This window comes from Numenius arquata, chromosome 8, assembly GCF_964106895.1.
Source record: "Numenius arquata chromosome 8, bNumArq3.hap1.1, whole genome shotgun sequence".
NCBI lineage: Eukaryota > Metazoa > Chordata > Aves > Charadriiformes > Scolopacidae > Numenius > Numenius arquata.
The window spans coordinates 45,423,530-45,556,312 of NC_133583.1; the positions used below are offsets into that span (position 1 = coordinate 45,423,530).

General features: G+C 37.7%; 2 protein-coding genes across 3 annotated transcripts; one reads left to right on the forward strand and one right to left on the reverse strand.

Moving 5' to 3' along the window:
* Positions 1 to 6,247: 6,247 nt before the first annotated feature.
* On the reverse strand, positions 6,248 to 90,543 carry HS2ST1 (heparan sulfate 2-O-sulfotransferase 1). The gene is made up of 7 exons (XM_074152031.1): positions 90,072 to 90,543; positions 28,806 to 29,044; positions 21,043 to 21,128; positions 17,295 to 17,433; positions 13,320 to 13,417; positions 11,939 to 12,096; positions 6,248 to 10,882 (listed from the first exon to the last, which is right to left on the reverse strand). Exons 1-7 carry the CDS (start codon positions 90,193 to 90,195, stop codon positions 10,656 to 10,658), a joined length of 1,071 nt encoding a protein of 356 aa, XP_074008132.1. The 5' UTR covers positions 90,196 to 90,543; the 3' UTR covers positions 6,248 to 10,655.
* Positions 90,544 to 91,130: 587 nt separating this feature from the next.
* On the forward strand, positions 91,131 to 119,994 carry SELENOF (selenoprotein F). Of its 2 annotated transcripts, XM_074151983.1 has the most exons (5): positions 91,134 to 91,216; positions 94,150 to 94,317; positions 105,992 to 106,055; positions 114,223 to 114,272; positions 116,181 to 119,994. In XM_074151983.1, exons 1-5 carry the CDS (start codon positions 91,148 to 91,150, stop codon positions 116,310 to 116,312), a joined length of 483 nt encoding a protein of 160 aa, XP_074008084.1. In that variant the 5' UTR covers positions 91,134 to 91,147; the 3' UTR covers positions 116,313 to 119,994. The 2 variants fall into 2 exon arrangements, with proteins under 2 accessions (XP_074008085.1, XP_074008084.1); XM_074151984.1 differs by lacking the exon at positions 114,223 to 114,272 and having other exon boundaries at positions 91,131 to 91,216; positions 116,181 to 117,173.
* The last annotated feature ends 12,789 nt before the right edge of the window (positions 119,995 to 132,783 follow it).

The window sequence follows — 132,783 nt, forward strand, 5'->3', positions numbered from 1 at the left end:
TTATATTAAAATGCTAGAGGTTAGTACACATTAATTGGGAGCATTCGTCATACCAAGGTAGAAAGTTATATGGGAAGAAGATTAGCGAAGAGACATAGCAGAAGCCCTTGCAGGGCTCAGGAAGTCTCAGCTGAATTCCTGGCTCCCCCAACAACGTTCTCGCACAGCTGTAGGCAATTCACTGATACCAACATCCCTGGTATATTTGCGGGCACTGCACTCCTGGTTTAGCAGCGCAATGAGAAGCCCAATCTTGCTGTTTCCTCAGAACGAATCCGTATCAAAACACCTCAGCAGGTGTAGCCACCAGGTCCAGGGCCCATTCCTCAAAATTGTTCCTGTTTGCTGCACACGACAGCTGGCAGCTGCGTTCTCTCTGCAGCAGGAAGGACCAGAAGAGGCAGTTTCTCAGGACAGCTAAATCCCACCTGTGTTTCAGTGCCTTACCTCTGATATAGGGTAACAGTACCAGATTTTCTAACAAAAACATTCCAAAGGGTAAGAGAAGTCTATTCAATACTATCTGGTAATAATTGGGTATTATGGTAGCCACATGCCAATACTGCTTACCAACACTGGCTTCCTTTTGATCCGCAGCACTATTGGTTTATGTGCCAATAAAAATATTTATATGCAATAATACTAACACAGCTCTTACACCAAGTTATCTACAGAGAACAAGCATCTACACTGCTCCCAAGTAGAAAAAGTAAGCTCTTACCTGATGGAGAGACTTTTCTCTACTGGGTAGATGATGATGTTGACAGATGCCCAGAGGTGAGCAGAAAGCCGAGAAGCGCAAGATGCAGGAATTCACCTCCTCCACCTACGTTAGTCCACTTGCTTTGCACATGCAGGGTGAAACATCTGTCTCTGACGAGTAGCTGTGGGGAAGTTACTTAAACTTCTCAGTTACGCTCTGTCATCTGACAGGCTGGAAAATCATCATTCCTAAAACTGGACACCAATATCCCACTACTAACCCTCCTCCTGCCTTTCAATAACCAGTCTTTGCCCAGCAGCTGCATATTCTCCACAGGAATTTGAGACATGAACAAATGTTGCTAATAAATCTTGTTTTTTGATGCATTTTATAGACAGCTGATACATTGGCGGTTGAAGCCTAAAACCCAATCTGCAGAACCCTAAGTAACACTCCTGATCTGAAGGGACGTTCAGAGAGTGGGATCCTATCAGTTTTTGAAGTGATGTGGGTGGGGGTTTGCCCCAGCTTTGGGCAGGTGGAGAATTTGGCTTTGTTTTTCATTTATGTTGCTAAAATATTGTTTCTCAAAAATATTTTAATATGTTGTTTCTGGCCTGTTTTATGTGGCAGCAACATCATATGAAAACCAGCTATTTATTCCTTGAGGGTCCCCCCTGCCCCCACCTGATTTGGGAAGAACAGCAGCATGGGGGGTTTTTGATTTATGTGGAAAGAGGAAACCACCCTGGGCAAAAAGACTACAGTCAGCAGAGCAGCACTTTGCCTTCAAAGACTTAGACACAAGGCTCCCAAATGATTAATGTTCTTAACTCACATTTTTCTTGCAGATGTGATTACAGAAGAGAATATGAAGAGGAAACTACTTTTTAAAAAATTGTTAGAAATGTATTTTCATAACAAGAAACAACAGCAAACAATTTCCTGGGTGGTTTTAAAAGAGTAAAGTCAACAATTACAAACTCAGATGCCAAACTGTTGAGGGATGCTAATACCTTGGCACCAAAACTAGATATTCTGCTTTCCTAGAAAGTTATTGATACTTGCTCAACCTGAAAAAAACAACCCATGAACAATTTTTTAGATAAATACATACTAACATAAATACCTAAATTCAGGCTCCACATTTGAAAAACTGACAAATAGTGTTATCACAACACTTAGTTTGCATTGCTTTTAGCTATGGATTATCACAGACTCCAAGAAATTTTAGAATATCCTGTATGGCTGTGATACCCAAGTCCCCATTTCCTAGTCTTTTCAGTATCTTTGGAACTAGACAGTAAGACTTCCAGTTATCAATCATTATTTGAATTTGGATAAACAAAATGAGATTGGCATGGGAGAGAGTCTACTGACACAGCTATAGAGAAAAGCATGTTCTTTTGGATTTTGAACAACTCTTTTTCATGCATATGAGAAAACACAAGAAAAAGAATGAGTTAAAATCAAGACACATAAGCAGAACACAAAATGATGAAAGAAATTTGAAGAACCATCTCAATGTCGATGATAAATGATGACACGAGGGTTTCACCCTCCTCTCAGTCACAAGGTACACGATCGTCTTGGAAAACACTGTTGTTAAAGGAGCAATAAAGGATCCTTTAATATCAGGATCTTTCATCAGAGAAAGCTCTTTTAAATTTGTACTTGACCTGAGCAAAGCCCAAACTGGACTGCTCAAGAGATGCTGAGAAACCATTTCAGATACACAAAGAAGCTGGGTTTTGAAAGTGCATTCGGGTGTCTGCCTGGGCACGCTTTGCTCCCACTCACTACTGACAAGGTTCTCAAACTTGGCTTCCAAAGCCGTCTTTGAATCTCTTTGGCTTTGTAATTCACTCTCCATTTACCTCAGTATGATCAAGTGATGAGAACTACGGCTATATATATGTAGACACACACATATATATATATGAGAGGACATTCCTGGATGGGTGACTTGAGGAGGAGGGGGTATGGAACCAAAGTTACACATGAGCTGGCTGCAACGCTTTAGTTAATAAAACCTGTTGATTGCAGCCTGATTCTCATCTTGTCACGCACAAAGATTAAAAAAAGCCCCAATACACAAGTTAAATACCCTTGCTAGGTGAAGTGACTGTCAGATACAGCGGGTAAATGCATCCAAACTGTTGTATGCACAGTCACTAGCTTGCATGAGCTAATTCAGCACAACACGCAAGCACCACCTCCGATACACAGGACAGGGACCTTATTGCCACCAGACTCTCAAAGGTGATCCTGAGTAAACACCATGTTTGATAAACTCTGTATTGGAGCGTGATCTCATGTCCTACAACAATACCTGCAAGATAAGACTTGTCCTTTGGAAGGCTGGTGAAGGAATGAAACCTATTACGCTATCTCACAGAGCCAGCTGAGAAAAAGGAGAGGCTGAGCACAGATGTCATACATTCTCACGCATTTTTCCATACACTTGTGGAGGGAAAAAAAAGGGCACTGACAAAAGAATGTTTGCTGGGGTGGTGGGGGTGCTGCTGGTTTCCTGTTTTGCTCATTTCAAGGGAAACATTCCCTGTTTGTCTTAAGGAATAAAACCCCCAAAACCTTCGTTGAAAAGCTTTGTGGAAAAACACGGGAATTTTTGCTAAAAGTAAACCTCAGGTTTCCAACCACCTCTCTAAAGTAGCCTTAACAGATGTCTGGTTGGAATCTGCCTGAGCCAGTGAACTCAATCTGAATGGACACCCAAAAAAAGCACACAGTTTTTGCTCCACATAATCTGAGCATAAGATGCTTTCTCCCAGACTTCAGGGATTTACTTCTATCATGCAATTACTGACTATTTTATCTTCAAGAAGCAAGGATCTCAAATGCAGTGCAGACAAGCCTCCCAGTCAATGTAATCTGCTTTTCCAGATCTATAGCTTAGCTATAAGTATTCCTGGAGCAAAGTGCCGGAAGTAGGTATTTGGTCTGGGGTTATAAATAGGAGAGATTTCACTTGTCGGTGTACAGGCCTTGCTTATAATAGCAGCGGCCTTAATGGCTGCAACTTTGAATTCATTAATTCAGTCAAGGGAAGGCAAGGGAGATCCAAAGCAGATAATTAGGCCAAAGATAGCCATCATAGCTGTTAACTTAAGGAATTACTGCAATCTTATACAGCGGTTTGTATTTCTGCCTGCACTTTCCTCTGCGTTCTTTACATACTGCCTTCACAGATGCATATACACCCTTTATTACCGTATCAACTGTTCTACACGACGCTTGCCCATGTATTCACTCCTGGTTACACACTGCAGTGAGGCAGTCTTGACAAAGCCAGCCTGTAACTGCACAAGTCTCTAGCAGTGAAGAGTTCCTCTTGCCCCTGCCAATTCTCCGAGTCACGCAACATTTTAAAAGTTATTAAATTCTAAATAAAGGAAATTAAGCATGCCAAATTCTATTCTGTGCTAAAAATGGCAATCAATATTTGTCAAGACAATAATGTCTTTAGGGCCAGAAGACCATTATTCTCTACAGTAATTTTTTTTCTTTTTTTGGTAAAGAGACAGTTCATAATATTTTCCAGTCACTGCTGCATCAAACCCGGAGTTCTGGTTGAGTTAGAGCATTTAAATTATCATACCAAATTAGGTATGTTTCTCTCTCAAAATAGAACAGTGTTTTTCCTTATTAATACTGAATTTATACTTGAAATACAATGCTTTTTTTAGTTGAAAAACACAGATTACTTCATGTCAATAGCAGGGTGGAACACCACATCCATGTATACAGCAAGGTAGTGAACTGTTTCTTAAAGCATCAGAGGAATGCGATACCTATATACTTGAACTATAACCACAATTCCCATGAATCACCATTTTAATCTATTTTGTGCTGAGATATATATTATTTTTTTTTCCATAGGAAGATGGGTAGTTGCTCTTTGTGCAATTATTTTGACAGTCATGTTTATTATGAGATTAATGTCTGTGTGCAGCAAATCTGAGTAGATTCAGGACCAGCCTTGTAAACGTGCAGAAAAGGGGCAGAGAATGTTTATCACAGTATTTTCCATTTTTATGAGGATGCAGTTGGTTATTATGACAAGGTGAAAGGTCTCAAAGCCTTCATTTTTAGGCCACAGGTGTTCTTTGTAGAGGTTTTTTTTAATAAAGAGTATTATTAGTCCTTTAAATTAGCTCTTATTGAAAGTTACCACATCTGCGTTATGTGGTAATGAAGCCGGGGGGAGGTCATAGCAGGGGACTTGTGCTTGAAGAAAACATCTGGACATTGCTTTGACATTCACTAGCAACTTCTTGTATTTTATTAAAGAAGTAAGGAAATTATACTGAAATCAAATGCAAGATTTAAACAATAAATAAAATGAAAATACAGAACCTGAGAAAAAAATTTACCTTTGAACAAAAAAAACCCTTTCCCTTCTTTCACTCCCCCCTCCCATGAATTCCAACTGATGAGATTAATTGCCTGTGCAAATGGCAGCATCAGTTAAAAAAAAAAAAAAAAAGTTCAACCAGTATTCAACACATATCTCTAACACTACAGTCATTCTGTCTATCCCAGGAGAAGGTACTGTCATTTTAAATATAGCATTTTTTGTATTTTTACTTTTTTTTGGTTGTCATTTTGTTTACTACATCATTTCAGAAAGAGGCGCGGTGACCTTAGGAAGTCCTGTACCTTTATATAGGCAATTTTTTCCTCCACTTCCCCCTGGCTGATCTAAGCAGAGAGACTTTGTTTCCTGTGCACAATTACACCTATCACTTCCACTGAGAGAAGTAAGGAAAAGTCTACTTTCAACGAAGGGGGGTTTAAAAGCCATTAAAATCCTCGAGTGGAAGTTGCTGAGTAACTGCACGATGGTTCTTAATCATTGAGGCTGACAACTAAATATTTAGGAACTATCGCATTAAGAAACTTGGCTGGGTCGGACGACTGTTCAGCTCCCGAGCGCACGCAGTTAGGAATGTTTACAGGGCAATGGTTACAGCACGCGTCAGAAATCCTAAACAGAGCAGCCTACTCGTGCTCACTGTATTTTCTTGTTTTAAGCGCTTGCTTAAAAATGCAAATGACATTTCTATTCCACTCAAGTTCTTATACCATACTCCTCACTGCAGTTACCGAGCACCTTCCAGTGCCACAGTAATTGGTCGGGCCATTTGTTCCCTCAGGCAGGGAAGCACGTATGTATCGACGCATTGTTTTAATGCCAGTTTTCTATTCTTACAAATCTCAGTTTTAACATTAAGAACATTTCATTCACACTTTCAGCATAGTGTATATACCCTCTGCAAATGTATTACATTTCTGGCCAGAAAGCCCAACGCAAATTCTAAAAGCCTATAAATATATTTGGTTATAGCTACATGAAATATTACAGATCAGCTACGCTCCAGCTCGCCCCTCCCCTCCAAAGTCATAATAGCTGCAAACGAAGTTCACAACTCTGTGTAACAACATCTTCTAGGAAAAAAACATTTAATGTGAATATGACATGCAAATATTAAGACAGGACACCAGACTTCTTTTCTTTCCCCTTCCCACTGGGTGTTTTATTTTATAGCATTTGCATTAGGTAATCAACCGAAACACTTCAACAACAGAAAGCTGGCAGCATAGTAAGGAAAAATGGAGATTATTTCTCAAACAGCCGTGACAAAATGGTTTCAAGTTGGAACAGTATTGCACAAACGAATCAATTTACGGAGGGTGAGTGGGAGTGAGCATCTTCAACATGGATTGTGAGGAAAAAAGGCACTATTTAGCTGCGTGTGTGTGTTCAAAAAGAAAAAAGTCATGAAGCACAATCCATGTTTTCCAAAATTACATTCAGTACTGCTTTAGAAATGCTCACAAACCTGTCTCCTTTTACAGAAGCTACAGAAAGCTGCTGATGTACATATCAGACAGTACAAGTGTATGAACATTTATAATTATGCTCCAGAGAAGTCTCAGGAAGAGGGCTCTTTCTATAAATACTGCTGCAAAGGTTACACAGTTGCATAGGCTTGCAGTAAAGGAAGCGTCCATGCGACTAAGCAGCCTTATAGATTCCTTAAGTTTAATCTCTAGTAGTCATAAAATATGCTCTAATTTTGAAGAGCTAAATTGGCAGTGCACTTGAATCGGGCTTTTCCACTGACTGCTTGAGCAGCACAGTTCATACGGTGTCATCCATACACCTTTTTGTCACATATATGTTTAGCAACGCTGGGTAAGCTTCGTGGAAAATTTTAACAGAATTATAACCGAAAACAACTGAATTTTCCCTGACATAAAATAGAACCGCTCTGAGAACATAAATAAGCAAATATTTATTCCTGGAAAGTGAAAATAGCTAAATATCTTCAGAAAAACTAAGTACCCAGAAAAGGCATTTCAAACGACCAGGGTGTGCTGCTTCTTCCTCTCCCATACTGTATAGCTATAAATTTTCACGCCTGTTTGAAAACGAAGCCATGATCAGTGTACTGCTAACAGAGGGACTGCTTGAAAACCAACCCAGAGCCAGCGGGAATGTGCACATAGGATGGTCTGCACCCCAGCCCTGTGTCTGCTTATAGATGCACTAACAAAATAGGAGTGAAATTCTTGTTGCATGGCTGCAGAATTGTTATGGGAAAGAGCTAAAGCCACTCTTGGTCTCCTGTCGACACAGCCCAGTGTATCACAAGTGGTCCAGGCATGCGGTGGTTATGGCCACGTAGTTCCCAGCGCAGCTAGACCTAGTGCCATTATGCTGACACCAAGAGTTTCAACAGGGCTACAGCTTTGCACAAAATCTGGGTGTTAATTTTGTACAAAAAGTACAGAACAGTGTAACAAAACCTACTCTCAACTATATATATATGAGCATTTCAGCACCTTTCAAACAAATTCAGCCCTGCAAAAAGCCAATCTCACTCCTGTGCCCAGACTGCAGTGACTTCAGTTGAAAGATCTGTGTTCAGGAGGCTGCATAGTAAGTTTACTGATCATATAACCTGCAACACCAAAACTCCATGTATTGCTGCTTTTCACTATAAGTCATTAAGGGAAAACACACAAGATACATTCTGTTTATAAACTGTAAAATATTTTTAATACCAACAATTTGAATTGTTTCCATTTCTGAAAAGATGGAAAGGGCAGGTTATTAAAAATCTGTAAAGCTCCTTTTCCTAAACTGTCTTTTAGGAAATCCAAGTTTGATGGTTCTGAATTCAAACAATTCTAAAAAGTTCACAGTTGACTTAATGGCTGCATTAGATATAAAAGTAGACAGTCTTGATTCCCGTCTGTGTTCCACAGACAGTAACATTTTCAGAGTACGTCTGGAATGACTACCTCTCCAATCGTAGATAGCATTTTAAAAAAATATTCCTAAAATTCTTGTTTGTCTCAAACCTGTCAGTTCACAGCAAATAACAGGAAGTGACATCTGATTAAATAAACTGTGTTTTCTTATATGAACTATGAAAAATATATTGCTCTTTTAAAAGTAAAAAAAATTGCATTGTTCTATTGTTTTTGTTACTGAAGACTCATAATTAAGAAATTCTAAATCCTGGAAGGAAAAAAAAGAAATACAACTTTTAAAATTGCTTACAGAATAGAAGAGGTTTCTGTAGACCCTACTGAAATCAGTAGAAGTTTTGCCTATTTTTCTTGTCCATACAGAAACATTCGTCTACATACCTGTTTCATTACTTAGATGAGTATTTTATGTTTTCACTAAGTAAACTCTTCTGCTCTCTTAGAGGTGCTCTTCTGAAAATTCTGAAGACTCAAGAAGGTAAACTGATCCGAGTTATTCTGAAGGAATACAACACAGTCAAAATAGTACCTAACATAAAACTATCACTGAGTGGATAATCTTTCCTGGAATTATAAATATTCATTTCATTTCAAAAAAGTGACTGCCTTTTTATGGAAACTTTTAGATCTCCATCAGCTACTTCTTGTGTATGACTCCTCGGTTCATTCCTTTAGCTAGGAAACATCTCTTCAAGTGTGAACTAACACATCCTATTCCCAAACATGTTGGCATTATTAATGATGTCAATAGACAAGAACTAGAACAGGAAATCTTATGCATGGTTCATGCTATATAAACGGTAAGCTATCAGAAGGAAACTTCCCTGATTATTTGGGAAGAACAAAGAGAGATCTATTTTAAACTCAAAGGGAAAAAAACCCAAGAAAACAAAGAAAACGCAAGATGTACTTGATAGTCTCTCATTATCCTCTCTGTAATTGGGCTGTTGCTTTTGGCTGCAGACATCCAGTTCACAGACTTTTTTCCATTTCCTCTGTTTTCATTACAAGAACAAGCTGGTTAAAGAAACGCCACTTGGTAATTTTAAACTAAGCCTTCAGCATCATCCCTTAGGAATTTAAACCTTTATCACCATTCCTAACTTTGTCTCCTCAGTGCCTTCCCCCATTAAACCCTGTGAAAAGCACTTTACGAAAAGGCAGGTGTAAGATGTGTAAATACTCAGATCTTTAAGAAAATTCAATAGGAAACAAATTCTTGTAGTTCTCCACTGCCATTTGCTATAAAGCAGTGGCCCCAAACATCTGTTCTCAAATTTCAATTTACTTAATCTACCAGGTGTTTCACATAGTTAATAATGGCGACTCACAAATTTACAATAGTCACATAAGGCAGTTACAGAAATACAATTATGTCAATCAAGTTCACTGCATCCTTCTCAACCAGACTACACATGACCTTTTTCTTCTTGTCCTCTTACCACAATAAAAGGATGAAGACCACATTTCTGTAAAGAGAATCCCTGGACAACATTCTGGTATTGAAGTCAGAGAGGTCACTGAGGTGCATTTCAGCAATGTCCAACAGTCAACTCAACCAGGAAGTAGATGTGATGTTTTTCACTTCACACATAACAGAACTGGTGCAAAAAACCCACTTTAAACTAGTTACTTTAAACCTTTTGGTCCAAATACATAAAATAAGCAGTATTTACAGCATTTTACTCCTCTTGTAAATGCAATGCTTTAAAACACATTATAAAGCACCTTAGTAAAAATATTCTACAGGTAAAAGTATCGAAGTAGTAGGAAAACCCTAACCATACCACAGCTCACTAATGGAGTCATAATATGGATTCACCAATACCTCAGTTTACAATTATTACAAAGAATCCATGGAGAAACTTAATACTGAATTTATGATTTTTATACCACTGTGTAAGGATCAACTAGAACTGCAGACAATACCAACTTTCTTCGTAGTTTTCCCAAGCTCAGTCAGTGGTGGTGGAGATAAAAAAAAACAAAACAAAACAAAAACTGCTTTGATTCTTTAACTTTTTACAATATTAATGTGGAAATGAAGTTTTAACACTTATGATTAGTTGTAATTTTTTAATAAAACCACATATATAAATATGGGCAATTTCAGCAGCAGCAGCATTTCTCAGCAGAACATGATTAACCATCCCAATTAATATCATGTGACATGATTCACAAAAACAAAGCACAGATGTCAACCAGTTATTAACACTACTCATATTGTATATAACCAAAATTTCCATGTTGAAAGCTGGGAAAAATGATTTCCTCTTCACAGAAGTGTAAATGAAAATAAATTGCTCTGAAAATTAAAAAGAGCATCAACAGAAGCATTTTTTTTGTTTATATTTTCAATTAAAACTGCTGTGTATTAATTGCTCCGAATTAAAGTGTAGATTTCTTCAGATAAAGTATATTAAGTCCCACTGAAAATATTAGTTAGATAAAAGAAAGGAAGCCTTTGCTTCTGGTTTACCAACATTGTTAGCCAGTATCCAACGCCCTGGAGGTGATCCACAGCCCACTCTTCTCAGATCTATAAAGAAACGTCTTGGAGGTCTACAAGCAATCTAGTTTCCATGGCTGAGGACTAAGATGACGGTGACCAAAGATTTAGGTCCATAAATCTAATGGTATAGTGTTCTTAGTTTGATTTCGGGTAAATCTTTTCATAGAAAAAGTTTTGAGCCAGAATATACAATTCTCCATCTTTTTCCCTAACTGCATGTGCTCTGACAAACTGGAATTGCTCCAGTGCAAATTCATAGAACTCATTCTCCATTTTCCAGATTTCAGACTGTTGTAGCTTGGCAATAGTTTCCTTTGTGGGAAGTTTTTTCTCAGTTGTTTTCCTAAGATGAGACTTCTTTCCTAAATGCAAAATGAAAGGAATAACTTCACTTTAAAGTTCACGTGATTAAAAACTGTTTATAGTCCATTTATTTACAGAGTTTTATACTCTCAGCATGTTGATAAACTGTATTAAAAGTGACAGAATTTAATCCAGAATTTATTAACATAGTATGTGGGGTTGGAAAAATTGCAGTCTCTCTCACTAAATGTTAATGAATTTTGCATCAGTTCTTTCAATTCTTTCTCCTTACTCTAATAAACCCAGGGAATGAACACTTCATTTAAGGAACAAGATTACTCCACATAATGTACTTGGAGCAAGACTGGTCTTTCAAAATTAATTATTTAGATGTTAATTTGATATAAAATGTTAAAAATTTTACAAACTGCAGAGCAAGAGACTCCTCTCATGAGACAAAGATGACCAAAACGATGACAGTATTTTCTCTAAGAACTGCTATCTGTTGCTTTATAACAAACTCGTTAATACTACACATCCAGTCTCCATACATCAGGACCCTTTTCTCCCTCTATTTGCTGACAGAAGCTTGCTAAGATGGACCTTTTCTTCATCATAAGTTACATGGCCAGCTCCTAGAAACTGAGCTACTAGCTATATAACAAATGCCTGTGACACTACCCCAGGAAGATAAATGTGTACTTGCACATTTGTATCCCTTGCAACTTGGCTGGCTGTGCAAAAAGACCCATCAAACGCAGTTAATTTCATCAGCAGAGCTTCTGAGGAAATGGAAATCTGCCTCTGCAGGACCTTTCAAAAATGTTCTGATAAACTCCTGCCACAATTTTTAAAGTGTGGTATACCTACACAACTGCCTTTACCCCAACCTTAAATATTTACAATTTCTGCAAGGCAGGAAGATATTTGGGTTGCTCTCAAAATTTGTACTGAGAGTCTTTTAAGGAGTTTGTCTCTTCTGTAGGAACATCAACCGAGAGGCAGACCTGGCAGAGACTCAAAACTATTCATCTAGGCCTAAAGAATTCACATTTTAAAAAGTGTTAAGAGGATGAAAAACACATGGAATCCATCGCAATCAACCATTTAAATACCTGTACGGTACAGTTCTGTGGCACCCCTGAAGAACCGGGGCAAAGCTGCCTCCAATAACATGATAAAGTCTTCAAGCTCTTCAGTAACTCCCACTAGGAAGTATTCATTAATCAGATTGTATTTGGCTTGTTCCAAAGCCCATCTGCTTCCCACATTCCTAAAATGACAGAGAACAATTACAGCAAGTTCTGATGTCAGCCAACAATCCTTGGTCCCTAGATGGAGATTACTTCATAACAGGACATTTGTATAAGGCAGGCAAGACTCATTTCAAGTTATAGCCATTCCTAATTCTATTTCCCTTTCCAGTTTCTCTCATCTGTGTTCTCTAAAAATTTAACTCTAGTTATTTTGACTAATAACTCATCCACAAAAAAACCCCAATATGTCTGTTTATTTGGTTACTGTCTCTAACTAATGCAATTTTTGGAGGATTTACATTTTCTCAATGTCAATACTCAGTCTCCACTTTCACATTAGATACCAGAAATGGTTCTGGTAAGAACACACCTTCCTTTTTGCATCCTACAAGCATAATTCTGAACTAGGAAGTCATTGTGCTTACTGGGAGAACTTCCCTACTAAATGACAGACAGAAATTAAACAGACATTTTTTCCTCCTTTTTATAGCTTTAGACAGGGTGAAAAGACAGGTTGAGAGTTCTTTCTTTCTCTGCTTCTCCATCTGTCCCAGGTGTAGATTGGTCTGACCAAGAGCCACTGAAAGGGAGCTCCCAAGTGGCCATTTACTTTCTTATGTTTGGATGAACAGTACCTTTGAAAAATAATTGCCCTTGATTTCACTCAGAATCAATCAAATTATCTATGGTTTTTTTTTTTTTTTTTTTAAGTCTCCCATAGAGTTTTTTTAAGTCTGTGCCATTTTATAAAACATGCTGCATTGACAGATTGGACACTATTTACTTTTGTTTCAGTTTCTACAAAGTAGCATTGACTACTGGATGTCTGGTAAAGGTTTAAGAAGATAAATTTATCCTGATCTCAATTATTTTATTCTCCACAGAAACTCTAGGAGCTTGAACAAAATATCTCCATTCAGAAAGACGGATACTGTAGCCTGTCATAAGAGAAAAAGTGAAGACTCCAAATCTACAAAAATTATTTTTAAAATTGAAAACATCTGTTTTCCCTCATAGCACTGCTGATACAGTATCCTAACATATTGCTTGTTTAAAGAATTGCAAGACTGTTTCAGTAAAATACATCTTCAAAAGAAAATACATTACTAACATACCTGCTGCTTCACTCTGTCCAGTCCCTCATGCTTTCCCCAACTGTGCTACATATTCACATTTGTTAAGTTTATATTTCATTGCTGATCTGCTTGACTAATGACTTAAGCTACATTTATCTCCCTACCAGCATTCGGAGCTGTGGCCACAGAAGAATGGAATTTGAAGCCAGAGTTTCTCTGGAGCACAGTCTGAACCTCCAGCTGCCACACATTCATCAAAGGTCTGGAACAAGACAAAAATTGAGCTGAGCTTTAAAATCTAATGTATGTATCAAACATCTCAACCTGGTTAGTTGCTAAATGTAGTGGGGACAGAAAAACACAAAATATGTGAAAGAAAAAAAAAAAAAAAAGGAAAATTTTCAAGCCTTGCTTCCACAGTGCTATTAGGAGAACCTACTTGTCTCAATTAAAATAGTACTTGGACAGTCTTTTATGATTAGAACTAATGAACAATTTGATCTTACCTGATACATTTGAATATATATCTTTGATATAGCCATGATAAAGGCTATAAGCCAAAACAAGTAAACAATCAGTAAGTGTTGATATCATCATTCTTGCCTTACAAAAGAAGTCACTGAAGATACAGCATCAAATGCCATCAGGATTTGTGTGATACTGGAACAGCTGGATATTTAAACCATAGAACACTCTGCATTTAGTGTTTTAGATTAGACAATGTTCTATTATATTTGAAATATTATGACAAATAACTGCCATTTCAGAGGCTAATTTGTTTTTTGGGAATCAGAAGTGAAAGCAAGTTGTTCCCTGCTTAACAGAATATTCCATGCAACATCATTCTACTTGGACAGACAGCTGTAGCAACAGTTTCAACTGCAGTAACACACTTACAATAAGACTCTCATTAGCATTGGAAAGAATTTGTAAATATTTTACCCAGTCACCATAGAGTAAGTATTTATGATATTTCTAATGAAGATATAAGCCATGTACCTAGGATAGATTTTTTAAAAATTATTTAATAACAAATAAGTGATCACAAATCAACTTTTTAGACTGCTATTTCTCTATAATTACAAGTTTCTGTTCAAAACAACTATGTAAAAATACATTTGCCTAATTATTCAGTGCTAGAACAAGGACAACATCCTTTGCTTCTATTTTGAGGTGAAGTTTCTGTGATAATCTGAAAAACTTACTGATATCAGGCCAAAGCAGGGATTAACCTGTGGTGTCTTGCTCCACATTGCACTTTCAGTTTAGAATTGCTCATACGTGTCACGTATCACAGATAAAAATGCAGCTTAACTAGGAAAACAAGACAATGGTATGCTCTCTCTAGCATAGTTCTCTAGAGAAATTCTGCACTGATCTATCATGAGTACTTTATAACATCAACATTACCTTAGAACTAAATTGTTTAAATGCACCTCTTAACTTATGATTGTAAATACTAAATACAAACTGGTATCTGTCAAAAGAAAGACTTCTTTGCTTATACCTGCAGGTTATTTCATAGTTAATATGCAAACGTAAGCAAGTAATTTTCTAAGTAAGATGAAATAGGCCAGGCTCCCTTCCCCAGTTCCTCTTATATACTTACCTTGACTACTCCATCCAGCGATTTTATTATAAGAAACATTTGTCTTACAGACTCTTTTCTTGGATCCAAGCTTTCTATAACTTTGGAAGCACAAGGATATAGAAAGAAAATGAATGAAGAACTCTTCTATAGAAATCCTGCAGCATGGACTGGGAGGGGGCAAGGGTGTAAAGTATGTTGAGATTCCTTTCCATTTAATAAAGGCACAATTGACTTCCATTAGAAAGATTGCATTTTTGACCTTTCCTGCTTTTCATTTGAAGAGCTCTTAGTAAACCTACTATAACACAGATTAGAATAGATGCCAGTGTTATAAACACTGCGATTAGGTCAATCCATTGTTGAGCATACTGAATTTTATACCGCATGTATGTAAAACTGAAGCCATCTATATATGTACAGTCTTCTTGGAAACACCATGGAAAAATAGTATTACCTGATATAAATTAAAGAAACCCTAAAACTTGGCATATCAAATCAATTTCACTTTAAATGAACTAGAGATGCTTACAGGACAAGTTGAATCTGTATGGCAACAACTAAGTCTCTGACCTAAATAAAGTGGTATGTTAGTGACAAAAGGAAAAAAAGCATCATAAATAGAAAAACATAAAATTATTAATGCAATGCATTACAAACATTATAAATAGGAATGCATTTCAACTTCTTCCAGCAAATCAGAACTTAAAGTGCAGTTTACCCAGCATTTGGGATTTTGGCTTAACATTTCCCAGTGACTACCTAACAAGTCTGGTTGGATTATAATTCAAAAACAAACCACTACTTTTAAATTTCATTCTTTTGAATAAATACTAAGTCCTATAAACAGCATGAAATACGCAGCATGCTGATCCTTCTACCTCATCCAACTCTACCAGGGAGGAATTCCACTGGCCAAATCATGCGTCTCATGAAAAGGACCAGAGTAGGTAACAAAATATGAGATCCTGTCTCCCTTTTAAAAAATGCCTTTATGATCATAACACAAAATCACCTCTGTAGTCAGTCTATGAAGATACTTTTTTTAAGCATAATTTCAATTCCTGTTCTGCTTGAAGCTTTCCTCTACCTATGCTGTAGGATGTATGGACAAACTGAAATGCTATAGCTGAAGATGGCACCAAAACCTAAATAACAGAAGAGCAGTTAGTTATCAACTGGAAAGAAAAGAGGACTGGCCTCTTCCTGATATTTAAAAAACACTATTTGGATTGGGTGGGGCATGCAAAAATATTAGTCATGTTTATTAGTTGTTATAGTATTTATTATAGAATGGTTGGAGTTGGAAGGGACCTTGAAGATCATCAAGTTCCAGCCCCCCTGCCATGGGCAGGGACACCTCCCATGAGACCAGGCTGCTCAAAGCCCCATCCAGCCTGGCCTTGAACACCTCCAGGGATGAGGCATCCACAACTTCTCTGGGCAACCTGTTCCAGTGTCTCACCACCCTCAGAGTAAAACCATTCCCCCTCATCCTATTGCTACGCTCCCTGCCAAAAAGTCCCTCCCTATCTCTCCTGTAAGCCCCTTTTTAGGTACTGGAAGGCTGCTATAAGGTCTCCCTGGAGCCTTCTCTTCTCCAGGCTGAACAGCCCCAACTCTCTCAGCCTGTCTTCATAGGAGAGGTGCTCCAGCCCTCTGATCATCTTCATGGCCCTCCTCTGGACTTGCTCCAACAGCTCCATGGCCTTCTTATGCTGGGGGCCCGAGAGCTGGATGCAGTACTCCAGGTGGGGGACTCACAAGAGCAGAGCAGAGGAGTAGAATCACCTCCTTAAACCTGCTGGCCACAATTCTTTTGACGCGGCTCAGGATGCAGTTAGCTTTCTGGGCTGCCAGCGCACATTGTACGCTCATATTAAGCTTCTTATCAAGCAACACCCCCAAGTCCTTCTCCTTAGGGCTGCTCTCAATCCATTCTCTGCCCGGCCTGGATTTCTGCTTGGGATTGCCCTGACCTACATGCATGACCTTGCACTTGGTCTTGTTGAACCTCATGAGGTTCCCACAGGCCCACCTCTCAAGCCTGTCCAGGTCCCTCTGGGTGGCACCCCTTCCCTCCAGCATGTCGACTGCATCACACAGCTTGGTGTCATCAGAAAGTTGCTGAGGGTGCACTTGATCCCACTGTCCATGTTGCTGACAAACATCAAAGCCAAAGCACCAGCATTTTTACAGCTTTTGGTGAAAAATACATCTTCTTCAACAAGAAGAGATGTAAATTTCTTATACAGGAGGATAGGCTTAACTTGATACTTACAACTCTGGATACCTGAAACCATTTTTTAATTTTATTCTTTTTGATTTTTTTAATGAATTGCAACATATAGTGAATTTATAAGGTTACAAATAACATACTTATTGTTACACTCTGGTCCAATATGGACATGAAGGGGAGAATATAACTTACAAAGCCACCACCGTCACCCAGGCTGATACAAGAACTATTCAGCTTTTATCAGGACATTTTTAAAAACTGTTTTCATATTAAGTTTAGTATGAACAACATATATAATAAAGTGTACTTTACCTTTTTATCCCCCTGTTTTCGCCTCCGTAGCCCTGGTCTGTAATCATCTCCGAAGCGCAGAAAGTAATAATAAGAAACTAGTCGTTCTATAGGATCTCTTATGACATTTATGTAAATTGGTTTCTTTTTAACACCAAATCTGAAGTAAAAGAGGAAAAAATGTCCTTTAAAGATGAGAAGCTTTGGTTTGGTCTAATACTTAAAAGCCTGTCTCTTGATACAACCGAAATCTATCTATATACAGAGATGATGGTGAGAGGAAGTTTAGTGTCACTTCCTCCCGTCCCCATATCCAGTGCGTTATGCGGATGTGAAAGTCAGTTCAATTTCAGTTTTCCTAGGATTGTGATTTTAGTTTTTTTTTTATTAGAGAAACAAACAAAAGTGAAATATTCTCACATAACAGATACTAAAAATGTTTATACGCCATCTCTCTAAAAATGCCTTAATTAGTCTAGCAGCCATGTACATGTTATAACAAGTACAAGGAAGTTTGATATTGAGTTCCCGCCCTCCTGAACTGCGCTATGCGATGCTGCAAGTGGTTTTCCTGGCAGCTCTCCAGTTCTCAAAGACATGAACGCTAACAGGAGGAAGACAGAGCTCAGAGCCCATCCGTTACCTGGGTTGAATCCATATGGCTATGCTTATTAAATACAAGCCTAAGATAGTATCTGTAACCATATTAACTTCCTTATCTAAAGATATAAATTTTTTTCCTTAGACATTTGCCGTAAGCATATTTTGATTTAATGTGGTACAAACAGGAAGGCTTGATGAAATGAGGTGGTAAGCTCACGGGACACGTGAAAAAGATTTAAACCACCAAAACTGTTTTGTGCAAATGCTACCTTGCAATGGTCTAGGTTCAAGACAGCTTTTACAATGCGTTTCTCAGTTTTATTTTTCTTTCCATTTGAGACATTACTGTGGCAAATAAATACGGTATCCAAATACTAGAGAGGTTATATCACAATGGAAATTGCAAGCCTGTCAGGTGCCCTGAAGTAAAGCTAGGAGCTGGAAAAAACTTCTCCTCTGTTCCCATGCAAACTGGGAAAGTGTTCTGCATTGACAGAGGGCCATTCAAGCCTCCTAGCTTGGCTAAAACAGAGAGCACTCTTAGTTTTAAGATGTAGTACCATTATTGTTAAAGTGGTACTCAGTAAATTATAATACCAGATACTGCCCATATGAGGAATCTTAAGTCGCAAAGCTAAAGAACAGAAACGTAGAATAAGCAGCAGAAAAGAGGAAGTTAGAAAAAACACAATTAAAAGGCATTACTTTGGCAAAAGACCAGCACTACAGATACAGAAATTGTTAAAGGCTACAAAAAGACCTATTGATTCTTCAGATGTTGCCAACAGAATGTACCACAGAATCAGACTGTAGCAGTTAAAGGCAGCATTGCCGACATCTGTCTGTACGCCAGCTCTTACTCCCAAAGTCCACAAAACAGGAGTGTGTGAACGTATCAACCATTTTGATGCAAAGTCCAGACTTTGAACTGCACCCTCTTTCAGGTCGACTGAAGTGCCTGAGACATGCATGTGTCCCCCCTTCTACAGACCCTACTGCAAGTGCTGTAGAAGGCTGTAACAAACTATTTTGATATATTAGCAGCCTCAACCAATAATAGGTATTTGTGGGTTAAATAAAGGTGTCAAAGCCCTTGGAAACGTTTGTGCTGGATTGGACATTCATATGGATTTGCACATGGCCTCACAAAACTAGCCTCAGTTAGGATAACATAAGCCACTTACTATTCTGACTTTATTAATAATGATAATGGTTTGGCAATTGCATTGTCAAAAAAATTTTTTTCCAACAATTTACCAGAGAAAATAGGGAATAATGGTGGACCAGAAATTTTTTAAAAATAGGAAAAAAATGTAAACTTTTATTGCTGTAATTTCTACATGGATGGGTTATGGTAATCTGTCCTCAATACTGTAAGTCATCGACTGAATCCAGTACTTTAAGCTTCAGCATAATTTAAGAAGTATTTATGATATTTGACAGTGGACCTAAGTCTGATGTCTGTGTACAAGCAGGCACAGACTTTTCTGAAACATTTTACACTTCTCAACTACAGGAATGCTCACTACAAGAACATACCTCACAGCCTTAAAAGTGTGGGTCTTGCCAAGCACAACCAGAGTATTCAAGATATTATTTTAAGAATGAAAACCCGAAGTATGAGAAAGCAAGCTGTTGTGGGAAAAAAAAATCATTTAGGTGAAAGGATAACAAACAACAAACACAAGGATAACACAGTCCTGGAGGGAAGATGCAGATGAAAGAAAAGTGTGAAATTCTTATATGCTTTTTAGATGTAAAGTAATTATTTTAGTTTTAAAAGTTCCAGTATCTGAAAATGTTTTCAGTTTTGCGAAGCAAGTGTTTTGTGAACATTCACCTTTGCTGCTCCAGAAAGCTGTTACTCGGTTGAAGGGTTTATTAATGTTGCAGCCTTTTAACGTTAAAAAGGCAGAAAGGAAGCTAATGAAATTTGGTATTTTATTTTATCGATTGATTTGCAATTAAGACTTCTTGCGTGTTACTTTTTTGTAAAGTTCAAGATTTCACTTGGTGCCACTGGTAATTTCCAGCTTTTATTGTAGCTTTTAGCATTTTCTATTGTAGCTTTTAGCATTTTCTATTGTATAATATACTGTACTGGGTATCTGTGAAGCCCTCATTTCCTCTTCTCATTCTTTGTAATAAAAAGCTAGAATTAAAAATCAGTGCATATAATAGAATGAATAATTAAAAGCAATGACTAAACAAAAGAAATTCTTACATACAAAAAACTCGTTTCCTTAAATAAATGTTTTAATACATAGAAACATAACATTACTGAGGATTGACCATCAGCAAGAGGTAAAAGTAGTAGTTACTGTTGTTCGTGCAGACAAATATGCCGAGATCTGAAAATTCCACTTTCAATTTTAAACCATTTTCCACATGCAGCAAGTGCAAGATGACGCACTGCCTAGTAAGCATCTTAAGCAAAACTGATTTGTTAGTTCAAGGGGAGGTTTCGCAAGACTCAGCTACTGAGGATCACTGCTTTAGATCCAGAAGTAAAAATAAGACAAGAAAAGAAACACATGGAAGTGGGAATACAGATATGATCCTGAACCTTTGAAGTCACTGGGAGGATTTTAACCTAATTTTATTTTAAATAAATGTTAGAAGTAGCAACATTTAACTCCACAAGAATTATTTCAGTGTTTTTTACAGCAAGCCAAATTACTATAGGCCAGAAAACTGCTCTAAAATATAACATTTAACATTTTGATAAAGTGTAAAGGGATACTCTGATAGAGAACAACTACCTAACTTTAGAGGCAAGTGGTATTACTTGTTATATGAAACATATTTGAGAACAGGTATCTTAAACTTCCCAGAATTGGAAGACAACCCTAAGGCAGAACTGCCAGTGTTCCAGAGAAAAATCAGGATTTTCAGTAAAACAAGCTTGTAAAGTTCAGACAAGGAATACTAAACCTAGCATATAAATATTTTTGAAATGAGAAACCGCTAGATTTTATCATGCAAAAAGACAAGAGAAAACTGTGAAAATCAAAACCAAATATTGCTCATCATAGGAATTTCAGTGTGTGAATTTTTCAAAATTGCAGTTGTCAGACTTTCATCACTAGAGGGCACTAATATCCAGCTGGAGCCAAGCAACTTAAACTACTATGACAGTCGACAGAGAAATCCAAGGGTAACATACTTTGCAAAGTCCAAATAAGATATATGCCCATGGTAAAATCCTGGTTTCATTTCCTTCCAGGAAGTCACATTCTTCACAAATCGGACCTGTAAAAGTAGACAGCAGAAAATGTTTCTGTGCAGCTGGAACACGTTAAGTTGCCTCATACATAGTGTCTTCTGGTTTGTAAGTAAAAACCTCTAATGCATTAGAAAAAAAGTCTATTTTGAATATTATCAAAGAATTTGTGCCAGATAAAATAGACTTTTCTGTAAGCATGCAGATGACTCATTTTAGGTCATCACAATTTAATGATCAGAAACTAAACAAAAGCAGAATACAGCAATCAGAAGGGCAATTCAAGGAAAACTACCGCAAGAACATTAGCAAGAAAAACATTTAAATATCTGTCAGTCCATTTCATCTGTAATTTGAAAGGAATGCAAAATTCCCTCAGCGATTCCCTCCATCAAGTAGAAATGCAAGTACACCTTTGATGGAATTGTCTGATCTGTATTTAGTCCCTCAAATAAAAGTGTACAGGATTTACAAGCATATTCTTAGACCTATTTTACTGCAACATAAGAAACAAATCTGATGGTTCATTTGCTCCACCACCCCAAAATGCAATGCACAAGTAATCCAGAAATTTTATAAATGCATACAGTGTAAATTAGATCTATAGTTTATCATTTTGAATAGTTATCTTAAGCCTAACATTTCAGTGAAACTTCCATGTTAAAGGCACGAAGTAGCCCTTAAACAAGGGCTGATGAAGCAGTTATCAGCAAACTTCACAGAAATAGGAATAGCTTTACATTTCAAAGATAAAAACAAACTAAGATACACGCCCCAAACCACAAAGTATGATCAAATTAAGTGGGACATGCAAATCCTGATATAGCTTGACTTTATTAGATGAACAGAATATTTTAACATCAAAGCATTTAACTCTGAAAGTTATTTCAAAAGTAGTGAATTGGATAATAAAGAAAAGATAAATTTGTACTGCCTGAGCTGTCTGACAATGATATGCCATTTCTGAAGCTGAGAATTAGAAGATAGTGTTCCCTGCACATCTACAATATTTTCATGTTATACAGTGACACAGATAACCATGAAGATATTGAGGTGAGACAAGAGAGTCAAAAAAGGGAAAGTTTGAGAGCTCAAGACAACACTAACATTGTGTAAGGTCTAATGGATTGAGAGTGTCCAGAAACATGATATTTATCATTACCAACCAACTGAGGATTTTAAGAGGCAAGTCTGGCCTGCTGCTGTTTCTTCAGAAGTGCAAAACTCGCTGTCTAGGACTTAAGAGGTTGATAACCTTTACTTATTTCTTCAAACACTGGCTCTCAGACTCTCCAGTAAAAGAAATGGATATTACTTTTTAATAACAGGCAGCATTCATTTTTTCGGTGTACAAGTTTCACAGTCTGTGGCATTTCACAATTTAAACCATATATTGCACATGAAAATTGTGGTAAATGTAGCTGAAAAGCACTGCTATACAATGGTGTTTCATAAACTGTATTGGCACAAACTGATAATATATCCGTGAGACTTTGAATCCAGTTAAACTACCATCACTGCTACTGAAACAAACCACATTTTCATTGACTATACCTTTCAAAGACTAATGACAAGATGGTTTCAGTGGAGACCCTCGGCTATTAATATTTCTACACCTGGGAAAGAAGTTTCCTAAATGCAAAGTCTATCTTATCCTCTGTTCCCTCACCTCCAAACTCCAAAATGTCACAGTTGGTTGATACAACTTCAAAAGAAAACCAGTTACGCTACCTATTGTGTGCACTGCAGCATTATTAAAGGGTACATTTCAGTTACATTTCTATGAACAGGCTTTCTGAAATCTAGCTGCTGCTAACAGACTAGGACTAGACACATGGCAACGTTAAGTGTAAAATCCCGAGGGTCAGTTACGTCTTAGATCCCCATGGTACCACCTGGCATCAAACCTCAGATGTTCCAGCAATATACTCTCTTTGTCTTACAATGTCATTGTCTGCTAAGAAAATAATTTTTATGAACATAGGATGGATGTTCTAGCCTTTTATTAACTTTAACACCAGGCAAGCTGAGAGAAGGCTAGGAAGGTTTTGTAAGACAGCTGTGACATTTACATCTGCCTTAAGATGGACCAGCAACATGCACTGCCCCCGAGAATTTAACACCTATAACTAGGCCTGCAGGCGAGAGATTCCCCCCCAACCCCCGCCCCAGTTTGCAGCCTTCCAAAAATCAGAATTTTTCCAGGTCACAGCCAGCCTAATGAGTCTGGATTCACACATTTTAGGGCAGAGATGAATATTGCTTGCTGCTTCATACCGTTAAATATGATCAATTTTACCTTTCTTTTCAGGGCTTAGCAGATACTGGAGCTTTTTAGCGATGGAGCAAGCTTCTCCATCTGAACTCAACTGAATAAAATTTAAGGTTACTTTCAAAGTTCAGATAGACGTGAATGGAATTCCTGTGAAGTTGTTTCATGGTGCTTTTATATAATCAGCTACAAAGTTGCTTCACAGCCTTTAGTAAGTGAGAAATCAGCTGAGCTTCACTGAATTAAAAAGCCAGATCAAACGTACTCTGGGGGCGTAAGATGTCCTGAAAGGTAAGTTAAATACATTCAGTTTCTAGGATGATAAGAATTTAAAACAAATCCCAGTGAGTCAAAAGGAAAAAAAAAAAAAAAAAAACCAACCTCAGCATACTTGATGCAAGCAAAAAGCCCTGTGAAATCTGGGCATGCAACCCTAAGCGATAGTGTAAGCTGTCACCTCTGTCCGTTAACTGCTTCCATCAATCCCTCTTCCCTATAGTCTGAACACACATACCCCCCCACACCAATACCCCACTCCCACCACCCCCCTACTCTCTGCCCCCAAAAGGTGGTAAGGTTATTACCCTGTGGCCTGGTATAACATGGACCTTTGGACACCAAAACAGCCCCAGGTTTTCATGTCATTATATTCTAGTTTTGTTTGTCAGTTGCAGAGGAACTGACTTAAAATTACATATGACTTGGGGGATGAATGTGTCAAGCCCAAACTGGTCAGGGCACATGAGGATTTTCCATTTGAACTACAAAAATAGGGCTCTCAAGTAAGACTGAAGACCAACACAGTGTTCCCATTAAAGGAAATCTCAGATTCAGATTTAAAGACCAAGCATGATGGGATAACTAAATCAGAATCCCTCTGCAGAAAGGCACTGGTAGCTTAGCTATCCAAGTAGTCGTACAAGCTAATAACTTCTAGTTAGCTCTAACTCAGAGGGTCAGGAATGCTGGAAACAGGCTAGCAGCACACCTTTGGCTGCATGTCGTGAGAAACCACAAGCAAGCACAAGGCAAGGACAGCTGAACAACAACTTTGTGAGATGGTGAAAAGACAAGAGTTCACCAGTTCAGCCATAGTACAGCCAGGATACCTGCCTCGCACAAACAGGAAGATACAATTGGCACAAGTACAGCAGTGGACACTAGCACTCACTATGCCATCTAACTCCAAGAGAAAAATTCTTAAATGTTCAGAAGCACATGACAGGACTTCCACTTCTAACAGACTGGCTGCAACCTTTTACTTGTTGCACTTCTGAGAGCCATTGAAACCTTCACCAGCAGAGGAAGTAACTACTACTAAGGTCAGTACGAGTGTGCTATGCTCTGAGAGGCTGCTGTTTTAGAATACATTTGGAAGCAAGATTATAATTTTCACGTTGCTCTTTTGAGAAAAATGGAAAGAGAAACTGCAGAAGGAAAAAGAACAAGTAATAGGAAAAAACAAGCTGAGGGAGTGAAATGCTGGATAATTGTACCACGTTTTTTCCTATGTTCACAACAGTACAGAGAACGTTTTCTCACAGCCCCTTTTCTAATAATATATCAAGAATACATGATGCAATACAGAACAGTAATTTTGTTCTAAATGTTTTAGATGACAATTTCACCATGTAGCAAAAAACCTGAAGTTTGTGTGGCTGGTATGCCATCCAACTAGCCATAAACAAAGGCATACATACAGGGACAAAAGGTACCAGTACTGAAACATGCAAGTGACAAAATCCAACCAAACAACTACTCTGATTTAATGAAAGCAAGTGGTTTTGTTACAGACCACACAGGTCAGAAATGCAACATGGGCAACACGGCACTCAGTTTGCTGCGAAGAAAAGGCCCAACCTGTGGAAAGAGGGGCAGTTCCCAGGATCCTGCTGTCAGAAGCTGCAAAAGAAAGGAGGGCTGCTGGGACAAGTTCCATCTGAAACTAAAATGCATGGGTTAGGGACTCTTACCAGATTATCTCAAATCAGATACAGATTATATTTGGAGTGGATTTTAAACAGGGTTTTTTCAGATTGCATTCAAAAAGTAAGGGTTTTATATACGCACAGAGAACTTAAAATCTGTTACAGAATTAGAGTAGTTTGGAAAAAGTACAGCAGATTTTACAAATTTATCTCAGGCCCAAGAAAATCTTCACCTTGCTTAGGGAGGCTCACTTTAACAAACAGTATCACTGATAAAACAATTTTGCCTCTATGATGTGTTTATGTATTTTATGCTGGTGCATCTACGCCTAATGTACGCAAGTGAGCTACACTGATGCAAGGTGGCATGTGAATATTTCATGCAAATCCAAGCCCACAAAGAGTAAACCTACATCAGCACCCTTGCCATCTCCAGAATTGTGTTATGACTTACAACGGCAAGTTGCTATCTCAGTATACTAAAGATAAATAAGTGTTTCTTCTTCTTTAAACAACTATCCAATAAATATTAAGGTTTGCATTATCAGCATCTCTCAGTTAATGGCCACTGAAGAGGAGGAGTATCAATTGTCTAATTAAATAGCATAATTTACCACCTCAGACAATAGCATAATATCAAATCAAGGTAGGACTGCCAGTATTGTATACATGCCCAGCATTGATAGATTTTCACTTTTCAATAGGTAATTATTAGAGGGAAGATGAGGAGGAGAGTTTCTCTTAAACAAAACTAAGCTGGTAAAGAACAAATTTGTTTTAAATGAAATCATCAAGAAGGGAATGGAGAACTTAAGGTTGCTTAAAGAATCACCATCAAAGATACTAGAAAAGTGATTTTAATATAAATTTATAAAAGCACGACTTAACAGAGTTTGATGGCAAGGTTCACTCTATTACTCACTATGCGGAAGGCAACGGTTTATGTCTAATAAAGGGGTAAGAAAAACCTCCCATTGAGTCACAAGGTTCAAACTGGACCCTCTTGCTTTCTAAACAAATCTCTGAGATGAGTCCAGGTGTCGCTGGATCCACTCCTAGTCCCAGACTTGGTCAACAGTTTATGTCTAAAGGGATTGGGTGTAGGGATTTCAGTGTAGTGCTTCAACGTGTGATCATGGGTCTTGTGCGACTTTGGAATACGAGTAGTTTGAGGTTCCTTAACAGTACTATAACAAATCACAAAATTTGATTATATGATTTTCTAGCAAACACTTAATTACTCAATAATCAACAATTTCTTGAAATCAAACACAGCAGTTTAGTTAAAGATACAAAAAAGTTTCCTAAATCAAATTGCATACATGAACACACACACACACAGATATAGAGGTTAACATGTGATTAAGATGCTTCCTTTTCTGCAGATAATAGTAAATTTTGGTACCCAGTGATCAAAATGGTACTATACGCACTTTCTTCCCTTTGTTGGCTTCTGTCAGCAGACGGTCTGAAACTCCTAACTCTTATCCCTTTGTCAGTTTCTATCAGCAAATGGTCTGAAACTACTCCCTTCGTTAGCTTCTATCAGTGGATGGTCTGAATGCTCTCGTGAAATACTGGGTAGCAGCCTGCTGCGATCCCAGAGAGCTCCAAAGGGCGTCACTTTAGGATTGATATTTACAGGGTCACAAGATGATTCACTTTGGTCAGTACTTTTCCATTGTGGCCACAATTCTTGTCAGGTGATTTTGGCAACTTTTTGAGTAGGCTTGTGATCCAGGCAGGAGGGGTCTCTGGTACATTTCCCAGGCAGCAGGAGTTCCAGGTGCAGTTAGGGAGTGCCTCATCGCCCCAACTCACTGCCCTTGCACCAGGACAGGAAAGTACCAGATTGTCTCAACTCACTGCCCCAGAAGGCAAGGTCAGAAAGTGCCAGATTGTCCCAGCTAACAGCACTTGCAATTGAAACAAGAACAATGTTGGGCCCACCATCCTTGTAACTAAAGCAAGAACAATGTTGGCTGGTGTTGACATTGCAAAGTGGCCCAGGGAGGCGAGGGGTGGGAGGGGTGTCTGCGCTACCACAGAAATTCAAACAAAAGTGGAAATCTAAGGCAAGTTTGCCTATGTTTAATTTATACCATCAATGACGAGCTCTCCTATCCTTCAGGACAGGACAGACCACTGCAATTCAGAGATACCTTGACAGAAACAGAATCTGTGGTTGGAAGTGCAGCACTAAGTATGACTGACTTGAGCATGAATTTTAATTAACAGATAGAGGCTTGTTACATCTTTTGAAAAGTCACTCTGCTGTTGGCGCATAGGTCTTTAGTACTTGTTCTACACAGTGGACAAGACTATAGATGGCTACCAGATTTACTTAGTAATCTCAGTGATCATGTATGACAATATCACCTTCACATTTAGGAAAAGATTTCACAACAGCAAAAATCCAACAGTAACACAACCCCACTATCTCAAAACAGGTTCCCAGTCCCACCCCAAGTACGTTCTGTGTCCCTTGCACTGAGACGCCTACCTCAATCTTTCTCCCAAATACAGAACTGGAAGTGGAGGGCCCGTACCATCTGCTGCCCCTCGCACCACTCCAACAGCTGCTTCTGAGCTCCTTCTGCCCGTAGCCAGGCACTTAAAGGAGCTGGAAGCCTCAGTGCTGACAGGCTGCAATGCAGAACAGCTCTCGCCTCTGCTGCATATCAACGTAAAATGAGCAGTGTACAACTGGTAGTACATACTCAAGAGTCTGGCAACATTTGCTTTACAGATAGAGATGATGACATAGTGATGTTTCAGACCTCAAACCTGGGTTCCCTGTGTGTGCACTCACAATGAACAAAGAAATATTACTTAAAAAAAAAAAAATTTACTCCCTCACCACACCCCACACCAAGAAAAACAGAGCATTGATCCTTCATCATCTGTTTTTTTAATACTCATCATCTGATGTAGTGGTAGCTATGATCATTTCTAGCCTGGGACTACACAAATTTTAGCTTTAAGTGGTTACAAAGTTATTTACCACGACTTCTTTCTATCTTTTTTTTTATTACCTGTGAGACCTGACGTGATGAGACCTAGTACCACAGACAGAAGTATAACCCTGACAGCGTGGCACAGCGCCTGCACTGCTCAGAGAGGAAAGCACATAAAACTGCATTCACTGCAGATGGAGATGACAGGCAAATATTATTACACAGCCAAAAGGCAGACAATTGACAATACCATAAACTTTTACAGTTACAACATCAAAGGTCATTTCTGCCCTGTGTCACTTTTTAGCTTTGTTTTTGTACAATAAACAGATACTTACCACCTCCAGTAGCCCAGCAAAAACTTAAACCTATTATTTAATAAATAATATTAATTCTCTACAAAGAAGATATAAACACATTAAAATTTATTTATATTGGAAAATGTGACATAAAAGCCAATTCTATCAGACAAGATAAGTTTGCAATAGCAAAAATTTTTTCTGTACTGTCCCCTTGTTTAATAAAGACATCCCAAATGCTGCAGCTTACCTGATCTTGCAGAGACATAACAGGATTGTTTTTGGTTGTATTGATATGTAGAACATGGTATTTGTTCTTCGCACAAAGATCATAGGCAATATTTGTGAAGGATGTGCTGGCAGTCTTAGGTACTCTGTTGTAAATAATCACCACATCATCTTCTTCATCCAGTGGCACGTCTTGTCGGGGGCCATCTACTGTATGACGCTGTTCTATTTCTCTGACTTCATGTCTTGCAATAGCCCTTTCTGTTAAGGAAGACAAATACAAAATTTCAGTGTAAATATCACCAATTTTGAGTTCAAACCATAAAATGCAAATAACCTGGTGAAAAGCAGTAACTCCTCAGCAATAAAGGAAACACTTGCTGTCATATACATATTTCTGACACATCTGAAGCAAAACAATCTATAAAATGTATGAATGATAAAAAATGAGTTAGTCTTACATGGAACACGAAGACTAGAAAACAATATACTCCAGGAACACATACTGTATTCTATGACTCATGCCAGTGTTACTGAAAGCCATCATCTCTAAAGAAAAATGTATATAAAGCGCTACCAAAATGGTGATAGCCCCAAAATATCCTAAATAATTTCTAGAAAACACCTGTTTAAACATTATAATAAGAGGAATAATTCAAGCAATTTGGAGAATATGAATTTTCTGAAAACAGTAGAAATACCATCACTGAGATTTAGTCAATCAACTGTGTAGTGGCACTGGAATTCAGATGAAACCATTGTTTTGTTATTTCAATTTATACAAGCCCCAAGTGTAAAGCATTACAATAAATGGATTTGCAAAAATTCAATTAGATTTATTAATTTCAAATTTAACAAGAATAGAAGCAAGAGGCTTACAAAACAGTTAACATTAAGGTGAAGCGTGATCTCTGAGTATTGAAATACATCGAAAAGAGAAACATGGAAAAGCAAGCTATGAACAAGACATTTTGGCAGGGTGAGTACATTGCAAATAAACCATTTTCCTTTTATATGAAGGGCAATACTCAGAGTAATTGAACTCTGCTTCAAGTGCTAAAAGCCTATTTGGAAAATAAAAACCACAATATCAGAGCATTTTTTTTTCTGCTGCTGCTAAATATCAAATACTTTGTGCTGATTCAGACATAGCTTTGTTCTGTTCTAGATAAGTATATACTTTAATACGATTTTCAATACAGATGTCAAAGCCTCTTTTCTGATTCATTTATTGTGATATTGCCTTTAATAATGCATTCAAAGAAATCTGCGTTGGCCAACAGTGCAAGCTGAAGTTGGTACCACATGAGTAACCTGTAATTCTCTGTATTATGTTTTTACACAAGGTATAGCTCTTGCTGGATGACATGCTTTTAACAGGAGCAGCTCTTGGCCTTTACCTCCCTTGCTTTCTGTAACCTAGCTCCTTCTATTCTCTTTCACCACATCTCTTTAATTATAACATAAAATCACTTTTAAAGCAGAATCATTAAGCTGTGAACACCACTAGCCTGTAATTCCACATAAATTGTCTTCAACCACAAACTTCCATCTGTCTGAAATGCTTCAAAGCTTAAACTCACTCACTCTCTCATATGCTCGTATCTCACACCCCATAACTAAGTTACATCAGTATGAAAACGTTTGTAGAAAATGCTTATTGAGTACATCTCAATTTTCCACATGACATCTGTTGCTCCCCACTACATCAGTCACAGTTTTTGCTCCTGCCTTTCTCATTTGCTACCTCTCCCATCACTGCTGGCAAACGTCCTATTTTGGAAAGAGATGAGGCAACAGACTCAGGTTTCATCTATCTGAAGAAGGCTACAACAAAAAGGGACTGGCAACTCTCCCCCTCCTACCAGTAACAGATTAGAGGAAGCATTTGGTAGGGGACATAGTTAACCACATGGCTGCCCAAGGCTACATGGATACTGAATACCACCTAGAGAGGCTGAAATGAAACACATTTAATTTGTATTTTCTACATCAGACTAGCAGATCTCAGCTAGATTTGAATCATAACTGCACAGAACTCCAGGGCTGATGAGGCTGGCTGGTGCAGAGGGAAGCTTCCCCTTTTACGTGGAAGAAGTAAGCATTTGTGAGAAACAGACATGATTTGCAAGGAGAGTGATGGGAAGTGTTCCTCTAACAAGGTATTTGAAACCATGATGATTCAAGAATTACTGTCATAAGCGCACTTTAAATGCTATGCCTAAGATATAGAAGAGGTATGATTAGATGCAATTAGCAGAAAGGCTATTGCATACAATCACCTTCAACTTTGTACGGTGAGAGGGGAAAGCGAGAACCCATGCAAGGAGGAGAACCTTCACAGGTATGAAGTACACAGCCAGTTGCATTATCAAAGAATAAAGACGCTTTAAACTTCAAATTAAAATGAAAACTTATCTTCATGACAAAGATCTGAAATCACCTTTATGAAATAACTGCAATAGTTAAAACCCAAAAGCTGAGATGAAGTGCAGGATATAAGCTGCTGAAGTGCAAGGAAAGCTAAAGCTCACGAGAAGCAGATGAAGAACCTGAAAGCATCTGACCTGGTCAGCCATCCTAATGCCTGATTTCATTGTGGTCTATTAATAGGACAGCAAGGAAAATTGCAAGTTTTGTAAAAACACACATTTTTTTTTTTTCCTAGTCATGAAAAGTTCACAGTTTTTCCTGTGAAGTTAGGAAGATTTTTTGTTACTTTCTGAAAATTCAGTTTAACTGTTAAATGGCATGTGATTTGATGCATATGAATTTTATTTATTTATTTACTGGGGAAAGAGGAAGAGGTCCACTAATGGTAACATGCAATTCCAAGTAGTCTTTGGGATAAATATGTTAATCTGGAGTTGAAGAATTTGAGGATTTCACTGAATTTCACTGAATTTTCACTGAATTTTTTAGAGTTGGAAGGGACCATAAAGATCATCTAGTCCAACTCCCCTGCCGAAGCAGGACTGCCCAGAGCATGTCAGAGCATGTTACTCAGGACTGCATCCAGGCAGGGATTTGATGAGCACTTAACTACTTCATTTGTTCTTCTATAAAATTTAAATCCTCCTGGAAGTAAAAGCCCTGTAATTGTTGAAAAATGAACATTGCTTATATGTTTCTAGAAGTACAGTAGAAGATACAGTGTATGCTCTGATGACTTTTTACATGGAAGATGGGGAGGAAGATGATGTTAGGTATTTATTAAGTATATTTTGCTTAGCAAAAAATATCCTTAGGTTACAACCCTGCAAATTTAACTTTGATTATGAGAACTTGTCTACATAAGGTTGGACTGGTTTCACTGAAATAAATTTAAAAAAATAAATTAGGTTAGCTCATTTCTTTCTTATCAGAGATCCTGTGGACAAAATTACGTCCTACAGGCTCATTGCCTTCATTGCATTCTACTTAACCTTGATTTTGTAAGAAAAACACCTAGGCAAAATTCTTAAGAGCCAAATGTCTAAAGTGGGTTAAGATTATCCACACTGTTTAACACAAATTAACTATATCAATTTAAAAAGCTAAGCAGCACTTAAGCAAGTGGTACTTCAAATACAAGACAGTTTTGCATAGTAATAAATTACATGATAATTTTAAGGCATAAGATATTCTGTCTCACTATTACACTATAAACACTATTACTGTCTGTTTAGGTTCACTGTAATGAATTATCTTATTACTATACAGCTGGGAAAACTGCTGTTCTGTCATCTGCAGTTGTCCTATGTGCAAACTTTCATCAACTGCAAGGACAGTTTGCTCACAGGCAAACCATATATAGCATAATAAACATTGCTACACTGGTTATTTACCAGCAGATGAATTATCTGCAGAAAGTCTTCAGCTGGCAGAAGTAGTTTTGTAAGCACCAGAACAAGCTTATTTTCTCACCCATTTGTCTTCATGTTCTTTGAAATACTCCTTTTTATTCCATTTCCGTAACTGCCAAAATTTCCTCATTATTTATGTTTCTTGAGCCATCCTTTTGTAGCAAAAAAAACCCCAGGAAATACCATGGCTAGCAACAAGTTGGTTTCCCAGTCAGATGCCACCAGAAAATAACATATAAACGGGGAAGTTATGTCTTCTCCTTCGGCAGAAGCACTAATAGCAGAATTCAATCTGTATGCCACCACTGATTATGGATAAATTTGAATTATTTACCTTCAAGATCACTGCCCCCTCAAGTTAAAGCAGTTCGTCAACTTGGAGAGAAATGGACAGACCAAGTTTGATTGCTTAGCCCTATTTTGTTAGGATCTCAAAGAATAAAATCACCTGTGAAAATACCCTAGACACATACATACCTATAAAAATATTTGAAAACCCAACTGAACAATATTTACACAATTATAGAAACAAATCAACCAACTGAACAATATTTAAGTAATTATAGAAACAAATCACTGTGATCATGAACAGTTATTTGTCTACATTCCTTGCACATTCAAGCAGAGGAATGTCTTAAATTTCTAAAACGAATTTATTAGAATTTACTTCAAATCTGAGTGTTAACTGCATACAAAATATTATTTTCCCAAACAAAATAGAGTGGAATGGATTTTAACAACTTAAAGGTTAACAAACCAAATATTTCATATTCCTTACATTTTTCACAAAAGCATAAGAACCTGCTGGGATTTCTTAATAAAATCTACCAAAACCAGAAACTCTTCTTTCCCCTATAGCTCAGCACTTACCACTCTTGATGAAGGATACATTTTGAACCTTGCTGACTTTCTAAGTCAAGTTAACTGAATAGAATAATTCAGAGCATATCACTCTACTTCCCCAAACTGCTCTTTTTGTCTCTTTTCCTTCTCTATGGATCTACGGATGTTATTTAGGCTCTCTCTTCAATGTCTTATGTGCCTGCTATGCTTCCTTGTGAAACCTCCCACTCAGATGAGGAAAGGCTCAGTTTTAAAATAAATTTTAGCTCAGCAGCCTTCAAGTGTTGCCCAACAGAAGAAAAAGATGTGGATTCAAACTTCACTCACACTGACTTGACGTGAGGGGTCTGGACAGCTAGTATTGATAACATGATCCCTGAGAAAACAGTTGCTATATATCTATGATACTAGATGCCACTTCAAACCAATAAGCAGTTTTCTTCCAGTTGGGAACAATACTGAAGCCAGCTAACTTGGTGTCTCGGCTTTCTTTCCACTGTGCTCCCAGGCCAATTAGGCAAGCAGCTGGTAGCCTGAGGCACTGAGCAGCTCTCTTAAGCTGGTTCCCTGCCCAAAAGCCGCATTAAACACATGATTGGCCTAAATACTGAACTGGAGCAGGACCGAAAACCTATTGACTCCGTTCTTCTCTGATGAAGAAGGAAAACTGAACAGCAGCTTAAAAATGAACCATAATTATGTAGCAAAGTTAATGTCCTGATTCATTTTCAGATTATATACACCCACCATATACATGTAGCCTTCATCCTCCGCTGAAATGCAGCCTCCTCTGGGAGCTGTTTAGCAGCACACTACTTACAAACCAGAGCAGTGCTGCTGGATGTGGATATCAATCCTTTGGGGATGGAGAGGAGGAGAGAAAAATCAATGGTGCCATGACAATTTACAGCCAATGGAGGATTTCTGTCACTATACCCAATTAAAGCTGCAGGAAAAATATAGACTGAATTAATAAAAATGCCTTAAGTTAAATTTGTTCAAGGTATCAGTATTAACATACCAACTCTTTCAAAGACCTTTACAACTCTATCCTGCTCTAGTTTTAAGTCTTACTAACAGCAAAACCACTACATTGGTTCTTTAGCAACTTCATGACTTAGACCAATATGTATTTTGGGCAAGCCTTTGGTTTCTCCTACTTTCTTTTCCTCTGTAAAAGTATTCCACAAAGCCTGCTGTCTCTCTATTGCCAATTACTGAATGTTTACGATTCTCAAAGGCAATTCTGGGTGAGCCACTGGGACGGGAGAGGGTGTCAGTAAAGTGCAGCAAACCCTACCTTCTTGCTCCAGTAACTACAGTGCTCTTAAAGCCTGTAGTCCAGGTGACTTCAGATTCTCTCAAGTGTGACTCCTTACATCTATCTCTAAGTGACCATCCTTAAAATCACAATTAACTATTCTGTTTCTCAATTAGCATATGTAAATATACATATTACAATCAACATTAAGAAACAAGGAAAGCAAAATGCTGGCTATTTGATAGAAGTACAAACTGCTAGTTTTGCAACATCTCTTTTTATCAGAGCTGAGTGACTTTCCACTGGGAAAGCAAATAAAACTTAAGTGTGAAACAATACAACACAGGCACACTTAGTCCCATCATACCAAATTTTTATTAAGAAAAATAATAAAAGAATTGCTAAGAAACAAACCTGCAATTTTATTTAAGTTTTTTCAGTCAACTTCCTAATTAAAAACATCTTAACCCTTAAGATATTTTAGCCATTTGCATTTTAGACAAAAGAGACTGTTGGTCTCATTTGCAAATCTAGCTCTCTTTAATCAGTCTATGAAATACCTATGAAAAACCTTTAAATTAATACATCTTTTAAAAGTCCTCAAATTCCAGAACAGCCTCAGCACATGTGCTCTTCACAAAGTTCTGACCTACAGCAAGTAAAGATCATCTGCAAAGCACATCCGAGGATGAAAGCAGAGCAGAAAGCTTAAAATAATACCATAAAAGTTATTAAGTTTTTTTGGTCAGGCCAACCCCCCGCCCCCATCTTTTTCTTCCCCTTCTAAAAATTCAGTTGCCTTAGTGTCAAGAGATTACTATGATTAATTTTAGAAATTTCATTCCAGCTTTTCTTTTTTCCAGTGAGGCATGGAAAGAAACAGGTATAAAAGATCTTCTGTAATAAAAATCAGTAGTTTAGAGAACAATTTAAAATTACTAACATTGCCAAAACTTTTTCTTTGATAGCGGCTAATGCATTTTCAGAACAGAAGGAAAAAAAGCACTGTCCAGACAGAAGAGAATTGTTTTCAAACTCCAAACTTTAAACTCCAACAAATGCACACTGGAACTAGTTAAAAGCAAAAATAACTCCCCTAAAAACACCAACACAGACCAGCAAGGAGGCACCTCCAGCTAGGCACTGAGATTATTAACTAAAATCTAATGCAGCAGCTGTCTGAAATTAGAAGTAGTGGTGCTGAAGAACCTGCTACAGTTTCATTAGCATTTGATACTCGTCATTTAATTTCAAGATCGCATTTTTGCCAGGGCTTTATTTTGAACACATAAGTAGAAGCATGTTGATTAGTGTGTGATATTGTTAAGGGCTAGATATTAAACAAAAAAAAATAACAATGTTTACCCAACAGTAAAATGACTATCCCGTATGTGCATCCAAGCTGGTTTTAACATCAGAGCCTGCATGTCTCATTTTTCTGCAAATATTTTTAGTCGATCAACTGCATTTGTGAGGAACAGAGTATTTAATGATTAAGCTCCGACCAAATATTTCCTTTTTTTATCTTTCTTTTTAATTTTTTTTTTTCAACTAGTTAACATACAGGCCTTACACATTTTTCTTCCAGCATTCAGCTGGACAGGGTATTTGTATGAAAGACTATGTTGTGGCCCTTTTTTGATATAAAATCAGGCACACCACACATGTACTATAACGTCAGTCTGTGTTTTAGGTACATAATACATAGGACAGGTAAGGGTCTGCATCTCAAGTTGCCCCAGGAAGGGCAAAACCAAACAAAAACCTATGAAAACTCACAGATCAGATGAATTGCGTCTATAGATCAAAGCTTGGGTAACCCAACAAGCACGGTTATTCCCAGAAAAAATATGGCTTAGAGCAGACATTTTTGTGTAATAATATCCAGTGAAACAGAAAAAAAGGTTTCATTCCACCAAATATGAAATTTTGAACAATTTGTAAATGCTTGAAAAGGTGCATACTAAAACCACATCTTCAGCTGTAACTATAGCATCACTACTATGACTCCTGAATATTGCAAATAATACTAATTACAAAGTTACATAAAAATTTATAGAAACATTTCAGGCAACATTGTTTAGTAGTAAGACTTAAAAATAAGCATGTCAAACAGCTCCACAAACTCTCCATCTTCAGACTGAGCTGTTTTGTTTGACATAAGTGTTGAATTCAGGTTAATGAATTAGCATGAGAGCAAACACAACAGGTATCATTCATCTTTTTTTTCCTCCCAGTCACTTGCAATTTCAGGTTTCTTTAGGACAAGGAAACTTGAGTAACAGATAGCTGTAAAGAGAAAGATGTAATCACAGAAGGAAAAGATCTGTGGCTTTTCAGAACCCCAAAATTATCAGTAAACTGTTATGAAGCACAGTGACTATGATAACGGCAATAAAAAATACTTGCAAATCAGGGATTTATTCTCTAAATAATAAACTGCAGCTGAGTATGTAACAGCAGGGCTTGCTCTTATTTATAGTGCCTTAGTATTGTAATGCAGATCTTCAGTGTTAGCGAGAAAAGTTAATGGAACTGTTTTATACACGGATATAGTTGTCACAAGCATTTCACTATACAAATGTGCGTGTCACTCCTTCAAGCAAAATCCAATTCAAATAATGAAAGAAAGCAAGATCAATATAGATCATCTGACTCCATTTAGGAAGGCAGCCTGGAGACTGTTTTGTTATTTTATATAAGCTTTCTCCAGACATACAATCATTTACTTTTTACTAAAAGGGTAGTGGCTAGCATCAAAGCAAGAAGGATCACTACACTGTTAAAATCATTGAAAGACCTGTATGTATGGACAATGCTGTATTACAGTTAAGTCAGCATCACATTTAATAAAACTAATTGGTAATACATACTGTTATTTCCAACATATTACATTTATACCCCAGCCTGTCTTTACACTTCTTGGCTAAACTAACTAATCTGGAAAACAAACTATTGCCAGTTGGTCTAGCAGCCAAAAAAAAAGGAAAACAGCAAAACCAGCATTGCCTTCTGATCAGAACGGCAAATGACGTGCTTAAGGTAGAAGATCTACATATTTTCTTAGAAATCTTAGGAAGTCAGAGTACCAAGAATAAGCTCATGGTAACTCTATGTAGTACCAACACATACAGCATGATATTTACTAAATTATCATTGGCTGTGTACAGACTAAGCATTTACAGTGATAAATATGATTTCTAACCTTAACATAGTTATAGGAGTTTGTATAAAGTCCTTTGAAAGAATAGAAATAAGTCTGCATGCTGAATGAGCCCCACTGTTGTTAAGCCATAAACAGAATTAATTTTAATTACACTTTTAAAATACTGACTAGATAAGCTTTTGATTGTATTTTTGTTTTCTTTGTGAAAACCATTTATCTTGCTCTTAGCTTCATTTTAAGAACTTCAATTGCATTCTATATCCTGGTTGCTTTATGTGCAAACTAGAAGTATGTCTTATTTTTCCCCAAAACCTGCAAATTGTTAATCAACAGATTTGCTAGCTCATGTAGCTTAAATATCAACATATAGAAGAAAAAATACCGCCTTATCTTTTGTTCCAGTCTTAGGCTTGCAGCCTAAAGACCTCATCTGAGATGGAGATGAAAAAGATGAGCATGAATAAAGACCATAGACTGATAGAATAATCTGGGTTGGAAGGGACCTTTAAAGATCACCTAGTCTAGCCCCTCTGCAATGAGTAGGGACATCTTCAACTAGATCTGGTTGCTCAGAGTCTCATCTAACCTGGTCTTAAATCTTTCCAGGGATGGGGCATCCACAACTTCTCTAGGCAACCTGTTCCAGTGCCTCAACACCCTCACAGTAAAGAATTTCTTCCCAATATCTAATCTAAAACTACCCTCTTTCAGTTTAAAACCATTACCCCTCATCATCTCGCTACACTCCCTGATAGAGTCCCTCCCCATCTCTCCTGTAGGCCCCCTTCAGGTACTGGGAGGCCACTAAAAGGTTTCCCTGGAGCCTTCTTTTTCCAGGCTCAACAACCCCAACTCTCCCAGCCTGTCCTCATAGGAGAAGTGCTCCAGTTTATCACAGATACGTTCTAACAACACACAGACCACTCAAAAATTACATTTCAGGAACCTCAAAACCATTTTAAGTAAATGAAAGTACAAGAAAAACTCCTTTTGAACTAAATGCTAGAACTACAATGAACCCTAAATTAAACAGTTTTTAAACTACCTCTAGAAAACTCTTCTTGCTATATTCTACCCCTCTTCACACCTGGGGGTCCAAGGTATACTCAGGCAGAACTAGGAAAACAATACATGCAGCATTGACCTGATTCCTTTCTGAATAAAATAATCATCTGCTTTAAAGGCAGCCCTTCTCTGACTTTCAGAGGATTAAAAGTAGCGGTGGCTCAGTAGACTCAGGGAGTCAGTTGAGGGAATATTACAAAGGAAAGCTCGCAAGTCCTTTCAACATGTACCTTCCCTGGTCCTACCCTGGAAGCTCAGTTGGGTGTTCACAACAGAAGCCCAGATGAAATCCCTGGCATTTGTTTGAAACCATGCATTAGAGAACACTTGTGGCACAACTAGCCAGCTAATGCAAACCTTCCACCTTCATTCTCTCCATGCTACGCAACAGTGGCAGTCATAATTGGTTCAAACACACTTGCATACCAACAACACTACTATAAAAACCTCTTTGTAGCAGATATTAATTAGCAAAATCAAAATTGCACAAACAAGCTTTATCTAGTTTCATGGCAGTGCATACAGAGCTCCCTTTTCTTGGTAAAACCAGAAACAGTCCAGGACCGGTGAGATATGCTGTAAAGTGGTTTTGTACAAATAAACTTCCTACTGGTAGCAGAGCCAGCTGCTCACTGAAAGCCTCTGGGTGTTAATCCTGATTTAGATTGGATTAAACTTTTTAATTAAAAAGAATTCTTTCCCTACAAGCATGAGAAATATTTTGTTCTTCCCCCAAATCAGTCCTTTTTTGTACAAGGAAGATTATTTGATGAAAACCTGACCAAAACAAAAGGGCAAGCAATCCCCTCATTGCATTTTAGGTAGCTGTTGCAAAAAGGTAAAAACAACTCCAGTCCCTTACTCAGACCTTTGGTCCTGCAACAGTAAGGGGTACAATACATTTGTATTCATCAATCTCAACAATCCTTCCTGACTAAAATACACCATAATTATTCGTTATCAAAAGGTATATCATCACTGAACATACTAAAAGTCAGAATTGCATCAAGTTATGCTGGATAATGCAATGCCACTGAAATAGTCAAAAAGAATCCCTACAGATACCCCTCAGCAAGACCAGAGGAAAAAGGACTCAAGATTCTCATGTTAGTATTTAAAATTTATTAAAATGTTCGTTTTATAAAGGCCCCTGGAACAATGAGAAAGTTAATTTAGTGTTACATATCATCTCATTGGCAGTTGATGTAGAATTGCACAGTATATAAAGAGCTGACTGGTCTTGAAAAAAACCCAACCTCAAACCAACCACCAGAAACACACACTTATTTGGTCAGATTATCTTTTGCAGACTAAGACTTTAAATTGTCAGATTTTATTTTATACAAGCAAAGTAATCTGCTTCCAACAATAGTCAATAGCCTAAAATCTAGTATTAACCCATTTCTAATATGGCTGAAACCTGTAGATCTCTGTAAAGGAATAATCCTTTTGCTGTCATTCAGAGAGAAAGAGCCACTTAAGATATTTTAACTTGATTTTAAAGAGCATAGTACATGATCAACACAGATAAGAGCAGCAATGCTAAAACTATACTTTGAAGCAAAGATTTGTTCAAACTTTATGACCCATGTTCCCAAAGAAAGGTGTGTGACGTTGAGAATGACGCTCTCTTGCCAGAGATGCAGATATTGATCTCAGCTCAGCTTTCCCCAGAGAAGCTGTACAGCTATAACTCTTCCTTTCTGTGCCAGTACTAAAGGTACTGAAGTCATACAAACCAAGCTTTTACTCTCTGCTCTGCACATCTCCATACGTGAACCCAGTATTTCCTGAGCTGCTTTCAGTTTAAGTGTCCAGTGTCCGCAGATGGTTTCCATACATATAATTTAAATTTACCTTGCTGTTGCATTAATTCACCATCCTCAAATTCCATTAGTCTCAATTACTATTTTTGTATTTTTGTATACGAATAGTAAGGTTGAAAAGTTCATTTTTATGTTAACAAGCTGTAACCATGTAAGAATATATATATATTTAATATCTGTTGGCAATTCAAATAAAGCATGTATGGAAAAAACACACAAGTCTTTCTTTGTGCTATATGAAACAGAAGCTACTGCTTCAGAGTGTTAAGTCAGAGAGATAAGCCATTCTGGGAGGGGACGGATGGACAGACTATTATAAACTTCTGTAGGAGTATACATCAATTGATACAGTTTTTTGTGAGAAATAGCCTATTTATCTGGGATACTTCAAAGCAAAAAAATACCACTGGTGAATTCTGTTTCCAGGGAGATGACGTATTACCTTCCGGAAACATGTCACATGCTAAAGTTATTCTTAAGACTGAGGGAGCAAAGGAAAACATGAAAAGGACTTTGCCATGACACAGACTCTCTGGCAACATTGTTACAAAAAGAATAAAATAAAACAAAAATAAACCAAAAATAAAATAAAAGGAACTTTGACTCACAATCCTCAGCAAATTTAGTTGCGGTGGTTAGAGAGAGAACTATCCATGTACCAACTGAGCTCTAAAGACATCATACCACGGTAGGAACAATTCAGACACAAGTTTGGGCAGAAAAGAGGGGGAAAAGCCAAGAGACATTAGCCCTTTATAGTACCACATGGTTCAAGGGAAGCTCCAGGATAAGTAAATAATAGTGAGAATGTGCATGCTCCCACCTTTCATCTCCTCAGTTGCCACTCTAGACCCACCCCATCAACAATTCCTGTCAAGTTTTAAGGCTATCCCCATCTCTTTGTTCCCTTTTCTCTTCACTGGACTTTTCTTAAAGGAAGCAACAACATCATCCCTTCTAAAAAGGCAATACAAAGGAACCAAGCAGCTGTGTAGGCGAAAAAGAATGAAAACTCCCACACAAGGAGTTCAGCAAATTGGTACTTAGAAATAAATAATAGATCAAACTTATACTGTTTGGTAACAAATAATTTAGCAGTGCAGTATGCCCATTACACAACAGCATCTGCCTACCAGTCTCCTTCAATTGCATTATCTCATGTCTTCTTAAGCCTTTCGGTTTTTTGTCACATCATCTTCCTCAGAACCTTTCTGATAGCTATAGCCTCTCCTCATATACTTCTGGCACCCTGCTAATAGCCATAGGTCTCTGCTCACAGTTTCCCATGAATCATTTAGACTTACAATGACCTGTTAGGATAAAGCAAGGGTCATGTTTCTACTGCCTCCTTGGGAGGCTGGTGCTAATGCACTTCTCCCAAATCCTGATATCCACAAACACTTTTAAAGACATACACAAAAGTCACATTGCTATTCCATATTTTTCAAGTGCAAAGTCACTTGGCCTTTTGACTCAAGCACTTTTTAAATTTTTTTTTTTTTTTTGCAATACACAATTTATCCTTCAAAAGGAGGAAATACTTTGGCTGCATGCGAGTTGTAAACACAACCTCCCTTACTCATACTAAAATAACTTCTGAAGTCTTATTACTTCTACGTTCTCAGATAAAAAGTAACTTATCTTAGTTTCTGAACAGCCTCCTCAAAATATTTTCACACCTCTTTTAACACCTAGTTCATACCATGCTATCTTCTTCTCAGGAAGGAGAGGATATCAGGGGCTGACATCAATTTGCAGGATTAAAATTGACTCAGGGTAAAAATTCTCACTATGTTTCAAACATCACCATATTAATGAGAAAATGGGTCACTTTTCATCAAAAGAAAATTCTGTATCAAAATCGCTATAGATCAGGACTTCACATCTCTGTGCGCTACTAGCCTATGGCCAACTGAGAAGATAAGAGAACTCTCAAGCAAGATACAGAGCTGTGCTTCAGTTCATATGTATATCTATTTTTTCAGCAACATTATGTTAAATTTAAAAGAGGATATTCTGTCCAAGTGCCCTCCCCTCTATCTTCCCACATGTCAACAAATTATCCTGATGATATTTTGGTTAAAACAGTAGCCATTTCTTCCAGAGACTATAGAAAAGCACCCCCCTCTGTAGTCAATGTTACAAGCCTACAAATTCAACAGGTAGCAGAAATTTCACTCCACTTTACATGTGCCACTTTAAAAATACCTGGAAATTCAGTAATTTTTGTATGCCCCATAAACTGTTTTCAACCTGTTCTTCAGCTGAGGTACAATTTCTGCAATATATTAACTTCTAAAAAACTATATTTACAAATGTACATAGGAAGGTTTATTTCAAAACACAACATGTTTCCAAACGGCAGGTTCCTGTTGACCAAAAAAAGAGGAGCTGCTACAGCTCTCTTTTGCTTTTGTGTCTTCCAACTGCTCAGAGGGGGGAAAAAAAAAGTTGTTTTAAGTGTTGTGGGGTTTTGTTTTTGTTTTTAAATCCTGGCTCTCAACATCTTTGAAGCAAAGGACTTTCATGCTGCTTCTCTCTGAGGAGGAAAACATGACTCTGCATCAGAACACAACAGACGTCTCTCCTCACATCAGAGGGAAGATGTCGCAGGCCGCTGTGATGTGACTGGCAATGGGGTAATTGACAGAAGTTTAATGGCGCTGTCTAGCCCAACAGAGCCGTGGGAGTCAGACTAGCTGTCTCTGCACATCTGTTGTGGATATAAGCATTTGAGAACAATCCCTGCTTTCAGCCCAGATACTAACTCATTCAGTATATTCATCAAAAAAGCAGTTGAATCCAATGGCTTTCATTTTACAAAATGATAGATCTGTACTCCCTCATGACTACATACATGAACAGTTCCAACTTCTGAACTTCAGATGGATTACTGCCGCCTCCTCCTCTGCAAAGGGTCACCCTGTGCAAAGCACACAGCCACAGGAAACAAACCGTAGGAAATTAGCTTATCTATGGAGAACATTTTTGAATTGACAACAACTGAGCTGCAAAGCCCACAAAAAAACATTCATGCCATTGAAATGTCTGCAACAAACTGTCTTGGTGAAAGGAAATCCGACATGGATACAAAACACATTTCTTTTTAGGAAGTGAGAGCTCTTTATAATAATTATTTAGGCTATTATAAAGCTAATCCCCACTAGGGGGAGCACAGCTCTTCCTTTCAGAGGCACTTTCGGCCCAATTTGGAAGTCCCAGGCAGCATCCTGGCTCATTTCACACACAATACAGTTGTCCCTAAATTAGTCCGAACTGATAAATATTAAAAATATGTTAATTTTATTATTCAGAATATCATTAAATGTGAAAGATGGAAACTCCCAGGCAGTAAAGATCTTTAAAGACAACTTGATTGCAAAGCTTATAAAGAAAAGCAACAATAATTTACCTTTTCTCATAGATCAGTTTGGGTTGGAAGGGGCCTTTAAAGGTCATCTAGTCCAACTCCCCTGCAATGATTTACAGTCAGTTGTACAAAAATAGAGACCGACGTGATGAAGAGCATAAATAAGACAGGTACATTTTTTCTGTATTTGCCGCCTTCTTTTCCCACCATACAGCTACACCTGGTTCCCATTACCAAGCCCTTCTTCCCAGCTGTGAAGGATAGAAATTTTCATTTTGAAACATACGCTGACATACATCTTCCAAGAGCTAGTGTTTCAACAGTTTTATCAATAACTCTTAGTACTTGAGGAAATCACCTGAGTTGTCAAAATTAAAATGATATCTGTTACAGTAAATGCTCTTTAATCTAGTCCTTGCTAGCTGGGAAACACACCACAGAGATCATAAAAGTTAGCTACTAAGAAACATTTCAGCAACAGTTTTCTATTTCTGCTGCCTACCTTTTCTTTCCCTCTGAATCTAAGGGTGCATTTTATTTTCTTATTTTACCATTCTTTTCAAACCTTTCTTTTAAAAAATACTGGCACTAGAAAAATAAGGCACTTAGTTAATTAGTGGAAATTTTTGCATCAAGAAGCTGTCTTTAAAATGAGTTACTTTTCTTCAAAATTAAATGAAGCACTCATTAAAAAAATAATTAGTATGTATGACAATCAGTTGAAAGCCTATCTCCTACTATAAGACATTTCTATTGGGCGGCAATCTGGACTGCATTATAAAGCACTATTATACATGAACAGATGGAAATCATAAAATGATATTTAGCTACAGATTTCCTGTCAGAAACTTATATAAAAAGAAGGGGGGGAGTGGAGGGGGGAAATATGGTCTACATTTTCCATTAGCCAACATCAAATCACTGAAAAAAAAAAATAATCAAGGAATCCATGTAATGCCTATGACACAGCAACCTATTTTTAATCCATATTTTTTCCAAATCTCTTGCATGTAAGATAGCCATAAATAAGACTATGTTTTCACGCTTAAGCACAAAATTTAAGATCAAAACCAATAAACTACCCACCAAAGAACACACATGAAAATGCATTTCAGTTACAGTTAAAAATTAAGATTTCTCAAGATTTGAATTCTTACTTTTGGCTGAACATCAGTGAAAGTCAGTGAAGCTCTACGGAGCGTCACAGATTTGTCACAAGAGTTGATTATAGGATCATGGCCCAGAAACATATTAAACTTTCCCATTATAAGCTATAATGAACTGTCTTGGCTAGAATAACAAATGCATAGTTTATTTCATTCGGATATGAAAGTTATTCAAGTTGCAAAGATCAAGGTGCATAAGATCGACTTACTATGAAAATAAACTGCTCCCTTAGTTTAAGGGCAAAGTATTATCAGCTGTTGCAATCTATACAATTATTTTGAAATACAGTCTTGTCTTTAGGATTACACTTAATCAGAACCTTTTGCTTCATTGCCAGGACTTTTAAAAAAAGTAAATATTAATGCTATTTAAGCACAATACAGAGATCACTATAGAAAGGTTATATAAAAATCCAATGACAGAAAAACAGTTGCTGAACATGCCATCCAAGAGGAATGTGGGGGTAAGGGAGGTAAGATACAGATGTGAAGGGCGAGGCACTCCTTGAAATACTTAGCATACCTTATTAAATCAATTGTGTTCAGTTTATTGTTCAATATAAATCAGAGTTGTATTTTACAACTGATAAATTGATAAAGCTACCTGAAACTAGCAAATCTCCAAAATACTATTTCATCAAGACTTCAGAACGCATTAAGTACTACATGAATGCTTCCTTTAGCACATAAGCCAATAGTAGCATAACTGTTTAGTCTGTACATGGACTGAATTTGCTGTTTTGTTTCCAGACTCACCAGTGAATGCTTTTAATGTTATTTTTCCATACATTCAGCTTCTTTCATTTCACTTCTCTTTCAGCACAAACACAATAGATGCAAAGGAACATACAGACTTCCTTCTGTTTCAGTGGTCTTAAAGACAAACCAACCTTCAAGATCACTGATGACCTCCAAAAGGACTTAAATACCAGGGGGCCTTACTATTAATTACTCCAAGCTAACAACAGTTAGGGCCTCAAGCACATCCAAGATTAAACAAGGAGAGGAAGGAAAGAAACTGGAAAGAAACAACAACGTGCAGCTGGCTATCAATTGCAATATGCTGTATTATTCCGCACTCCACTAAAGAGCAAACTTCATATCCAGAATTTCTTATGTGTACATACAGACACATACAGTCACATAAAAGTTCAAAAAGTCTAGGTTATTTTCGTGAGAGCTGGGAATAGTCTCTACAGAAAGTAAACCTGGCAGCTCACAGCTATCTCAAGCTTACCCTTGGGAAGGGCATCAGAATTCTACAATATATGTCAGGACACAGTTAATAAGGCTAGTCAGTTATAATTAACAACGTTCTCCTTTTATTTTACATTATGCAGCTGAATAACAACTCTCCTGTTAACCCAAACTGGAGAGAAGGAGTCTTAGGCTTTAATGAAAACCACAACTAAACAACACAACCATAGTTCTAGAAAGCAAAGTTAAAGAAAAAACAGCCAGAAAACACCTAAAATTTGGGAAATCATCTCAGAGAGCAGAAAAATATAACCCTGTATAGTACAATGAAAGAACACCAGACACCCTTGAAGTCTAACCAGGTGCACTAGAGGTAAAGAAATAGTGCTAGTTCCATAGAAAAAAAAATACAGCAGTTTCAGAAGCTTTTAAAGTTTTTAAGGTAGCTTTGAATAGACTTGAATGAGAACATTTTGAGGCCAGAGAGCAGTAAGAGGCCTGAGGATCCCATCTTCCAACCATCAGGCTTATGCAATCAACCGCCTCAGCCTTTTTTCTGTGGTTGCTTTATCAAAGAACGAACACAAATGCTTGTTTATAAAGCCTCAGGAATTTGAGGGGGAATGGACATTTGGCTTTCTCTATACTGAAGAATGATGGTCTTCATCTATCTTTTTATATGTAAGGCAGTTGAGATAACATTAGGTCTTGTCTTAATGGATTTTGTTTTAGTATCTTCCAACTCAGAGGTAATATAACATGACATATAAAAGGCTTGTGAAGCAGGCTGAAAACACTGGGGACATCACTTCAGCTCCCCTTAAACTCCCTCCAAGCACAAACTTCTGCTCTACAGAATGCACCTATTTCTATAAAAATAATCAAGACATTTCTTTGCCCATTTATCAGAGACTGAAAAAAGAACCAAGTATACAGAGCCACTGATCTGTTCAGAGAAAGTATACCAGTATTCAGCAATATATCAAAGTTAGGAACCAGAGGATCTTTCAACACACTTGGTATTTGTGCCGGCAGACCAAAGTAAACAAGTTTTTTGATTGCAGACTCATAAACTAAAGGGGAGGAATACATCATCCAATTCTTTTCTTCTCAAAGCTCTGCCAGTGGGAAGACAGACTTCTTGAGGAAAAAAGATCTAGCACTCAATTACAGTACCTCCTAAAAAAAACCCAAAACAAAACAAAACAAAAAAAAACCACCACAAAATCATTCCCTGCCACCAACACCAAAAACTGCTTGCAAGTACACAATTATGCCAAGTACTTTGTAAAAAAGTCCACAATTGTGAGTTTTCAGCTACCATGACCCTATTTGTGTTCTGTACACAGATCTTAGTGTCTTCTCAAACACACCTTGCCCCCCTTCACTGACTTAATTTTAAGCACCAAGCCTCTAGCTCTTCAGCTTCCAGCGTCAAATCTCCTCAGTATTACCTAAACTCTCCTGCTTCTTATTGAGCAAACTGAAGCTCCTACTCCTGTCTTAAATACTCCCAAATGTTAAGAAGCCTGCATCCAGGTTGCTGTTGCCTAGTTCCATTTACAATTAAAAACACAGCAACAGGAATAAAGCAGCTAAACACTTATAAATCGAAACATTATTCTTCTTATCCAAGAAAATCCATGCTTTATCTACTGATGCAGAAGCAGTCCCTAGATTAAGGTAAAGGCAGTTGCCCCAGGACAAACACACCTACAGAAAACAAACAAAAATTATGCTATTTCACAGTTACAAGAAAAGTGTTGTTCTACTTCGCATTTTACAAATTCTACCGATAGCCAACGTTTTCTATCTCAACTTCAATTTTTAAATGTTTCATTACATATTTATCTTTGGTAATACATGAATGCTTCCTGGAAAGATTTCACCTTCAAGCCGAAGAAGCTGTGAACACTAGACAAACAAAAATCACTTGGAAATCATAGAATCATAGAATAGTTTGGGTTGGAAGGGACCTTTAAAGATCACCTATTTCCAACCCCCCTGCCATAGGTAGGGACATCTCCCACTAGACCAGGTTGCTCAAAGCCCCATCCAACCTGGCCTTGAACACCTTCAGGGATGGGGCATCCACAACTTGTCTGGGCAACCTGTTCCTCACCACACCCCACAGTAAAGAATCTCTTCCCAATACCTAATCTAGATCTCCCCTCTTTCAGTTTAAAACCATTACCCCTCATCCTACCGCTATACTTACTGATAAAGAGTCCCTCCCCATCTTTCCTGTAGGCCCCCTTTAGGTACTGGAACGTTGCAATGAGGCATTCCTGGAGCCTTCTCTTCTCCAGGCCGAACAATTCCAACTTTCTCATCCTGTCTTCATAGGATGTTTATTCTTAAGCTCTCTCATATATGTCAAGATCTGGATAATCACTACACTGTGACAAATGGAACTATTTAGGGTTTTTTCAGTTGTTTTTGTTTTCTGCTCCATGCTATATTTTTAGAGATTTATCTCCCAATCTAAGTTAGCCATGTGTATTCTTATGCCTATATTTTGCTAAAAAAAAAAAAAAAAAAACACCACCAAAATTTAAAGTGCTACCTCAATCATTGTTCCCCTATTCAACTATTCCATAAAATGAAACCAACCCTTGACTGACATAAACCACAAAAGGTCAAATTAAAAGAATTTTTCAAGTTTCAGGCATATAATATTCTGCTGCTTATACTGGTGGTCTATAATTATGCAGCACAGATATAGTGTACTTATGCAAATTAAACTTATGCTAAGGGATCAATTTCTCCATCCTTGAAGTGCAGAGACCCAGTAGAATATTTAATGACACCAAAATCAGAACTTCCTCCAAGTGGAAAAAAATTTTGCCAGTAAAAAAATTAAATAGTGCTCATGTATATTTGAAAGAATGAGTAAAAGACACTAGACTTCTGATTTCAAAGTGAAAATACTCAATCACTCTTCCTTCTCTCACAAGGAGAGCCCATTGTCAATATCTATTTTGGAAGCAGCTATTACACATCAGCTTGCAATGCTTTTCCCAGCACTGAATGAATTTGAAGATTACTCAAACCCTTCAAAGGTTCACAACAGTGAATTGCTAATTCATTTCTTTCAGAAGGAACTTGGACTATCAAAACATTGCACTTCCTCCTTGAAACAAAATCTTCACATTCTACGTACACTTCATAAACCAGTCAAACTCTCTGTAAAATCAAAACCAGTAACTGTCTTTACAAGGCTGGTCATAAAACTTGTGCTCTACTATCAGAGTGTCTACTTCTATCAACGTATTTGTAGGAAAGGCGATGGCAGACATCACACGCTTTTGTTTGGCTTTCCTAAAATTCCAGATGTCCATACAATATTTGTCAGTTCCTTTGGACTGTGAATTATTGTACAGAAGAGCTCAGACACAGTAGAGGCTGGGAAATACTATTCCATACCAGGAATGAGGAATGGGCCATGTGTCTGCTGCTGCTCAGCCCAGCCTCCCATCTTAGCCTTTTACCACTAACCAATTTCCATCAATGGCTTAAGCCAAAATGGTAAACCATAAACAAGTAACCTAATTTTCAATAAAGACACAGCAGAGAGCAGAAGGAAACTGAGGACAGATGCACTTTTCAATAGCTGCATCGAAATACAGCAAAATTAATCTATCAGGACCAAAGAATGATTCTCAATTTGATCCTCTTATGATTTTTGCTTCATCCGGGAAGCATCACTAAGGGTGAAGAGGTAGTTCTGAGGGAAAGGTATTTTGTCAAAACTGCCTGGTGCTAAGGAAATGTCACTTGGACATTTAAGCCATTTGGACTTAAAAAAAAATTGGCATGGCAAAAGCCAGGTCACTATTCTATTTGCATAAAGGCAATCAAGAGAAAATTTGAAGTTTTCTCAGTAAATCCATGGGCTCTAATCAAACAACTCACAAAAATAAAGTCACCATATATAGATTAATATTATCCAGAGAAAGTAAATTGTATTATTTTTGCTGTTACCAGTATTAGTTCCTCTTTTTTCCTGCTGCTGTCTTATGGACATGTTACACACACAGATATAACTACTTTTCCAAAAGAAAACAAGTTGTGTGAGCTTACTGCAGAGTATAGCCTGAAGCTCTGTGTTGCAACACTGATAATGGATCATTTATCTTAGTGAGAAGCCAATAGCAAGCAGTAGTTTCTACCTGTGAGAACCAAGATGAGGGACAGAATTGCTTCCTACAGTCTGCATATGATTTTTATGACAATTAAACACTGGGAGACAGTTGGACTACTACATTAACTGATACCTGAATCAAGTCATATTGGAACTGCACTGGAATTTAAAAGCAGGCCCAAAAGAACCACTATGGGCACAATTAGTGCTAACGGATGAAAGATGCTGTCATAGAAGCACTAACAACACAAGCCTGTGCTTCAAATGACTTGCTAAACACCATTCTGGAATCCAGCAGATTACACAGTGCATTTGTACTGCTGATCATTTCCCTCATAATCCGACTCTTACAATATGCCTGAAAATATACAAGTTCCTGTAGTCTCACGCTGTTTGCCACTGAAAAATGAGAAAAGCACATTTTAGTTGTTTCTGAAAGATGAGGTGGGGGGAGAAGGAGATGCAGAGTATGCTTTGCTCTTTTTTAAACAAACAGTACTGAAGAAAGCAAAAGAGTAAAGCAGGGTTTTTTTGTTGTTGGGGGTTTCTTTTTTTGTGGTCTCACTTCTTTTTTGTATATTCTCATCCTTCACATTTTTCACCTTTCCATTCTGCTTCCCTGTGCACTGCCACATCATCTTTTGGCCAAAAGAAAGATTCCATTGTCACACTGGGAGCCTACACAGCGGACTGACATTTTTCTTGCCTCAAAATCTCCCCTGGCAGAAGCTTCTTTCCCTGATTCCAGAAAGGTGAACGCTAGCTTTTCAATTAATGAATTAATTCAATTAATAAAACAATTGAATACATGATGCTCTTGAATAGGAAGCAAAGAAAACATCCCACCACAAAAGCGAAACAAAAAACAAAGGGAGGCAAAAAAAATATTACGTAGACAAAACAGGTTGCTATGACTGCCATTTTCTTTTTCACCTGTGTCACAAATTATTTTCTTATGCTTCCTTTCATCATTTTTAGTACAAATTACTATTACGAGGAACAGAAGAAGCAAACAAAATGAGAACAGGCAATATCTTGTCTAAAAATAACTATTTCGAACTCTATATATACTTCTCCGTTTCTCTTAACTTTAAAGTGAAAATCTAATTAGCTTAAAGTTGAAGAAAGGAAGGGGTTGGGGGGGAAGAAAAAAAGGGAAAAAAAAAGACTGCTTCTTTTAGGGTCTGAGACAAAAATCTTTAAACATGATTTTGAGTACTTGTTATTCTCTGGTTCCAAAGATGAAGTAGTACCAAACTAGCAGAAAAGAATTATCACTCCATGAATAGCTAAAAATGGAAAGTGATCATCTAAATTAAAAAGGTTGAGAAAGATTAGGGAAAGTTCACATAAAAATTTATGTCTAGAGGGCAAGCAATAGGAATGAGTTATAAAATATCAATCTATAAAACATCTTAAAAGAACATTTAATATAGAGGTTGTAGAAGGGACAGTTAATATCAGTTTTCACTGTGACAGCAACTTGTAGTTTAAACTAGTTGTTAAAATAGAGATGCACACACTAAAAATTAAATTTAAGTCCTGCCCTTTTCCAAATGCTAAGAACAACTGCTTGATTAACATTATGTAAATGTACTCCTATTTTGATCATGACCAAGCAGAAAATGTTCATTAAGATGCAAACACAATATGCTGAGAAAGTGTCAGTCCACTTCTTTTGCAAATTATTCATTAGGAGCCAGGCACTACATTAACACAATTAAATTTCTACGACAATAAATACACATAGATCTGAAGCTAAACGCAGGATGAAATGATGTGAATACTCGCATTTTGAGAGCAACTTTAATATACTGCTACATAAAGTTTCATGACTGGTGATGATCTGATTTATATTTTGTTAAATGGCGTATTAGATAAATAGACTTTTTTGACTCTTCCCCAGGAATGCTATTAATTTCGTCGAAAGTTTGTAAAACATATTTTGATAAAAACTGCGGCATATTTACAACTTTTATACAATAAAGAATACAACTACTACTGCTACAGTTAAGAGTTTTAGTCTGATGTTTACACTGCACTGGAAAATAGAAATAGAAATCAACATTAGTGAATACACTTACGAAGACTAAATAGACTTTCATAGCTTCAAATGAACATTAAAAGAAGAGTTAAAAGAAATGCCAGTCATAACAGGTATTTAAAAGTAACAGAAAAATTAATACAGTTTCTGGTTTGAAGTTTTTTCTTGTAAAAATCTTCACAGGTGTGATCAGAGAAGCCACTTCCTGCATCTACACATATGCTTTTAAAAGCAGCTCCACAAGGATGGCACTGAATTTTCGTGTTTGGCTGAGCCTTGTATCAACTCAACGTAGAACCAATTCCTTCTCGGCTCCTTTCTCCAGCTACCCTCCCAGATTCCAAGACTGGGACAGTAGTCAGAGGGAATGTATCTGGCAAGAACTTTACTCCTTGCAAAACTAATTCCCATCTGAGTTTCTGATAGCTCACAGTGCGTGATTGCCCAACTCTGTTCCTAAAAACGTCTCTCCAAATCTACAGTGATTTTTTTCCCCTCTTTCGGAGTATCACAAAGGGATGGAATGTTGCAATGAAGCTGCTCTTTCCTCCCAGGAATCTGCTCCGGTTTCTTCTCTTTCACTTCCGGTAAGAGGGAAACAACCCACCACAGTACAATTATCAAATTTAGAAATGAGTCTAACTATTGACTAAATGAATATTGGCCTTAAATTCCTAGCAAGGAGAGTGTTTTTAAATGTTGAACAGGGACTGTTTCATAGAAGTAGTAAGAAAAAATAACTCAGCTGATGTCAAGAAAATTTCATTGCATTTATCTATAGCTATTTGATTCCAAGCTGGTATACTCCTAAAATGAAGGATCGTCTGTCTAAAAGATTTTACAAGCAGAGGAAAAAAGGTGAATATTTCTAAAAAGAACCTAACTAGTATAGAACGGTCCTTAACTTGATCATCGTGCCTAGAGCATTTAAGTGCAGCGTGGTGCCACCTTGTATCTTAGGAGTATCTGGAAGGACCACGATGGCCACATCTGTCATGAAATCTGCATGCCTCCAGAATTTATGGATTTAATATCTCAAAACTCCTTTGAGATTGGAAGATGTATCTTTCCATTTTATAAACAAGGAAGCGTAGCACAAAGAAGCCATTTGTGCATATGAACACACATAAACTAGAATGTAAAGCTAGACTGCATAAATCCTGGGCTCAGACCTTAACTGTAATATCAGTTTGACTTGTCATAGCTCTCTTTAGCCCTGATAGATCCAAAAGAGCAGCTGATATTTCAAGAAGCGCATCTTGAAATCTTATTCAAGTTTGTTTCTCAGAAGAAAAACTTCAGCTCCACATCAGAATGCATACTTCATTTTTCTACTTCTTAACCAGAATGTTTTGTTAAATAGCTAGATAGGATTTATTTTGCTGCAGTATCACCTTATGCCCTATTTTGCTACTAATGCAGTTCTCTAATACGCATAAAATTACCTGTTTGGACACTTGACACTGAAATAGCTGGATTAAAAGGTCATATTGTGTGAGATTTGAATCTTGCATACTGCAGAGAGTCAAGGTAGCAATGAACTGACACTCAGTGCAGATAATTCAATTACGTTATTGCATGAGGTGCAATATCTTACCAAAATCATTTAAGTCACTGGTATACTTTGAGGATGACAATAGACATTGCACAATTATCAGAAAAAAAGTTTTATCATCGAAAGTTTATCTTTCCCTACTCATTTCTCTAGTGCCCTTCAAATTACACAAAATTATATACTTGAGGATAAAAAAAAACCCAAACAGGTGGGCAAGTGTTCAGTCCCTGAAGTGTCAGGTCTGACAAGGAGTGACACTTTCCAAACTAATTACAGTTTTAGAGAATTGTGCTTAGTTAAACTTAACTATACTAATTAGGCCCCTTGAGAGGAAAAAGGATAGCTGGCTTTCAAAGAGTTTATTAGCACGGGATCACATTGCTAGTACCCGTGTAAAGAGACAAAAAAGATTGCTCCATACCTGTTAGTGAGGGGTTAGCAGGTGGGGGAGTAAAAAAAAAAAGGCAATAAAAATCAGTGTCAAGTAAAAGGTTTATTCAACCACGTTTTAAATTTCAGGTATCAGACTTATTTTACCTAGACATCTTGTAGTTTTCCCTGAGAATAAGGCCCAAGATATCAGTGATACGGTACTACATTGCAATTAGAGGATTACCAATAAATTATTTGAGAATTTATACTCATGTTTTCGTTCCACCAACATAGTTTCCACATGGACAGAGTATCAGACTAAATAAAATACACAGTTGTGACTGTACACACACAAAATTCATGTACCTTGATGTATTTTTCTGAGTGTCCCTTGAGACTTGCAAGCTTTACAGTTACTGCTCTAGCAAGGTCTGGTACCATGTGATGTTTCTTGCGCTCTATCAGTAATGATTCAGTAGAGTGGCCGAGCAGTTTGAAAGCCAGGTGAAAGAAGTTCTGGCATATTCACTCAAGATATGTGTTCCCCTTGCCCCGCAATATAAGTAGTAGTTGTGTAATGATTTTTGGAATAGATTAAGGAGTATGTGATTATTAGAGATGAATATTTGGGAAAAGGACATCTTTCTCTTTGATAATAAATTTGGATACAATATTTATTTCACTAAAAGAAGTCCTTATTAAGTGAAAGAATGCCAGCAGTGTTCGCCTCAAAAATAGATGCAGTGCTACGTAAGAACCTGGTTATATTCCTCAGCTTGCTTTGTGGATGGCAGCTGGTTTTGCAGAGGCAGGTTTGCCAGCCTTTGTAAGTATTCCACTTGTTAGACTGGGCTCATTACTGCTTTGTTTTTCTACTTTGATACTCAATGTTAAAACTTATTTTAAAATTACTTCAATCACTTCTTCATGCTTCTGGAGATGAAGACAATTCTTTGCATCTTGCAGTTTCTACAACCAATATTATTATCTATCCTTTCTATCATGTACACATTGTGATTTTTTTTTTCTTGGAGGCACTGGGTAAACTCATATTAGATTCATTAAAAAAAAAAAAAAAATCCAACAACTTACATACCATTGTACATTCACCCTTCACAAAATGAAAAACTGAATTAAGAACTTTAATAAAAATTTTAAAACATATCTAATACTGACCACACTTTATCATCAATCAGTAGGTTTCCCTTACTGGCTAGGATAAGAAACCATCAATCTTTAATCTAATCTATTCAATGAATTGTACAATATTAAATAATCAGAGTTTTAGAAAATGAAATCATAGAGGTTTAAGGTTCTAGAAATACATCTTCTCTCTGAAACTATCATTCAAGATACTGCGAAGTCTAGTGACAGAACTCAGGAAGATAACCCCACCCAGCTTCCACATTCACTTCCATGCATAACTCTCATAGCCCCCTAGAACAATTACTGCTTTAAGAACTAATCTAACCTACTGTATTGAAACTACATGCCCCCAGAGTGGATTTTTCTGCCAATATCCTAATATTTAGAGGAATGTAGAAGTTTATGACAGGTTTCCCTATTTTCAGGCTTTTCTACAAACCTGATAAGAAACATTTACAAATAGGAATCAATAGTCCCACAGCAGACCCAATCAATGAGATCAAGAATTATAATTTATCTACCTGTGAATTACCTTCAATACCTGGCAGTCTACAAATAATTACCCATTTGTTGCTTAAAACAAATACAGCCTGCTGTAATGGATGTCATCAATCAGCATGCAACCTCTGTCTATGCAAATCAGTCTCAGTTGACTTCCACATATTATAGACAAATTATTTACATTACATTTTTTTATAAGAGATTTAATGGTATTTATAATGCACTATACCAACAAACCAGCACAGCTAATACAGTTGGAAATAGTGCTATAAACTGTACTGAATTTCTCTGGCAGCACAAAGAAGCTGAGCTGGTAATGACAATGTACAAACCAGGCCTTAATTCACCACTATTCTCATGAGAAAATGTTGTTGTGACTAGTTTGCTGTACATTTTAGAGTAGCGGAAGATACCCCAAGGAAAACAGCAAGCATTTTAGTGCAGCCCTATTGATGCGCTGAAGAGCCTGTCAATGTATTCTGGAATGTCATTTAAATTTATAGTAAAACAAAAGGTCTCTCTTCTCATCTCATTCTGTGCAAGAAATATTGCCACCTAATTTTACTATATAATCCAAAACTCTATTAAGAATTTAAGTGTTACTATATACCAAAAATGATGTGAATGTTCTTACTCATCTCATGTGAATGGGAACAAGGGTAAATATTTCCACTTATATTCTACAATACATTTTTAAAAGAACTTTAATTTTTTGCACTTTTCCTGGGCAAATCAATATGTTAGCAGGAAAAGCTGGTGTTCTACCTATTAAACTGAAGGGAATTATAGATCTTATATAAATCACAGAAAAAAAATGAAAGTTGCAATAGGATTCAGGGGTAATAGGTTACTCATCTATTTGCAGCAAATATCCAGAGTATCCATTTCACAAATATGTTCAAACCCAAGCACTTACTCACTGACCAAGCTGTTCCCTACCAGGGATTTTCTGTTCACCATTGCAATAAACCGGTACTTAGAGCCATAAATTGGAGTTGTTTCTCTCTTCCTTATTTTCCATTATGTTTGTTTGTTTGTTTTCCCAGAGATAAGTTCAATGATTTATTTCAAGAGCTGTTTTGTTTCCCTTGTGCCATATTGTTTTTTTACCAATAGATGCATCAGAGATGTTCCTGTATTACTAGATGGGATGAGACGTTTTTTTCAAAATCCTCTCAGTCTCCAGAGAAAGTATCAGTTCATATGGTATTAAAAACAATAGTCAGTAATGTGATACCTAAGGGAAACGTAGAGAAGTAATTTAAAAAAAATTAGCAAGCCTCCTCCAAGGGGGGTAAATTGTCCAGAGGTCAGGGACATTCCCATTACGAATACATTAACTAAAGGTGAAGATGAAAATAAAAGCATTATCCTACAAATGCAGACGCTATCTGCATCAGGCTATTTCCAGAATCTTTGTGTCTTTATTCTAGTAACCAAATGTTGAGGGCCATTCTTTGCTATTGTTACACTAAATCAGATGAAAACAGTAACATTTGATTGCAAGTACGGAGGAAAACCTGAGTTTAGTAAAGTATGCATTAGAACAACTTCAGGATCACTAGCACCAGTAATGAATAACAAAATACATTTACTATCCAGATGAACATACAGTACTCAGCAGCATACTTTTACAGGTCAATGGGTTTTCTATAGAGCTAGCTCTGAGAAATATTTCTAAAGTACCTTCTCAAATACGCTTGTCTAAGTCTATATGTCCAAATGCGCAAGTAAGCTGTCAGGCGATAAATAAAGCAGACTACTTGGCAAGCTATTTATTTATTTCCTCAGACACTGTTTATATTGTTGCATTTCCTTTTAAAGTGCTATATCTGTAAAGGTATTTTAGGTTATGTATGTAAGGAAGTACTTTTCAAAGTATCAACAGCTAAATTGGCTGTTCTCTTCTTTTAATGGCAGTCACGGTATTCATAGACCTTACAAAGTTTTAAAGCCTGAAAAAAGACTGATGCTTGGTTTGAGGGTCTTGGAGGGGGGTGTGATATCAAGTGTGCATAAAGAATCCACAAATACCATTTTCAGCAGCTGCAAATTCCTATACTCTTCTATTTTTATTGCTGTCATAACTGAAGCCTTATTTATTAATAAGTGCAGAACTTCAAATATTTTCAGAGGCTTAAAAATAGTACAATTCTAGTCATAAGTAATTGCAAGAGACACTACCAGTTGCATGATGCAAAAAAACCCAAGAACTAAGGAAAATCTGTTCAAGCTAGAAAAGTAAGATGGGAGGGAACTCAGTAAGCAAGGAGGCTAAAAAAATTACTTATCCACAAAGACAGCTCAGATCAATGTATCAAGATTTGGAAATGGTAAGATTCAGGCTCTCATGAAAACTAGAATGGTCTTAATTGAACAGGCTGCTAGTGTGCTCAGAGAGATATCAATATATGCCTCATAAAGTCAGTCTTCGAGTATATGAAATGTCAGATAATCAAATACTAAGCAATTCCAAGAGTAAACTTGTAAATAATGCAAAATATAGAGCATGTTAGGCTAGCAAGCCCAATTATATGCAGCTTCATGTGGAAATGCTGATTAGAGCAAAATGTCAGGCGTAAAGTAGGTAAAGAAAATGTGTGCTATAGTAATCAAGTCTGAAGATGACAAAGATGGATACCTGCAGTTTTGTTCAAGTCCTCAAAGAAAAGCTGCAATCACTTGGCCAGCTGGAGACAAATATATTTTCCTGGCTACCCAGGCTATCCAAAGAACAAGCAGTAAATCTCTCTCAACTCAGACTGCAGTTCACCTTCACAACTGAAGGCCTTATGTCTTCAAATCAAACTGCATTTACCAATCAAGCTAATTTCTAAAACTGCTGCCCCTTCTGCCCAAAACTATCATTATCTTTAGCAAAACTAAAGTGCACATCAGTTAGCTTTCTGGCTCCCTATCTTTTTTACATACTAGGAAGACAAAGAATGCCCAATGAATAAATGGAGAAGAAAGTATTAGGAGAGCATCTCTACTGACTTCCCAAGCAACACTTACCTTGGAAGATGCAGATGAAACAGGGACTATGGAATAACCTACATCTAATGCTGAAGTGAAAACATAATAGAATAATTACGACTCCTTCCTGAGTTCTGAACTGCAATCTTTCACCTCTTATGAACTCTTGATTCCAGTGACTTCCAAGGTGCCAACTTAAGACAAAGGAAAACTAGAAATAAACATCAGTCCTTGTTACTTTTCTGTTCCCTTTACCTACTATTCTTTACTATTCATCAGAGCGCTCCTATACAGTGGGATAAAACACCTTCAACCATCCTTTCATGAATAGCTTAGTTGTACCCAGTGGTGAGGGGGAATCTAATCTTACAGAGCATACATACTTAAACTAAGTTACTTTTGGGGTATATTTTTTTCATCTTCTTCCTGCTAACGCTACTGTGAGATCAACTGAGTAATTTCCTGTTCCAATGTCTGGCAGCAACACCACAGAAGCTAGCTTCTCTCTATGCCAAAGTATCTATTTTCAGAGGAATAAAGGAGAGAAACAGAAAAAAACCCCTACCGATATACAGGTATTTAAGCAATATCGACATTCTCTGCTGCTCTTTCTGTCCTTATGCCTCCCAGTACCACTTTTGCTACATGGTAAACCAATTCAGTTTACCTCTGTATCCCACAAAGATTATACAGAATCTGGAACATGCAGCAAGGGAAGGAGGAGTGGGGTATGCCTCAATCAGCATTGCTGACAGAAATAATGCATGTCAAAGTACATCCCTAAGACATCTAGAACACTGAAGAATGAATAAATAATATGTCTGGATTCTAGATTGCCTTTCAGAAAAGCAACATTCTTCTCAAAGCCTCTTCACCCTCAGTGTGATTCGGAATATAACTTAGAAGATACCTGAAAACAGAATGTAACAACAGCTAAAATGTCTTTAAAAAAGCTAATTTAAAAAAAACCCAACTCTACAATAAAGAAGCAACAACAAAAAACTCAAACCAACACGATTCTCCTACAAAATTTTCTACATTTCAGAGTATGATTCAGCTTTCAGGAAAAAGCCTTACCAAAAACTAACAACCATCTCATGACATAAATGACAAACTTTTTAATGGAGAAGTAAGCAAATTTGTGTATTTCAAGATTTTTGTAGTATTACTTCCTAAAATTAGAAATTCTACATCAGTAACATATAGCTAAAGCAATTTTGCAAGCTTCACTTATCCTAAAAGAAAAAAAGCTCTGCTCAGTGTTCCAGAGAGGCAAAAGAGCCCAGTTAGACACCACATTCACCAACCATCTGCCCAAGGAGTTTAATTCTTGGACCGCTGCATGTGAGTGAGGTAAATATCTAATCCTGTACTGGTTGAAGATACTGCTAATAGCTCAGTTTCCAGTTCAACAAGATAACTAAGCACATATTTCCACTCACTTGTACAGGACTAGTCACATTTGAAATTATTTGTTATCAGAAATCTTAGGATTCTGGGGCTTTTTCATTTGTTTAGGGGGCACAATTATATTTTATTTTGTTAATTCTTGTATGATGGAGATATTCACTTATCCTGTGCATCAAAGACATGTTCATAATAACACTAAAAAGTTTTAAGATATCTCTATGAATACCCTGTATAATAGTGAAACACCTTGCTTGTAAAATCAGTATCCTTTTGTCCATCACTAAGACTGATGTTTGATGTGTTTGTTAAAAACAAACAAACCGACCAATTTGCTGTCATAAATACTGCTTATGTAAAGAGCAAGGCCAAAATTCACAAACTCAAAATCCGGAAGTGACGGATTAGTGCTATACGTTTGTCTATTAAACATTTAGGCCAGCAACTACTGACTCACTTAAGTTAAAACAATTCTGGACTTGAGAAATCATGTAACTTAACTCCTATCTAATTAAGGAAATAATCAAGTTATATCTACACAATCCTAATATGCAAGCACTTATTTCTATAGAAACTTCTTAAGGTTGTTTTCCTCAGGTCATAGACTGATGTTGACCCAAAAAACCCTGTACCTTACAATTCTTGACTGCTGACCTCTATCAGCCATTACTCACTTCCTTTCCTCTGGAAAAATCATGTTTAAGGATTATGTGAGCTCTCCTAAAACAACCTCAGGCAAGGTCAGGTGAGTTAGCTTGTATCAGCCTATATCATCTGTTTAAACTACCAGCCTAAAGCAGACGAGGAAGCACGCATGTAATCCCTTTTTTTTCAGCAGAACAACGAGGGCAGCAACCTCCAGCTGGGCAGCAGCAACACCTCCTATAAGCACAGCTAGATCCAGAGAAGGACCTCTGTCCCAGGATTTAGGCATCTTCTCCATTAGCTACATAAGCACCCAAGACTGTGTAGTTTTACAGTGAAAAAAGTCCTGGCTGGGAGTCTCAGTACTGAGACAAAAGTTTGAAAGGTTGACAAAGTGCACGAAGAGAAGCAATGTGCTTCCTTGCTTAAAGAGTGCATCTTTTCAACACTCATGCATTCCTTCTGACCATCACTATGGATCCTATATGTTTAACTGCTATCTTTATCAGGGCAGAGCTTACATTCCCTTTTTTTCTAAATCGGAGCTATAAAGCTATGAATTCTTTATGATTCACTTCATATTCCAGCAGACTTTGTATTCTACCTTCAATGGTAGAGCTTCTCAGTGACACCTACTGACATACACAAAGCCCTGGACTCTCACACTGTGTGAAAACACTGAAAATTTAAAATAGCAATATGGTTTAAAGTAAACAGCATCTGGTTAATTTATATGCATAAGGCACTTGTGAGGACCACATACCTATATACCTCCTATTGCTTCTTCTCCTCCGCTTCCACATCATTACACCTCATTGAAATAGGAAAACCACTTTCATGACAGGGTTCTAGCTCTTTTGACTAGTTGCTCACAGAAGGACATCTATCCCTGTTTCAATAACTGCAACTAGAATATATGCTGTATCCTATACAAACACACCACGAAGTCTTACATACAGCACAATGTGTATGAATCAACATTATAGCCAGTGATACTCCACGCTGCTGACCATTGAGTCATGATATGCACAATTAAGAAAATTACACCAAGCTTTAAACTAGACTTACAAAATCTACCTGACAAGTGCCTTTATGTTATAGTAACACTCCCAATATTTAAGCTATTTTCTTGTATTTATTCTGTATTAACTAGGAAATAGTTTCTCCTCCACATACTAACAGTAACTTCCAGATCTCAAACTCTTTTTCTTTTGTCACCTTTTTTGCTCACAAAGACTTGCTATATCCCTAGATACTGTAAAGGAATGTTACAAATGTTGAATAATCAAACTAATACTAATGGAAAAAGAGCTTTATATTAAGGAATTGTTTTCCATATTATTCTGCTTTAAATCTAGACTACGCAGATTCTAGACACTTAAACCGTGAGAAACAGATCTAACCTCCATTGAAACACCTGGACCATCTGAAAAGGTCATTAGGGAAATACATTCTGAACTGAATTAAGTTAAAAAGATACTTCTTTCTATTGCTAAAGTAAAGAAGCCACCCAAAAATAACTGAACAAATCACAGTAAGCAAGAAACTCTGTTTCATATTCACCCGAACTCCCGTTTACTAAATTGCATCAAGGGAGAAAATATAATCACAGTGAATTGATTATGCAATTATGATATGATTATGTTGCGTTTTCCCTCTTGGTACAATTTGGTAAATGTATGTTTATGCAAATGCTAAGCAATATTCCACAGGTAATGCAAGTTCCACTACAGATATAAAAAAAAAGCGTTAAGTGTCACAAAAAAAACAGGAGTCATGAGTGCACATTTAATGCCTTACTATAGCAGATTATTTCAACTATACATGACTCTGAGAACGAATAAACTGTCTAGATTATTACTATTACATCTTAGTAAATTCATGCTTATTTTAATTTATGTGTACGGTACATAAAAAGCTGAAATTCACAAGTCTGCTGTGAACTTAGTAGTCAGAAATGTAACAACACAGGAAGACCACAAAAGTGGAAGCGAGAAGATGAGTTGGGTTTGGGTTTTTTGGTTTTTTGTTTTTGTTTTTTTACTGGTAAGAAATACACAAAATTGTTTTTGTAATAAGTCTGTCTGGTCTGCATGCAGGCTTAAATGCCTATTATCCTCATCTCTTTGCTTCTAAAAGCACAGATTTGTAAAGTCCTAAAACAGAAATAAGAGAGATATACAACACAAAGTCAAACACCATAGAATAGTATGAAATACAGTAAAGTATTTTCAAAGATCTGAAAAGATCCTCATATTTTCAATTTCTGCTTTTAAAAGAAAGGGAAAAATAATCTGGAAGAGAGTTTTCAGGATAACTATATTGCACTATCCTCCTCTCCAAATGCTATTAATAAATATCTGTTCTTTGCTCACAAGTCTTCCTTTCCTGTACTAATTAAAACCACTTTCTAGACTAGTCAAAGAATGCTGAAACATTTTTCAGCTGAATTATGATCATCTTCACTTCATCCCTCTTCTTGTACAATCCTTATTTAAACTGATACAACATAATATCAGAGCTATGAAGCATTAAGTTTTTTATAAAGGAGGGACTAAGTCACGGTACAATGTGTTCTTCCATAATTCTAGCATAACACATAGAGCAATTAGTTCCAATGGCTTAACTAGTAGTTTGAGTCTTCGCCCAGAAAGTGGGAAGATTCATTCAACGTACTCCCCCAGGATATAAGATCAGATGGGCTAAGGGTACGGTCAAGTTAGTACATTATTTAGATGGTGATCACCATTAAAAAACAACTCACAAAGCATAAAGTTGATCTTGATCGACCCAGACCATTATTACCAACCTCACAACTTGTTACTGCATTAAATATTTCATTATTCAACCTCAGCTAGAGGAAGCCCCAGGCTAATCTTGCTAAGATCAAATTGCTATTTAAAACCAGCACTAGATCATATAAGTATCCTAAGATATTTCAAAGTATCAGTCCCATGCAGACTTCCAAATTCCAAAATACAACTGGCAAGCTTATATCGATTATACCAGATAATAACGAAGGAGTTAACCTATGTCTGTACAAAGAATTTTATTTAGCAAAAAGCCAAAGATAACATTCATTTACTTTTTCCCACCAACTTGCATCAACATGTAGCATTCACTATTTAAGTCTGTGTTTTAGTAATTGATTTTTCGATGACTCATCTAACCTTGACTTGCTTCAAAAGTAATGAATCGCATTATCAAGACTGAAGCTTGATAGACTTTATTGAAAGAATTCTTGTAAATATAAGAAAATTTCTATTCCTAGTAGTAAACTACCAAGCACCATGCTCACACTGTACAATGTGCTGGTTGGCAAAACTATGTCGATACCAAAAACTTGCTGTGTAAATATCAGTTCTAAATAAAATTTTAAGTTGCAACTGCTTAGCTAATCAACAAATATGTTTGTATTACAATTTAAAACTATGGAAGAGAAAGCTTTTGTATTCTACTGTATCTTTCAGTTTATAATGCAGACGACAAGTTTCAAATCCAGACATCATGCACTTTTAAGCCTCTAACAAGGAAAAAAATATAGCTCGATTTTAAATATTTTGGCCAGACTTCATTAACACTAATTAGAAAGATATGGATTCTGAATTGTAAAATGATTTCTCACATGTTTAGTAACACCCCAAATAAGGATGCGCAAGGTTTAAAGAGCCATTCTCATTTATGTTCTCCCCCAGGCAAAAAAAAAAAAATAATAAATCACTCTTTAGGAAATGCCTGAAAGCAGCTGTAATTGAGCACTAGAGTTGTTCAACAGTTGTGTTTCCATAATTAAAAAACAAAGTAAAAATAATAGGAGGATATGGAAACCTTAAAAGGTACAAAGTGGCATGGGATACATAAAGAAAAATTTTCTCAGGGCAGAAAATCTGATATGCTAGAGTAGCAGTTTGTTACGAAAGACCTCAGAAAAGGGAAAATGCTGCATGTACAGAACTTCGGGGATAAAAGGTTCAACCCAATACAGTAACTCAAGCTCATCTATGCTTCCACTACTCTAATATAATGCTAACAGTCTTGTCAATGGCAATTACTTCTCTCATCAACCCTCCTCATGTGAATTAGGCTGGGTAAAATAGGATTTGTCTCTTGCTAATCAACGTTTAACCATTTTAACAAACACTTGAATTCTATATTTAAAGATTACTTTCAAAGGAAGTTTATCAATTATATATACTTTGCTAAAGCAAAAGATCATAAGCTATTCTCAAAAGACTTTTGATCAACAAAATGGAGCCTGCAAAACCAGTCATGAAAAGGCCATTTCGAAATCTAACAAAATGAAATTATTTTTTGCCATTAAATGAAAACAAAGAAGAGAAAAACGACACTTTTCTATACAAGTATCTGCAGAAATATGACAGATGACAGAGCTTGCACAATCTAAAACCCAACATTGCTCAGAATATCTCCAACTTTGCTGTTATGTGGTTTCATGTACTTTATAGAAATTGAGGAATATCACCTGAGCTTGGAGGTAAAGAAAAATTGAAGAGAAAGGTCATATTTTCCAGTGTACTGGTTCTGAAAATAGTATTTAAGAATTTTGGTTCACTGACATCCACGTTCAATCTGTGATACATCTGTAGTGCTTAAAGAACCGGAAGAAAAATATTTCATTTGGGTGGCTCTTTTTCCAAGAATGCCATCTACAAACTCAATTTCAAAAACTGATACATGAGCCAAGACTTCTGTCATTGAAGTTAAAGCATATTCAGTTATTTCAGGTAATAACAAAAAATTTAACTGTAAAACCATTTGTCAGGAATTACATCTTTGTTTCTAAATACATCCCCAAAAATCAGTGTCACTTAAAAAGCCAACTTAAAACTTTTATTGCAATATTCATCTATAACATAAGAAATCAAGAGGGTGCCCTCACTGGTAACACAAAACACTGACTTCAGGTGAATGGGGGAATGGGGGCAAGTGGCATTGTCTACAAACCTTTCCCAAATTGTGGAAAGCAGGAGAGAATCTGTTGCTAGGCATTTGCTAATATTTTTAATGCTTTTCCTGTTATTTATTAATAAGGCATTATTCATGAATTCATATTGTATTTGGAAATTTCTGACCAGTGAATCTAGTCAGACACTTCACGTACTTGTTCCCTGTTAAGCCTTTCTCTACCCTCACCCCCAATCCCCTCAAATAAGTAGTTAGTGATAAAATTGTCTGAATGTATCTGAGCACCCAATCCGAAGCCCAGTGCCCATATACTATGCTGTTCCTTCAGCCAGGAGACTCTGCTTCTGGTCAAGCCTGGAGTTCATGTCAAACCTTGAGGGATATGAGTGTAAATGGGGCCATGAGCTGGCGCAAAGCCCGTTCTACCATCTCTGCCAAGGAGCGATACCTTTGGCAGATGGGAAGGTCAGACCCATGAGGCAGAGAATCACTTAAACCAAGATAGCAAAATCCATCTGGGAATATGAATCAGAGCTTGTTTATGAAGGAGGGGCACCAGATTTCTAAACACTTAGCTTCAATCTACTGTGCTAGCACTGATTGCCAACCACCACCAGCTCAGTTCGCACGTGGATTTATAACAGCACATTTGGAAAGGCTAACTCACATCACCAGGGGATTAAATTTTCTTGAATTAGTATGCTAGAAATATGATGATCAAACTTGATTACTGCCACTGAGATACATTAATATATAGGAGCCAGAGCAGAAAAAAGGAACAATTCTATTATTATATAGGCTGTCCCAATAGAAAAGGGTTGAACTCTTCAAATGAAAGTAGTATCAACCAGTTACAGTAAAGGGGTTATTGAAAGTTCAATTACATTTTTAAGAGTTTTCCCAAATTAAGTGTTACTTCTTAAATGGAAAAAAATCGCAGTATAATATTGTTATTATCATCGTCATCATCCTCACTTTTTAAGTAATAGTGGTTTTGTTCACCAAAATTAAAATTTGTAGATTTTACAATTTTAAACTAAAGATGTTTGGATGAAATTGGGTACTAGCCAAAAAGAAGACTTGAAATATTTGCTTCAGTTGAGTAAAATAAAGCTTCTCTGCTGGGTAGCCTAGATGAAGGAAAATTATTGCAGACAGATTTGGTTAATCCACCCTTAATTTATCTTCATGTCTGGATACTTAAAAAAACGGTAAATAGTAACTAATCTCATAAAATTTCTGTTCCAGTATCAATCTAAAATCCAAATTAAACTGGAGTTAAGCACGATAAACACACCAATGCAACCCTACGGTTACACAGAACTGGCCATACTTAGGATGTTGGTTTATTCACTTCACTGTCTTGACTGACTGTGGCCAAGACTCACTCTTCCTAGTTTGCGAAAGCATGAACAATTAGCATAAGAGGGAAGAAAAATTAAATTTACATCTGACATGATTGAAATATAGCGGCACTGCAGGAGAAAAGTTGAATAGCCTAATTTTTCCTGTAATCAGAGGGTCTTTGCACAGAAAGAATCTGGTTATGGGTAGTCTTATAAACAATTCAGATTAGCAAAGCTGCAGATCAAAGCCCTCATCATCCCCCGCCCCCAAAATTAAAGATAGAAATGCTCCTATTTTCCATTTAAAACTCCTCTTTGCCAAAGTGGTATTACTTCTTACTTTGCTATTCCCATCTGCAAAATGTCAGACATATCAATTAGAAATCATAAAAACACTCTACTCCCATCAGTGTGTTTTGTAGGCAGTAGCTGGGAACAAGTGACACTCTCAGTTACAAGTGGATACAAACATAAATAGCACCTCCCCGGAGATCTAAATGTGGACCCCGAAGCATCCTAGGAATCAGGTTCCCAGACTCTGAACTTTAGCTCTGCACGGCTGCTGTCTTTATGAAAAGAACTCTTTGGCTCAGCTACAGTTGTCATGGAAACAGCAACTTTGATTTTTAGATCTTTGGTATACACGATATTTCAGCCATATGTTGCATGCATTTAAGTTCTCTACACATTCCTCCTCTTTAAAACCGAGGGAAGAGAAACTGAATGATTCCAAAGTTCAAGTAAATGCACACAATGTACTTCTCAAGGAGGAGAAACATGCTTGCGATCCAGAATAATCACAAATTTAAGCTACTACAAGCATACTTGATCTGTGCTTTTTTCTCTGTCCCAAGCAGTTGTGACAAGACTGCACTTGAAAAATTAAGTCTGTTTTTCTGATAAAGGCATAAAACAGCTTAAGCTTGCTTCTTAACACAGCAAACTGCCTGTTGCGCATCACACCTGCATTAACAATGTCTGAGAGAGGTTCCAATACCGATCACACGAGGAGTACTGCTGGGCAGAAAAGTTCTCCAATAACCCAATTGGTTTGCCTGTCTCTCTCCAAACTGGGACCAGCATGGTACTTTACAGCACCTTAGGAGGCACAGTAAATATAGTCTTGGCCTGACGGCATGCTGATGCCATAGTAAGCATCATATACACATGCTCCTCTAAAAAAATACCCCCAGTATCCAGTGACATAGAAGACTGAGCTACAGTCTTGATTTCAGAAAAAAACAAAAACACCAAAGGCAGCAAAATACTGATTAGCTTTTAAAAACCAATGAAATAAAGCAATGCAACTGCTCACACACTTGGCATTACAACCATGATCGCCTGAGTTTCCATATTTTCAGCTTTAAAAAAAAGAAATGAACAGAACTATTATAGCTCCTCTATTCCCTCATCATCCAAAAAATCTGGATAGGCAACCAGAGAGACAAAGAGTGCCCATTCCTCCATCCCTCAGGGTACTCAATACAGAGTCCTAACCTCAGTCCAAGCAAAGAGCACTCTAGCAACATTTCTTCATGAACCAGAGCTGACTTTGTAACAAGCTGGCAATCATCTTCTCAGCTATATTTTAGTCGATTAGATGTGGTGTTGGGGGATATGGTGTAGGGAAAAACTTTGTAGAGTAGGGAAGATGGTTGGACTCGATGATCCCAAGGGTCTTTTCCAACCTGAATGATTCTATGATTCTATATTCAAACTCTTCACTTCAGAAGCCAGGAACATAGGTACCTGTCCAATGATTCTAAAAGTTTACATCCAAAGAAACAACAACTGATTTTGGAAAATTGAGAAGCAGGTGAATACTATGGTCAGGTCACTATGGGCAAGATCTTTTGCAACAGTAGACGTGAACACTGTGCTGCAGCTAACTCACAGCTTCCTAGATTAAACACAAATTCCACTCTCACAATGTATATATTTGAACTCTAAAGAGATGCCCTTATGTTATTTTGCACATTTTCATTAATGAGGCTCAGTTCTAATTAAAACTATATAAATAAACCAGACCCAGAGGACTCTGGTCTTTTGAAGTCAAATGCTATTAGGAAGCATTCGGCTCACTCCTAAATGAAGGCTTTTCCACTCTGGGTTTCTTCCTCCCCACTCCTAGGGATAAGTAAGCAAATAGATCAATCAATTGTGAAGAAAAAGACAAGACAGCAAGTTACTTTGCCATGGGAACAACTCTTAAAATTCAAAATAGATCACTTTCTCCTATTTAAATATAAATGTAGTGTAAAGCAGCTGCTATAATGAATGACATGTTCTCAATGTACAGCTACTACCACAAGGCTTTCCAACCTCTAATATGTGACAATATCAGCTAAGGAACAGAAATACAAGCTACAAACCACTTTATCTCCACCTTAAGCACATCACAAACAGAAATCAGAATGCTCAGGCAGGAAAATAACTATTGCTCTCCTCTCAAGCAGAAGAAATTAAATTTCAAATATTTAAAGGTAGGCAAACAGCAGAAGTACCACTTGTCAATTATGAAATCCAAAAAGCCTAACTACTTTCTCAAGGGAAAACAGTTTTCCTTAAGGACATACAAACAAACAAATACCTGAGAGATAGAAGTGTGAGTTGCTTTCTTTTCACTGTACTATTACAAGTAATAAAGAAGAAACGTTATCTGAAGATCTGTTATTTATTCCACCAACACACTCAGAATGTAATCCATCACTCATCCTTAAATGTGTTCTATCATGTTTCATACTGTTGTAACACTGAAAATCTATGCAGTGTTTCAAATAAATACTAAATTCACACATTTAAACACTCTCCAAATGCTACTTAAGACTTTTAAAATTAAGATTTGTTTGGTTTTTTTTTTTTCTGATTTGTTTGCTATAAAGAAATCCTACTGAACCCCTGAGTGTCATGTAGACGAACCTGAAACCAGCTCAAAAATAAAAGCACAGTTGCACAAATACAGCTCCATGCAAGCTCAACTATAGTGTTTTCGGACTGGAACTAGAAATTCCCCAATACATATATTCACAGTATTCAGTAGATGGTAGATAACAGATTTTTATACCATTAATGGTATGAAATAAATCATTAAATACTGCAAGTATTAACTGTTCAACAGACTTTGGGGAAGTTTTAGCTATACTTTCATCTCCATATTATATAAAAGCTCTGTATTTTGATTTACAGAGTAAGTTGCTGATTTCTAGCAAATAAATTGAAACTGAATACTTGTTGGCATTTTAAGTTTGGAGATAATATGATAAATTCTTTACTTTCAATTTCATATAATGCTGCTGTTACCAGAGTTCTAGATACTCTTTGATTTCAGTAAAAGTTGAGAAATATGGGAACATGGCATCTGGTTAACACAACCAGCCACTTAAGCTGGTATCTGCAGCTGAGTAATGCTGTCGATCAACCACACACACAAACAGCATCCACAGATGGGTCAGGAGGGCAGAACAGAGGAAAAACAACTGAGTGCATGGCAGGGAGGAGGCTGCTATTGAAACACTGTGTAGTATTTTTGTCTACATTTTAAAGTGGTTGGTGGAAAACTAGAGAGGGTGCAGAAGTGCCATAAAAATGATTCAAGGATCAGAAAGCTACCTTACAATGAGAGGCTTAGGGAATTCAATGTGTTTAGTTTTTCAGAGAGATCGAGAAGTGAGATGATTACAGGATATAAGTACTTTCACAGGGAAAAGTACCACAGGGTGGAGGGGAGGGGAGTACAGAGAATATAACAAGATCCAGTAGGTGTAATGCAAGACAACCATGTCCAGATTTTAAGAAATTGAGGCTTTATTTTGAAATAGTGAAAGGCTCCAAAGGTCATTCAAAATGAGCAAACGAAATGCTCTATTTCTTCTTGATATTTTCAAAGCAAGACTGGATCTCCTCATGGAAGAAATAGATTAGCAAAACTTTTGCTTAGGTACCACTTGAAATTTAAATGACTAATGACAAACAAAAGGTCAGTCCGAGTCTTTAATTGCTTTCTGAAGAGGCAAAAGCTATGAATCTACACAATGCTGTAGAACTGTCAGGTAAGTCCTTGCATGAAAAGGACAAGTAGGATGCATTAAGGGTCACATGGTAATGTAACGGAAGTGGCTTGGTGCATACATTACCGTTATTGGTTCACACCAAAGCTCAAAGCCCTTGTTCTGACAAAAGCCAATAGATTTCTGGACAAGACATAAAAACAGGTCAAGCACATGGTCATATCTTCCTGATGTATTTACCATTGTCCACCTACTTGGCACTTGTTAGATCATGAATTTTTAGGTCAAAGATTTTACCACCCTCAGTTTGTCTAAGCTTTTCAGTAATCATCTTATGCTGTGGCATTGTGTTCTAAAGTTCACCAGCTTGTTTCATTTTTTTGAAGCTATCAATCAATGGTTTACTTTTGATCATGTCCTAGACTTGTATAATAAGCATTTCTTGCTCACTTTTTCCATACTGCTCATGATTTTACAGGCTCCTACCTTTCATTTCCTAACATGTTTTCCCAAGTCTGATGAGTCTTGGTCTACTTAATCATTCGCTATATGGGAGATGCTTTATTCCTTTGATTATCCTCACCAGTCACATATCTTTTCCAACTCTGCTATAACCTTTTCCGAGATGAAGGGCAAGAAAGGACAATACAGCAGAACTGCTGAATCCAATGGAAAAAAAAGTCTCCTGTGGTTCTTCATTTGTTTTTCCATGGCTTCCAGCATGCTACATGCATTTTTGACCACTGTTGAGAATTGATCTCATGTCTTCATAGAGCTAACTTCTGTAACTCCAAGGTCTGCCTCCTCAGTGAGGACAGACAATTCAGAATCTAACATATGTAAACTTGGGATTGTTTTTTCTCGAAATACATTTAGATATTGCAAAATTTGAGTTTCACCTGCCATTATCTAGTTATGTGGTATTGAGAGATTCTTCCCTTGAGTAGCTTATCATCAAACTATCATCCCACAATGCACAATAATCTCTAAAACAAACAGAAAAGTGCCTATCACAAGTTCAAATTATGAATTAATGCTCAGTAAAAAAATATAAGTAACAATGGTAATCACAATCCTCAAAGGATTCAGATTTTTTTTCAGCTAATTAACAGGACAAAGGCTTTTAAAACACATTACAAATCTCATTCAGCTACCATTCAGCCCTCTCTCTAACGCATTAGAAGGAGCAGGAATCAGATGTAAAGGAGGAGATACCTGCAGAGGTCACAATGTGTGGTTATTTTTAAAAGCCCACACAGGCCCCAACACTCAATGACTTAAACTCCACTATTCCAAAATACATAAAAGCAGTTTCCGAGTAATAGAGTTTTTTTCAGTTTTTGTTTTTTTTAAACAGACTTCTTCAGGATTGAAGTTTAAAGATACATATGTGTATACACTTAAATAAGATGCAAAAGCATTCCCTGGGTACTACTGTATCCTGTGTGATTATATTAGAAACTTATAAATCTAATGGCAGAAGTACACTCCAGATTAATCAATTTAACTATTAACAACTGTCTACTCCTTAGAAGACATCAAATCCCTCAGATTTAAACCACCCATACTATGTGGCTTTATTAAAGACTGGAAGGGTAATTGTTTGGGTTTTTTACTGTTGAAACTTCAGTTTCAACAGCTTTTACGATTTAATATGCAAAGTCATGTTACAATGTTGAGACCATACAGTTTCAGTTAGTGTGGAGGTAACTGTCCTTCCTAAGTGAAAGGGCTGTGAAACAATACAATAACAATTTCTTATGTGATGAACATGAGAACAGCACAATGGCAATAGGGAAGGGGAGAAGTATCAAATACACTGTCTAGCTCCTATCTCATTTCAGTAAATCTGTGCCTAACATGCCTTTATAATTTCTGTGCAACAATACATCTGCTTAGTGTTTTATGTTCTCTTGATAACACCACTTTCTGCAAGAGTTTATATTACACAAGAGTGCATCATCCTGAATTCATTTTGTTCCCAACAATTTGTGACATTATTAACCAACTGGTTTTCCTGTGCATTGGATAAGAACAAACATTTTGGACATTTAAAGTTTTCAAATCTTCAAACTGTGTTTTATAATGGGTTTGTTTGTTTCATTTGAGGCCCATTTTCCTGGCATAAATTTCACTACAGTAGGGTTTTAAAACATGGCTCATGCAGACATGTCTACAGTTAAATTATTTGTTGATTTAATGTTAAGTTTATATTGTGTGGTTTGTAAAAGAGAAAAATCTGTAAATTTAAAAGGCTCTGTTTAAGTTACTTAGACCTAGTGGGTTCCTATTCTTCCCTAAAGCCAAGCTTGCACAGACTCTTGACATCCTTCAGCTGTCTATCCCCACTCTGCAGATTGTTACATCTAAAAATCCAGTAAATCTATTATTGCATATATAGTGCCATGAGTTTGAAAGGACAGGCTAAATTAGCTTAAGATGGTATTTGTTACTCTCAAACTTACGTAACCCATCTTTAGTTCCACTGAGAAATTACAAACACATTGCCATGTTCTAAAGCAACAGGCTTATGACATTGATATGTCATAACATGTGAGACTGGAAAGCACCAAAAATTCTAACATTGTTATTCTGACCTTCTGAACTTCTTGTTTCCAGAACCAGACTTCAAAAAAATTACCACAAGCCTTTGTGCATGATTTTGTACAAATTTTTTTTTCCCATTTTTTTTTCAGAAAGAGGGAAAAACTCTCTCATTAGTGGTAAGTCCTATACTTTTTTAAACTTGCCATATATTTTGAGTAACAGCAAGGGCTTGCAACAAGAGCTAATGCAGCTATCGTGGGGAAAAATTAATATGCAGCAGCTTTTAAATTCATCATCTGGCAAAGCTGGGTAGAAGAGAAGAAATTGTTTTGTCCCTTTTTCTGAGGGAGATGATAGGTTTTCTTGTATTCGTCACTAATTGAGAAATGTGAAGTTGTATTAATAAGAATGTGTTGATTAGTTGACCTGTGATAAGTGGAGCACCAGGCCAAAAAGAAAACACAAAAATCTGTATTCATACAGGGGTTACTCAACATCTCTCCCATTATTTTATTCTGGAGCAAGCCGGTGGTGTGCTTCCATGAAGCACGGCTAAGGAATCACATCTGCAAAGGTCTGCTATCCATTCACACAGACATCAGTGAAGTATTCCATTTGCAGTATCTCATAAAGGATTTTTAGAGAAGTCCCCCACTGACTGTTCCACAAATTCCAGTAACAGAAATACCACTGCAAGTTTTCCACTTAAACAGCAGGGCCATATATTGTCATTAGAGAAGGAACACTGTTAAAATATGACCAATTTCATCTCTGTGGTTTCAGATCAATATAGCGAGTCTTCAAGGAAGGAATAAGACTCCTTGAAAGACTACATTTCATCTTTGCAGACAGGGGGGGATAAAAATATAAGAAAAAAAAAAAAATCAATACATGAGAGGTTGTTTTCCAGAATGTTATGAAATGTTATCATCTTACAAGCAATTTTACATGTCTTTTCTGTTACTAGCATCATTTACAGTATGCTGTTCTCCTTAGCTGATTTTATTTAACTTACCACTTACTTAGCAAGTATTCAAGCTGCTCATAGGAAGAAATCATGGAAGTGTCAAAGTAGGTTAAATTCTTGAAATAGCCAGTGAGCTCCCAAGGCTGACAGACTACTGCTTACGTAAGGAATAGAATAATAAGCATAACACATTTGTCCATATACACATTGAATATAGGAAAGTCTTTAATAGCATGATTTTATTATGAGGTACTGTGCAGAAATAATATACCGACCCTGAAACAGTCATCAGTCTTCTAAACATACACTCTTTCCTCTGAAACATTAGTTTAATGAGCTTAATTCCAATTAATCTAAAAAGCAACTAACTCTTATAGAGTTTTATTTCAATGCCTACTGAACATAGTTTTTTAAATAATTAACAAACCACATGGAGTAGTAACTAAAAATACTTCAGGAAATCCTTTAACCCCAACTATAAAGACTCTCTCAGCACTAAGATGGGTGCAGGACTCCAAGGGAAGAAACCGCTCTATATTCTGTGTGATGTACACAAATACCATAGAAAGAAGACCAGACCTGTAAACCTCTATTTTTTAAGTAACTTCTGGCAAGACACGTAATGAACAGACTGATGCTTAAATCTACATCATAAATGCAGCACTTCAGAAACACACAAAAGAGCTGTGGAACAAATACCTGGGCAGAAACAGGCTTAGAGAAGCCAAGTTCATATCCTCAAGAGAGGCTGCAGTAGCCTGACTAAAACTACTGGCTCATTCAAACCTAACTCACGTAGCTTTAATCAGGGTAAAGAAGCCCATGCAGTTCTCTGTCAGGCGACACAAGGATACCGATACAGTTTTCCATCCATAGTAATATTTCTCAAATTTGTATTAAGAAATACCAAGTTTAAACTCAAGTATAAATACAAACAGTGGCTTTTTGTACATGTACAAGTTCATAATGTCACGTCTGCAATATACCTGTGAAGGACATGGATCAGACAGACAGACTGTTATCATTTTTGTGTTAGGGTGGTCTCTATGGATATTTAAAAAATTACTTTCCATCTCAAATATGAAGACTTTTTATTTCTCCCCCCCCTCATATAAAGCAATCAGCTGCATCCTTAGGACTCCACAGATAGGGGGAGCAGAGGCAGAAGTGTTACTGAATGTTTCCATGCTTGATGGCCATTAGTGGCCCACACCACGAGTACTAACCTTCTCCCATCCCGTCATCTCTTGTCTTGCTATGAATCATCACAAGAGACCCTACAGCCCCAACCTTCCTCCTGCTTCAAGTACGGACTCTTTAAAAGATGTGAGAAAATTACTTCCCCCAACAGAATCTGTTTTATTTGACTATTACTCAATGTTACAAGGCTGCACTTTATAGTCTGTAAAAGTTGTTCTGCTCAGTCAGTGGTTCACAAATTAACCTGTAAAATGGCAAAAAGCTCAATAAAAATGTTCTTCATTCTAACACTGTAGCCAAGGCTCACAGAGCATAAAAGGGAAAATTTCCACAAAACACGCAAACAAGGAAAGCCAAATGCACTTTGTTGATCCACTGGCTAGACCACTCAAGGCAAGAGATCCTAAATTCTCATTAGAAAAAGCCACTCCAGCAGTTCACATTAGTAGATGTTCTTCTTGGATGCTTACTTTAAAAAAACGAGCAAACAAACAAACCAACCTCCCCCCAAAAAACCCACAAAACCAAATAGTTACTTCCACGCCAAAACATGTTTAGCTCTCTACCAACCAATCTTGAAAGACAGTGTCACTGCACAGTTTTATTACAAATATTATAAAATAAAAAATACTAGTCAGAAGACTGCCACCAGAACTGTTAATATGTGAATTTACCACATAAAATCCTCAAGTACAAGTTACACTGAAATTTTCTGGTCAAAGCAATCTCTTTATTAAAAAAAAAAAAAAAAATCGTAAGTTCTCTAAATTCACCTGAAATAACCCTGCAATTAAAACAAACAAGTAAACAACCAAAAAATCAAATTTAGAATGCTAGATGCAAGCATCTAATTAACCCCTGAATTACTGCCTTACACAAAATTGTGCCTGGTTCTAGTTTGGAAACACAACTTAACTTAGTTAAACACTGTTTAACAAGCATTCTGTGATGCCTACTGGAGGTTACAGTCACAGAATGATTAATAGGTACCAAAGTACAATTTAGGAAGATTGCTTTAGATCAGACTATCTTTCATTCAAAAAAAAGGAGTCAAAGCATAACTAGTTTTTACATTTATAAAATCAGTACTGCTGTCAAGGTGGCAGAGTACAGTAAAACAATAGCACTAAAATATATACTTATTGCTGTAAGCTAAGCCATAGTTTGGAAAAGTGCCAACTGTAATTTGTTTTTGAAAGAAATTGTTAGAGAAAACCAGCTACCATTACCCAAGAATACTTTTGCCAACTAATTCATACGCTCTTTGCCATATGCTAACAGTTCTTGAATGGTACACCTCCTAAAAACTGCACTTCGTAACAATTTAAGTGCCATACTTTTCCAGGAATGTTGGTATATTTTTAGTTAATTTTGACCTTGCATTTAGATCAAACAGGAAGCAGCAATAAACTTAAGAAAATAATTATCTTCAAATCATTAAGTTCTTTCTTTCTACAAACTGCCAAAAACAAGGATTCTTTGCTCTGAAACCAAACCAAACACTCAAAACGTGTATGAGGGTCTCCCTGGAACAAGATGAGGACACGTACTGAACCCATTAGCACACGCTACGTTCCCATATTTCAGCATGCAGTTGCTTAAAATCTTGTCACTACAAAATGCTCTATATTAAATAATGCAGGAAAATTATGAAGGATGCTACTGAAATTACACAAGGCAACAAGCTTAGTCAAGTTCAAAATCAATGCATTTCCAATCCTTAAATCACCCTTTTTTTGGCTCCTCAAATTCCTTGTAACAAAGGCTTTGAACAAATAAAAAAAGACAACCCCTTTTTATGGTTTTATGTCTGTACCTGGTTAACCCTTATGAGTTGGTATAGCTTTAAACTACCTGGTAGTTCTGCCTGATATGTATTTGTGAGGTCTAGAAATTTTACTCTAGAGAAGCCAAATACTCTTGCCAATTTAGGTCACTATTTAATCGTGGAACATGATACAGCAAAGGTTAAAGGATTAACAGAATTTGCGGAGAGTTTCTAGACAGGCGATTCCATCAAAGGCAGAAAACCCATCCAAACCAACTTCTGGATATCTGAGAGGATTTTCATCTAGGTTTCTCTTGCATACATTTACATGCACATACTTAATATATATTAAGTAAAGTAAAAGATATGTAGGAACAATCACTGTATTTTTTCTTTAAACTTGATACGTGAGTAATTTATCATCTATTTCTTTTTCCTAATTCTCATATTAAGACTGCCTTGCCATCTGCACTATGCAATCACACATAAGCAGGCACATAAAAATGACTAGAAACAATGCTTTGGGTTGCTCCAGTGACCACAAATGTTTAGAAAAATGCTCCCACAAATATGTTAGCAAGGCCATGCTTTTCAAAGTATGGTTTGAAAAGCACAGACAGGAAAACCAGAAGAGGATATATATAAATGTTTTACTATGTGATTTATCGTTTCATTCTGCTAAACCACCACTTCAGTTTTATGTTAGTTTTTCACATCAGAAAGAAGAGGAGGGTTTAATAGTATTGTAGAGGGTAAATGACAAAGCAATAGGAATCAGAAGCAAGTACATTTTCAGACTGTTAAGCTAGAGGAAGGCCAGCCTTGAAAATAAGTATATTCCCCAATACTCTGCCTTTTTGTTGGGATCAGACATACTGCAGATGGCTTATATGTGCAAAAGTTGCACTGATCCTCACATACACATCCTTTCTACTCCTCATTTCCCCTCTTCAAAAGTTCATCTTTAATATTCTCCTCTAAGCTTGACCACAAGCTTACAAGATAAATTTGCCTTTAGGCCAAATGCATTTAACATTCCTCATGAATAACTAAGAAGCCTGACAAATATCCTCTACCAATTTTTTATGGGTTGGATGAAGGGGTGGCTGTCCTTTCCTGTCCAGAAGCAAACATATGCCATCTCTGCAGCTCAAAGCCCAAAGTATTAAACTAAACTGAAATCAAGAGTGCTTTAACTTCATGCTCCACGCTCAGATCTCTGCTGACGGAGGAGCTGGGCACACCTCTGGTTACCACTCTGGCTAGCAATGGGCTGATACTCTCCGAGAGCGCTGGGCACACTGCTGGGAGAACAACATTTTATGTGCCCAGCGCTAACTCTGACAGCTTATCTGTCAGGTCCTGTGGCTTCTCAAGCCCTTTTATGCACCTCCATGACTGACAGCAATTTTACTTCATTAACCACTCCAAAATCTCTCCTCAAAGTTCAAAACTTTGGAATAAACGTTGCTCCAGCTGAATTCCACAGAAAAGGTTTTACATAACCCTAACTGCTTTGGCCATTGAACAGTTTCCAAGATAAAATTCAAGTTTGTACCAGACATGACAGGAGACAAACAATTCTATGTTTAAATGTAAGCTTAGACAGGTATTTCTGGTCATTCAGCCTTTGCTTTCCAAGCCTTTGTTCAGAAAGCATGTCTGTGCGGCAGTTTAAGGACTACTAGGCCACTAGCACTGGTACTTCTCATAGCGGAAAACACCTAGACTTCTGCATATGCATTAAACACACAGATTATAAACCCTAATTTGGAAGCAGTATGCCAGCAATTTTCTAGGGTTTTGTTTACAGCTCTATCAAAGAAAAACATGAAGTGTACTCCCGTTGAAGATAACTTTAAATCTTAAACAGATCCTCCTAAAACACTGGAGCTACTACAATTTTTGTCTTCACTCAAACCAACAGCAGTTTGCACAAGTAGCACACTGGGATTAACAATTTAGAGAGCAAAGGGAGAGAAGCCCAGAAGTATTTAAAAAACAAAATTTGTTTTAATAGAAGCAGGAAAACAGTAAAAATATAAAACATTCCAATTCCTACTAAATGATCAAACTCCAAAAGGTCATTTTGTAGACAAGAACATTGTCCAAGGAGAAAATATACACCTACTCTTGAAATGTTAGCTTTGTAAGTGAAATAGAGTTCAAAAACATACTCAGTCCCATCCCACTTTACACACTTTGAAGTCATCAATATGGTCAGCAAGATCTAATCACTTCATCATAAGACAGCAAACTATTTATTAGGTACTCATCTTCAAAAGCTTGCCTTGTTGGCAGCATCACCAAAGTTAATACAAAACAGTTAATTTGCCTAAAAACCTACTAAAACAGACTAAATTATTCTCAGAAAAGCAGAAGGGCTTTGTAAGCTTCTTTTGTTTAGCTTAAAAAATAAATAAAAAATAAGAGAGGCAAACTGTAAGACATTTAATATTCCCAAAGGCAATAACTTGATTAAGGGAAAGCCTTTTAGTGCTATGGTCATCTCAGCCCAGTTCATAGGATAATTTATCAAGAATAGTACATAATTATAGATATTTTGCCGGGAAAATATCTTTTCTCACTTTTAAGAGCACACATTGCTGAAGGTTTACTGATAAATGAGATGCTGAAAAATCTTGGCTCCAAAGTTGTCAGTGGGAGTACAGCTGAAATGGGATTCTACCTATGAAACACTTCATTCAACACCAGGATACAAAAAAAATCTAATGTTATGACTTTGTTTCCAAAAACATGGATCCTCATACAAGGTATTTTGTGTACCAGGTATAAAACCACATCTTCAGAAAGTGATCAAACACCCAAGAGTGCTTCGGTCAAAAGACAAGGCATAGTATTTTTGTCCTTCAGTGTGGGAATAAAACCCTGTGAGATACTACTTTTACCGCAGACAGTGAAAGGACACGGCTGGACTCAGCTTTTGTAAAAATTAGTCTCCATTTTTTGAAGGAATCAAAAATTTGAAATTAGATCTTCCAAAAAAAATATTTTCTTCTCAATTTACATCTGTCATTTAAATGCTAAAGGAATCAAAATCTTAGACTGCTTTGTTTTGTTCTGGAGACACTTTTTGGTCTATTTAATCATAGAATTGTCTAGGTTGGATGGGACCCTTAAGATCATCCTGTCCAAGATTCTACCATTTTCACGTCCCACTTTTTGACTTCATTCCCTTTTACTATAAATTGGGAAGTTCTTCTCAGAATTACAGAAATCCTTAACTCAGAATGAATGATCAAAATCAACTCCTGTCTAATACAATCAATTGCTGATTAATGTCTTTTATTTTAAAACTCACTGCAAATGCCACATTTTGCAAAAAGAGACTTCTGCTACTGCAAAACCTCCTTCAAAGCCCCCCACAGAATCAATGTAAAGAAATGTAAGTATTTCAAAGAAAACACAGATATGCTATTGATGCAATCTCTTTGAATATGTTCAGCAACAATATATACAGAAAAGAAGAAAACAGAAATATTGAAAATGGAAAGATATACAGGGAAGAGATTCAGGAGAAAAAAAACACAACTGAATTAGCTGGATTTCCTCTCCACTTTGCAGAAATTCAGAGGAACGAGCATAATCTCAGTTCATTTGCTCTTACATCTCCAAGTTCCTTCATGTTCTCAACAGCCTTTTTGCACCTTTTTCAAAGTGAAATTAAATGCCTTTCACTTTGTTGTCCAAGACAGATCAGTCCTATACTACAACACTGGAAAATATAGACAATGAGGGTTAGGAATATATACATACATAATATTCATATTTATTATAATCATACACATTATAAATCGATATACTTCTTACTCACCCTTGTCTATGCAATTTTTTTTATATATATTACAAAAACCTGAAGAATAAATAAGATCTTTTTCTGAGAGAAAAACCATTACAGAAGTAAATGGGGAAGATATGCATCTTAATTTAAGGAACCTAAAATCCCATCCCCACACTCTTTACAGTTTTACAGCAATTATGCACAAGGTTTGCATAAACACTTCAAAATCATCAAAAGCTGTTTTATCAAAACAGCACTTAAGTTTTACATATGTTTCAACACAAATTAGTATTCAGAATTAAACAGCAAGTTGATAAAAAAAAAAAAAAAGGATGTCAGCTGTCATTTTAAACTCTAACCGGACAGAGAGAGAGAGAGAAAGAGTGGACATAAAGGCAGGCAGACAAAGACAGGACCAAAGTGATAGATAGCTTCTTTCCAAATACTTTTTGTAATTTAATTATCTTATTAAGTCTCTCACTGCCCTAGACTCCTAGCTACTCACGATGAATTTTATCACTACCAGAAAGCTTGAATAATAACTATTATAGCAGTAATGTTATTGGAACCATGATGACACAAGGATATTGCAAAGTAAGGACAACAATAATACACTGAATACTAAAGACAATAAAAAGACATGTGGATGTAGCTGGGCTTCCTGCAGGGACATTTGCAAACAATACCTCTATGGTAAAAATACGCTCTTAATTTGTAGCCATAGAAAGCTAAACTATAGAAATTAATTACTTGGGAACATACAGACACTCAGTATGAAGCCAGACCCTGACACTCAAGGGAACATCCCGCAATAACACCTATGTCCTGACAGTCAGTGTATTCCTGACACAAAAACATAGATATATGCGCAACACGAATGCCTCCACAAGTATTGAGAATGTACACCTTTAGTGAAGCACTTGGGCACACCGACTATAATTAACACTAGCAGTATTTTTAATACAGGCAATTACTGATAGGAATGCCAAATGCAGGGACTTTGAACTCAAAAGGTCCAGTGGAGAGGAGTCAGAGGGTGAAAAAAAGACCCAACTGACCCAGTTCCAGGAAGAAAAAGATGTTGGCTTTTCTTTCCTAAGTGACTGAAGACTTCTCTGAATGCCGCCTTTCTCAAGATGCTGGGCTTCAAACACAACAACTTCACAGGGCCACCAGGTCTTAGGGGAGTGGGCAAATCCAACAGAATTGATGGGATTGAGCATCACAGGAAGCTGTGGGTTTGAATAAGACACTGCCTGCCCCCCCCCCCCATCTAGATAGTGAGTAGGACAGATTGCAGTTAAGAGTCTGCACATATTTATGAAAGGCTGCAGCCAGCTGGCCAAATTTCAGTTGCCTCTCTCAACACAGGACTCCTTTCACTCAGTCTTTTATCTTTTTTTTCTGGTTGAAAAAATAATGCAAATACACAAAACAGTTCAGCTATTTTTCTACAGCATGACACTTTCATTATGCTTGCTAGGCTAGTATTTCAGATATATAAACAGATAAACAGGACGACACTTGAGCAAAAGCACTTACCACTATTTTAATACTGCTTTGACAAGGTTTAAATACACTTCAGATAAGTGACAAAAACTACAGATTGCAAACAATTACACAAAAGGCTGTCTTTGGACCCAATTAAGTGGTAAACATGGAGGATTCCATAGACAAAAGCCATCTATTTCCTAAAAAGGAGCAAGAATTTGAGGGAAGGCATTCATTATCAGAAGACAAGACAAGTCTGGCCACAATAAGTCTAACAGTGAGTGACTCATGGTTGCCAGTCAGTAGATATGGAAATTACTTGTTCGTGAACTGTTCTAATGTCCCTAACTTTAACAGCCAGGAGCAATACAAAGCTGTGCAAAAAAAAAAAAAAATCCAGCTGCAAATATGTCAGTTTTTTAAAATAAGGAAGAAAAAAGTTCCTATGATTTATTTCACTTCAGACGTACATGATAAACCGGAAAGCAATGGTTTAACCCATTATGCTAACTCCAAAGTTTAAGCTAGGACTGTTTGGGGCTTTTTTTTTTAATTAATATATATATACATTTTATATGTGTTTATATAGATACATACACGAATATACTTATATAGAATTCATGACCAGTCAATTTAGTGTAGCATTTGGGGGTCTCTGTTTTTGTTAGGGTTTTTGCTGTGTTTTAAATCAGTTCCTTTGACAATAATCTCCAGTGAGAACTGAAAAGAAGACATAGTAACTTCCAATCATTAGATTTGAAAGGCGTATTGCAGACATGAAAATGTTAGTTATTTTCGCCATGCTCAGAAGCAGAAAGTAGACAAGAAAAACAAGGGGAGCATTGGAATGGCATTACACCATAACCTCACTGTTTTGCTTTATCACAGAGTAATTAAAGGCATTAAAAGTAGCTTTTTCTGATTTCCAGTAGTGCTATCACTTTTCCTTTTACAGTGCCAAGCACATTACTGAAACCTGCGAGGTATTTCACTATTGAAATAACCCGATGACCTTTCCTATGTAGAGAAACGATGATATGGAAGAACAGGACCTAGAACTCCTTTAAACACTTTCTCCTGAGGTTCTCAGCCTTGAAATAATTCCCTACCTCATAGCTACCATTACCAAATCTGTAATATTGCATTAATTCACAAAAAAAGAAGAGCATGGCACTTGCATTTCTTTAACTGTCCAACAAGCCTCTTCTGTCCTAAACAGTTGACTGTGATTGCTGCTCTTTTCTAGGATTTCCCTGGAGGACGGTACTGTAAGCCTCTGTGCTCTTCAACTTATATTTGTGCATTAAAAAGTAATATACACAGATATGTAAGTGGCCCAAACCTGACCTTTTCCAGTGGAGAATCCAGAAAGATGCAGTGCCTTACCTGGTGATCACCTCCCCCACTGCAATCGGTGACTGGAAGGACTGGAGCTGTACGCTTTAGCTGATTTCTCAAGTCCGTTTCATCTCTCAGAACTTCCCTCAAAATATTCCTAACAACAATATCCCCTTGCCAGATAACTCTTTAGAACAGCATCTGCTATTAGAAGTGAAGGCACGGCTCTCACTACATCACTAATTCTCAAACTTATTTCACTAAAAGCATGAGACCTGGAAACTAGATACAGTGATACTAAAAGTTTCTCATGTGCAGTCTTCCAGAAGAGGAAAGAAACTTTAAAAAGTTGTGCCTCTTAATTCCACTGTTAGAAACAGACATTGGAATGCCAGCGAAAAAGGGTGAGAATGAATCCTCAGAGCCCATTAGCAAGTCTGAACTGCCTTGGTGTGTGCTTGGGAACGTGCACAGTTCTGTATTAGTCAAAATTCAGACATTAACAATTTCACAGAAAATGCTACAGCAGCAGCTGCAACACTTAATCCCCCAAAAGTTCTAAATAAATACAAAAATCACAAACAACAACATAATAAATAAATACATAACATTCATACAATTGCTCTTTGTCACACTTCTCAATGGGAAGTAGAAGCGTGGTATGGGAGTAGTTTAAAATTTATTCTGAAAGTGTCTGGAACAACCAGGGGCACGGTGAAGCGAAATGGTAAGGGGGAACTAAATGAAAAAGTATGATAGAACCAGCAAGGCAAAGTGGAAGATGTTCCACTGGCTGGAGATATACTGAGGAAGCAGCATTAAAACTCATATTTCAGGAAACATGGTACACAAGAAAACAGCTTCTGAAAGAATGCCTCGGGCTACTCAGCAGAAAATAATAACTGTTGGGCAACAGAACTATATTTAAAAGAAATGCTAGTAAATTATTCGCATAGTTGTGTGCAGCCAGAACTGCCAACAATCACAAACTACTCTTTACAAATGAAGTTCAAGTGTAAATAATACACTAAGGAACCATGCATGCTATATTATAAGGGACAATTTAAGAAGTTTTCTGAGGGATTTTCCAAACACATGGAACTGGCAGGCCTACTGATAGGAAGGGTTTTTTTCCTAAACTAAGGAAACACAATATGCCTATTATTTAAACATAAAAAAAAAAAAAGTAGAAACTCTTATGTTGCTAGAAATCATAAGATTTAATCATTGGGAAGTTAAATCATTTGACTTCAAAGGAACAGTGATTTTTTAGGTACATGCATAGTGCTTAGAAGGAATCTACACCAGTTAGGGCCATAAATGCTAGGAAACTACCTTAAAAATAAATAATTTAGAAAACAATTAATTATCAATTAAATTTTCTTCCCTGGGCTTAGGAAAAGCCTTTCAAATTATTCACGTGTTTTCAAAATAAAAATTAAAAATTTAAGAAGTAAAATATTAAGAATTTCTTTCAAATGACAGACTTCTATACGCTGAATTCAAGGTGCTGAATTAACAGATATGAGTCGGAAGCTTGCTTATCACTTAGCAGAATTACTCCCACAGTACAGCTAACCCGTGTTTCAACATTATCTGAGGCAATAATCTCAAACAGTAATAAAGTTGTTCAATCCGTGCTCTCCCTGTTATGGTATATTATGTTACCCAGATATGGACTATTTTCAAAATCCAATATGTAAGTATCACTAAGGAGCTAGAAAGTAGGAGCATTACTTCACTTCCACCCCACCAAAGAGTTATCCTACCCTATCTACTATCCGCACCTTCTCTGATCAATCCTACAGACTCTTCCTTGAATAAGGCACTGTCTTCCCAACCTTGAAGTGCTTCTAGTACTTGCTATTGTAGAATAAAATTAATTTAACAGATCAACTAGAACACATACAAACTTCCCTCCCTCTTCTCTTCCTTCTCCTGACCAATGCATTACAAAATTTCGGGGAGGGAAGAGAAGCGGTGGCTGGATTACTCCCAGCTGGATCAGTTTTTTTAATCCAACTCGCCACGAACACTAATGGCAATGCAGGAGATGGCATGATACATGTTTAATGCTAGGTCAGTTTAAACCAAAGGCAGAGCTGCACCCTCTGGGCTTCCAAAAACCAAACAGGATGGTCAGGTATTATTTCTGTTCCAGAAATTATAGTACAAACTTCAACATTTGCCTTTCACATGCAATACTCTATTAGGGCTGTGCATTCCCAGAGCTAATGGACAAGTACTTACACCAGGCTTAAATGAAAACGTTTAAGTTCTCACTGGCAACTAGGGACAGCTTAGTCCAGAGAGAATGCCAATTTAGCTGCCTTTACATGTAAACTTGAAAATAGTATGAAAGATTAATAGCTGTGTGTACAAATCTCACCAAAAAAATACTTGAAACGGGGTTCTTACTGGGCTCTTGCTTGTGATCCCACCATGACAAACTATTTGTAACAAGCTTAAGAAGTACAACAGATGCAGAGAAGTTACAAGGACTATTTTTATTTTCTTTATTTTTTAATTAGGGAGCTATCTTTCATATGATGAAGAAACCCACAGGTTTAGAAACACCTTTTTAAACGATATTAAGAACATAATAATCTTATCACAGAGACAAAAAAAAAAAAGCAACATCATCATTTGCTTCTATCTCCTGTACTTCTCAATGTAAAAAGGAAATTTTTTCCAGGGTGACTGGGTTTTACCTATATAAAGGCTTACAGGAAGAAAGAGGTTCCTTTCTTTTTTTTTTTTTTTTTGCCTAGAAACATGCACCAATTTCATGTTATAGGCAAGATATTTTAAGATGGTAAACTGAAATTATTCCGTCCCCCCTAATTGTTTAGTACAGAATCAGGAGTTGCTCATATGTGAAGAAATTAGATAAAACCACTTCTATCAGAAAGCATGACTGAATATTATTAGAACTGCTGATAAGATGGCAGTATTCTTTTATTTGCTATCAAATCTGAAGTCATTCTGTTTTCCTAGTCAGCACCTAACTCTTACAATTACTTTCCAATATGACAGTTTATCATCTGACATACCAACGCAAACCATAGCACAGTTCAAAACCCAGTACCCAAACAATATGCAATATGATTTCTAACATAAAGGGCCCACTGAAACACAGTGAGAGAGACCAAAAGAACAATTTTGTTGTTATCGCCAAATCATAGTGTCACTGCCTCTTCCCACACACCCCATTCTTTTGGGGGTCAGGGAGAAAGATTGGAATTCAAGTGCATGAGGCCAACTATTTAGTTAGATTTGGAGAAAACCATTCTCCATATTAAAGCTCAGTAGAAATATCACCAACTGTGATAGTAAAAAAATTCTGTAATGAAACCTTAATATTTGCTAGTCATAAAACATATACCAAACGCTTTAAAAGGAGAAATTCAGACAGCTAGAAGCTTTTGAATAAAGCATACTCTCACATTAAAAAACCAGAACCCAAGTTCAAAGCTGTTGCAGAAAGCCCTTTCTTCCCCTCCTGACACAGGTTTTAGAGAATCACTAGTAAGTTGCTCACAAAGCAATTCTTTCCATTGTACTTTTAATAAACTTTACAATAGCTTTCCCTTCTCCTTAAGAAATAAAACCATCAAAACACAGTAATTAGATTCTTTTCCCAAAGTAGTATGAGCTCTGTATTTTAATCCTCGAAATATGTAACATAATCATGGCAATTGCATATATATTAAGGAGGAAGAGGAAGTTTTACCAGCAAAATCTTTTATTCTCACATGCATTATGTTAATCTTTTCAGACCAGGTGGTAGATTTTCCTGAAGTAACATATGCCGTCAGCAACAGAGGCACTGAAGCCACGGGTACCAACCAATTTAAAACAGACAGATAAAAAATTCCACTGAACCTTGAGCACCATGTTAGCACCTGCTTGAATTATTTTCTTCTTCAATTTTTTGTTTGCAGTTATTGAGACCCTGCAAAAATTATGCCTTGATGATAATTGGTATGAACTTTCCTTTGAAAAATACACGGAGTAAGAACATCCCATAACTCAAGTAGTCAACCACTGCCATTTCCAGGGTCCTAAATTCTAATAATCAGTTCAGAGAGAGCAAGGTGGGAAAGAAATGCTGAGAAGTAACATCCCAATGGCATTCATACAGATCAACATAAAATTACGCTGACTCTGGCTCTGTCAGAAGCTCACTGTTAAAACTTCCCATGTCACTCAAAGTCTACTTTTAGTTCTAACAGCAGCGGGAACACAACATGTACTTTTCTTACTACAAACTTGAAGTGTTCGTAGTCTAAATATCTTTGTACAGTCAAATAATATGAGAAAACGAATCAATAGTGTTTGTAAACCAGCTGCTGCACTTGTATACACCAGAAGTCTCAGTGCTCTGTTTTCACAATTCCTAGGCACCACAAACTAGGTTCAGAATGGTATTTTTTCACATCCCTAGGACTCTTAATTAAGTAATGCAAAATTTACACAAGTTCTGCAGCCTTACGTACAACAAAGTAGTAAGATGTTACCTACCAGGTAGGTACTACTCTAAAGAGGTCTTTTTAAGGCAGGAAAAGAAATCTTACACGAGAGTTTTCAAGTTCATCATTATTCTGTTTAACTACAGCTCAGTGGCAGTCAGCACTACAGTTGCTAACTACACTCAGCCAGTTGCTAACTACACTCAGCAAACTGCAGAAAATAACATCTTCCATTCAACGAGTGTAAAACAAATTACCCATTTGTTACTAAGAACAATGCCTTTAGCTTTTTCATTTTTTTCTTTTCTTTTTTTTTTTTTCACTGTGCTTTTCTTTCCAATGCCAAGCCTCAGTCAAACGTTTGAAGTAGAAATTAAACGTGAAGGAGACGACAATTCGTGGCAGCAGCAGCAGCAGGAGGAGCAGCCTGACTTTGGGTACCGGGCTGCTTCTCCTCCCCGCTCCCAGGAGCCCGTCGGCCGGCGCAGGCCGGGCAGCCGCTGCTCCCGTTGCCTTTGCACACCGGGGCTCTTTTCAGAAAACCCATTTAGACACCGGGCAGAAACATCTACCTTTTCAACGCCGCTCCCTCCGAGCCCTCACGATCCCGCAAAACACACACGCACGAATGAACTCAAAAGGCCAAGGCTGCTGCCCCTGCTGTCGGCAACCCCCTCTGCGGAGTCCCCAGACCGTATCGATCCGCTCCCTGACCGTTTCGGCCATGTAAACACACGGGAAAAGCCACCCGCCGTGCGTGTCCCTCCCGCCCCCCCCGCCCCGGCAGACGGCGGCGGGCTCAGCCCGGCTGCCGACACGCCGCCGCTCCGGCTCCCCGCGCCCTGCCCCGGCCCGTTCCGCCCCAGGCCGCCGGCCGCGCCCCGCCGCCGCTCACCCAGCTTGCCGCGGGACTCCTCCAGCTTCTGGATCTGGTTCTCCAGGAAAAGCACGGCCACCCCGAAGACCAGCACCGCCAGCAGCTGCAACTTGGGCGGCAGCATAATCCTGAGCAGCCCCATCGGCGGCAGCAGCAGCCGCAGCGCCGCCCGCCCGGGATCACGACATAACGCGGGGCCCGGCCGCGGAGGCCGGCGGGAGCCGCCGCCGCCGTCGCCGCCGGGACGGCGCGAGCGAGGGGAGGCGAAGGGAGCGCGGCCGGGGGCGCGCGGCAGGGCCCGTCGCCTCCGCTCTCACATCGCCCCACAGAGCCGCCCGGTGCCGGTGCCGATCCCCGCCGACCGCCGCGCGGCAACCACCAGCACGCGCCCCTCCCCCGGCTGCGTGCGCTGCTCAGCAACCGAACGCCCAACCGCGCACCCGCCCCCAACCGCCGCCGCCGCCGCCGCCGATTCCCGGCGGCGGGACCCGCCCCCGCGCCCTCCGCCATTGGGCGGTGCTAACGCCACCTCGCATCTCCCGCAACTGTATTGGCCCCGCTCAGGCGGCGCCCCGCCCACAGGGCGTTGACTCCTCCTCCCCCACTCGGCTCCGAGCTGCCGGACCGAGGCGATGTCCCGCCTACATGCGACCCTTCCTGATTGGGAGGCCCTTCTTGAAGTCCCGCCCACCTGCCCACCCTCATTGGGCACAGGCACCGCGGTGCTTGGGAAGGCGCAATAATATTGCTCAGACCGGCTGTCAATCGCCGGGCGTAGGGGCCTGTGTGCCGGTTGGCAGCAATTCTCCGGGACAGGAAAGAACCTTACTCAGGGTTGTTCCAGCCTTGCCTGACTCAGGCTAGGGAGCAGCATCTCTTCCTATCCTCTCTGTGAAGCGCTATTCTGAACGCACGAAAATAGCTTTGCTGTAGAGTTTCCACAAAGGTTCCGAGTTAGCTGATTCTGCTTGTGGTGCCGGGGGTTGGGGGCGAGTCCGCCCTCTCCCGTATCAGGCAGTGTCTGAGCCACCCGCGATGGGTGAGGTCCTCCAGCAGCCTCCCGGCGACGCTGGCAGGAGCGTTCCGGCACCAAGATGGCGGAGGCCGCAGAGCTAACGGCTGTGGGGCGCTGCTGGTTCTGGCTGCTGGTGGGGCTGCAGGCGGTGAGAGGCTGTTCCGGCGTATTCGCGCTCGGTGCTGAGCTCGGCTGCGAGTTCCTGAGAGAAAGAGAGAGGGTGTAATGGGGGGTGGGGCGGGAGCGAGACGTGTCCCACAGCGGGAGGCTGAGGCAGCGGGCCCGGCCCGGCCCGGCCCATCCCCCAGGCGTCGTCCCGTGCCTCGTCCCTCTCCTGCCTCCGCGGCCGCCTCTTTTCCGCTTTGTCGGAGGCTGTTCTCTGCTTCTGCCATCTTCCTTCCTGCGGTTGCTGCCTCTGCTCCTCCAGACTGCAGGAGCCGCGCTTTGAAGCCTGAACGCCCTTAGACTTCTCCCTCGCCCTGCTTTGCCCTGTTAGCTCGGGAAACGGTGCGATCGCTGCGAGCGTTGCGGTGACTCTTGAAATAAATGTGCAGGTTTCCCCGACCGTTTGTAGCGGGATTTGTGTCTTGTGATAAATCTCATGACCCAGGTTATGCTTTAGTAGCAAAGTGGAAGAATGGGTTTGGAAAGTGAAGCTCGGTGGCTTTGATTTCTAGCTGAGGTTGTCCTATGAGAGGCTGTTTCTCGAGGTTTACCAGACAGGTCAGCCTTCGCTGTTTTAGTGCACCTGATGCTCTTAAAGTTTTGACGCACCTGAGTTCTAGAGACATGAGGATATACAAAAGGTCTGCTCAAATGTTTCACTCTAGTAACTATGAAGTACTTCCTAAAGCAATTTGTATCGATGCTGCATTTGCTTTAATGTATTAAGTTATCTAATGTGAAAGCAAAGGAGTCATATAATGTGTATTTGTAGTTAAAGCTTTAAAGGAGAGCATGCTGCTGAAATGAGGCACATAACTGGCTAAGTAGCTGAAGTTATCTTGTCCTGATGGGAAACTAGCTTCTGAAATGTGAGGGTTCTTTTCTAATCCTGAACAGATATATTTAGTATAAGTAGTTACTTATTAATTCAGATAATACGGTAGTTATGGTACTAAAAATTGAGGAAAAATACTAGGGAGAGCCCATTTCTTCCTCTTCCCCCACCATCCTTTCCCTCCTTATTGTTTTATTCTTAAGATGTTTTGAGTTTGTTATGTAACCAGAACTTCTTCATGGAGGAATTTTCTTGTAATGGAGACTTTACTTGCTTTCATAGAGTGGTACGTTTGGGGTTTTTTTGGTTGGTCCTCCAAAAAATAACCAGGAGAGTATTTGACTTATATATGCAGGTGCTCTAGAGCTCTGCTGGGGAAAAGTGTGAGGAGTGTTGCTGGTGGAAGCACAATGACAATGCCAGTAATACCTTGTTTGCTCCCAGGTGAACAAATTCAAAAGGGAGGAGAAGATGACAGTGAAGCGTAAAAGGGGTGGATGGCAAGCAGCAAAGTGCAAGAAAACTGTTTTAGTTACTGTCATCTTCATTTATTTAATAAGTGAAAAATAATTGTAGCTTTGGCAGTGTTTGGCATCATCCTTAGATTTTCTCTACTACTGTGGTGGTTTTCTATTTTTTATTGCCAGTATCCCTCAGAAAGGATATATAATAGATTATTCCAGTAGAATAGGGTCTCATTTTTTCTTGCCTGCTCTCATATGTAGAAATTACTTTGTGTCCTGTAGAAAGAAAAAAAAATAGCTTTCTGCCTGACAGAATAGTAATTTCAAAATAATTTTCCATATATTATACTTTTCTGTGCATGCTTTAACTTTTTTTTTAGAAGATACAGAGAAACAGAATAATGAGGCACCTAATATATTTTCTACCAATTCCTAATCCATAACACTTCCTATCTGTCGCATCAGTAACATGTCTTTAGCTATAGGTTGGCCACTTCAGGGGAGGAAATGGGTTTTGTCTGTAGCTTGCTGGGATATGCTGTATATACTAAGTGATGGGTGAATATGAAGAGAAGTCTGATTTGCTGAAGGACAAACTTAGTTTTTCTTCTGTATTTTTCTGTTTGGCCCAGCATAATTCTTCTGACACTTGGTCTGTTATCATCCAGTCTGGTTTGCTGATATCGCCTCACTCTTCTCTGAACACAGAGATGCTTGCTGATTGTTTTGTGGGTGGTTTAGATGTTATGGGTTTTGCCCAAGGTCTTTCATTCAGACTGAAAAGCATCTGGGACAACTGCCTCCTTTCTTAATTTCATCTCTCACTTTCTCCTCCCAGCATACAGCTGGCAGGAAAGATTTTTAAACTAGGGCGTGAGAAATCCCTGTGTAGGAAAGTGGGAATGTGAAAACAAACCCCAAATATCATTTAAGTGCTGGGACAGTTGGTAAAACTTGGTTTGCTGCTCATTAAAAATGGAATTGGTGTTTTACATAGAAGCCATAATAATTGAGTTGCCTATTTTAACATATTACTAGTAAATCATAATTGCAGGTTTTTATCTACACTTCCACTTTCAGTATGCGATTTTCCTGTAACATTAATGCAAACATGAAATTAAAATCCTACCTGTATGCCTTGTTGAGCAGTTTGGTCCATTTCATCACTCCGTGGTTGTGTTTTTCCCAAGCTTAGCTGTTATCCTTATTTTCCAAGTGTGTTTTTCATAATATGAGATCTACTGAATTTTGTTTGAAAGAGCAGGCTTTAGAGAGCTGTAGTCATGTATGTTTCAGCTGATTCATTATGGGGTGGTTTTTTTCCTTAATTTGGGGCTGGCAATAGGAAAACAGAGTTGTCAGAAGTGTATATAAATGAATTTTGGTAGATCTGATACCTTGAAATATACATATTATGAGTGTCTAGAATTCCCTGTTACTTTAAGACCATTCTTCAAAATCAGGTGGTGGTTTGCACTTATGGGCAGACCATTAGGCATTACTGTAAAATGGCCACAAGAGACTTAGTTGATTTTCCTAATCATTAAAGCATTTAAAATCTTCCTTTTTTAAACAACTAATTTAATACTAAAGTATAACATTGTATTGATTTTTCAGATAAGTGTGTATGGAGCACAGTTGTCATCAGAAGCTTGCAGAGAGCTGGGCTTCTCCAGTAACTTGCTATGCAGTTCTTGCAACCTTCTTGGACAGTTCAATCTGAATCAGTTGGATCCATTCTGCAGGCAGTGCTGCCAAGAAGAAGCTCAGTTGGAAACTAGAAAGGTGGGTTTGGGACCAAATCCTTTGTGGAGTAATTTAACACTTTATGTTATGTTTATGAAACTTTTTGGTTTAAAAATAGAAGAGAATCTGGATTATAATCTCAAGAGGAAAATGCAACTTTTCTCGATAGTCCAATATGCATAGGGTTTAGATTTGCAGACTTGTCATACTGCTCTAAAATAATGTCCCTGTGTGATCAGAGGAGCTTTTGTTTGTGACAGCCCTTCTCCTAGCGTGAAGTGACTGATACATGGAAAGATGTATCGATTTGAAGAGGGAAAAAAAAAAAGAGGATAAGGAGACTGGTGTTTTGATTGCAGCTATTGCTTGGTGATTGACCCGTAGTGTAATGGCCAGGATAGTTCACTTCAGTCCCAAGGAGCAAAAGGCTGGTGCAGCCTTCAGGTCCACTGCTGAAGTGGCATGAACCTTACAGAAGCAGGGCTGCGCAACTCCATTCTACAGCAGTGGTAACAGCTAGGTTCTAACAGCTAGAAATATTGGAAATGATCTTGCTTAGAGCCCATGCTGTACTTCAATCAGTTAGGCTAAGGCAAAACCTTTCCTTAATCTGTAGTGAACAAATACCTGTCTTGCTTAAGGTACATCAGCAAGGAACAATTTTTACAGAGCTCTTGAATTAAATTAAGAGTACTCTAGAATACATTGAAGACCAATCAATTATCAGGAAAGTAGAGATTTCAAGGAGAAGAAGAGATACCGAAATTATTTTTAATGGTTAGGAGATAGCTGCTATATTTACTTATTAATTCCATGTTGTCAGTTATTTAGGATTCTCCTGTCAATTAAATTCAGCATAATAATAAAAAAGTCTGCCTACAATTTTTAACAAAATCATTGATTACAGTGTTAAGTACAATATATTAAATATCAAGAAGCAAGTGTTTGAGGTTTGCAGAGAATTAATAATTAGTAGTTCCTTAATATTGAGAGACTATTAAGGGAAGACTGTAAGTTGTGCTGTTTCATATATTGACAAAAGAATGCTTGCAGTAATATTTTAGTACAATCCTTATGGGACTTGATGTCTAAGAATTTTTCTGTCCTAGATAAATGAATATTATGAAGGAAAGCTTGTCTCCAGAAAATCATCTGGTTCTTTTATATATATGTATGTGCATAACTATACATATATGTACACACACACAAGCTGAAAAGTTTCAGAGTAAAATCTAATGAAATGTACTAAAAGGGAATGGAAAAAAACATAGGAAAGGATCTCCAGCTGAGCTGTGGGTGAGTACCACAACCAGTAATGGTTGTGGTGGCAGCAGCAAGGCTTTCTGTGTTCACGTAAGGAGTGGATGCTTTTATTTGCTCATGTAATATTCTTACGGTTTTGCCTCAGTGTGCATAAGATGTAGCACAAGAGCTTGTGAAGCAGGACAATAAAAAATAAAAAAAATCTGTCTGTATCAATTTATCAGTAATTTACTCAAGAATGTAACTTAGATTGTATTGTAAATATTGCATTAATAAAAGTTGAATCAAACAGAATTTAAATCAATAGACTCTTTTCTGATTATCCTGAATCAGACCTAGATTTCACTGTGTGGATAATCACACTTTTTGTGTAAGACTAATCAAATGCCATTTTGTCCTCTGGGCTTTACATGTTTTTAGTCTCAAAAGTTTTTCTATTTTAGTCATGCTGAATGTAGTAAAACAAATAGCACAGGGCTGGATGGGGTCTCAAGGTTTTTTGGCAAATCCCTTCACAGTGAACCAGAATTTGTTGTGTATTCATAAGAACCGAGAGATTGTATAATATAAGTTGCTGTTTTGTTAATCTATTTGTGTTGGCTTACCCAGTTTCATTTTCTGCTTGTGCTTTGTAGTAACTACAAACAACTTGCTGCTGTAGCACAATTCAATGTACATCTTGATTATTATTTTATCTCTTCTTCTGTGACATTTTGGAGGAAATTTAATACAAATGATACTTGAGATTTGGAGCTAGCATGTTAAGTATCAGCTTGAATTGTAGGAGTGATTATGGTACTATTTTCATGCATTTTCATATTCATGTTTGAATGCAGGTTTTCTGTACTCTGTGTGTGAATAGAAATATTGTATTGTTCTAACATTATGGTTATATGATTGAGTGCTAAATTATAGCATCGTTTCTAATATTCTTTTGAATGCTATTTCAGAAGGTGGAATTTCTTCATATGAAGAAATGTAGTTAACTACTACAAATGGAAATGTATATTTTGAATTTGTTGATTTTTTTTTTTAATTAGTTATTATTAACCATTATAATGTTAACCACTACTTGGAAATGTATATTTTGAATTTGCTGAATTTTTTTTATTTTTTTTAACTTGTACTGAGTAACTTCCCTTGGAGACTAGGCAGTGGAAAATTAGTGTCAGGAGAAATGACCACAAATATCATCTTAACAAATATGATTCCAGTAGATGACCTACCTTGTTCATTACATGAGCAGATATTTGTTTCCATCATGTGATGCAGCATGTTGGTAGTCTGTGCTATAAACAGACTTAAAAACTATTAGAATTCCAGGACAGACTTTAGGATCTTAAGTTAATTTTCCTTGTAAATATGTAGTAAGTGTTGGAAATAGAGAAAGCAAGAGTTAGTTTATTGCATGACTTGTACCTGAGTTTTAAATGGGAATTTAAAATTAAAGGTAAGGGGATAGCATGTGTATCTGAAAATTTTTATGTATCATTGCTACTTTTCACAAATGATCTGTAAAATATGCCCAGTCTTAAAAATACTTTGTGCTGTATAGCATCAGTGCAACCTCAAATGAGATGTTTACAAATTTCAACTGTTTCATATCCTTGAAAGAAGTTTATTAATCCTGGTCTTGTTATTGGCCCAGTATTCTGTGAATTGACATTGCGGAAAATAGCTGTGAGGTACTCTTTTATCCAGTATTTGTCTTGCTCTTAACTTCTGCTGACACCTGTCCAGTGAAATATTTTAATGACTTCATAATTGTACTGTGGGTAAAATGAAAAAAAGATTTTGTTATCTTCTCCTCTTCCAGAGATTTTGTATTCACTCTCACACTAATTCAGAAGCTAGCTTAAACAGTATTGCTTTAGACAGCTGCAAGTTTTAAGCCTCAGTCTGTCAGATGTGGAGTGCTGCTGGTGTGTAAAACATAGAAGGATGAAATGGAGGTGAAGCTAACTGTGCGTGAAATTGTAGTAGCAGGAGAGATTGTCCATATTTTGCAGCAGCTGAAAATAGCCGCACTCCATCTGCAGCTTCACTTATGCTGTGTGATCATTTCAGACATAGCTCTAAGCATGTTCCATTAATTGTATATTATAATCTTAGATTTATCTCAACAATACATGCATGTCAAAATCCAAATTGATTTTAAGAATCAACTCTGTGATGAAATTTGTAATACATTAAATTTCACAGTTGCACTGTGCGGGATTGCTACAACCCTTAAAAGCCATCAATATTTCTAAACAGAGCTTTGAAATATATTTTGCTCACTAAGATATGTTGAATTTCAGCATTTTAAATTTCTACTGTCAAGTATTTGTCATGTTGTAATGTTATGGTGTTTGGTGAATTAGATAAGGTGACATCAGGTGGAAGCAAAAGTTGGCCAGGAAATTTGAGACATGAAAATGGATGGTTTAGATGGCAAGTTGTCATGGGTAATATGATAGACACGTGTCTATCATACACTATTTCTAAATAGTTTATGATTCTACTGTAAAGCAAGGCAAGCACAAGGATACAGAAGTCTATATGCATACCTTTAAAGTTAGATAGACATGGGTAATAACTGCTCCACTGTATAAACTTAAGCAAAACCAGCTAAAATCCTGAGATTTTTAGCAACTTTCTTGTGCATGTATTCAGGGTTGTCAAAATATGATAAGCTGTCAAAGCATAGTTTAATAATTTATTGTAATACCTGGCCTCTGCATTGCTAAGATAATGAGAAATTTAGGACTATTTTTCACCAAACTTGTACTAGATGTAACAATATAAATAACTACAATATTGCAGAAACTTGAAATGGGTTATTGTGCTGTAAGAACGGAACTTTCCAACTTGGTGTTCTTCCTACACCAGTAAATATGGAAGTTTCCTTTCATTTTGACATGAAAGTATTGTGAAATACTAACCTGAAATAAATGTCGGCAGGTTAAACTTTGGCTATTACTTTTTGCAAAAAAAATTTTAAAGCCCATCTTAAGGTTGCTTTACTTTCAGATCCCCATTCTACATCCTACCTAACCTAAAGTGATTTTCAGCATTTATGACTAATGTTTGAAAATTAATGCAAGTCTATGGACATAACCCCGTTAGCTCTAGACAAACAGAATAGGTGAGATTTAGAAAATAGTGGTATTTAGTGATCTTTAAGTATTGTTTTTTCTCAACACTTTGAAAAATGTGAGAGACTGGGGAGAAAATCCTAAGAATGCATACTAAAATGCTCTGGAAAATGGGGAGAAAAGTCAAAGCGGAGCAGAGGAACCTTTCCTAGAGTTTTATTCTGTCTTTCCACTGGCCAGTTCGGTGAGCGTGTCTTCATTGCAGTCAGATTGATCAAAACATGTGGCTGCTAGTCATGTTGCAGACCTGTTCCCTAGCTGTTGTATTGGAACTGGTGCTGTACTTAACCAGGTATTTTGACATTTCTGCAGGAAAATCATACCACATTTTCACTGCACCAAGCTGAGGTTCTTTTCCCTGCAAGTCTTTGGCACTTGATATTGTGGGAAGTCACTTTGAGACATGAGTGATTCAGGCTGTTTCCACACTGCAAAACCACAGAACTTCTAGTCTGTTGAAGGTGAAGCCCGGGCTCTGACCGCTTCTTCCACATCAGCCACCTGTTTCTGCATAGTATCACGCTATTTATTTGTTGGTGAAAAATAGAGGTGCGGGATGATACACAAAAGAAGAGTGAATTATATCTATTTAACCCATGTAATAAATAGCTGCTAATGTTCAGGTTCATCTAATCTGAAGAAAAGGTGGCTCTTAATTTCACTGAAAGGTAAAAGAATATGCCTACACAAATTCAGTTTTCTGTAGTCTGCCTTATCTGTCTCTCGCAAGAAAATTGGCTCTCAGGCCTTTAAACATTAGGAGATGAGCTTGTATGCGGAAACATTTCCTCACAATGGGTTATTTTAATCCTAATGGATAATAGTTATTTTCAATTTATGGTGTAGTTTCGCCATAACTTAAAGTCAGTTCTTTGGGTGGAGTTTGCATTAGACCCCTCCTGGAAGTGAAATAACTGCTTATAGTAATAAATATGTCCACTGTAATTCTGAATGTGTGCTACTTTTAATAAAAAAAATCAAATTGAAATCTCTCTTAAAACTCCATTTTTTTACACGTACAGACATTTTAAATGTGCTGTTAGGAATCACAAGGAGGAATAAGGTGACATTCTTGTTCAGACTTTTTAGAACTCAAAATAGTTTACAAAACTCACAATAATTACTGAAACTAGAATAACTTGAAATGCTTTCAATGCTTTAGGCTACTCTTGAGTGACCCAATTTAGTTTCATTTTTCAGGTTTTTTTTTTCCTTTCCATTTCACTAATTAAAGTGCTACTCTCAAAAATTACTGTTGGCTGCCTGCTTGTTCCGCCAGAGGCTCTTAATAAGAATAGTTCCAATGAAGCAGTCTCATCTCTAGGTTTTTAACTCAATGGGTAAAAATAGAAAACTACTTAGAATTCATTGACATCTCAGTGGTGTAATGTAAGTGTAAGTCATATCAATGCTTGTATAAATGAATTAGAATTTTAGTTTACTTGTAGCTGTTTCTCAAAAACTCCATCTTTTTTTGTCTTTTGGTGTGTTCTATAAAATCTTTCATCTGCCTTGTGAAAACCAAATTGTGCTTTTCCATAGCTGTACTCCTTATTTCTAACATGTTACATAAAAATGGTTCATGTTCATTGTTTCTACCAAGTGTGAATATTAAAAATAGCATAATTCAATGACAGCGTATTTTATTTAACACTCAAGTAAATAATGAGAACTCTGTAATTAAGGCTTATATGTCAAATGATCTCCCTCCAAAGAATGCTTCTAACTAAAGTGTCCCATACAGTTCACAGAGAAATAATTTTTATGGGGAATATTGAAAGGGAAGTTGGGGAATTGAGATGATTGTGTTCTCACTAATTGAGAGAGTCTCTTATCAGAGTACTGTCACTTCAGAATATTATGCACAGCCATTCCTTGTACTAAAAATGTGCTGAAGTGGGTGTCCTTCTCAAGAACTTCACCATGTACACTCTTTCCCTCCCTTCTTTCTGTACATGATGTTATCAGCAATGAAAATTAATGTTGACAAGCGGTAGTCCTAGATAAGGAAGGTGCAGCTAACTAGTCAGTGTCCCAAGACAGAAATTTACCATCTTTTGTTTGGACCAGATTCTCCAAAGGTTCATCTCTGTCAGATGAAGTAAGATAAAATGCATTATCTCTCTGTAGTAGGGCAAGCCTTATGTATGGAAGACCTCTTTCTAGTCTTATCAGTGAAAAAGAGAAGGTTAATTTAGAAAAGAAAGGGGAATTTAAAAACAATTAATTTTAAAAGAAAAGGGAAAATATAAATGTGAATGTGCTAAATGTGAGTTAAAGTTGATGTGCATCTGTGCTGGTGAGTGGAATAGGTTTAGCGAACTAAGTCTGACCTTCATCTGGATACTCATCTAGATAAGTACTGGCATTTGACTTCACATTTGTTGAAACAACTTCAAAGAGTACCAAGTCTCCAAATTACTTAAATGCACAAAGTCAAATAAGTAGTTGATGAATACTGTTCTCAGTGCTTTCTTTGTAACCTTTCCTAAGGTGCCTTCTTTTTTAATAAACGCATGGATTCCGGACAATGGAAAAGATGTTCAGGGATTTTACTTCTAGAGCTAAGTAGATGGCTTGATAGCAAAGTTAATTGTACAGTGTAGTCCAAAATTGGAACTTAAACTGTTAACTTTGTCTCTACATCTTAGCTTACGTGATTCTGTTCACTAGGTCCAAATGAGTGCCTGTACATAGGAGCCCTCTTTCTGCCACCCTTCTCTATTCCACTCTGCCCTCCACCCCCACTCAAATAAATTAGGCATTCACACCACCGAATCTGTGCTGCAGCTCCAGAGGTCTAAAGTTGATGGTTGCTCAACTTCTGCATTTTCTCTGTCACCCTTATGCCAGATCTCTTGCTCACACAACCTTACACCAGACCATTTCAGAGAGCAGTGTTAACAAAAATAGTCTGTCAGGAGGGGAAGTTGTTTTGGAGCGTTTTGGTGGTTGGTTGGATTTAAAGAGCAAAAATGTTCACATAATACTCCAAAGAGCAGATTGTTTAACATCAAGAATAAAACACTTAGGTGGATGACACAGTTTCTGTATCCTGAAGATTGTAATAGTAATGCACAACTATATTATGTACATATAGAATAAAAAAAGCTGAATCTCCTACTTAAAGCAGAACTCAAAGTTCTGAAGATCTCCAAGGATACAGATTCTACAACCTTTCTTAGTAAATTATTTCAGTGCTTAAACACCCTCATTGTGACTTTTTTTTCACCCTTATATTCCTTCGCTACAAATAAATGAGCACTTAAATTCTGCTTCAGCTTTGATCAGAGGAATTTGCCTGTAATACGTAGTACTAATCAGAGGAATAGCACTAATTCATCAGATAACTGTTTTTTGACTGTTTGACTCTTTGTTTCCAAACTCTTCACAGGATAATGAGTTGTGAATGGGAGCAGTTTCTTTGTTGCTAAATTTACTGATGACATCAGTTTTGAACGATGTGTGTGTGTAGCAATGACTTTATTGGCTCTCTGCAGTACAGAACAGTAATTCATAATGTTCCTGGCAGTGAGGCTTTCTGACTACTCTCTGCTAACCCGCAGATTCTTGCTCGTTTTGTGTCTCCAGGGAAGAGAAAGATGAGGGTGATTTTGAAAACTTCTAACTGTCCATACAAATACCCTGCATTCTCTTCCCCCAGAAGAGAAAATATTTTATAGTTTATATCTTAGCATATATTCCTTATTTTAACTAATCTAGTTTTCTAGTAAAATTAACAAGTGAATTGGTAGTTATAAGAATTTAGGAAAGAGCAGAAGAAACTTCCACCAAAATCTCTTTGTGACTTCATTTCTCAGAAGAACGAGTATCAATTATTAACTTGTTTTGCTTCTTGGGTGGGTGGGACACACTAAAAATTAATTTGCATGCCTTTCAAAAAAAAAAAAAAAAGAGATCATGCACCTGGTTTTAAAACAATACCAATTTGCACATACCAAGCAACTTTGGCCAATAAGAATAATAATGTCTGTATTTTTCCTGACAGTTCTTTGAAGTAAAACAATAGTATGAGTTGATAGGGGATGAGGAAGTTTCTTTGGCAGATCTGCTTATATAGTAATATGAAATCAAAATGACAGTGAATTTCATAAAAACAAAAATTATTTGCATTGGAAAGAGATTAGTTGGTAAATATTTAGTGAAAGATTGTCTTGTACCCGAGGGGCAAGTGAAAATTCCAGAGTTTTAGCAGTAGTCATAAGTTGTGTTTTACTGCTTGTTCTCAGAGCTTAACTTTATTTTTTAAACTGTTTGATGTTAGGAGAAGAAAATACGTAGATATGAGAGAATCCAGATGCCATAAGATAGCGATTTACCATTGTGTGGCTTTATCTTAACAGCCTGTTTCATTGGATGTTTTAATACATGATGGTACTTTTAATTTTTTTCTACTGATTGCAGACAGCTGTACAAATCCAGTTTGAGTGACACTTTGTAACTTGTGCAGGGTCAGGTGTAGTGAGTAGTTAGAAGAAACCAGTATGCAAAGTATAGGTGCTATAGAAGTAAGATAAGGGTTAATTTATTGTATTTTACAAAACCTTTTTTTGTCACCTTTGATCTAACACCATTTAATTATCATCAAGGAGGAATCTCTGTTAAGTACCATTTTTTCGGTTCAATTTGATCTGAATTCCTGTTTGACTGTAAACACTAAGTTATATAGCAGCTTTGTAGCAGGAATCCAATTTTTCTTCTGGAGTATTCACCATGAGTAGCTGTGATAACAATACCATATCTATTTATAAGTGAAGCACCACTGGAATTTTGTCTTGCAGAAATTACTTCAATTCCCTTCTAATAACAGGTGAAGTGTTTTCATTCACCTAAGTTAAGGTTCCTTGTTTTTAATTGCGGGAAGAATTATTTTTATAATATACATTTTTATTCAACAGTAGTCTTACGTAAGCGGTACTTTATTCTGTTATAATTACCGCTTTCCTTCATCATTAAAGCAGACTTGACTGATTGTGGTTTTCCTCCTCTCAGTTGTGGAGAGCCATCTTCATTACATCAGTGTAAACTATTACAAGACATACTGGTCCTTACAAAAACCTTCTGAGTGAAATGTACCTCAAGTTGATGCTTTGTAAAAGATGAGGGAAAAGTTCAGATTTTGTCACAGTAGCCTTAGAAAACGTACCATTAGAATGTTTTTTAAAAAGTTATTTTTCTACATGTAGACGTGAATTAGCCTGGAAATCATGACAGCACTTGTTTTGGATGTTAAAACGGACACTAGTAATAGTTCAGAGGCTCTTTATTTCATTGCTTGTAGTACTTAACTCACTTTCTTGAGCACTGAAGTGAAGCATTATTTTAAAATGAACTAACTTATGGGTTAAGTGTTGTATAATGAACTGACTTGTCATGTTCATGTGCCTCCAGACTGAATGGTACATGTCATTCTTAGTAATACTTGAACACAGTAAATGCCTTCACAAGGAACTTTGGAGGCCATCTGCTTTGGACATGATGGGATGGTAGCAGCAGCAGATATTAACAAGTATGCTTTTGTTGTAGGCTGTGATGCAAATAAACCTGTGTTTCTTGCAAAAGACACCTTTGTTTAGAGTTATAAATGAAGGCAATTGATTTTTCTTTTTTTTTTTCTTGTCTAGCCATCTAGAGAGCAGCTGTTTCTCCCAGCATGAATCTGAACTTTTTTGTACCAGCCCGGTTGGGCTTCAATTATGGCAGAGTTATAAGCTCAAGATATAGACATCAACGATTGAGCTGTTTTCTTTGTTAAAATTTACTTCTATCAAATATTGCTAGGAGTTACAAACTGGGAGTAGTTTGTCATTACAAGATGTCTTACGTATTTTAGAGCCTTATAGTGATCTTGTTCCATAGAAATCCTTGTTGGAAAAGAAGAAATAAACTGTAAGAATTATTTGCAGTAATAAGAATTGATAAATGCTAGTTTTACCATTGTCTTAAATCTGGGTGTACTTAGTTCTTTATCCACATACATAAAATAATCAGTTAACTAGATAGAAAAAGGCTATTTATTCCTTTGTCTACTTCTTTACAGAAAAATGCAGAAAACTGTCAGTCTCAGAGAACAAGTAGAAACATTCAGTATGTTAATGTGCAAACTAATATCTAAATCTAGTGTTGCTGATAAATTGTTGTTGAATGTTTTTTAAAGAATAATGAATAGAGACAACATAAGTGAAGTTTATAATCTCACTATTCCATATTTCCTCCATCTTTGTAATTATTTCATGCTTTAAGTCCAGAGGAGCTTTAATTATGCAAGCTGGTATCTCAGCTGTTTATCAGTGCCTTTTTAATTAAATCTTTATTTGGGTGATTACAAAAAGCTTTTTAAAAAAACCTGGTATTTTTGATCTTTCAAGTATTGTTTCATAGCAGTTCTAGGTTTTAACAGTCAAATCTTTGTTTTTATCTTAAATCTAACGTCTAGTTGAAAATGTAAATGTACTTAAGCAAATTTCTGAGATGCTGTTTTGAAGACATAATGTAACATTTTTAGTTCTGTTTCCTGCGGAAGTAATTATTCCTGATTAGTTCACATCAGGAAAGAAGTTGTAATTTCCCTGCAAATGATTAGAGTATTTCTTATGTTCTAATTCATAGTATTTAGGCAAATATCGAGTTGGTCCTGAATCCAGAAGATTCATCTTTTGAAATAAAGGTGTATTCTTGGCTGTCCATAATGCCTACATAGATAGATGGCAAAGTGTGAATAAAATGGTCTTTTGGTATTTCTGTTGTATTGTGTGTGGTTTGCTTTTGTGACTTGTCACTCTTTTTTCAGAGGGATTAGTACTCATTAAATTTCATAGTGGAAGCTTATTTTTAATTACATGTTACAGTATTTCACTGTCCAGGTTAGGTTTAAATTGGAAAGTAAAATTTCACTTAATGAGACTTTCTAAGCATCTTTGAGGAAGAAGAAATAAAGTTTTCTATTACTAGTTCGTAATTCCCATTGTAACATGTCCGATTGTATTTTTAAGGAAAAAAAAATAAAAATTGAAGCTTTGCTTCCAGCAACAGTATATCTCAAATGATCATCTTTTTCCTGGTTTTTCATTTTTAATATGATGAATGGAAATTATCATGTATCTTGAGTGAACACTCAGTTGTTGTGTAAATCAGAGAGAGGTCTGGAATTGTGATCTTTTTGGTCTCTGGTTACCATCAACACAATAGCGTATTGTCTCCTCAAAGAAAAATAGTTCAACAGATAACACACCATAAGTAAACTAGTAATTTAGATTTTTGATGTCATTAACAGCTTCTGTTTATTATTACAGCTTTATGCAGGAGCTGTCCTGGAGGTATGTGGATGAAAATTGGGAAGGTTCCCTCAAGTCCAGGGTAAGTAAAGCCACTACTGTTCTTTCAAATATGAAATACTGTCACAGCTGAATGACAAAATGGGCTTTTAAGTACCACTACAAGTAGTCATAAATTTCATATATCAGGAAAGTTGCATTGACCTGAGACTCATGGAACTGGTCTCCAGTAATTGATAGATGAAATTATATTGTGCGTTTATGGAACTACTTTCTTTTCATGGATCCTGCAATATAATTGTTTTGTCAGTGGATAATGACAGTCAAATGAATAGAATGTAGCAATGTAAAAGGAAAATCAGTACCATCAGTGTGTGGGGGGAGGAAGCTGAAGGAAAAGCATCTGTGAGAAATTTCAAACTGGAATTTTCTTGTAAATGGAGGAAAAGCTTAGGTCATAGCAGTACTTTGATTATTTTTTTTCTGTAATGGAGATCCTAATACTGTACTCTGGATATACTTGGACATAGAGAACAAAGACTAATCTAGCTTTAGACATAAAATTGCACAAAGATCATGTTTCAGTCTATCATAGCCAGTATTAATACCTCTTTAATTGAAGGCTGACTGACAAATGATTAAAAAAAAAAAAAAAGATTTTAAACCAGGTTACAATTAACATAAGTTATGCTGCTTTAGACCCTGTCCTGCCATTTCTGCCCACACACAGATCAGTTAATTGACTGCATGACCAGAGCAAAGCTATTTTCTCTTTCCCACTGTTTAAAATGCCAAAACAAGAATTGTTTAAATGACTTGTCCTACTACAGGGGTGTGAGGAGATTAACTCTGTTAGCACAGGAGTCCATATTGTCTCCATGATCACTCAGATTTAGCAAACATAAAAACATTCCCAACTGTTGTTGCGCATTCACTCAGCTTCTTTATGGTTGTGAATTTATAACAGTCAGTGCTCTTTTGAGCTATAGGTTTGAAGGAAAAGGTCAACCTGTTTACCTGACTCCAGCCTGCATTATGTCCTCAGTTATCTTCATGTGTAGATCCTAAAAGGGAATGGCCCTCAATTTCTGCTGTGTCCACGCCATGAAACATGTGCCAAAAGTTTACAGTACAACAGGAAAAACTTGAAAATTTCAAAGCTTTTTTTTCCCCATTCAATCCTTGGTCATCTAAGCCTGCTCAAAGATTGAGATTAATTGATTCCATTAATCATATAGCTTGCTATTTTAAATGACTGAATAAATTTCAGTGATTTTTCAGTACATTCTGTTTTGACTAGTAGTACTTCTTCGGTACAGTAACAAGAAAAAAAGGACCAACTAGTGCACTTAAAGATCTTTCTTGCCGTTTCATCACCAATTTCTGCAGCTAGCCAGTCAAAAATTTATCTTGACCAAATTTACTGCTAAGGTATTAGAACAGGTTGGAAGATGGGATAAATTTTAAGAGCATATTTAGAAATTTTAAAAAGCAGTAGAATATATTCTTCCAGCTGGTATTTGTCTTCACATTAGTATTAATCTCAGAAGACTTTTACTTAGAATTTCTCCTTGATTTTAAGTTCTACCAGAAACGGTTATTTAATGTCTCCATCTTAAAACGTTAACATTCAAGGAGTGTTTTTATTTCAACTTTTCACTTGGATGTTTGCTATGGAAGTTAGGTTGCCTGAAGGTCATGCTGCTGCTTTTGAAGCACTGTCTTTGTAGGCTTCATTGAACTGTGTAGCCTGTCATTGACAACGTCTCACTGCCAATACCTCTGTTTCCTTTCCCATAGCTTCTGCTAGGATTTTGTTGAAGTTTTCTTTTGCAGAATATACACAAAATGACACCAGTAATAGCAAAACTGTGTATGTATTAGTTACATGGATTAGCGTATGTTACTTCTGTATCTGACCGTGAAGTCTCCACCTTTATGTACCTGTGTAAATTTTGTCATTTGGCTTACTCTCACAGACTTGGTTTGTCACGAACTACTTCTGGATTATATTTTATTTGTCCAAAGGGTGAAGAGTGGGGTTTTTTGTAATGAGATTCGTATCTTAAAATAGTTAAGGATTAAAATATGTTGAATTAATGAAGGTTTGTAAAAGTTACACAGTAAGGATGTTACACAGTTGGAAAAACCTGTGCATTGCTTGTGGTTATTAAATGCAATATTCTATCATCCTTCTGTATCAAAATTACTGGTTATATAATTTTTAGCTACAAATAGTTGCTGAATACACCTGTGTGCCTGAAATGTGAGAGCCGTTACATATGAAATATATTTATAGATACTGGGAAAGCAAAGAAGTAACAAGTGATGAAAAAAATCTAGTCCTCAGCAAGATTAGCTCAATCTTAAACTGAATGTTATTCTTTGTAATATCATAACAAACTACTAAATGCTTTTGTGATTATGGCCAATGATGTCTATTATGTTTTCTAAATACAGCTTCTTGAGATAAGTCAGGTAACAGACCACATTTCTGTAAGTCTCTTTAATAAGTACAGTACTGAAATATTTTTCCTGTTAAGTTTCCCTTAAAAACAAATTGCTCCATTATAAATGCTGTACTGTAACGTTAATATTACATCTATTTTGAGATTGTTCTGTATAAAACTGTTCTAAATATTTATAATTTAAAAGCACTCCATCAAAGTAGAACATTGAAAACATAAGTGGCAAGATTCATAGATGAAGCAGTATCTAATTATACCAGGTAATACAGAAAATGTGACGGTTTTGGCTGATATCCATAAAACTAAGACTCTGAAATAGAATAATAAATTAGCTGGGCCAGTGATTAATCTAGCATATTTGTTTTCACTTGACTTTTCAGGGGCAGCCTCGTTCTGTTCATGATTAGATAGGAGATCACAGTGTCTAGACTTATGTTCTTTCCAGTTTGTTTAACAAAAACTGAACTAGGCTGGGTTTTTTCACTGAACATTTGTTCCATATTTCTCTGTGTTCTTTTTGTTCATCAGTAGAATAACTCTTACCTCTCCCTGTGTGACTCTCTTAGTTAAGAAAGGGACATGCTCCCAGCAAATCTGTTGCAGAAGCAAGGTCCTTAATCCTTGAACTCATGCAGTATGCGACTACGTTAGATCCTCTGACTTCAGAGTCAGTAAGCACTCTTGTTATGTTGCGCAAGTTCTGCAAGCGTGAGTGGGATTCTTTTAGCTACTGAAATGTAATTTGTTATGGGATTGTATTTTTAGGTAAGATCACTTATTTCCTGGTTATTTTAATCTGTAATTATTAAATACTGATGAAAGAAAGTTAGAAAGTTATATTAACTTCGCTTTTGAAATTTGCTTTTGAAAGCATATGGTGCTTGATATAAAATCATGAACAGCTGCATTGTAACTTGATTAATAGACTACAAATAGTAGTTATGGATGTGCCATATTTTTAAATTCTTATCTCAAACAGAGCTCCCCAAAAGATAAAGAGCTGTAGCCATTAAAATGTAAATGAGTACTTGATATCTGCTGATGAGGGCTTTTTGCTGGGTCCTCATGGTGCTTTTTGCTGGGTCCTCATGGTATCTTTTGAAGCAGGCTCATGCAATCTTCAAAACTGCAGAGTGCGTATTTGTCCCCCAAAAAATTATTAAAGAGTCTGAGGAAAGAAATTAATGCTTTTGGTTTGCCTCTATTCCCAGTATTTTTTCACATTCACAATATTTGCTAAAAATGTGAATGAGTGAAACACTTAAATGCATCACAAAAAGACTTTAAATATTTCTCTAAAAATAGATCATCCTTTATACTAATTTTGAGACTTTCCTCCTTACCAACGGAAACATTCCTTTCTGATGTTGCTCTCGGAGCACTAACAATTCTTTGCCCTGATCACATAATGGGCTCTTTTGGTGTAATACTGAGGGACAGGAAGGATAGTCACCTTCATCAAAAAAGTATGCTGTTCAGTGCACAGTCAGCTTTTTTAATGAGATTTATCTGTAATATGAAGCTGTCTATCTGTACACAGCATCAAAAGTGTAGAAGAAGCTAAAGGGTTCTGTTTACTAGAAAAATAGCATAAAGTGAGAAGGGTATCTCCAGTTTAAAAAGTTGGATGAATTCCCATGGACATACTTAGTCCTCGTAAGCGTTATAACAGTAAGCAGTGGAATAAATCTAAATTAAAAGCACAGCTTTTTAAATAACAAAAGGATTAGAAGTTTGAACAAGTGGACTTTACCATTACTGACAGATACTTAATCACATTAGATTCTTGCTAGAAAACATGCCGTAGGTTACCAGGAGGAAAAATTGTGCAGTAAAAATTTATTGTTGACCTTGTGTTGAAGATTTGACTAGTTCTGACTTGTGCTTTTCTGCCGTTAAAATCTGAAACTGATATAATAGAGACAGTAAAGTTTTTTTAATCTCTTCCAGACCTTTCGGATTTGAGCCCATCATGATCCTTCTGATGCACGTAGAGACAGACAAGGTTAAAAATGCTGATCTGTGTGCATAGTTGTTTGAAAAGTAGTGTGAGATTTTACTGCCATTGTATATTGGCTCTCTCTCAAGTTTTAAGAGATAAGTTTAATTTTTTGTGAACGTCTTTTCGTATTTTTTCAGTTACAATCAAGGAGGAGTTATTTGCTCCTAAAGCAGGAATCTAAATAATGTGAATATTCCTGAATGTAGATATCCTTGGTAGTCCAGATCATGCCCGTTAATATGTAACACTAGGTAGTCAACTCTGTTTACGAAGAAGTTATGCCCAGCATATAGATCTGCAGCTCTGCCTGGAGAGATGTAGCATCATGTGCGTCTTGGGTCAGGAAGCTTTCTTATGGTATATCCTGCGGTACCTCAGAGAATAGCACAGGTGTGTGCGTGCATATACATAGACTTGTTGTTTGGGCATGACTGATTCTTAGATTCCTTAGCAATCTCCATTTAGGACTCTAGGCTAATTCCAACAGCCTAGTTTTCACAGATTTTCTCAAAACAAAGAGGTGTCACATATCAAAACAAGATGGCATTATAATGATAGCAGTGAGTTTCTCCGTTCTACTGCGTTCTTAGGCAGAGGCTGCTCTTAGGTTTTTAAAAGCACTGTTCAGTATTACCTCTTTTTGCAAAACAGGTTGGTGCTGGGCAGGCTTTAAAATGCCCTGACCTTTTAGTTGTAGTTGATTGCATGGCAATCGGGTCTGCTCTGTAGGCTCACCTCAGGGTTGCCTTCAAACAGGAGGCATATGCTTTGGTATTGCACATGTTTCATAAGAGCATAAGGTGAAGTGATTTTCTCAACATTATGTGAAAGGACAGTTGCAGAGCTGGCAGTAGAACAGCTCTGACTTCTAGTCTGGTGTTTAATTCACTGGAACATAGTGTCACGGCACCAAGCTCAGAGTTCATCTTATGGAAGTCGAAGTGGAAGATGCCCTCCTCACTCACCCACGGTTGGATTATATAAAGGCCGGTTTCTCTGCAGTGTAATAAGCTCTACAAGGAGAGGAAAATTGGGAGATAGGTGGGATTTTAGTATTCAACATCAAACTATTAAATAGTGGTGCAAAGATGTGGAGGCAGCCTTCAGGCATAGTATCATAGGAAGCAACAATGTTGATGTCAAGGCATAGAGGGGAAACCCTTGGGGCAGTGATGAAGGTGGAGCATGTGCACCACATCACATGATAAGCAAGCAGCCAGGTGTCCCAAAACCTGCACTGTAGCCTCCTCTGACTTCTTAACCCCATCAATTCCATTCAAAGGCTGTTTATTCAACCTAGGGCATGATTTTGTGCAAATAAAAAAAAAAGGTGTTTGATGGGATAATCTGTATTTTTAATGCATGTCACTGTGTTAGTTTCTCACTTTAGCTTCCAAAATTGAGAATATACAGATTTTATTTGCACAGTGAGTGTTTTTCTTTGTTGCATTGCAAATTCAAGTGACTAATGCGGAAAGCCACTATGATCAGCATTAGAAATAAATACGCCATTAACAGAAACCGTTTTTGTTCCAGCTGTCTAAAATTTCAGGAAAAATGTTCTTTAGTGCTTCAGCTTTCAGAAGATTTAGACATTTGACACGGATACAAGTGTGTAATAGCTACTTTTAAAGTGACAAAATGTAATACTGCCTATAGAATATTTCTTCTTCCACCTAATTCTGTTCCCATTTTATGTAAGCTTGTTCAGCCCAATACTGCACCCAGAGAAGAGCCACTCATGTCCAAATGAGCTTTCATCTGTCATTCAAATAACAAATCCTCACACCTGTTGCAAGCTTAAAGTGCTGTAACCTGAGTTAACCCCCAGAGGCTATTCTTTAGTACAGTGGAGTTCCACATTCAGATTTGCTTCTGAAACTTTATCCATTTTACTGTGCTCTTACAGTTCTTTAAGTTTTGCAATTAGTTACCCACTGTACTGACTGGTTCTTACAACCTGCTTTTCATATAAAGCTCTAGAGACTGATTTCAGCTTTAGATTTTAATTGAAAAAATGTGGGAAAATTCCCCATGAAATAGTTCAACACGCTGTGGACTGAACAAAGAATAAGAAATAGCTTTGCCACTTTTTTGCGAGTTACTGTTGATGACAGTCTAGACAACTAACAGGCCCTAAGGACGTGGGAAACACTGAAGTTGAAAATTATGTCTTTGTGAGTTTAAATGAGAATTGAACTGCAGTATGTGAGCAAGTACTAGTTATTTAGTGCTATTTGAAATTGTTATAAAGTACAGCTTACAATATGACATTAGTGAATAGTTCTATAGAAAGAACAAAAACAAGCCTTATTTTCTTCTTCAGGGGTCCAGTACATCTGGCAGCTCATTGGGCCCTTGGTATTTTTTCAACTTGTTTATATTGTGTAGTGGTTGGTGCAGCGGGCAGAGTACATGATTTTGATCTGTACTGGGAGCACAGTGGAAGAGGGAAGAAAATAAATGCCATTCTGTATATACATACTGAGAAAGTGCTATGGTAACTGTCTACAGTAATATACAGCTAGGTATAAAGATGCCAGGGGACATCTTTACAATTACTGAGGAAAGCACTACGCTTTGTGAGGCAGTATGAAACATTAGTCCTGAGGTTGCACTCATCTCCATGCACCAGCTGGATGCACTGCAATTTCTGAGAGGTTCGTTGTTGTCTAACCTTGAAAAAGCAGCTTTAACATGCAGCTAGTACCTTTGTAAGAGTCAGTCTGTACTGACAGGGTTCATTCCTTGGGGAGACAGTACTGACACACTATGGCAGTGTCCTGAATCCACTGAATGGCAGTACAGATACTAAATTCAGCCTTTAGCATAACCGGAATGTAAGAAGGAGGAATGAAGACTATGGTATTTTCTAAATAAATTTTCAGTACTTCCAGAACTCAGATGTGCATCAGGCTAAAGTGTTTGGAAGTAAGGGATTATGCCTATACTTAGTCCTGAGGGGATTCATAGTGTCTTATCTTTTAAAAGTTAATGTTAATGTAGGCCTGGGCTGTGCTGCAGAGGGGTACAGGGACTGTGCTGCTGCTAATGCTTGCTGTTTGCTGACTAGCGCTTCAGGCAAAGAATTGTTCAGCAGCAGCCCACCTCGGACCTCAGCTTCTTCCCATGTAGCTACATGCAGGCCACAGAGCCCATCTTAAAGCTGATTGCCTTTAGGAGTGTCAAGAGAAGAGGAGACACCAGCTTCTCTTCTTGTTTTCTTGCTGGTTTTTGACATGTAATCTCAGAGATCTCTGCAAGATGAAGATTGTCCGTGCTGTTTGCAAGAATAACACCTCTACCCACAGTTTCCTCTGTGCCCTTTCACCCGCACTGCAGCAGCTTGTGTGGAGTCTGCTGATGGGACGCATGCCGTATTTAGCCTCCTTCACAAAGCTCATCTCCAGCCAGATTTTGATCGCTCTAACATTTTTCCTCACGTTTGTGTATCGCAGCAGCATATGTGCCAGTCTGCTGAAGACTGTCAGTTGTACATGCAGATAAACCGATTTAGACAGTTGCACTAGTGTTGGAGGAAAATCCAAGCAGATATAAAGCTTGTTTGGAATACTAGCAGAAACAGGATGTTCCTTAGGCATAATAGTTTTAGTATTATTAATTTATTAATTTTGTGAGGATATTAAAAATTTTAACATTAAAATACCTTTTAAAGCATCATTCCAAAAGAAATAATTCAGGGAATACTAGCTTGAATGTAAATCTACTTTATGCAAATGGAGAAGAGTTTGATTATCTACCTTTTCTTCAAACCATAGCTTTTGTCAGGAGTGATAAGCCAAAACTCTTCAGGGGACTGCAAATCAAGGTGAGTAGAAACCTAACTTTATTATTTGGGATGTTAGGAGAAATTAAGCTTGGTGGAGACAGTCCTTCTGTGGATTGTTCCTTATTTGCTGATCAAGTAATCCTTTAGCAGACAACATATATTAGCATTGCCAGTATAAATCTTTACAAGTTCCTGCTGCTAATATTAACTGGGTTATTGCTCAGTAACTGTTTGGTATCAATTTTTTGTTGCTGTTGGGGTTTTATTGGGGTTGGTTGTTTTTAGTCCAAGAAAAAATATACTGGAACCCATAAGTAATAGCAGGTGGCAAAAGAATGTGAGGAATGCTTGCATTCTTTCCTTACTCTGATATCTTGAATTTACTCAAGCTTATTCTGACAGTTTCCTTTTCTTGTATTCTGGTCTGCCCTTATTTTCTGATGGAGCTGCCATTTCCATACCTTCAGCGATTCTTAGATTTTTCTCTTCTCTCTCAGAATTTCCTTGCTGTGTTCTGTGATTCTGTTTTTTCTTTACAGTCTTCAAACATCCATTTCTATAGAAATGCGTATACTGAATGGTGTTTCTTATGACTTGCATATATGCAAAGCTGCATAAGCTTTACTGCCTTAAGCTCAAACAATTCTTTGGTTTCAAGATATAGTGTAACACTTCACCTTCCTCTTATAATCCTGTGTCAACTTCCAGTGTACTTCACAGATATACATCTTGATTCTAACATCGTGTGTTCCCATCTCTATTCACCAAATGGCACCATCTGGAATCACTTCTTAGCAGTGCATGGCTGCAATAAGTGATTTGTCTTCTCAGCAGCAGATTCCATCTAAAACAGCTTTCCTCTGTCTCATGCATTCATGTCTCTGTGTCTTCCAATTTATTTCAAAAGCTTTCTCTCCTTCTGCATGTCTGACTCTTTCATTTTTATCTTAAACTTTGTAGCTGTATTGAACATCAAAGCAGTCTAGACTACAATTAGTACAGAGCACTACCAGAAAAAAATATCGTGCAAATGGATCTGGTATTTATCTTATAAGGCTTTTGGAAAACGGGTTAGAGATGCCACTAGCTTCATTAAGTAAAACCAACTAGGTTAGCTCAGTAGGGTAAAGTAAAATACTCCTGGGGAAATCTTTCCATAAACTTAAATGGTTGGAGTTCTAATACTGTTAAAAGCTTTTATTTGCGTTACATATTTTGTGACTTAGTGAGTCTTCAGGAGCATTAAAGTATTACGTTACCAGCAAAGCCTAGTAGGCACAGATACAACACAGCAGGAAAGAATGTGATTACTTTAGAAATTGATAGTGGAGCTGTTGAAGTGACTGGAAATTTCTAAAATGGTAAAAAGGCTATTGATTATATGAGAAAAATCATTCAGCTGCTTGATTCAAAAATCCAGCTCCGGTAACTTAAAACAGTTGAAGGTCAAATACCATCTTTCAAAGCTAGGCTTATGGCACTGCTTCCCTGCGCATGCATTAGCATGTGTAGCGGGCCGAGGAGGACAAGTAGATGTTTCTCACACGCACGCACGCAAGTCAGAAATCTGAACTGAAGCCGTTTCCTACCTGTTTTACTTAAGGCAAGTAACTATTCTGGATCTCAAGATAAACATTTACTGCTCTTAAAATAACGTGTTTTAATTTCTTGTGAAATCAGGCCTCTTTGTCCCTTATGCTTATGGTTGATTACTTAGCACAAATTGTATTGCTAAAGTTTGCCCAGAGTACTCTGATTTAATTTAGTGCTCTGTTCTTAATTATTCATATGTCACAGTGTCACTCTTTAGACCTTTTACTGTTCTTTTTACATCTTTTTAACTGATTTACATCAACTGGGGGGGGAGGGGTGTTAATATGGAGAATACAGTTAATGTATTTCCCGGGCCAAGGTAACCCATTTTTTAATTTTTTTTTTCCCCTGCAGTATGTGCGTGGTTCAGACCCTGTACTAAAGCTGCTGGACGACAGTGGGAACATTGCAGAGGAACTGAGCATCCTCAAGTGGAATACAGATAGTGTGGAAGAATTTCTAAGTGAAAAATTAGAACGTCTATAAATCATTGTTTTCAATTCTTTTTCCTCTTCATGTTTTGTCATGGTAATCTTTTCAGACGTGGTGTGCTTCAATTGAAAACACATTCTGCTTCTATATTAATTTTAAAATATCTGTTGTGCTGTACTAAATATATTGTAATTAGAAGGGGAAGCGTCAGCACGCATCTGACAAGTTGACAAACAGAATAGCTTGTCTTAATATTCAGCTCTTACTGCATTTATCACTAACAAAAAGCATTGTTTCAAAATTAATTATGCAAATATCAGTTTGCTGTAATTGGACCTGTTTTTACAAATACTCTTAAAACTGAAGAGCTTCAAATAATTGAAATGATTACCATGCTTTTTTGTCTGCTGCTCTTTGTAAGAAAGTCAGAACCAAATGCAATGTACTATCTCCCAAAGAAACTTGACTGCTAATGCCCTCTTCTTTTTTTGTATTTGAACTGTCCTTTTTATAGAAGCAACGTTTACAGTGAGTTTCTAGTTCACAGGTTTTGAAGCTGATGGAGTAACTCATGCTCTGGTACTGTGAAACATTTAGTAAGTACACTTTCGTGAAGACTACATAGAAAACCTCTGAGGTGTATGGAAGTCAGATGTCAGGTGTGCTTTACATTAAGTGTTTTGCTTCAGAAAACATGAGATGGAAGTCTTCAAAAACCTTTCCTTCTAACTGTCACAGGTTTATTCAAAGTGTGTTTATCAAATGAATTTATAAACTGTTCTTTTTAAACGTGTATTTTTCTTTCTCAGTGGAAATTTATGCGAACAGGGAATATAGACAGTATGACAGGTAATGACTCAAGTAGATTATGACTTGGCGGGCTTTTTCCACTTAGAGTGAATAAATATGGTAAGCAAGAATAACGTGGTTTTTTTTCTGAAGTCTAATTAGCAAATAAGTCTTCCCTTTAACTACCTCATGCACACCAGCTTTTGGGTGGATGGGTGTTATGCTATGGCCTGAATTGGAACTCAGTTTTTCTCTTCATATACAATTTTATAACTCCAAAAATTTCTCTACAACTTGCAGATTTTATTTCCAACTTTTGAGGAAAAAATCATCAGCTTCATAGGAGAACAATAAACTTCAGACTGAGACTACACTAAATTATCAGAAGTAATACACTGAGGTGATTCTTTAGGTGTAGCCTTCTGAGTTTTTATTCCTGAAATATTCTTATAAACTCTTAGAAGGTGCATACAGCTAGGTCACATGATGTGATCCTTGTTGTTCTCTCTCTTATTCTATACCTTCCACTCCTATCCTTGTAAAACATGCTGCTCATCTCCCAGATGACTTGATGTGGGACAGCTACAAGAGGTCACCACTGTCATAGAGAAATACGAACTCTACACACAAAGCACAATTCATTGCAGCTTGTGCTAATTTATCAGTCAAACATGGATTTGTTCTTGGGATATGTGATGTATTAGTCAGCAGATGAGCTACAACCAAAACGTGTCACATGACAAACCAGTATTTTGGTAGTAAAAAAATATGCTGCCATCCACTGGTCTTTTACTATACTGACTACATCACAATCTTCTCATTCCTGTTTGCCAACAAGGGATTTCAGTTTCTGTGTTGATGATTTATCGTGCGGTTTTGGCAGAATATTTTAACTTTGTCCTTATCCCCAGCCTTAGATCCTCTTTACCACTCAAGGGAGAGATTGTTTGCTTCATATGATGTTTACCAAATATTTCTTGCTGCTTCTCACTATTACCTTCCTCCTCTTCCTCAGCATGATGGCCAGTGGGTTTGTGACCTTCAATCTCCCTCTTTCCATGTCTTCCTACTGCCAGCCCACTACTTCCCTACACAAACTACCTCTTCCAAGGCCAGGTTCTTCACTCCTGCTCTTGCTTGGCTTTCACTGAAGCAAGGAACTCACTCTTGTACCAGGAGATAACCATCCTGTAGTGGAGGAGGATGACAGGCTAAAGAATTCCTCCTCCAGCATAACTGGGTTTTATGACTGCAGTCCCAAAACTGTTTCTGCAGTCTCTGACCTTTTCCAGTACTGGTTCTCACTTACTCTCATCAAGGAGACTGGAAATTATCTTTTCTCCCAGTTTTCCTCCTAGGTTCCCAATTTGCTGATTCCTGTTCCACATACTAATCTTGCCTTGTAATACAGATATTTATTCTCTTATCTTAAAATCCCTCTATTTCCCTATATATAGGAATACACTGAGAGTCTTCCATGATTCTGTTACTGACCTGCTGAGCTCTGAACCTACTTGATCTGTTAGCAGCTAGCAAAAGCTTAATTACCTGCGCTTCTTGACCTGTTGGCTGTTCTCTGTGCTGTTCTTGAAGTGTCAAATTGATACTGTCTTTGCTTTAGTTCTTTCTCATTCTATCCTTTAGATGATACTTGGGTTCTTGGCTCTACAGACACATGCTTCCCAGGAACACTTAACATTCTGGCAAAAATGAGCTGGGCTTTGTGCTAAAAGAGGCGGTTGGAGTGGGGGATAAATAGAAACTTAAGAATTTCCAGAAGAAATTATCAGTGTAGGGTTTTTTTTCTTCCAGTCTGCAGCTGTGAAAATTCATGGGGCTTAAAAGGTTATTTTGGCTTGTGGCAATTAACTACACAAAACACAAGGTTTAAAACTCCTGTTTAAAAAGGAAGTGATTCATTTTTACTTATAGCCACAATAAGAACCCAGTACTTCATGAAAGACATTCACTCAGATTTATGTAAGAATTATTTAGTCTTATATAATACTCTTCTTGTGCCAAATCTTGAGAGAGTTAATGAAAGGAAGAATAAAAGCAGCAAGCATGCGTGACTGCATTGAAACATGAAGTGTCCATCTCCCCCTCCTATTTTTTTAGAAGAAAAAAAAAGGCAACTCATCTTGCAGAAGAGAATAAGTATGTTTTTTTAAAAAAAAAAAAAAAGGTCTTGTTCATTCCATATTCTACATATGGTACGTAGAATAATTTGAAGCGTAGTGTACAAGCTACTTGGAAGGGTTTCCTGGGTACCTGCTTAGTCATAGATTCCTGCAATGTGAACCAGAACAAAATGATGGTAGCAGGCAAAAATCTGTTTCAGAGCTAACAGAAACCTCCCAGCAGACACTAAAATCATGGGAAGAAAGGAAGTGTTCAACTCAGTCTTTGTTTTATTGTTTCATCGCATCAATAGAACAAGAACAGATTGCCATCTTAATGAAGAGTGCACACAAAAAAAGTATGTGTGTTCAGAAACCTGGGCTCCTATTGAGAATGTAACTTATTTTGAACCCGAGCTTTCAGAAGCAAAGTAAATCTTCTGACGTTCCTCTTCAGCCAGAGAGATTAGATCCCCTTCTCCCCCAAAAAACAAAGAGAAATAAAAAAGCCAAAAAAATGCTTTATTGTCATTCTTTTTCATTAGCATGGAAGCTGGATTTTTAGAGCTGCTTTAGAACTTCTCTACATTCGACTCATAAAGGCAAACAGGCTCAAATATAACTTGAGATAGTTTCAAGAGTGCATTGCAAGGAACAACATAATTTTCTGGTTCTTGCAGTGTGTAAGAAAGGTTTGACAAAGCACAACATTTTCTTTGCCAGAGATGCTTTGACCACTTAAATGAAATGGACTTTGAAATTTGTCGTGTGCCTTGTCAAGGGTCCATCAGACGCTAAAATGCAGAATATTTATATCAAAAGCAGCTAAAGAAAACAACATCTTTTGAATTTGTGTGGTTTTTCCTTGAGCTGTTAACCTTTAAGGCCCAATTCAATTACTTTGAAACAAATGTGCTGTCATCTCTAAGAGGAAGAGCCCAAGGGACAAGAGAGCCAAGGAGACAAAGAACAGACAGCCTATTGATACGTTCCGTTATTGAACACCTGTGCTTCAGAACACCAGCTCCCCTCCCAAATGCACTCTCATAAAAAGTCTAAGCAGAGGGTAGCTGGAGAATATTTTCAGTAATTTTTATCTCCCTATCACTTGTCATAAAGGATGGACAGAAGGAAACACATTACTCACCTACTGAGCTCAGACAGGAGACAAAGCACAGAAGCAGCATTTATTGATTTAAGTAGGAACCATGGCACCAGGTGAACACAGACTGTCTCAAAGAGTTCCTGATTACCTGTTACGTTTTGAAATGGATTCCTGATGCTGAACGAGACCTGTCAGCTTAGTTGCTGTTCGAGAAGCATCCAACTACCTATTTCACTGAAAGCCTTCCATACAGCAGCACTTGTGTCCAGTGACATAACAAGTTAAACAAAGCTCCTGAACACTGAGAAATGGAACACATCTCTTAACACTTCCCACTACCAAGGCAACCAAGATCGAAAGACTTGCCCATGATTTACCCTTGCATGGTGCAAGTGCTTCTTTTGAATCATCGTTCATTTTGTCAGCTCTCAGGCTGCATTGTCAAGCATATTTGTTTTAAAGTGCTTGCAGCTCTGCAGTGGTCCCAGATGGGACCAGATTGGACAGCCTAATGCATAAGCCTCAAGTAGACAGTGGTGACATACATACCCTAATATGGGGACTCCTACCAGTAACTGTTTTCCTTGAAAATACACACCACACATATATTCTGCAGGGGCCCAGTACAAAGCTGTACTAATGACTTTTATTTAAATGTGCATCTTTTGGAAGGTTTTAGCAATATTAGTATTTTATCCTGACAGCCTTCAGAGGCCATATATGCCTAATATAGCTTAAACATTTATGTATAAAGGGAAATTACGCCTGTGCATAGGAGTTCAGTTGGAGTTGCAGATAACCTGCCAGGATGAGCGCTTTGGTGGTCATCGTAAGTTTGGATAGGTCTGTACCACATCAAAGACAGGTAAGAGCACTTGCTCTGCCTTGGGAAGTTATAGCCTGACTAGCTCCAAAAAAAAAATAAAACAAGACACACTGGTATGAGTATCATTACAAGCCATAAATACTGGGAGGGATCTAAGAGTATATACCAGAGTTGCCAAGCACACGTGATGCAAGTTTAAACCACATCTTTGCTACAGCATGCTGCTGTTGTGCCTTCAGCGCTGCTGCCTCTCTCCCCCCGAGGGTTACCGATCAGGGCTTCCAGACTGAGATTAGGATCCTGTCACGTGACTAGACAAAGTTATGTCTTTATCCATTTCCAGAATACGAAGATACTCTTTGCTCTGAACATCTCCCAAAAGTGACAGCAAATAAAAGAACATTTTAGAAATGGAAGGGAAAGCAATTTCATATATTCATAGGAACACTTAACTGTTTTATATTTAGTAGGAACAAGGGCATGAACTGAACGCAGCAGGATGGTAACAACTGAGCAGTAATTTGAGTAAGAATTAAGTTACTTAGTAAAAATGAATGGATACTACAAAGCTATGAAACAATGTAGTATTTTCTCATAAATAACTCGGGTTTGATCTCAATAAAGCAGCAAAAATTTGTATGCAAGATAGAACACCTTAATTTCTTGGTTTAAAAGCCATGCTTAATTTCCTGCTATATTAATTACGCAGGCTTTCAACAAGTTATTCTTCTAAAGAAAAGTAGTTGTACATTCATGTGCATACAAAATGTATCACCAAAACAAAGGGGTTAACAATCAAGCTAGCAGAATCAAACCCCAGAGACTGGGATACTTCTGGTTTGTCTTAGTTTTAAGTGCTTGATCTACTCAGCAGCAGCAGGAAAGCAATCACTCTGGTGAGTCAACATTGTAACAGCACAGTATGAGAGTTGTTTAGTTCTCAGTATTCTTCCCAAGACTTTACTGTGGTGAAATCCCACTATAAGTCATGCTGGATGGAATGGGGAGGAGTAAATCAGTCTTACTGTAAAACCACAAATTCATCTAAGAATGTATTTCCCAGTTTCTGTATAATGGAAAGCTTCAGAGGCGGCTGTGTTGGTGTTTAATACAAAGGAATAACTGTATAATGAATTTATAGTGTAGAAGTCTTAACATTTCCAAAATGATTCACTGGAGCAGTTCCATACCTTGACCTTCTCAGCCAGCATCCAGTACTGCAATACAGTACCTATCCCGGAGCTGGGAATGCATCCCCTTGGGGCTGTGTCGAGCACAAGAGAAACCATTTCTGAAGTCGTCAGCAAAGGCCGAGTTCATGGGTAGGAACAGGGGAAAGAGACATTCCACAGCACTTTTCTACCTACCAGGCAGATGGGGCCCAAGCAGATGCCTGGTTAGGAAGGATGTAAATGATTACATCATCATTTCTTTTAGAAAGCTGTGCATGGGAAGGTAATCTACATGGTGTGTCTCAGTAACTGTAGAAAACGGATTCCACGGGGCAGGTGACAGCAGCAGAACCTGCATGCCAGGGTGCAACCACTCTTTGGGCATCACTAAACAAGAAGGAAGCAGGAAGACATTGTGACTGCACAGCTTTGTGGCTTAGAGCAGCATGACAGTCTCTGCCATGTAACTTCCATCAGTCTCCAAGAAACACAAAATCGGGAATATGGATGGGTAAAACCTTATCAGAAGGGAATCTCAGTGGCACCTAAAAGTGGAAGACCTGCAAGAGGACTTTTTGTTTTCTGGGGTATGAACTTAAAGGTCGGCTCCAAATTTTTCCTTAAAAGCCCTTCTAGGTACATCCCTCTGTAATTATAATACCACTATTTGTAAGTTTTCTATCTTGAAACGATACTGGAAAATGTTCTCTTGACGATGATCTTTTGAGTTTGGATTTAATTTGGTTAGCTAGGAGCCTTTCTGACTCCCCCCCACTTTAAGATTAAAGCGAGACTGTTAAGAGGGCACATCATTTAGTATTTGCTTCTGCATGCTTGGGGCCAAGCTATGGTTAGGAGGGCATTCATGTTTTGATATAGTTTAATTCTTCTTACCCCAGTATTATCTTCATGTAATTATTTCAGTGGAACAATGGCTCAAACCACAGACCAAAGCATTCCTTACTTTAAATATGGGCAGAAAATAATTTCCACTTTTCTCTGCTGTAGGATGTATGTAATTTTAAGGCAGGATGTCTATCAAACCTATCACGAGGCTACAGTTTCTGACTAGGCTGGAAGTTCCAAGGGCAAACAGATTTTTGGGCAGGAGGGTAAGCAGAAAACACAACCGTTAATATAATTTTTCACCCTGCCTTTCCCCCCTGCAATCAGTGACCTGGTTTCTCCAATGTTACCCTACATTTTAACCTACCTGACCCAGTTTTTGGAAAGCACTGTTCTTCGTTAAGGAGATATCTTGAGAACAGAGCAAGATACCTTTAACTAGCAGGTTTAGGTGGCTCATGGTGAAACACTTCAGAGCCTCTGTACTTGCTCAGCGCAGCCAAGCTCTGACCTGCGGAGTTTCCAGTCAGACTGTATGACTCTTAGTGCTACTGGCTTGGTTTTTCCCCCTCCCGGGTCTGACAGAGCAGAGCTGTAGTAAGGTGACAAACCGCAGCTCCCCTCCACTCCCGCATTCGCGCTCCAGCCTCAGTCAGTCCTGCACGCCCCAAACCAAGCAGCCGTGTCTCCAGAGGGGAGTCGCGCTAATGCTTTTGCTGGATTATCTGCATTAGTCACAGAGTATCTAGATTTATGACACTTCATTTCTGAACTCCACTGCCCCCCCTCCGCCACACGCCTCCCTGGCAGCCCGGCCCGGCTCTCCCCAGGGGAGGCCCCGGCCTCCTCCCTGCGGAGGGAGGGTGCCTGGGGGGAACGTCCATGTGCCACCTTCGTCTTGCCGAAAGGTTGTTGAAGGGACTGTGACAAAGATGATCCATAATCTGATTTTCCCTGTTGAGTGGAACTGGCAGAGGTGTGTCACCGGCTGTGGGGACAGCCTGGACCTCTGCCAACCGCAGCTGCTCCCTCTGGAGCCCCTCTCCTGTCACACCAGAGGCCACGGCCTGTCAGAACAACAAATACGGAGAAACTAAATCAAAGCAGAGCTCTTGCTTAATTCTGGCTGCAAACATTTGGGATTTGCCAAAGAAAAGCATGGCAGCTGTCACCAGCCCTCAAACAGATTTGTCAGGCCAAGAAATAAGCCTTACAGATCATTTCTGCATCACTGGAACAAAAGGCGGATCTCTGCCATCAGGCAAAGCACATATTGCCATGAAACAAATATTAGGGGACACTTGAGACCCACACAAGGAGGTGTGTCTATATATAAAGGGAGAGAGCGACTTTAATCTGCACTCTTTTGCGCCCCGCTGCAGGCTCCTGGTGCCATCTTGGCTGCTCTCGCTCCTGCAGCGGCAGCACTGACCACCCCTGAGGGGACTGGTCACCACGGCAACCAAGGGCTGTGATTAATGTCAGGCTGACCTTCACACATTTTCCAAAGGTGATCTGGCATCCAGAAACACGTAAGGAAGCAGGTGTAAGAGTAGGCTTTTCCTACCTTTTTTAATTTAAGAGAAATAAAGTCTAAAGGGACATTCAGTTTGCTTGTCCTAAGCCTCAGGGCCACGCACAGCTTCACCTCTAGCCAGCTGCAGCCTCCCCAGCTCACCCTCTTCCTAGTTTACTGACACATTCTTCAACAAGAAACTTTCATTTATCATCATTTATCACTGTAACAGCTGGGCTGTTATGGCATTGCCATAAATTATCTCTGTGAAATTGAAACTCACCCCTTGACCTAACGTGAGCAGTGCTGCTGTTCACCGTTCGTGCATGTACAAGCACTGGAAAGCCACAAAATTTAATAATACTAGGAGCAATTTTTCCCCCATTTCTCACCTTTTTGGGACTGGGCCTGAGCTGGGTCCTGCTTGGGATGGGAGCATGGTGACAAGGACCGACCCTGCTCCCGGCAAAACGCAGGCTGTCACCTGCTGCTAACAGCTGTGCTGTGGCTCTGCTGGTGCTCTCCCCCTTACAGGTTTCATGAGCCTGAGTTTCCTCTGGTTTTAAGTTCAGATACACATAATCATATCCCTCTTCCTTTTTAGCAGATATTTATTCCTTTAAAATGTATTCACAAGGAACGTTGCTTTACATGCTGTGAATTTTTATTCAGCGAGAAATTTTACCCCAGTTTAATTTTGCATCTTTGGTTACAAAGTCAGGGGGACAGCACCACTTCATCATCAGTTCACCCCAAGCTGAGAGCATTAACGGTGTCAACCAGGGATGGAGAAAAGGGCCCTTTGGACCATGAAGACTATACATGCATGGGAGATATGTCTGCATTGGAGCTGCACTATTACAGACATCTTTCACGGGTTACTTCTTGTAACGTCCATATTAGTGCATAAACTCTGTATTGAAACAGGCTACTGAAACAGCGACTGAAAAACTCTGGATTAATTTCTGTGGCAGTGTCAACCATTTTCATGTGATCTAATGTTCACCACCCAGGTAAGAATCGCTGTCATTAGCAGATAAATTCTACGCATAGAAAGGTGCATATGTGAATGCAGGCACACTGTAGCGAAGTGTCTTGAGTGACAAGTTGCCTGTTGCCAACCTCCTCTTGCTCAGGCACTGAGCAACACCCATAAGCCTCACCCCGAAGGAGGAAGAGGCTTCCAAGGGGCAGAGCTCTAACAGGTCTTCTGCTGACATAAGAGCCCAGGATGAAGATGCTGGCACTTTAAGTTTTTTAAATACGTTAGTTATGGTAATATTCTATCTCTGAGGAGAAGGGAGGCTGTTTGCCTTTGTTGAATGCCAGTGCTTGTGAAATAAGCAAATGTTGTGATCTTCTTTAAAGTGGCATCATTTCAAGAATGATTTAAAAACTCAAAAACCTTCATCCAAGCTCAGAGAGCTGTGAGACTTTCTGAACAGAGCTTTCACTGCTCCACAGCGCCACTCGCCTGGCACAGAGTGAGAGGATTACAGAGCAAGAGCTGGTGCTGAGAATCCAACATCCACAAGATAGTACATTCCAGGTGTGCTCCTAGGAAACATCTCCTGCTTTCCTCCCATGTTAAAGGACTTCAGACCACATTCTCTAAGACCACTATGACATGAACCAAAGCACACTAAGCAAGGGCAGTTGGGAGGTTAACGTCAAAGGGACGCTCCCATTGTGAACCAAAGCACTAATGCAGACAATCAGATCGTGTCCCTTCCCAACTCCGGAGTCCAAGTCTCTCTTCCTCTGAGCACAGCCATTTGACAAAGAACAGCGCCTGATACCTGCAGATAAACATTTAAGGGTGGACACCCTTGTCACCATTGTTCATGATCCTACTATGTCGTTTTAAAAATTATACTTACCATATTTGTTACACTGATTTTTGCTGCAGAATCGACAGGATGACAAACAACTACTGTAATCACCGTTGAGACAGAATCGGCTTTTGGCAGCAGTGCCACAGAGTGGGCTAAAATAACACACATTTTTTCCCCAAATGGTTACTGCTGCAAAGCAGCTAGAATTTGATTCCATATAGCAAAGACCTTACTCATATACATAATCTGAATGTACAAACCATCCTACTCGTACAGTCACGTTTGAAAGGTTTGCTGGACTCAGACTCATAAGTATGCTGTACCTTGCAAGTGCAAAGAACTGAGACATCAGCATTTTTTAAACTAGGGCACAAATAAAGGTTACATTCAAAATACGCAGGATTTTGCATAAACTGAGAGCAGTTCAATGGAGCAGAGAAACTAATCCCACTGGCTCTGGTCCTCTATGGTCAGAGAAGCAGTAGCCTACAGGGATTATTGGGACACAAAGCGTCTGGAAAGTGTCCAGTCTAGGGAGAACTACCTTCTATACAAGTCTCACATACATAGTGATCGAAGTCTCCAGGAGAATTAAATAAAACTACCTGTACACCTGCTCAGTATTCATCTGGCACCGAAACTTAAATACCTCTCCAGTCACATTTTACAATGCTTTAAAGACATTAAGCCAACAGTCTAGTCCATCGCACCCTATCCATGAACTCACATCCAACCAGACTGCCCTCCCTTCTAATCTTAACCAGTTTCTTTATTTATTGTCAGCCATTCCACACCAAATTTAGCTGAACACTATTTACCCTTAAGCATGTCTTTAATTTAAAAAAAAAAAAAAAGTGTGTTATCTACAGCCTTTTTTACAGGATTAACACAATTATCAAAAAAACTTTGTTCCTCCCTTGTTACCATGGATTTCTCCAAGGCTCTCAGCACATTAGCAAACACACACTACCTAATCACCCCCACTGGGATTGCAGCTGGAACCACAGGGCTTCCACTAGACACTGTCAGGTGGAGTTTGGATTTTGGGTTTTCCAGTAATTAATTTCTCACCATCCATAGCCCTACAACCTCTTACCTTCTTGCTCACCAATAATGGCAGGGTTTGAAGCCTGTCTGGGAAGCTGGAAGGAGGAAGAATTTGCACTTCCAAGAAGCCATCTCCTGGGGCACAAATGGTGCAGAGAAACTTCAGCCTCGGGTGGCACAGCAGTGGAGCAGGTCTGGTGGAGGCAGAACCCAGCCCACCTTTTGGTTCCTGTCGTTCGTTCACAGCTGCAAACTCAAGTGCTACATGCTGTGTGAGCTCAGTCAAATGCAACTTGGAAGAGCCTTAGGGTAGCCATGGTAACTTGTAGATCTTCACCTGATGCTCTAGAGTCGCTATACACTGCTTTTGAGAGAAACACTCTAGTCTCTATAAGTATCTCAATATTAAAATCTACAGATCTAAAAAAGTTAGAAAGCTTTGAATTTATAGGAAAAAACCCACACCACTATTAAGCTGACAGCAATTATTGTATTAGCACAAGACAAATATGGCTGTTCTGATCCAGATTAGACCCCGTCTACTTCTGTGTTCCCTGAGTGGCTGCAAGACCTTTTCTCAACTAGTGCTTAACAATTTCTTTTTTTTTTTATTTAAATATGCTGTCCAAGAACCAAAGCAACAGAACAAAATGAAAGTTTGGGAAAACAATAAAATAATATCAGGGTCTCCTTTCAGGACAACGACTGAGAACGAATTCACTCTGAAGTATTTTTTCCCCTCTTGCTATTAATACAAAATGTGAGGACAGCTCTTAAGAGGTCATTTTTAAGCCAGCCTTTACAGGAGGAAGTGACTAAGGGACAAGCTGTCAAGAAACAGCAGGCTCAATCACTAAGACAACATAGATGTATCATCCCCCATTTCTGTGCTGCAGTTTCTCCCAGGCAGAGACAATGACACTCCCCCTTTGTAAAGGAAGTTTAAGATCAGCAATGTGGAGGCATTACACTGAAAATAATGACTAGTTTCTCTGCAGGGGAAACAGGATTAGAAACATAGAAACTCTCCCAGATGCTTAATATTCTCAATGAGAAACACCAATGCTATTTCCACTGCATGGCGTGTAAAGGTTGATGTGAGAAATGGGAAATTAAGCCTCAGTGGCATTGGCCTTTCCCTTTTCCAAGATGTATAAAACATAACTCCCTAAAATCTCCAAAAAGAGGATTTCAACATTTCAAAATCTTCTAACATAGAAAAAAACCAACCCTACTTGTGACACTCCTGATGTATATCAACATCACTGTTAAGTATCTAGAATTAAAAGCAATTTAACTCAGAGAAGTAAAACTGGAAGATTATTTCTGGTTTCAAATGTTTCTCCTTTCGAAGAAGCAATTTCCTAGCTCATTATTCCAATTCTAGTACTTTTGCTTCTGCCTATAATTGTGTAAAGACATTTTAAAGCTTTAATTCATTTTGCAATTCTAAATAGCTTCCCTTAATCGCTCATGTCAAACACCTATTTCACATTTTTAAAAAATTTATAAAACAATTCTGTGCTGTCAGGAGGAAAAAAATTCTTAGCATTCAGATTATTAACTGCATGCAAGCTCCCCATGCTAATGTGTTTCCTATTGTTCACTTCTGGCAGGGAACTATTTATTTATAAATGCACAACATTCATACAGTAATTTAGTGTTTTCATTCATGGTACATTCTCTTGCCATCCCCTCAGCTAAGGTACAGAATTCACCAAGCTACCCAATTTCTGTGGAGGAGTTGCTCGTTGCCAGATGCCACGCTGAACACTCCACAGCACGGAACAATGGTAAGGGCAGTAGCATAGAAGATGACGGAGGTTTTGTCTGTCAGCTTGACTGATGCCTTTGCATTTTCACCACACACAAATTCGCACAGCTAAGTGAAACTAACAAGTTTGCAATGTACTACTGCCTTGTATTTCCATTAATAGCTGTGTGATTAATTGGTTACAGCCCATTATATTAGAACATATCCGGTTAGGAATTCTACTTAAAGAAAAAGGAAATGGATCAGGGCTGGGCTGCAGGCCAAGTTTAGCAAGGATTTTCAGCAATTGATAAATTCTTAAAGTGAATGAATTGGAGCAAAAAAATAAAATGGTTTCAAGTAGCTGTGAGATATGGGGATTCAACTGTAGTCTCACGGGATTCAGTAGACCTTGACCCTAACTAAATATATTTGGCAGTCAATGGAAAATAAGGCAGCCTAATTCTGCAGCCCTTGTTTAGACAGCACTTGTAACCATAGTGCCAGAAAGCCAATGACTAATTTTCCGTCACCTCATATAAGGACAAACATCATCTACTAACTCTCACAGTAGTTTTTGTTAAACAAGATTCCAGGACGTAGTTTATTTATGGGGCTTTGATAACCCTGTTCCCTTTCCCAGAAGTATCTATTTCAGACCAGATGACTACCTGACCCCGTAAAAGACTAGCTTTGAAATGGGATAAGGGAAGCTACAAACATATTTTCATCAACTACTGATTAGACATTTAAACATTAAATGCTTTTGCTCTGTTTAATGTGGAGTTTTTCATGGCTAGGTGGAGACATTCCACAAATCCTGAAAGATGGTTGCACTGCAGAATTTCACAGGGCTTCACAGCCTTCCACCAACAATTTCAGTCTCCGGTTTTGGGGAACTGAAAATCTGTTTCCCTTTATGCTCAAGTATTTTGTGCTGAATACAAATGGGAATATTTTTGCCTGTTCCTTCCAGGTGGAAGCATAAAAATGACTAATGGGACTCCCACCAGAAATTTCCATCAGATAAGTAATATGAAGTCTTTTGAATGGCGAACTTTGTTTCATAAGCCTTTCGTATTTCTGGGTTGTCACAAGTGCCCTTCTGTGCACAACACTGAAATGGAAAATTCTTGGAGCTTTTAAAATGAAAACAAAGGAAGCATCAGTCTGTTGCTGTTCCCGTACAATTCCACAGTACTGCATTACCTGGCTTAAACCCCAGATCAATGATATATTTCACAATGTCAGTTTTTAAGCCCTCCCAGCTTTCAAGGTAGGATGAAGCACTATTCCAATCGATTACGTGGACACTAGTACTAGAATTCTTTACAGTGAATAATAGTTTTGATTCTGAAACCCCAGACAAGGTGTTTGCACAGTAGAGACATAGCCAGACTAAGTCCTTACAAGTTTTACATTTGTTCTTATGTTTTCCAAATTGCAATATATTCTTGGTATATTCTATCATTCAGGAAGCCCATGCCAGCTCCTTGTAAAATCTGAAGTGCCCACAGTTTCACTGTACAAAATACAGATGAGACCCATCCCATCCAATTTGCTTTCCTAAGCCATGATATATAAATCCCTGGCTACGGTACTACATGTGTGAGTAAAGATCAGGTCTACCACAGTTAGACTATCAGTAAGCTACCAGACCAGTTTAGCCCTCACCAAAGCTGACAGGAGTCCTTTAATGTACAGCAAACTAAGTCCTAAATATAGTTTTCCTCTAGGTTTGACCTACAGTTCTGTATGGATATAGGAGACTATATCCTGCACTAGAGGAACTTTTGTACTATACACTGTAAAGAATAAATTTATCATTCACGTATCTTGCTGATCGGTGTATGTGCCCTGTCCTTCACTGCTCTGTAAAAACTCCACAACAGACTGCACACAGGCTTTCTTCCAATACTGCAGTCTTTAGGAATTAGTAATTCCTGCCTTCTTGAGCAGCTTATTTACTTACTTACTTAAATACTTGAGTTTGTTTTGAAAGGGAGTTTTCTGAAAGCCTCAATGGCCAGTTTCACAGCAAGAGTGAGACCTGGGAGTAAGCTAAGACAGACAAACAAAGCAAAATATAAATTCAAGGCATCTCTATATTCAGTACCATCAAATATACAGAAAAACAGGAGAATTCTTTTAAGACAGATGAGATAGTGTGGCCAGACAGATTTCTAGAAACCCAGATCTTGAGCACCACTAATCTAAAAATACATCAGTAATTTGGTTCTGTTCAATATATTATGCCTTAAATGTATCTCCCAGTGATTACTGGCATTATGCTACAACAATTCTATGCAAAGGAGACTTCTTGTTATACTAAACTTTAAATTTTAACATGGACATCTTAATATGTAAAGGTATAATGACTTCTGAAGATAGAGCAGAACCATTATGAAGTAACCCATATACCCAGCAGATTCTGCTAGGGTACCCTGTGTAGTACCTTCTACTTAATAATACTGTGTAATTACCAGTACTTGTTGGAGTCAGCATATATTCTCAAATGCCTGTGCTTGAAAGGGAACATCATTATAATGTCTGTGTTGTTGCCAAGTCTAAAAGCCAAATGGACAGACTGCTGATGGCAGAAACTCATTGCTGGAACCAAGCAATCAAGACCATAATCTTCTGGCAAAAGCAGCTACATACGTTGTACTTCTGGTGCTTATTTTGTGGCATGACTGATTGTGACAATAGTAAGAAGCATTGTCATGGGATATGAAAATGACAATTGGTGTTAACAGTGGCTCTACGGATGCATCAGTGCAACTATTACAGTTCATCAGAAAACATTTGTCAAACTTGCAGAATGAGCTTTAATGAAACTGCCTGGTAGAGAGCATTCTTTTAAGAGGAGACTGGAAAGGCCAGATGTAATACATAAAATGCCACATTCCACACAAATGCATTGAAGTTGCATATAGTACAAGAAGGGCAACAAAGCTGGTGAAGGTTCTCAAGCACAAGTCTTATGAGGAGCAGCTGAGAGCACTGGAGTTGTTTAGCCTGGAGAAAAGGAGGCTGAGGGGAGACCTTATCGCTCTCTACAACTACCTGAAAGGAGGTTGTAGCAAGGTGGGGGTCAGTCTCTTCTCCCAGGTAACAAGTGATAGGACGAGAGGAAATGGCTTCAAGTTGTGCCAGGGAAGGTTTAGACTGGATATTAGGAAAAATTTCTTCACCTAAAGGTTTGTCAAACATTGGAACAGGCTGCCCAGGGAAGTGGTTAAGTCACCATCCCTGGAGGTATTTAAAAGACATGTAAACGTGGTGCTGAGGGACATGGTTTAGTGGTGGACTTGGCAGTGCTAGGTTAATGGTTGGACCTGATGATCTTAAAAGTCTTTTCCAACCTAAACAATTCTATGATTCTATTCTATGATTCTGTAAATTTTTGTATTGCTAATTATTTTTAAGCACTATAGAGGCAAATTAACTAATTTTCCGTATATTATCATACCTGGGATCCTAGAATACATCTCAGGTCACTCTTGCACAATCTTC

Coding starts and splice junctions, on each gene's coding strand:
- HS2ST1 (XM_074152031.1), bottom strand. CDS start 90,195: ATGGGGCTGCTCAGGATTATGCTGCCGCCCAAGTTGCAGCTGCTGGCG. Junction 17,434..21,042: donor TCTTATTTGGACTTTGCAAA/GTATGTTACCCT, acceptor CTTTTACTTCAG/ATTTGGTGTTAAAAAGAAAC. Junction 13,418..17,294: donor GAAAACAGGGGGATAAAAAG/GTAAAGTACACT, acceptor GTCTTGTTCCAG/ACCTTTGATGAATGTGTGGC.